Here is a 121,896-nt window from a genome sequence, read left to right as displayed (position 1 = left end):
TACTAGTGTGACTAGCCTCTACCTGAAACAATAACAAACAATGGATTCCCGAGCGTTTCAATCGCACTCTTGCTGAAAGACTATTCTGTGCGCAGCACGCTAAAGAGATATTGTTGGCGGCCCACGACTCTTCGGAAAGATCTGCCGAGTGAGTCAGGTTATTGTCATCAGTGTTAGCCGCCCTTAATAAGGAGCTAACCAGATGCGATGGTGTCTGACAGACCTTCATAGTCTTGATTGCGTGTTAGGTGTGAAGCCCAAACACGCCATCAAGACTATGAAGGTCTGTCAGACACCATCACGACCAGCTTGGAGGGTTGTGGGTTTTGAGGAAGTTTTAATAACTTCTGGCAATCTCATGCGTTATCTGTACTTTCCGGGCAAGCTGGAGGATGTCGTCTCGCTACCGACCTTATCTGGTTCATGCCCAGCAAACAAAAAGACGTCTTTTAGTCGTCTTTAAGACGTCTTTTCAAGATCGAGGAAGACGTCTTAAAGATGTCTTAAAAAGGTCTACATTGTCCGTCGCAAAGACGTCTTGCTTAAGATTGTTTAAAGGCGTCTTACTTAAGACGGCCTAAACATTTCTTTAATTATGTTTTAAGAAAACTGTGTAGTATTAATGGTATATTTAGGTTGCGATTACCTATTGTATTAACAACATTAAAAACACTATTGAGCAAGTTCAAGTTCTTACTTTGTTTTTTGGAAACATTATTAAAGAAGAAAAAGAAAATTATTAAAAAAAACAAACAACGCAAATAATTTAAAAAGGTACATATAATACAGTTAGTTGGATTGTTACCAAGTATCTTTCTATTTAACAATTTATACAACATATAACAATATATACAATATATAACAATAAAAAAGAATATTTTTTTATTTTGTTTTTTGCCGTGAAGGAGCATTTTTACAATACCGTCCAATTTGCTGTTTAATTTCAGCATTTGAAACCTTTTCAAATCTTCTTTTTATAACTTCTAAAAATCAAATTAATCATGTAGGATATATTTATCAAATATATTGGAAATAAATTTAACTTAACATAGATTTTTAACTAAATTAAAAGTTGAATAATTTAAACCTATTTTAGATTACCTTCTATTAAGTCATACAGTTTAGTTGATAACAAACCAATCTTTCCACCAGAACCTTTTAAGTTGAACTGTGTCAACAGGTTATTTGTAAATAATCTTAAAAACATAACGAATAAATGATAAAATTTAGGAAAAATATTAAACAATTTATAATTATTGATTTCCATAATTACTATACATGAAAAATATATTTACCACAAATACGAAAAATGATTCCTATGCAAAATGTAATAAAAAAACCTATTCATGACCAATCTTGTCAGTTGTTTAAAATCTTCTGCACCTAAAAAACTGAGCTGTTTAACCTAAATAAAAGTTTGGCAAAATAATTATAAAAAAATAACTATTTTCACTTTTAATTTATATGGATTATAAAGATTTACATATGGATAAAGATTTACCAAATCAAGTCGAACACAATCATCCTCTAAACTTTTGATAAAATCCTCATACTCTGCAATAGTGTCTAATTTCTTGATTGCAAAATTACTATTGGATTGTTTGTTTATAGCTAAAATAAGCTCCTGGTTTTCAAGAACCTTTGAAACCATCTTGAACATCATGTGTTGGTATTCTAAATTATATGAAGAAAATGAAAAAAGAAATATACAAAATGCAAAACATTTATTAATACATTTTCAAAATTGTTTACAAGTATTATTCTTATACCTAAAAAAAATCCAAATGTGAGAACAAACTCTCCACATTTTACTTACTCCAAATAAAAAAATCAAGTAAATGTTAAAAAGCTTACTTCCAACTTCCATAGGAAACTTATTTTTAAGTAACTTCTCAGATCCAAGCGCTTGAATCATGGTTTTTTCTTGTATGTCTGTTTTCTGAAGCTTTTTGTTTGGTTCTGATGTATGAGGTATAACTAAAGCAAAAAAAAAATTATATATATAAATAATAAAAAGTTACTTTTTTAATCTGCAACAAATCTTTTTAAAAAATTTTTGGTACTTTGTTATTATTAATACATTTTTTTCTTATTTTAGGCTTTAGCTCCTCGAGACCACAAAAGTTGATAGGTAAGAGGAGGGGGATTATAATATTTTTTAGTTTAGAGTCTATAAAAAAAAATTATATATAAAAAAAAATTTGATTGTTCCATTTCAGTTGATTGTGAATGTAAAAATAAGTGAGACAAAGATAAAGTTAACAATAAAAGAATATTCCAACTTTAATGAACAAAAAATATAGTAGAAATATCAAAAATAATACATACATAGTGCACCAGAATATGAAGGTGATTGTTCCTCTGTAGTTGAATGTAGAGGTAAAGAAGTTTCAGCTAAAAATAGGAATTCAGTAATAGTGTAGATTAAAAATATATAAATTCTAATTTTGAAAAAATTGAAAATTAAGAGACAAAATGTACCAGAACACAGATTAGATTGTTTGGAAGTAGATCCAGATGACAAATTAGAGTCAAAAGATCTTTTTAATGGTTTTTTCAACACAGATTTAAAAACTGGCGGAGGCAAAGGAAAGTCAAGTAACTCTAAAACATAATAGTTTTATTTATTTTATGTCATTTAGTGAACAATCAAATTTAACAACATCATCACAAATATGAAGTAAACAGTGAACATTGTAAACACAGAATGAATTTGTATATAAATGTTTTGAGTTGATAACAAAATAATTAATGAGTTCTCTAGCAAAAGCAAGATAATGTTTCCTAAATTCACTGTCTTCATTTAAGAGAATTACCATTGCAACATGCAATGTTAGAAAATGATTATAAATTTCTTTGCTAACAACACCCTTTAAAACTAAGGGACCAGTGTATAAGATAAATTGTCTGAACTCTGTTGCTTTCCACTGATCTAACTCTAAAAGGGAACGTGGTTGTCGAGCAAATTCAGATGGCATCATACCACGTAAGCTTAACAGATTATCAGATATTTTTTTTATTTGGCCATTTGAAAGTCTACAATGTTTTGGACCAGACTTTAAAAAAGTAAGTATACGTCTTACTACACCAAGACAAACCATGTGCATGTAATCCAAAATAAAATCAGAAACACAAGATATTTTAAGTTGAGCTAAAGGAGTAAGAGATTTCTGATGATCAGTGTACAAAAAGGAATTAAACTCTTCAGTTAATCTTGGAGTTGATGCGTTGTTATCAATATAAACCACTCTATGCTCTTCATAAAATCCTTTAACTTGGCATCGTTCACAGGAGTAATATCCTGTATGACTTTGTATACATTTAAGAAAAGAGCGAGAAGGTGCATCACATATGAATGCTTTAAGTGTAACATCAATTTTTTTATCATTATAGTATAAACCTTCACCACTTAACAATAAAGATTCTTTGAGAAAATCATTAAGAAAACCATCCAAGCAGTCTGGTTTACCATCACCACAGAAAAGTGCAATGATAAAAATATAGTTCTCTATAAGACCAAGTATTGGCCATAATTGAAGATTAGAAGATTTGAAAAGAGGTAGCCCATCAACATTAATAGTAATTGATAACCCAGTACATTGAGAATCATTTTTCAAATTCAAAAAATTATTTATGCCATCAGCAATAGTAAAGTAAGCATAAGTTCCACCACACTTCCTATCTACTGTAACAACTTTAGAGGGTTTTAAAAGCGTTCTTGCATCTTTTGGTAACTCTGAATGACCATGTTTTTTAAGAATACTCAAAAGCTCGTTTAATTGGTTTTGAGAAATTTTGCTTTTCGAAGACCACATTGCTAAATCTTCTGATAATGTTTCTGTTGTCAAAAGTGGTGCTGCATTACAACATTCAAAATTCTCATAATTACAACTCAAAGACTTATTGTTTTCTTCTTTAAAAACATTATTTAGGGCTTTACAAGGATTTTCAGGCTCAGCCTGAGAAGCATTAAAATCAGGATTCAAATTCGATGTACTATCATTAATATCTTCATCTTCAAATATCATTATAAAATTCAACATACTTTTATTCAAGCGACGACGCTTCATTCTATTTTCAGTTTCCATAATGATACCTATATAAAACCTTTTTCTAGAATAATGATTTAGAGAATTAATATTGGTCGAGATAAAACTTTTTATGAAAAATTTCACATCTTTAAAAGACACTAAGTTTATTCACGCCGAAAGTCTTTTTAAAGACGTCTTTAAGACGACTAAAAGACGTCTTTTTGTTTGGTAGAATTATTCGAAAAATAAAGACGTCTTTAAGGCGTCTTACGAAGACGAGCGATTTTTCACTACGATACAGTCTTTTAAAAGACGTCTCTAAGGCGTCTTACGAAGACGAGCGATTTTTCACTAAGCATGGGAATTTCGGCCTTCGAAATCGACGAAATTAAACGAAATTCGTGTTTCAATTTCGGATCGAAATTGAGAACGAAATTTCGATTTTTTGGATTGTTTAATTTCGCGAAAAAATTTCGTATAATTTCGGGTCATTGAAAGTAACGAAATTGACACGAAATTAAACAAGTTTTAATTTCGAAATTCGTGAATTTGTAATGTTTAAAAATTTCGTCTTTCGAAATTCAATATAAATTTCGATACGAAATTGAAACACGAATTTCGTTTAATTTCGTCGATTTCGAAGGCCGAAATTCCCATGCTTATTTTTCACTAAGATACAGTCTTTTAAAAGACGTCTCTAGGGCGTCTTACGAAGACGAGCGATTTTTCACTAAGATACAGTCTTTTAAAAGACGTCTTCAAGACGTCTTACGAAGACGCGCAATTTTACACGCCGCAACAGTCTTTTAAAAGACGTCTTGAAGACGTCTTACGAAGACGCGCAATGTTTCTCGACCATACAGTCTTTTAAAAGACGTCTTAAAGACATCTTGAAGACGTCAATCGAAGACAAGACCATTTAAAGTCCTGAATAAGACGGTCTTAAGACGTCTTATGTTTGCCGGGTGACTACGCACACAATTGATTCAGTCATGAGACAGGAGGGTCAGCCTGCTGTTGTATTTCCCCCAAACATATAACTATTTATATCTTTTATTATATATTTACTTAAGATCAATTAGCAAAACTAGTTTTATACAACTTTAAATACTAAGCGGACTCTAATCTCTTTAATGTCTCTTCATTTCCTTTTTATGCATATTTTTATAATGCGTTCCGTATGAACGCACTTACGTAATTCGTATCTACGCAATTACGTAATTATCACTCTCAACACCTGCCTTTTATAGTCTCACTGATGAGCCCGCCAGACGTTTCGTCCGTGAAGAGCTATCCATCGTTCCGGACGGGACTGAGTTACAACCAGATATATAAGAATTGTAAAGTTTGCTGAGGCAAATAAACTTTTAAAAACAATTTTTGCACCGTTCAGATAGAGCTGAAAATTCTTTACAATACGGTACCTCACCTTTTTAAAGATTTTTTGTTTTAACATTTTATAAATGCAAAAGAAGCAAAGTTGCTAAACTATTCACTTTACTTTTACTCTTACTGTTTACTCTTACCCCAGTTTGCCTGTACTGTGTACTCTTGCCCCAGTTTACTCTATCTTTTAGTGTTAGTATTTGCAAGAGTCGGCAAGAACGTAATGTCAATTTAAAGCTTTGTTTTATAATTTTATAACATTTTTTGAGAATAAATTAATGGTAGAGATGGATATTTTATCATGTAATACCCTACAAAAATAAAATTAAAGGAAAAAGAAAATGATCAAAATTTTTTTTTGTCTACTATTACCCCCAGTTTGCTCTGTCTTTTAATATCGTTTGCGTAGAACCATTCATTTAGTAGCATTTTTTGTCTACTATTACCCCCAGTTTGCTCTGTCTTTTAATACCGTTTGCGTAGAAGCATTCATTTAGTAGCATTCGTGTATTTGGAATATCGTAGCTTTATGCCTTGAAAAAATAAATAAAATATTATTTCTTTTAAACAATATCAATTGTCTTTAAAAGAAATATTTTCTTATTTCAACGCAGTGCCCCTCTGGAAACTACATTTTTTTGAAAATGCCTTGAGTATTTCAAGATAAAGCACGAACGATAACTGCTTGATCTCGGAAAAATAACGAGACAGAATCTTATTTCTTATTAAAAAATGCATTTCAAGACATTATTTCAAAACACTGTTACTTAATAGGAATATCGACATGTTCATAAATCTTTGCTGTTTTAACGGCATAAAGAATTTTATTTTAACACACTTCTGACCACTGGATTTATTTTTAAAAATTTATATAAAATTTTGTACTTTACCGTTTATTATTTGTAATTAATTGAAAAACCGAACGCCGATGCTTGGCTTTTACTTTATATTTAAGATAAAAAGAATTTTTTTTTTTTTTTGAGGAATTGCTAACACGTTGAAGTTCATTTATCATTAATTTTTTTAAAATTTTTTTAAAAGTTGTTTTCATAAAAGTTAAAAGCTGAGGCAACTACGAAAATGTTCTAAGTGGCAAGAACATTCTGAGCGCATTCAAGACTGAACTTGACTTACTTGATTACATTACAGTTTGGTATCGGGAACCATCTTCCTAGAGCTTCGATTAGAGACTAGAATTTTTATCATGCAGCATTTTGTACTTTTCTGCAGTAAAAATACTAAACTCATTGTGAGAAATCCAAACCCAAATTCTTATGATGGGAATCCCAAAAAAGTTGCTGATTGGTGAGAAAATGAAATTGGCAAATTTTAAGCTTGATTGGATAACGTTAAGATCTGCTTCATCTGCATTTGCGTATTTAGAAAAACCTTTTTTAAAAAAAAAATAGATAGATTTTTCTTTCTACTTTATTTGGTTTACCGTAGAAAAGAGTCTTTATTTAGTTCCTGATGTCCAATATCACTCCAAAGTTTGATAGCCATACAAACCTGAAAAATCTTATAATCATACAAATCTAAAAACATTTGGTTTTTTTCTTGACACAATATCAATATCGATGTTTGCAGTTTTTCTGTTCAGGTCTGCGAAATTTTTTTTCTGGTCTGGCCTACGTTTTTTCTGAGCCTGGGCTTCGAAAGAAACCCTATATTCCATCGAAGATTTAAAAGAAAAAAAAATTTCTCCCCATGTCTAACAACCTCCTTTATTAACATAAATATCAAAGTTTGCTTGATGACGTTTTACATTGGTATTATTTTGCAAAGTATAGATAAAATCCGTAACTAAAGCAATTATCTATTTTTTATTTGGTAAATTGAAACGGTACACAAAGAATTTTACTCTCAATAAACAACTTAATATAACTTTATGGCATTTTTATGGATTTTTATAGTAATTCAATATATTTCATGAACTAATATTACCAATAAAATAGATAGCCTATTACTTTTTAGTTGTGTTGTTTCCTTTCTGTCTTTTATATGAGAAACTAAAGTTTAATATACTTGAACTAATACGCTTATTTACATTATTTTCATTGCGGAAAGTTGTCACGCGCGATCCGCTTACTGCTAAAATTGCAAAAAGTAAATAGAGACTTTAATTATCGTTAATTTTTCTGATTTGAACAACTACTTTAAACATACGAAAAAGAAACAGCTTTTTTCTCTTTTATCAATGATGAATTTTAAATTAAACCATTTTTTTTCTGTCCTTAGGCGTTACTATAGTTATTTTAAAACCAAGTTTATTTAAAAAAAAAAAAAAAATCGGTAAAAATTTGGCAGGTAATCTTAACCATCTGCACACATTCAGTGTACTCAGGTTTATAGTACAAAACTTTTATAATACGTAAATGCTTCTATATTGATATGTTCAAGAAGGAGCCTTTTTTTGGTATGATGTTACAGTGGATGATGTATATTTCTGATAAATATGTTAAGTACTTTAAGTAATATGCACATAAATGGCATAAATATATATGCACATAAATGGCATAAATATATATGCACATAAATAGCATGAATATATATGTACATAAACGGCATAAATATATAGGGCAGGATTTTTAAGAACATCCCTGAGATGTTCTTAAAAATCCTTAGGGAAAATGTTTTTTGGAATGCTCTCTCATAATTATCATAATAATTTCTTGGATTACTTATTTTTTATTTATACACAAATTACCTAATATCATAATATAAAATACCTAAATTCACAGATGTAAAAATTTTTTTTTATTAAACAGAGCAAAAAAAAAAAAAAAGAAATGAGTGAAAAAGATTTTTCACCTCTCACTATTCAAGTTGTTAGGGGTCTCAATGACAAGCTTTATGAAAAGAGAAAAACAGCTGCATTGGAAATTGAAAAGTAAGTTTTTACTTTTATGAAAAGATTTTTATTTTTAACAAAATATTTATCTATAACTGTGTTTCTTTCTTATTTCTTAAAATCCTGGTATAATCAATGATCTGGAATATATTTCAACTAGTAATGAAGCATAATTTTGTTATTTATTTTTAGTAATATAATTGATCTTAAAATTTTTTCAGAATATATGTATATATGTATGTGTGTGTGTGTGTGTGTGTGTGTGTGTGTGTGTGTGTGTGTGTGTGTGTGTGTGTGAGTGTGTTTGTGTGTGGTGTGTGAGTGTTTACATATATACACACATATACATACATACATACATACATACATACACACATACATACATACATACATACATACATACATACATACATACATACATACATACATACATACATACATACATACATACATACATACATACATACATACATACATACATACATACATACATACATACATACATATACACACACACACACACACACACACACACACACACACACACACACACACACACACACACACACACACACATACACACACACACACACACACACACACAGATATTCATATTGCAGCTGAGATTACTCAATGAATGAAGCAAGCTAACATCAAAGTTCCATCATGAAAATAAATTTCTAATAAAAAAGCTTTAACGCCATCATAGCACTTTTTTGTGTTTTTTGTTTTTACATTTTTATGCTTTCTAACATTTGAAGATCGCTATTGCATGAAACTTTAAGTTATGTTAAACAAACCAAAGTAATTATTTAGTTTGTACTATAATAATTTTATGCAAGAGTAATTTTCTAGAAATGCTTTAAGAATTTAAAAATTCATCTTTTTTCATCTTCTTAGTGAATTCATTTACTTTAATTATATATGATTTTTATTTTTAATTATAAATATATATTGAATTAATTTGAAGCTTTTTAAAATGATTAAGGATGGTCAAGGAATTTCAAACAAATAACGATGTGAAACAGATTCGGAAGTTAATTAATATTTTAACAGAAGAGTTTGCTGTTTCACATAATCCTCATAGTCGAAAAGGGGGTCTTATTGGCTTAGCTGCAACTGCAATAGCCCTTGGAAAGGTTTGAAATTATAATTATGAAACTAATATAAAATCTAGATGTAGAAAGTTGTTCAAAATTTTTTGTTTTGACTTCTTTAAATCTATTTTGTATTTTTAGTGAATTAAAAATAATTTCTGAAAGTTTCTTAAAGAGCTCAAAATTTTTCTACTCTTCAACTTTTTTCCTTGGAAATAAACCTAAATTTAATTTTGATTTTGCATTAATTTTCACAGGATGCAACCTTCTATTTATCATGTCTTGTTTCACCAGTCTTGTCTTGTTTTTCTGACCAAGATAGTCGAGTGAGATATTATGGGTGTGAAGCATTGTACAATATAGCTAAAGTTGCTAGAGGTTCAATTCTTCCATTTTTCAATGAAATTTTTGATGGACTCAGCAAGGTAAACTTTGTCAATATTTAATTTTCTACAACTCAAAATTCAAAAGTAGAGTGGAGTATAATATTTATTTTTATTTCTTTTTTTATTTGACGCTGTAAATGTTTATTTTTAATTGTATTTTAAAATTCTTTTACTCTTTGTAAATCAATTTAGTTGATCATTTTTTACTTAGCTAGCAGCTGATCCTGACCCTAATGTGAAGAATGGTGCTGAGCTCCTTGATCGTTTGATTAAGGTTATACATATATACATATATATATATATATATATATATATATATATATATATATATATATATATATATATATATATATATATATACACACACACACACACACTTTGAATATTAACAAGTTGTTTTTTTTTGTTTGTTTTTTTTATAATAAAGCTTACTACTTACTAATTGCACATCTTGTATTTACTTTTGCTTTTTTTATGTTTAGGATGTAGTAACAGAGAGTTCTAACTTTGACCTTGTCTCTTTTATTCCCATGTTAAGAGAGCGGATTTATACTACAAATCCTCATGCAAAACAATTTCTTGTCTCTTGGGTAAGATGTTTCGTTAAGCAAATAACTTTTTTATTATTTAAATTTTTTGATTGTTTTTTTGCATTAGTTGCAAAAGTGAATTTAATTTATAAAAAGCAATTAGTTTGTAGCATTGATAAGTGTGCAAACCTTCCAACTTATCACCACTACAATTATTGTAATTTCTTTATTATAAAATCTTATTATAAAATTAGTACCTAGTACCTAAGAGATTTTTTTATGAGCAGTTTTCTAATCAAAATATTTTGACTAAATTTTTATTTCTTTACTTACTTTATTTTAGCTTTCAGCTTTAGATGCTGTTCCAGAACTTGATTTGCTTGTGCATCTTCCAGAGTTTTTAGATGGCTTGTTTAATATATTTAGAGATAAAAGTGGGGAGATAAGAAAAATGTAAGACTTTTGCATTATTTTTTTGTACTAAATTATTACTTTTGAGTTGATTTCTTTAAATACTCTTGACATAATTTTCCCTTTTCATGCTTTTAAATTGAATGCTTTTTTTCTCTTGGAATTATTGTCTTTAACTAGAACCATCTTCCTGATTTAGAAGCATCTTCTTTATTTGAAGAATGCAAAAGTTAAAATTTGTTAACAACAAACTTTTATTATCATATTCAAAGACTAACTACGCATATCAACAAATGAATCATGCATATCAGCAAATTAATCATACATAAAGACTGTTGGGAATAATAATGACCTATGGGATTTTTTAAAATATTTTGAAAACCACTTAATTGATTTTGATCATTTTTTTATTTTATTACTTTAATGAAAATTTTTGCAAATACAATTAAGCTTTTAGAAAACATCATCTTCAGGCTGATCAAAATATTTTCTCAATTCAGTGCAGACACCTCACATGAACTTTTAGATAACAGTTTTCATAAAGTTTTGTGATGCCACACCCCAGATTCCTTAGAATTAATTACGCAGCTCAAATTTCATGCTTGCCCAAAATTTTTCAATTAGACAAACTTGTGGCACATTTGCTGGATTCATATTTTTTGTGACAAAATTGATGCCATTTTGTTGATACCATTTGATTACACTTTTCAAGTGATGGCAAATCGCATGATCAGGCCAGAAGATGTACAGACCATCATGCTTTCAAATCATAGGCATAAGTTGCTTTTTAAAACATTTTTAATGTAAACTTCAGAGTTCATGTTTCTGTTCATGAAAAATGATGAGTTTTAAAACCACATGAATGGATGGCTTGCCAAACAATAACTTTCTTGTCAAATTTTTGGGTCTTAATTACTTTTAGTAAATGTTCTGTACATTCAACAGCAAACACAAATCCCTCAAATTGTCAAAAAAATATTAGTTTTAAATTGTTTCAGCATGATATGATAAAATTAATAAAGCACAAAATGTCAGGCTTCATTCCTTTCAGAGCATAAAATTTCTGGCCTGGGAGTGTTGGACAGTCAAAGTTTGCAATAAGTTTCATCATCCATTACAATCCACTTTTGATTTTTTAATATCAAAATTGGAACTTAAACGCTTTGATGTTGATGTTTATGGTTCTCTGAGCTTCATCCATTATTTTTGGTTTTTGTGATGCACCAGAGGCTCACTTGTTTTTTTTACATTAAAATCATAATTTCCAAATTGTAGGAACCATTTTCTATAAAACTTAATTTGGGTGAAAAATGTTTAAATTCTAATGAAATTTTAATTAGATGTTTATTATTTCTTGCTACAACAAGTTAATGAAGTTAAATTACCTGCAAATAATTTGAACAATGATCTGTTAGTGAACAATGGAAGCTTACTCAATACTAACAAAGATAAAGCTTGTTTGTAATGATTAGTACTTGATTTTTAGGTGTGAATTTATACTTGGGGAATTTCTGAAAGACATTAAAAAAAACCATTCAAATGTTAACTTTGCAGCAATGGTCAATAACCTGGTCCATCATTCACAATCAGAAGGTGAAATTTTCTCTGTTATTATTTTTTTTTTTTTTTAACTGAAGGGAGGTTAAACTTCTTTCTTGTTCTCTTTTTAGACGAAGTAATACAATATACTGCAATTACTTGGCTGAAGGAATTTGTTGCACTTTCTGGACGTACCATGTTGCCATTTTGTGCATTGATTTTATCATCAATATTACCATGTGTGTCCTTTGATGCACACAAGCAGCATATTAAAGAAGTTGCAAAGCATGTCAATCAAGGCAGGTTTTTCTAAAATTTGCAGTTAGCAGTGTTAGTATTCTCCTTTTTTACTTTATGTAAAATAAAATTGTATAAATTTGTATAATTATGTCATAACTTACATAATTATATTATAGCTTACATAATTTAATATTTTCTTTAGTAGGGAAATTCAGTCTGCTTTATTTAATTGATAGTCTTCTGTATTTCAGTGAAAGAAGATGATTTTATTTTAAATTTTCTAAAGCAAACTATTCACCTTTTGTTGTAACTTTACATACATACATATATATATACATATATATATATATATATATATATATATATATATATATATATATATATATATATATGTGTGTGTGTGTGTGTGTGTGTATGTATGTATATAATTTTATGTATATTACATATAGAGGAGGATGGCGAGGTTTTTGTTGTTTAAAGTTCATCAAATTAAAATAAAAATAGATATGAAAATAAATATGTGCATAAATCTGAAAAATATTTTAAAATTCAATATAATTATATTTTTAAAACCTCTATGAAATTAAACTTTTTTAGCTTTAAAAATGTTTTGATAATTGTAGGTTTAATGCGATTAATCACAACTGAAGATGACATTGATGTTGCAGAAAATGAACAATCTTCAAAACGGATAGGACAGTTAGACCTTGGTCGAGTTGTTGAAGTACTTACACGCCAAATTTCTCACAAACAGATAAATACAAGGATAGCTGTTTTGAGATGGGTGCTGCAGTTACATATGAAAACACCAAATAGGGTTAGGTTTACGTTAATTATTAATTTTAGCTAGATTTACTTTTATGAAAAAATCAGTTTAATTTTTTGTATAACTTTTTAATTTCAATCCTTAGTGTTTTTTAGTCTTCTTTTGTATTCTACATTGTTTAATTGTAAATTAAAATTTTTTTGACAGCTATTCCGCCATATTGAGCAGCTTTTTCCAGCTTTAATAAAGACGCTATCAGATCCTTCTGATGAGGTTTAGTATTTAAACGTTGAAAAATGATATTTTAAACAATATGCGATTTATGATGTATATAATTATAATTGTTTACAGCACCATTAAGTGTTAAGGGAGAAGGAAATGTTTTGATAATTAAACATGAAAAAAAACAATATTTTTTTAGTTTAAAAAGTTGCTAAAATTCACTCCACAAAACTAGTTACAACATATTCAAGGACCTGCTTTAAGTGCTTGTTAGCAACACCAACAGCCACCCCAGTTATTGTGGGCTTGTCTTTACTATTTCTTTGTCCAACTTTGACTAAAGAATCTTGATTAACTAAATTAAGTTTAACCTAAGATTATAAAAGTAGGATTTTAATTGGTGAATTCTTAGCAGAAGAATTTGCCAATTAAACTAGAAGCAGAAAAATGGGCAGAAAATCAGTATTACAAGAAGTCAAATGGCAAATAGTTGGTCTATCTGAAGATAACATAAAAAGTCAATCAGAAATAGCAAGATTATGTGGTGTTTCACTATCCTTTGTCAAAACAATTCTGAAAAACTACACACTTTCAAATGACCTAAAAGATTCATGAAGAATTGGCAGGCTGTCAAAACTTAATTCTAGGGATCAAAACTTATTGTATTAAAGGGCATGGGAAGATCCTAAAATTAGCTACTGAAAGCTGTCAGCTGAGTTTAGTAATAAGGCTGGTTAGGCTAGTGTTATAGCACAGTTAGAAAGTATCTTGATAAAAAAGGTATTGATTGTTATGTTGCTGCCAGAAAACCACTTTTAAGGGTTAAAAGATATAAGTGGTGTAAAGAAACACTTTACTGGTCAGTTGAAGATTGTTCTAAGGTCATTTTTAGTGATGAATCAAGTTTAGAGGTGGTTAATTGTAAATCATTATTTATCTAAAAGATCAGCTTCAGAGAAATATAAGGAAAGATTTTTTGTGTACCAAGAGTACAAGGCGGTGAAGGTTCAATAAGTATATAGGAATACATTTCTCAAAAGAGGATAGGATTTCAAAATATTTATACAGGAAAAAATTAACCAGTAGAATCACAAAGAGGTCTTAGAAAATAAGCTTTTACCTGCTGCTATTTTTTTGAAGGCATAAAAATTGGATTTTTCTAACAGGACAGCACAGCGGCACCTACTGCCAACTTGGTGAAAGAGTAGTTTCAAATGCATTATATTACTCTTCTACCCTGGTTACCATGATGACCAGATCTGAACCCCATCAAAAATATTTGGTCATGAATGGACAGGAAACTATCAAGTGAAAATGTGGAAAGCATTGTGCAATTAAAACTTGTACTAGAAAAAATTCGGAATGAAATTCCAAAGGAATTGTGTATGCATTTGATTAAATCTATGCCAAAATTTGAGCTAGCATAAAAGCGTGTAATAATCATGCAAAATACTGAATTAAAGCATGACCATATATTTTTGACACATTTTTTTTATCATAGTTTTTTTGACTTGATTCTCTTTTTTTGATTGATTTTGGTAACAAAATGATATTTTTTTGACACATTTTTTTTTAATCTTGATTATACAATCTATTCCAAATAAAAGTTTTTAAAAAATTTCTCTTCTTTTTTTAAAAAGCATGGAAATAATATAAGTAATTGCTAAAAAAACTAAATGACTTTATGTTTTTGAAAGCCACTGTAATTTAGCTGTTAAAATCCACCTTGTAAAGAAAATGCTCCTGAATGTAGCCATAACTTTGATTTCATTCTTATATTGCTCTGAAATTCCAGGAATGATACCAATGTGTAGAAACATCATTAGGTAGTAGACTCCCTTTACCATGAAACAGGCACTGTGAACAGCAATAGGCTTATGAAACCTTTCAGAAGGAGAGATAATTGTTTAAACCTCCACCTCAGTGACCATCCTGAAAAAAAACAACTCCACATTTCAAATTTAGAAGTTATTTAAATAAAAGTGTTTCTATTTTTGAACTGAAACATCAAAACCTTTTACCTTACGTTCTTCATGCTCTGAGGAGAACTACATTCCAATGTTTTTTTTTCAAGCCATGACCATCATGAATTCTTGATCATGTGCCATAGATTCTACATGTTTTCTGAATTTACTGATTTATGATTAAAATGATTAAAAAAATTGTCAGTTTTTTTTAATATTGGATTGTTTGGGCTTGATGTGCAGTAGCTGAAATAGTTCTTCCAGAAAGGAACAATATGCTGGTATTTACAAGTTAGAAGTAATGGTTGTTCCATAAGATTAATCACCTTGGTATAAACATTGGTGACTCTTCCAGATTTCACTCAAACCACTTGAAATGAATGAAAAAACATGATAAAAAATTTGCCTTTTAAGTAAATTGAAAAAGTAATGAAACAGTAAAATAATTTTCCTGATATAATATATTGTACATCTTATAGCAGGGGGGGGGGGAGGTTCTCTACGAAATTTTGACAAATTAGATTTGAATAAATCATAATTTAACTTATGTTTATTAGGTTTGTAATAAAAGTAATTTAAAATAAATATTGTTTTTGTTTGATTTTTGGTATTTCTTATTTGTTCTTATTTGGTATTTCTTATTTATTATACTTTTTATTGATAATTTGTGTAGCAAAAAGTTTCTACAGGGCGTGTCAAAATTACCTGCACTGGAATGTTTTCTGAACTTTCCAAATACTCAAAAACTCAGTTTTTTGAAAGTAACAGTTCTTATATTTGACAATGATGAGTCTATATGGCATCTAAAAAGCATTGAGATCATCCCATAGTTAAATCAAATCTTTGTGCTGTTTTTCACAAGCCTGAAGAATGCTCATTACCTAAGAATTTATTGGGTTGATATAAAAATTTGAAGGAAGTCATTTATTTAAAAAGATGTCTAAGAACTTCTGAGTGCATCAATCTTGAAAAAAGCAAGCTTAATGCGCCAGAGCACCATTCTGTTGATGATGTGTAAATTGAGATTGTGCCCTAAGTAAAAAATGTGTTTTAAAAATTAAAACTTCTAGTGTATGTACTTTTCACACACCCTGTATTCTCTCTTTTTGGGATAAAGTTTCAAAACATTTACAAATTTTTGGTATAGGTTGTATTACTCGATTTAGAAGTATTAGCAGATATCTCTGCATCATCTGCAGGTAGTCCACGAAAACCTACTGGTGTTGCATACGAAATTTCTGATAAACCTACACCCCAACAAAATTTTCTTAATACATACTTCACAAAGTTTATGATAAACTTGCTCAAGATATTTAACTCAGACAGGCAGCTTCTAGAAAATAGAGGACCTTTTATTATTAGGTACTTTTTTGTGGTTTTATTTGAAGCTGTATTATATCATGCTGAAACAATTTACAACTGATATTTTTTTTAATGACTTTAGGCATTTATGTTTGCTGTTGAATGCACAGAACATTTACTGCGCTCTCGCTGAGATCTTACAGCAAGAAAAAGAAGATTTACAGTTTGCCTCACTGATTGTAAATCATTTAAACATGATACTATTAACATCCAGTGAACTCTTTCAACTGAGGCAAATGTTAAAAGACTTAGATAATGAGGTAAAGTTTATATATATATATATACACTACCGTGCAAAAGTCTCCGCTCATTTGTAATATTTCAATAAAGTAACAAAAGTTTGCAAGAAAATTGCGTTTATTTTTAATTGTTTATTAAACAATGAATTAGACAGTAAATACTAGGGTACAGTGAGATTTATATGTTTTTGAAAAAAATAAATTTCAAGCTTAAGAAAAGGTGTATTCCTATGTAAAATTAAATTTCAAGGTAGGTTTGTTATGGACCACTTTTTGATAAGAAAACGTCTTGATACCCAAATTTTCATATTTACAGATTATTAAAATGAAAAAAACTTAAATTATTATAAAGTAAACAAAATCCGTTTTTATGTAATAAACTCTCCTAATAAGCGCAGCGCCGAATTAATTTTAAAAGATATTTTTAGTTGGCTCTCCGCTGTATAAAAGCTTTATACAAGATCGAAGTTTGTTACTATTTTATTCATTATTAGTTATTTAATTGAGATATTCATAAATGTCAAAAGTTAAGACTAGATCATCCACCACTGCAATTTCAGATTTTATTGGACCTGGAAAAGATTTTATTCCTAGTGAGCTGCCTACAAACAGAGCAGTTATTCAAAAAGGGATTTTACTAAAAGAACAAAAAAGCAAGACATGCAATCTACACCATAATAAATATTCTAACAAAGATCTTGCTAGCGATCTGATTCCATTTGTTCTTGCTCAATGGAGAAAAGCAAATGTTAAGTTTCAACAGCCAGTTATTATTGGTGAGAAATCACTTTATTATAGAATTAAAACCCTTTGGGAGAAAGTAGAAAACGTTGCATGGGGAAGAACTAAGGCAAAAGTAAAAGAAGAACTTATATTGAAGTTAGATAAGCTAATGGACCTCATAACATGTCCTCATAAGATTCTTCTGTGTGAACATGATATGTCTGGGTGCTCTTCCCCCAAAAATTGTAAAAGTAAAGCACATATAAATTGCACCTGTATTTTTTCTAAAAAAATTCCAACTATGGAGCTCAGGTGGTTATACAGTCAAAGAAATAAGACAGGTGAAAAGTCTGACATGCAAATGGGACATGCTGATAAAATTGAGACAACGAAACTTAGAAAAAAATATAAGAGAAAAATCAGTGACGAAAAAGCTTATGAGAAAAGAATGAAAAAACTACAAGATGATCAAGCATCCTTTGAGGTAAATATAATTTCATAATAGTAAATATTTTCTTTGTTTATATAGCAAATTATACACACACACACACACACACACACACACACACACACACACACACACACACACACACACACACACACACACACACACACACACACACACATAAAACAAAAATAATATTTGTAAAAGTTTGGTTTTAGGTCACAGAAAAACAAGATATAGAATTATATGAAGAATATCAAAAAAGTATTTCTCCTGATATTTCACTCAATGACAACTATAATCCAGTTAATGTTAACTTTACTTTAAAACAAGACAATGAAATTAAATTGTTGGTTGAAAGGCTTCTAAAGGATAAATTAGGTGTCTATGCTTTCCTTGTAACACGATTTTTAGAAAAGAAGTCAAGAAAAAACACTATGTCAAAACACAGCAATGGCTAGTGTAAGGTAATCATATAGATTACTATTTTGTTGAGCAGCAAAAGTTCGGATAATGAATTAATAAAAATAAATATAAACTAGTTTTATTTTATAGGTTTGGGATTTCACCTGCCGCAACTGCAGCAATTGCTACAAGTTATCTGCAAGATTTAGTTGAAGCAGGATTTCTCACCCCTGAATACTCTTACCTTGCTTGTGATCCTTCTAAGTTGACGAGAGCAAGAAAAAAAATCATGGTAGTAGCAAAGAATAATGACAATTTTAATCTTCCAAAAGCAGATAATATTGGCATTTACTTTGATGGAAGAAAAGATTCAACAAGAGCGATGATAAATGATTCAAATGGACAACTACATCCTATTATTATCAAAGAGCAACACATTACTGTGATTATAGAACCTGGTGGTCGATATCTTGGTCATTTTACTCCAAATGCACATACTCATTCAGATAAGCCAGCTAAAAAGATTGCTGAAGGTGTTTATAATTTGCTGCAACAATATAATCTTACTGAATCATGTTTAGTACTTGGAGCTGATAGTACTTCAATTAACACTGGCTGGAAAGGTGGTGCTATAACACATCTTGAAAAGATGTTAGGTCACAAATGCCACTGGGCCATATGCATGCTTCATTCAAATGAGTTATTTTTGCGTCACCTAATAGAAGGAATTGATGGACTAACATCATGTAGTACTGGCTTTGTAGGTCCTGTGGGAAAATGTCTTGCTGATGTTAATAAAATGGAGTACAATCCTCAATTTAAAGCTCTTCCAGAGGGAGAGAGCTTTGTTGACATTCCAGAAACAATACTAAAAAATATGTCAACAGATCAAAAACAAACCTACAAGTTATGTAAAGCAGTTAAGATCGGTGTATTGCCACCTAATCTTAGAGAAATTCAATGTGGCCCCTTAAGTCATGCCAGATGGCTCACTACTGGCATGAGAATAGTCTTTATGTGGACAAGGAAACATGACTTAACTGATCAGAATTTGAAAAATCTTGAGTTACTTGTATTATTTTGTTTACAATTTTACTTTAAACTTTTTTTTGACATTAAAGTTAAAGACAGACTTGAAGATGCTTCCAATCACATTCTGACTCAATTAAGAATTCTTAGAAATCAACCTGTTATAGTAAGAGAAATTGTGACTCCCTACATCCAGTTAGGCGCTTGGTATGCGAACCATGAAAGTTTATTAATCTCTTTATTATCTAGTAATAATGCAGAAGACCGCAACTTTGCAGTTGACCGAATTTTGGAACAAAGGGGTAATAATATCCTTGGAGACATGCGAATCAGACCAAGAAAAATACCTAAACTGAACTTTGAAGCAACTACTCTTCAAGAGCTAGTCAAATGGGAAAATGGTGTAGTACAAGAACCGGTTTTTACTTGTTCGCTCACTAAAGATAAGTTGGTATTGCTAAGATTGACACCTCTAATAACTCCTTCTGCTAAAATTCATACTCAAAGTACCGAGCGTGCTGTAAAACAAGTGACAGTAGCATCCATGTCAGTAGTTGGAGCAGATGCAAGAGATGGATATATTAGAGCTAGAGCTCAACATAGAGAGTTGCTACCTGTTTTTAAAACAAAGAAAGAAATTTTAATAAATTTTCAATGTCAATAGATTTGAAAGATATGTTGTTTTATTTATTGTTTTTTTAATAGTGTTATAGTAGTGTTATCAAATTATTATTTGATTAAGATGGGATAGACCTCCTGTTTTTTGGGGAAACCGCATCACTGGCACCACCTTTGTTTCTAATGAAACAAAAAAAAACAACTGTTATAAGCAAATTTGTTAATCATTGAAACCTCATTGAAAATTGAAAACCCTCTCCCCTGAAATGTCCAGAATCTGCATTGCTGGTAGGATTCATGCAAGATAATGACTTTGAAACAAGTATCAAAAAAGCTTGCAATTGGTCTAGAAACATTATTTGCATTTAATATTTCATCGCAATGAAAAAGAAGGACATGTAAAGCATAATAAAGGACAAATGTGACAAATAAGATTTTACTAAATTTTGCAATTTCTAAAAGTGAAAATTTGGGTATCAAAACTTTTTCCGATCAAAGATTTTTTTAAGGAAACCCTATTTAAAATTTGATTTTACATAAGAATACACCTTTTCTTAAGCTTTTAGAAGAAAAAAAAATTCTCGCTGTACCCTAGTAAATACAATACATTTTAGGATGATTTTAAATATATAAAATCAAGAAAATGTTAATATACAAAGTTGTAAATGTTAAATTTTATTTTCATCAATATGAGACCCCTTGGAGCGTATAACAGCAGCACATAATCTTGGCATTCGGGCTAATAATTTATTCATGGTTTCCGCTGTTATCTCATTCCAAGCTTTTTGCAAACGTTCCCATAGCATTTGCTGATTAATAAAAGATGTTTCACCTGCTTCTCTGATCTTCCAATCCAGTTCATCCCACAACTTTTCGATGGGTGATAGATCTGGTGATTGAGGATGTCAAGTTATAATTTTGCAAACTTTTCCCCTTTCTTTTAGTTTCAAATAATTTTTGCATAATCCAGATGCATGTTTTGGATCGTTGTCCTGCTGCATGATGAATCCTTTCCCAATTATACGCATACCAGATGGAATCGCGTGCTTAACCAAAATATTATGGTACATGTGTTTATCCATGGTAGATGTGATTTTAATTAAATCTCCAGTTAACCCATTGCCAAAACATCCCCAAAGCATAATATTACCACCTCCATGTTTTACAGTACTTTGTATACATTGAGGAAGCACTCTTTCATTAGGTAAACGCCTAACATGCACGCGATGTCGGGTACCAAAAAGTTCGAACCTACTCTCGTCTGTCCATAGAACTTTCTTCCAATCTTCTAATCCCCAATTTTTATGCATTTTTGCCCATTCCAATCTTTTCTTCTTATTTACTGCCCTCAACAAAGGTTTACGTGCAGCAATGCGTCCAATTAAGTTGACTGATCTTAGTCTTCTTTTTACAGTATCAGTTGATACTGGCTTTACCCTTGTTTTGTTGAGTTCTGCTGTTAAAATTGTGGCTGGAATTTTTCTATTTCTTTTGCTGGACACAACAATAAACGTATCTTCTTGCCATGATGTAACTCTTGGTCTTCCAGAACGTGATCTGTCACTGTTGGAACCAATATCATGCAATCGTTGTAGAGCATATCTCACACCTGATTTGGATATTTTTAACCTGGAAGCAATTTTTCTATATGAATAACCTTCTTCACGTAAAATACATATTTTGCCACGAAGTTCTTCACAATATTCTTTCTTTACTTTCACCATTTCTCAAATTCTTTATTAAATTCAAGACATTAAATGCGCACACTAATGCCATTTTCAAGTATAAATATAAACATAAGTCTATTAAAAGCAACCAATTAAAATTACTGAAAACATTCTTACCATGCCGGAAAGTATCATGCTACTGTCAAACCTAAGCTTACAAAAAATATTTTGGTTAAAACTTTTGTGCAGTTTTAAATTTAATAAAGAATACTGAAGAACTTTATATGTATTTTACGCGAAAAAGGTTATTCATATAGAAAAATTTCTGCCATGTTTTTAGCAGCAGAACTCAACAAAACAAAGGTAAACAAAATTATTTGAAACAAAAAGAAAAGGAAAAAGTATGCAAAATTATGATTTGGCCTCATCAACTTTTTATATTAACATTTTTTTCTTTTTATATATTTAAAATCATCCTAAAATGTATTGCATTTACTGTTCCTTGCAAATATTACACATGAGCGGAGACTTTTGCACGGTAGTGTATATATATATATATATATATATATATATATATATATATATATATATATATATATATATATATATATATATATATTGTGATTAGTTAAAGACTTCTTCACTCGAGAGTGCTCAATAGCCTGCTGGCAAAAGCAATTACATAGAAGATACAGTGAAGGATGAATATATATATATATATATATAGAGAGAGAGAGAGAGAGAGAGAATTCATGAATATATATATATACATGAATTCTCCATTTACAATTTTTTCGTCTATTACATAACAGCAATAAACAGTGAACTGAACACTGTACTGACTGTGCTCAGATCAAATAACACAGACTCCATAGTGTTTAAATTTTCCTAATATTACTTATTTAACATTTGTAAATATTCCAAATCCCAGAATGCACTGCACTTGTAAGCCATATTAATGGTTGATGTAAACAATACAATTCATGTGGGACTAGGTACAAGTTAGATCCAAATGCTTCTTTGCTTGCAACTTAGGGTGCTTTGTCTTACTTGTTTACTAAAACAGAACTTTGGCTCTTTGACCCTGAATGTGATGAACTAAGAGGAAGTCGGTTGCCTTCAAAAAAAGAAGTTCTACAACTTTTTATTTTTTATTTTTTGCATAAACAACAATAAACATAAACATTGTTTATTGTTGTTTATGCAAAAAATAAAAAAGAAAAAAAATGCACTGAATATGCAAATAAAAAAAATATGCAAAAAATAAAGCACTGTATGGTACAGTGCTGGAATAGTGACTAATCTGATTATTGGGTTCTGGAATAAAGCTTGTATTCCAGCAAATAATTACCACATGTTTTTTTATGTTGAAAAGCTATTTGAACATTACTGTAAACTGAAGAAAAACAAGCGTTGAACAACTGAAACACAACAAAAACTACGATGACATAATGAAAGTGAATTTGTTTGTGAGATTGAACAATTGTTTGATATGGCTCATAAAAATTGAGCATTGAGCAAGACAAACAGTTTTTACAGCTGCAGAGAGAAGCTAGAGTTGGGTACATGGGGCAAGAAAACACAGTACTGTCAGCACTTGAGGCTAGAATGGCAGAGAAAAAAGCTGCAGCAGTAGAACAAAAGGCCTAAAAAGAATTGAGAAAAGCAGAATCAAAAGCAGTAAGCTATGCAACTTTGCAGAGTGGCAGTGACAGAAGTGTTACTGATGAAAGTGATGGTTGTTCTGATTATGAACCAAGCACATCAAAAATGCAGAAAGTATCTGCAGAAAAGGTTAGTTGTTCTTCTGCTTCCAAAGTCTCACTTATCACTTTAGCAATTTGTAGTGCATTTGACAGACACAAAAGACCCAACAGAACTGCATTAATTGTTTTGTCAGCTTTTGCACACAACTTAGGTCCAAATTTGGAACAGTGAACTGGATCAGCAGAATCACTCAAGAAAGAATTGCAAACTGTCAACTGGGCAGCAAATGTGTCATGCTACAATGCAAGCACTGCATGACTGAAATATTTCGCTTAATTGTGTTGTGTCTCTTTGTTTTGACACAACATCCAGCAACACTGGAATCCATAAAGGGGTTTGCACCCTACTTGAACAACAGATTGGGTATGGTTTGTTGCATACTTCTTGCTGCCACTTTACTCATGAAGTTATCCTTTCACATTTTTTAATGCTGTGCTTTGGAGGGTCAGCTGATCCAGAAATTAGAGCATTTCCATGACTCTTGTTGTAAAATACAGACTGAAGAAAGCACCCATCAACCACAGTACAATTATAAGAAATTCCTGCAACTATTATGGAGCTTTCTTGGCAGCATGCCAGCAAAAGACACTGCTTTCTATGCGCCTGGTGCACTCCATCATATGCGCTGGATGGCCAAGGCTCTGTATGTGATGAAGCATTTGTCATTTTGCAATTTTTGTGGCTATTCTTTATATGGAACATTAGTTTCATTCACCAAATTCAAGATTAGCTCCTCATAACATGATTCTCATGAAGAAACTTTGCAAATATCAAGAAATAGACAGTGAGTTAGCAAAGTGCAGTAAGAAGGCAACTGCACCTAAGTGAATACCTTGTCAGCTTAGTTCTCTTCAGTTCTGAAGTAGCATCTGAAACAAAATAGGTAATGCTTAAGGCATTTGAAAAACCATCAAAGTTGAAGACATCAAAAAACCTGATGGCAAAAGCATTTGTGATAAACTTCACATGATGAACCTTGATGATTTTGCAGCTTAGCATTCAAAAGAATACTTCACTTTGCTAGACATTGATCTGAGCCTAAGTCTTATACAACAATATACACCAGACAAATGGGATAACCTTCCAGAATATCACACAACTCAAGTGACAATAGCTGCACTAAAAGTTATCAATAATGCAGCAGAGAGAGCTGTAAAATTGGTTTCAGGCTATACAAAGGTCATTACAAGGAATGAAGACCAGTTGCAGTACTTGCTGGAGATAGTGGAAAGCAATTGTTGCAAATTTCCAGATGTGTAAAACTACTATACTCAAAGGTCTGACATCTGCTGATTCATGACCATATAGTACTTTATTTGACAGGCATTTTATGTCATGTAGTGTTTTTTCATGTTTGTAGTGACATTGATAATGGCTTAAAATACTGAATTAAATAAAAATGTTCACTATGCTGTTGTGTTGTACAAAATGTTACATGCCACTATTAAATGCTACTTTCTGCTACTTTTCATCTTTGACCAACACCTAAATATTTACTTATATAAAAAAAGATATACTTTAATGTTATGACAAATGAAACGCAATAAGAGGTTGAGAGTTAAATAATTCCAAAAGAATTTCTGGGATACTAATATATATTATACACTCTAATATATGGAATAATATACACATCTAATATGTATTATATATACACTCTAATATATATAATATATATATACTATATATATATCATATGTATACACTATATATATATATTATAAATATATGCTATAAATATATTATATATATATATGTATATGTTATATATATTGTATATATGTATGTTATATATATATTGTATATATGTATGTTATATATATTGTATATATGTATGTTATATATATTGTATATATGTATGCTATATATATTGTGTATATGTATGTTATAAATAAGAGAAAACAACATCTCTCATAATCATATATGCCTGAAAAATCACCCTCTGTTTTCTTCTTACAAAAATAAAATTAAAAATTGAGAAAAATAGAAAAAAACTAACATTAAAGATCATTTTCCACTTATCTTTTTAAGTATTAACATTATATATAAAAATCGACATTGGATGGTGTGAAAAAAATTCATAATGGTGTTTTAATTCAATTGATATTGTGCATTTAGTGTTCTTTTGTTTTCTTTTGTGTACTTTAGTATTTTTTAACAATATTTTGTTTTAAAGTTCAACTTTTTTGTTTTATCAAAATAATTATTTTGCTGCTTATACTTAAAGGGGATTTTTTTCCACACCCTCTGTTTTTAATTTTTATATTAAATAAAAAGTACCTGCTTTAGCTGAAATACTGTCTTCTGATAACTGTTTTATTGCTGTTGCACTGTATCATCATGCAACATTTTTTATGTAGTTGCTTTCATTTTTTCTTTAGGATAGTTGTATTTTATTTACCTGTCTATATCGATGCTGGTGCCATAATCCTGTTGCCACTGTATCATTGTGCTTTCTTGCACAGACATATGAGCATGCTTGTGATCTTTTATTGAAATTGTGAGTTGTTTTTTTCTTGTTTAAAGTTATTCATTGTAAAAATGAACATAAGAGTCAATAAACAAAGTTTAAAAGAATTTTTTTTAGTTTTTAAACTTTTTTCTAGTGGAAGTTTAGAAGTGAATGCTGACTTTCTTTCCCAAATCGACAAACTTATTCAAATGATAGAATCTCCAATATTTACATGTAAGTCTTTAAAATACTTCTGCGTTATTCAGTTCCCTTGATACAGTGTTTTCTTGTTTCAGTTCTTAAATCATTAATTTTGTTCTCTTATTTATTTATTGATTAGTTACCTGTAAAGTAGCTGACATTAGGATTTGATTAAAGAACAAATATGATCCATGATTTAACTTGATTAAATGGCATCATTAATGATTTAATTTGATTAAGTGGCATTAAATGTTATTACTAAACTACTTTGTGTACAACTTCTTACAGTTGTTTTTACAAAAACTCCTTAATGATAAATTTAGCTGCTCTAATTCAAAAATTTTTAGAACAAAAAATGATTTTTTTTTTTAAATCAGTTTTATTACATTTTAATGCTGATAGTAGTTTCTAATAGGTTTTATAATTTAACTAAAAGTCATTGTTTACAAACCACACAAAAAACTTTTTGAGCTAAATTCTTCTTGAGCTGCTCTTTGTTGCTAAAAGACGATAGGAGTTTATTAATAACATCTAATTTCAACTAAAATAAAAATTTATTACTATTAAAAAAATGTTCATACTTTTATTTTGAAACTGATAATTTAACTTTAGTCCTACGCCTGCAATTGTTAGAAACAGACAAAAACTACTATTTGCTCAAAGCATTATATGGGCTTCTTATGTTACTGCCTCAAAGTTCAGCATTTACTCTTTTGCGGAACCGTCTGGACTGTGTGCCAAATGTTCATCAGCTTCCTCCTGCTCTTAAAGACATGTAAGCAAATGTTTTGTGTCAAATCTTGTTTAAATATTTTTGTCTCTTTTTTTTAATAATGGAAGATGGATCAAAACATTTTTTGATTAATCTTCCATTCTTTTCACTATTTATATTTGGAGCCATTGTGCTGCTGTTATCATCCTTATCACATATCACATGGTGTATAAATTAAATGGTGTATAAATTAAATGACTATCACATATCACATGGTGTATAAATTAAATGGTGTATAAATTAAATGATTATCACATATCACATGGTGTATAAATTAAACGGTGTATAAATTAAATGACTATCACATATCACATGGTGTATAAATTAAATGGTGTATAAATTAAATGATTATCACATATCACATGGTGTATAAATTAAATGGTGTATAAATTAAATGACTATCACATATCACATGGTGTATAAATTAAATGGTGTATAAATTAAATGACTATCACATATCACATGGTGTATAAATCAAATGGTGTATAAATTAAATGATTATCACATATCACATGGTGTATAAATTAAATGGTGTATAAATTAAATGATTATCACATATCACATGGTGTATAAATTAAATGGTGTATAAATTAAATGACTATCACATATCACATGGTGTATAAATTAAATGGTGTATAAATTAAATGACTATCACATATCACATGGTGTATAAATTAAATGGTGTATAAATTAAATGATTATCACATATCACATGGTGTATAAATTAAATGGTGTATAAATTAAATGACTATTACATATCACATGGTGTATAAATTAAATGGTTTTTAAATTAAATGGTGTATAAATTAAATGATTATCACATATCGTATGGTGTATAAGTTAAATGGTGTGTAAATTACATGGTGTATAAGTAAAATTTTCCCAGAAGAAATTTTCATGATTAGTTTACTTCCAATATTTAGTCATAAACAGTTGAAGTTGTGGAGTATAAATTTGTAATTTAAAAATTTATATATAAATTTTTCAGAATCTTTTGAAGTTGGAGTTGGAGTCAGTATAAATGTACCAACTCTGATGTATTTGGTCATGCTTAGCATTTGTTTTTGATATTTCATTAAAGCAATTTTCACCCAAAATAAATGCAAATTTGTCAGGTTATCAGCTTGACAGCTGCTAGCCTGCTGTAGTATTAGTACTACTGTAGTAGATGTGATGCAAAAAAATGTATGTGGTATATATAATGGTGTGGTACAAAACTTTTATTATTTATATTCCCCTTAATCTTCGATAGTTATTTAAATTTTGTATTTTTCATTGAAAGAAAAATAATAATTTTTTTTTATCTAAAAAACTGAGATGATTAAAAAATGTATGAAAATACTTTTTTGACTTATCTTTTCTATGAGTGTGGTTTATATATATATATACTTATTACCAGAGGATATTAACAGTGTAAAAAGTCATTCAATGTTATTACTAGCTAGTAGCTACTGTTACTAGGCTCCCAGCTACAGCTTGGATTATAAACAAAAGATAAAAAATGTCAATAGTATGTGTTACTAACAACTGGTTATAGTGCATTTGTTTTATTATAATTTTTATCTACAAAAACAGATTTAACTACTAACTTTCTATAGTTTACCTGAGCATATCTCATTTGAAAGTGCCACTGTGGGGTATGGTATCTAGCTACAAATTGCTACGAGTTGCTGTGTAAAAAAGTTAAAGAAATATCCCTTTAACTTAATCGTGCGTTGCAAATAGCAATCTATCATTTTTGGAAATTTTTATTAAGTAATAAATACCATAAACTCTTATGTAAGGAGGATTCTGGGTCAGAGTCAGAGTTGGATACACAGAAAAGAGTTGGAGTTGGAACTTTTGCTAGCATACTCCGCAGCCCTAGTCATAAATTACATTGTTTAGTTTGAATTTTTTCTTTTCTTTATCTGAAAACTTCTTTAAGGGATGTTTATGATTTACTGTTGAAATTATTTTATTTCTTATTTTTGTATGTAAGTTAAAAAATCCATATTATGTCAGCTTATTAAAATAATCTAAAATTGTAAAGATATGTTATAATAAAGCAGTTCAGAATTGTTGTCTTTATGATTTTTAAAATTATCTTTAGGAATTTATCAAAAGAAAAAGATCCTGTTGTCAACAAGACTTTTAAAAATATAGACTTTACAGAATTGCAGAACCACTTTAATACAATACAGAATTCCCACATGCTTTCTGGGACTAAAATTGGATATAAAGTTAAGACAGATTTGTCATCATAATTATTGAAGATTTTTATGCCATTTTTTAAGAATATTTTATTCAAAGCTGTTACCTTCGATTTTCTAGAATTAATTTTTTTTTTTTTCTGTGTAGACTTTTTTGAATTTATATTGAATTATACTCCATTAGAATCATTTTTACAAATTAATGTATATTTGATTGAATTTATCATTTTATTGGGTTATCAATAAATGAATAGGTTTGCACATTTGCTGAGGAGTGAGATGTTTTAGACTTTATCTTTCTTTGGCTGCGCATAACTGATGTATTTAGATCGTAATATAAAAATATAGTTTATGCAAAAGCGCTCCAAGCTCCTAGATCCATGAAAATTGTTAAAAAGGACTTTTTTTTATTTAAGCAGAAATGTTTATTTTTTTTACAACTCAAACAACTTTTTAATTTCTTTAGCCTTGCTAAATTGATTGCATCAGGCATCAGATAGGTAGTTGATAATAAATTATTTTTTATAGCAATTTTTTTAAGTTGAAAGCAATATTTGCAATTTCAGTTTTTTTTTTTTTTTTTTTTTTTTTTTTTTTTTTTTTTATAGATATTTTTTCATGTTTTTTATCAATGAAAATGAAAATCCAAAAAAATAGCAATTTTTTCAGATTTCAATTTGATTAAATTATTTTGTTGAAAAAATAAGTTTTTTAATTTCGTTTATTAAAATGTTTTACCAGTATTTTTGTTGTTATTATTAGTTACCAGTGTTTTTGTTGCTATTATTGGTATTATTAAAACAGTTTTTGATGCTAAAAAAAAAAAAAAAAAAAAAAAAAAAAAAGAAAATAGCTCACAATGTTTGATTATGTATCTGCGGAACTGTACCCTGGTCTCAATCAACTGGGTACAAAGCTATCTAAATATATTGACGAATCTGGAGCATCAATACCTTTACAACATGAGTTAGACAAGGTTTGTATATTCATTGTAATACTGTTTTGTTTTTGTGCTTTTCTATAAAAGTTGTTTCAATTTTGAAATTTTTATACTAGGCCAGGAAGAATTTATGCAGTGTAAAAGCAACTTACTTTCAGCAACTTCTCTTATACACTCAACTTCAAGATATTCTTTTAAAAAACAACTATGGCTACACTTCAGGTGAAGCTTCTTCAGAAGACACAAAGGTTGATTATATAGTTTTTAGCTATTTACATGCACTCAACCACAAAATTAACGCACCACTCATACATTTAGATTTTTTTTAATTGTCATTAATATTATCATATATTTTGACAAACATATTAAGAATAGAATACATGAACACAATTATTTTGATGATAATAATAAAATGACTTTGAGGATGGTGAAAAAAAAACTAAAGCCAAAAAGATGGTTTGTTTAACAAAATAAAATAAAATGGTTATTATTGTTATAACACTTTTGACTTATCAATAACTAGTGTTACTACCTCTTGATGTTATTACAGCCTGACAGCGCAGTGACATACTTTCAATTAGAGATCTAATCGTTTCTTGAAGGTTATCTTCCCACATGCAGATAAGACTTTATTCCAGTTCATCTAGGCTGTTAGGTGGTGTATGTTGGCTTCTAACACTGTGTCCTATTATGTCCCAAAGATGCTCTATTGGGTTCATATCTGGACTGCAAGCTGGCCACTCCAAAACTTCAGTATTAATATTATTTAAGTATTCAGTAATAATATGTGCCGTATGTGGTCTAGCATTATGCTGCATAAGAAGGAATCCATCTCCAATGTACAGTGCAAAAGGTACCACAAAAAGTTCTAAAATGTCTGCTATCTATCATTGAGAAGTCAGATGTCCATCATCAACAGTAAAAAGCTCTGTGCAAGCTGTCAAAAATATTCCATCTCATACCATCAGTTAGCCGCCTCCATATAAAGTGGTTTCTTGAATATTACAAGCAAAATATCTTTCATTTGGTTTTCTTTATATTCTTGGACGGCAATCAGAACTTATGAGGCAAAACCTTTAATCATCTGTAAATAAGACCTGTCCCCAGTCATATATTCTCCAATTCATATGCCTCCTTGCAAAAACCATCTGTTTCTTCAGTAGTCTAAAGACAATCTGGGACTAGTAGCTGCTGCCTGAGGTCATAAATTTAAAGCACAAAGTCTTCTTATGGTATCTTGATTAACAGCAGTTCTATGAACCTCAACAAGTTGTATTTGAAGACTTTGTACAGTAGTGAAGTGTTCTCTCAGTGTTCGAAGCATTAAAATAAACAATATTTTTTTAAATAAGTTGGAGTTTATAAGTGGTGTGTTAATTTTGCGGTTAAGTGTATGTTTATCATCTCTGCCCTGCAATATTGGCATTTTTATTTTCTTTTTTTTATATTTGAATTTTTCTAAACTATTTAGATTAAATTATTATTTATTTAGGAGTTTTGTTTTGTTACCATAGGAACTCTTTACTCTTGCAATGTGTAAAGCACATCACCTCAGGAGTTAACATTGTTTTTCTCAAATAAGCAATTTATTTAGGACAAAAGTCTAACAAATTGCTGCAACAGCAGCTTTAGTTTTAGTTACTTTCATAAAAAAATTTGATATTCAATTTGTTTTCACAAATGATACTGATTTTTTATTTTTATTAAAGACAAATAATCCAAATTGGCTAATAAAGTAATGGTACAATAAATGATAATCATAAAAAATAAAAGAATAAAATAGAATAAGGACAAATAAGTTTAAATAAGAGAAAAAAAAATAGGTAAATAAAAGAAACATTGAAAATCTGAACTATAATATATAATACTAAAAATAAGCTTTATAATATATATTTATATATTATATAATGATATAAGATTTAATATAAGCTTTAAAATAAGACTTTTACTTTTAGTTTTTTAGATTTGCTAGGGAAATATTGGGATCTGCTCAAGCTAGAAATTTTATTAACATTTCCATGGTAACAAATGAAAAACAAAGTAGAGATCATCAATTATTTGGTCTTTTGGAAAAAGATTTCATTGAAGAAAATGAAAAGAAAAAAGCTGCACACCAAGTCAGTGAAAGGAATTTTTTGGGTTTAAAGAGTTGTTCTTAAAAGTAAAAGCTCATTGTATTGATTTTTAAAAAAAAATTTTCCTTTTTTGTTCTTCATTTGCTTTGTTTAGCAAATGAAGAACAAAAATCTTGTATCCCTTTTTTTTTTTAAATATACTTTCGATTGGCTTATTAACTTTTATAATTGCAAATATAGAAAAATACTTGAGAGAAAAACTAATCAGTTTGATCAAGCAAAAAAATAAATGCAAAGAAGATGGCTAGAATTGTTTTTGAATCCTGTTGGCCATGCATCATTTTCAACTTAACATTTGTTGTGGCATTTATTTTTGCATTTGATAGAAGAATCTGATCTTTAATGTTTGATTTTAAAATAAAGTATTTGTTTTGTTTGCAGCAAAACTTTTTCGTTTGCTTTATGATTTTACTGCTAGCTGAGTTAATATTGTTTAGAGTTTTTAATTCTTTTAGAATTTACAAAAAGTTCTGATCCCTTTGATTGAAGGCAGTTTAAAAAACCTCAGTCTTGAGCTCTACAAACTTATTAATCCAAAGAGCAAAGGTAATTGGTTTCATTTCTATTATTAGCAGTAAGCTTGGTCATTTTACCCTATCAAAAATACTTGGGAAATACCATGGAAATAGCATGGGAAATCTGTGCAAAAAAATCACAAAAACCAGGAGGAAAAAAAAAAAGAAAATATTGAGAAATGTTTTTTATATGTGTATGTATTTTAGTTTGTGAGGAAATCTCATATTGATGATGAGAAAATTCTTCAAAAAACACAATCTCCAATGATTCCCCACTTTGCTTTGTTGAATAAAATTTAAACAATAAAAAAAAAAAGTAAATTAAAACTTTAGGAAAAAATTTAATGTAGTGTTCAGATTTACTTTAGAGGCCTCTTAACTTTTCACTGAATTATATTATCTACTTCATAGAAATTGGATAACACAAGTTCTAAAAATTAGGTTGGGTGTCTATCATATGTAGACTATAACTATAGATTAAATTTTTCCACACGGAACACATTTTTCAGTTAAGTTTTTTCTGCTTTTCATAAAAGTCACATAAGTTACAAAACTTTTTCTTGTTCATGGCAATTCTAGAGAAAAGCCAAAATATTCAAATATCTTTAAGAAGAAATTTTGTAATAAGGTTAATATTTTATTATTTGCTTAATTCTTATATACAAACATTTTTACAAAATGCCAACATGGTTTGATCATGTTTCTCTCTTATTGATATTACTTGGAAAGGCTTGGCAGTATTTATTGTATCAGGAGATATTGAAAACTCTTTTTTCATCTTTTCTTTAGTCAATAAGTCTGAAAGTTAAAAGAAGCTAACAGTTTCAGAAATAATTTTTTTTTTATTCTCTTCTTGATCATCTCTTGAACTGAAATATCAAAAATGAAATGCATGCAATGAAATAACAAAAGATATATCAAAATTGATATGCACCATTCAAAATTACATGATCGATGCAAGTAAAAGCAAAGCATTATGTTTTGCCCGTAAAACTGGCGCATCGTAACTTTCAAATGTAACTTATCAAGCTTTAATTCTGAAATCGTTGGTAAAGTTGTCTAAAAATTTTCCCTAAACAACCTTTGATTTTGGAGTTTTTGTATGCTTTTTAAAAAGATAGTTCTATTGCTGAATATCAAGTGTGTGAATGTTTTTTTTTTTTTTTACTTAAAAGATTTAACAAATAAATTTAAGTTGAATTTTAGCTTTGTGCAGAATAAAATCAATAAAACCTTTGGGTTAGTTACAATAATTGGTTACTATGTTGATAGTTTGATGTAAAGCTACTTTTTTAAATTCTAATTTTCAATTCTAAATTGCTATAAGAAAACCTAAATATCTCACAAATGTTGTTTAAATATAGTATAAAATTAAAAATGCAGTTCATCCAGTGTTTATTGATTGATTAATTTTTATAAAAGTTTTTTTCACTTTTCTTTCCAAAAGGTTCTTTAAGTTTTTAATACTATTTATTTTGCTACTTTGATTTATCTTAATATATATAGTCGGAATTTAATTGTACAGATATTCATTTTCGAGTTTAGTTCTGCTAAAATTAGTTTTGAATGTGTGTGATGGTTTAAAATACAAAAATTTAAAAATGGTTTACAACCAGATGGTATAAATTGTTATTGCAATTTCTTGTCTAAAATTTTCCATCAGAAATATTAAAAAGTTTGTAATGACATTTTTGCTATTTTTCTTACACAGAAATTAATTGGATAACACTGTTTTGTGTTTTTATAATTTGTAATAAAAATGAGTGATATTGATGTTTCCAACTTATTAATTATCCAATTTATTCTTTATGCTATATTTTACCTATAATATTTTCAGCAACTAATCACATTTTTTGAAAAAAAACTGCATGTTATTAAGTATGACACCAAAAGAAAAATATTTGAATGAAACTCAAAAGGAAAAAAAAAGACTTTAGCAAGAAAAATTGTTATAGAGTTGGTTAAACAAGGAAAATCTTATAGAAAAGTACAAGAAGTTACAAATATTCCTTTTTTTAATGGTAGGAGCTGTTTTAAAGAAACACACACTGTTTGACACATTTGAAATTTGTGCTGGGTGAGGACAAAAGCTGAAAATTCCTAGAGATGAAAGAGAATTGTTAAGAATTGTAAAGAAAATATTGATTTGAAAGTGCAAAAAAAGTTGTCAATAATCTGAAAAACCTCACAGGAACCACAATTTCACCAACATTAATTAGAAATCATATACACAAAGCTGGGTTTAGTAGATTGGTTGTAAGAAACCATTTTTAACAAAAATCATTTAAAGAAACAAAGTATTATTTGATGGCACTATCTTTTCAGAAGAAATTTCTTTGGTCTGATGAATCCAATTTTAACTTTAAAAAATCATATAGGAACAGAGTGTGGTGAAAGAGGAAAAAAGCTTTTCATTTGAGTTGCATGAGAGGAATAGTTAAACAAGGCGGTGGAAATGTGGTGGTTTGAGGTTTGGCAGAAGTAGTTTAAGCAAAAGGAGGAGGAACTGTTGTTGAAATAGATAAAAACTTTATTTGTTAACTATTTTACAAAATAAGTGTATATTGTAATAACATTTTCTTGTACAATTATTTTCTGTGCTATTGTTTTTTTGACCCTTTTATTTTTTAAATTAAATTACTAAGTAATTTACAAAAAATAGTAATAATGATAATATTTTTTTTTTTTTTGTAAGTCTCTAAATGAAAGTTTCCAGAAAAAAAAACGTTTTCTAGAATTCCTTTAAGTTACAATATTTGTATCTAAAGTACCATGTTTACTCAAAAATGACTCTGTACAATTCTATTCTGACTGTATATGTATGTTTTTAGTATGTTTTTGCTCTCTGTAGTGTTAAGATTTTACACTGGATTAAGTTCATAACAAACAAAATGGCTAATTGTGAGCTATAAGAATGGGAAATGATTTTTGATTTTTAACAATTCATAACTTAATAACTAAGATATTTAATGCATTTGAAGATTTTTGTGTTTCATATTGAAAAGCAATTTTACCAAAATCTAAAAAACAGTTTAAAGAAATCATTTTTATTATAAGTTTACAATTTTCAAACTTTACTTAGATAGCGAAGGTTTGCAGCTTGCAAAATTTAATCAACTACCAACTTTTATCTCTAATGAAAAGCAAAAACTTTGTGATGCACAAAAAACGGTTGACCAAAAGAAAAAATATATCAAAAACATCTTCAATGATCACTATAAGGTAAGTTTTGTTGAAACTTAAAGATACCAGGTGCCAGTTGCTTGATAAGGAAGATTTATGAAAATGAGACTTTTTACAAATCTTTTAAAATTTTTATATGATGTTGTTTTTTTTGACTTTTTGAATTTAGAATTTAGATTTATCACTTCATCAGCTTCAGCTAAAGATGGCTCCTAAAACAATAGATTCTCAGGCCGATGCTAAACAGATTACAGCTGATTGGTTAGCTGCAAAATGTGATTACATCATTTTGAAAATAAAGTAAATGACTATTTGTATGTTCCATATTCATTGATACATTTCAATAACTTTGTTACTCAAAAAATATCCTATATTATATCATATAATATTATATCCTATAGCTAACATCCTATATGATATAAAAGAAAATATATGATATAAAATAAAATATATGATATAAAAGAAAATATATGATATAAAAGAAAACATATGATATAAAAGAAAATATAGTTAGTGAGATATTTAAGTGTATTAAGTGTAAATATTTTTTTTTTTGTCTATAAATCATAGAAGTATGGTTTAAATTATAGAATATAATTGATTATAATAATTATAATTATAATAATTACAATGATTATAATTATAATTATAATAATTAATTATCTATAATTATTATAATTAATTACTGTTTATTAACTTATTATAATTAATTATTATAATTATTATTATTATTATTGTTATAAGTATGGTTTAATTAACATAACAACTTGAATTTTATCCTGTTAAAAATTACATTTTGTTTAAATTTTTTACTTTGTTCAAAAATTTTTTGAAATTTAATTTGTGCTGTTGAAGTTCTTTTGCCAGAAATATTGAAGTTTTGATCTTAGGTGATCTTCTGATTGTTATTATTCTCACTGTGGATGATCTCACTGTTTATAGCTTCTACATTAAATCTGAGATAGAAATTCTAAAAAAATGTAAAAAAAGATTTTTAAGATTTAGATATTGGACTTTATATGATATATTGAAATAATTTTTGATATTTGAAGTTAGTTCTAAAACTTTTATTTCACTTCTTATTTTTATTTTTATAGAGTGATGAACAACCATCTATACACAGAAACTTACACTTCAGAAACTGTTGAAGCTTTGATGAAAGTCAGGTTGATATTTGTATATTTTTATTATACTTTCTCAAATATCAAAACTTATACACAGTTGTGAACCAATAGTAGTAGTGAAAAAAATTTGCTTTCATTAGGCCACAAAGTATTGCACCATTTTGAAGCAGGCTAATCTTCATGTGTTTTTGCAAAACACATTCTTGCTTTCATATACCTATTTTTCAAAGAGGAACTTTCCTTGGGCTTCTGTTTAATTTATTCAATGTTTTTCTTTGTAAAATTAAAATTCGAATTTTTTCCATCGACGTCAATAGCTTTTCATTTTTTAATATTCTTTTTAAAATGTTAACAAAAGTAAGGATTGCATGACTTGATTTCTCATTGATGCTGCACTTTAAATTTTTCGTTTTAGGCAAAACTTGTAAATAACAAATGCGTGCTAAATTAAAACTTTCAATAAATATTACAATTACGCTAAAGACAAAATATTATTATTTTATTCTTTTTTTACCTCCTGTGTACTTTTTATGGAAGAAACACTCAAATTTAAATCTCCTTTAGTTTTAACAGGAAAGTTTCAAGAAGATCAGCTACAACAGCATGTTTTATAAATTTCTCTGCATGATCAGCCATTTTTCTTTTTTGACCATTTGTTTTCACCAATATTTTTACATTTTAATGCATTTCTGACCATCATAGAAGAACAAAATGTCTTTTGCTTAAATTTTAAAAAAAAAAGATGACCCATTAAAAAATGCAACCAATTTTTTCTGTTTTTTAAATTAAATCATTTAATCACTTTTTATATTCATTAAATTGACACTAACATTAATCTTACCTTTAAAAAATGTCAATAAAGCCAAATAAAAAAAAATCAAAATTATGAATATATTGATAACAAACTGCAGGCATGTTATTTTAACATACAGATTTAAAATATTCATATAAAAAGTTTGGGATTTCCCCACAGTAACTTGAACAGGTCTTCAATTTTTTTTTATCTCAATTCATTATTCAGTTTTTGTACCACTGTTGTAAAATTATTAACATTAAATGTTTACTTTATTAGTCACTACTATCATTTGGTCCAAAACTGCATCTTGTTTTTACACTTTATGATAACTTTTAGTTTTTATGTCAATTTTTATTAGTAATTTGTTCAGCATTTGTATTGATAATCATATTCACTAAATTATTAGTAATGAAGAATTTTTATCCAGAGATTTAATATTTTTATGGTTTTAAAAAAATTGTGTGATTTTTCTATAGAAGTGCACTTGAAGAGGAAATTGCAAAGACAAATGATAAAATTCAAAAGACCAAATCTGAATTATTGATGTACGAATCTGTGGGAATCTTTAATCAGCTTTTAAATGAGTTTAGCAATCTCACCATGGAAATTGATAATAAAAAGTGGGCTTTAACTGAACTCCAGAAAAATAAACATAAATAGAATCCAATTGAAAAATTGATATAATTTATTTTTAATGTGCTGAAATAAGATTGTTAATACAAAAAATATAGTTATGAGTTTTTATCAATTTATTTATAATAATTTAGATAATGATAGTATTATTATGTTAAAATGATTCTAAAAATGTGTTGGAAGTCATTTTAGCAATAATAGCACGCTGGGAATAATAACCAACAACAAGAATACCACAGTAGAAGTAATAACTTGCAGTGTTGAGTTGTTTTAGTTCTTTTATGGTTTAATACAAATCTCTATTGAGATTCCCTCACCAGAATTTACTGCTTTTAAAATCATGCTTTTAACTTAATGTTTTTTTCTGTCTCTTTGTGCTAAATTTAGTTTAATATTTGCATTTTAGTGTAGGAACTTATTGGAGAAATAAAGTAATGTAAAATAAATATTTATTTGCCATGAATATTCTTCCTAAAGAATAAACGCATAAATTTACTCGCCATGAATATTCTTCCTAAAAAAAAGTAAGTCAATTTATTTCAATTTTTGCAAAAATTTTAGCAAAAAACTTTCCTTTAACTAAAGATAAGAAATATTTTCTACAAAAACAACTTTTTTACATTTTTTTTCTTGTTATAAAATTAAATTTTAATTTCACATGTGTGTATCCAAGAAAATCAGGTATGTTTTCATTGGCACTCTCATACTCATTTAAAAAATTTTGTCTTTTAAATTTTAGTTGGCATGTTCGCAACCAAGATAATCGAGACCGAGTAAGACGTGATGAGGAAAATGCAATACAAGAAAAAAAAAGAGAAGAGGAAAGAATTGCCTTGACTGTAAATCTTTTTATTAAAATTTCTTTATTCTTTAAATCTTTATCTTTAAATACATTTTATATGTAAAAAATACAGTTTCACTGTCTAATGAATATAACTGCTTCAATTCTTTAATACAGAATACATTAAAAAGGTTTTTGCAAAAGTGTTTTTCAAGACTGATGTTATTCATATTGTACTTTTGAAATTTATATCTTTTAGGAGCAAGAAGTACGCATGAAATTATTACGTGGAGCATCAAATTTGACTTTAGATGGTTCAAAATCACAACATATCAATTTGTTTGCTCAAGAAGAAAGTGAGGTTTGATTTTCTTTTTACATTTATCATCTTTCTCATCTAAAGTGAAAAAAAACAACAACCAATATATACATTACATACATACATACATACATACATACATACATACATACATACATACATACATACATACATACATACATACATACATACATACATACATACATACATACATACATACATACATACATACATACATACATACATACATACATACATACATACATACATACATACATACATACATACATATATATATATATATATGAAGCATAATGAAAACTTGTTTTTAAGCTAAATATGTATGATCCAGTTTTGATATACCTTTTAGGGAGGTTTGAGTAAGCGAGAAAATCTTGATTATCTGAAAGAAAAAAAAGAGGAACAAGAAAAATATGAAAAAAGCATTGGTTTTCTAACTTATGTTGGGCAGTCTTCACTTGAAATGCAAAGTAAATTTCTTTATAATCTCTATAGATTTTATAGTTTTTATTATAGAAGAATGTTATAGAAAATACCCAACAAATAAGAATTGAAATAAAAAACTAGAAAAATAAATCAAATTTTATAGCATTAGGTTATAATTTTCACCATAAGAGTCTAAAGATGTTTCAGATTGGATGGCCTACTCAATAATAGTTTAAGATTTATGTGTAAATTACTAAGCTTAGTTAGTTTGAATTACTTTCAAGATTTCTGATCTTTGTAGAAGAGCAGCCATGGTACTTAGAAAAAAAATCTTCAAGTAAATTGTGAGTCTCTTTTTTCATTTTCCATTTTCTGCAAAGAGATTTTTAAAAACTACTCATTTATTTGCAAATAACTCACTAAAAACATTAATAATTCTTAAAACTCTTAGCAAGTGTTATTCTTATTCAACTATTTTTCTGATATCCTTTTAAATTATAAAAATTAAATATTATTAAGATAAGCAAAGATAAATTTTTAACATTTTTAGAGAGCATAACCAAAAAGATGAAACAAGAAAATCACGTTTAGATCCAATGAGTGTTGTGAAAGAAAGTCTTATGGTTTTAAAAAAAGATTCACATCAGCCAAAAATGAAAAAGAAGGTTTTTATTATTTTTACTAATTAAAAATTTATATATTATAGATGCTTTTCTATGATCACCTGATATAATAAACCTTTTATTTCTTTTCTATGATCACCTGAGATAATGAAGCTTTTTCTCTTATGATAATAGTCTCCTCCTCGCTCCACAGTAAGTATTGATCAACTTCGCAGTGAAAGATTAAGGCGTGAAAAAATTGAAAGAGAAAGAGCCAATGAGTTGCTTGCTGGTAAAGATAACAAAGCAGTTTCAGAAAATCCACAAAGGTTTTGTAACAACTTTGATCTCATGGATTTTCCTTATTTGTTAAATATTTTAATTTTTACATATAAGGTTTTTTGATTTCAGCTGTATTTTATTTTATTCCTTCCTATTTTTTTTTACAGGTATTCAAATCAGTTTAACCCACACTTGGCTCGACAAAATAAACATGGATATCATCCTTATTGATATTAAACCACACTTGACTTGACAAAGTGAACATGGATATCCTTACTAACATCCTTATCAAGAGTTTTGCAACATAAATGATTGTTCCCAAAAGTTACACAGATTTTTTTTGCATTATAAAAATGTATTTTGAAAAACTTATTTTAAATTTATTTGAATTATGGAATAGAGCAGAGGTTTTTAATAAGTTCTTACTATTTTCTTTCTGTCTCCTGTTGATCTTCTCTCTGTCTTCTGTTGATTTTCTTTCTGCTTTCTGTTGATCTTCTTTCTGTCCTCTGTTAATTTTCAGTTACTCACAATTTAATTTAAAGATAGTCTTACTTTATTATTTTAGAAACATCAGCATCTTTGATCTTATCCTAAACTGCAAAAATTATAGGTTTTATTTAGAAATTACTTCATCTCAGTGATTTATCTCAGTATTTTGTATAAAAAGATTCTTTTTCGCCTCAGAATCTTGCATTACAATTATTTAATAAGTGATATTATCCAGTATGATTTGTTAAGAATTATCAGTACATATATTTGTATAAATTTAATATAAACTAAATAATTTGTATAGCACATAATGGATTATGATATCACTAAATGTAATAAATTATTGTTTTTCTGTTTTTTATAGTTTCGACTATGTTCTGTTTTTAAGTGAAGTTTCATCTTACTGCTGAAACTTCACACTTTTTTGTTAAATCTTTTTACATATCCACATTTTATTGCATACTTATCATTTCCTCTTTCTTATCTCCTGCATCTGAAATGGCATCTAAAAAACTTACTACCTGTAATTGACACCTGAATTTGACACTTGTATAACTACCGCTTTTTTTGATTTGCTTTCCTTTTACCGACTGCAAAACCATTAATCATCATCACTCGTTATATACATCATGTTGTATACATCATGTTATAAATATAAATTGTGCTTTAATTAAGTTATATAAACCATGCAATTCTGTCTTGGTTATCTTCTTTTTTTTTCTCTAGATTATTTGTTAATATGTATAAAATTTTACTATCACATGGATAAGTATGTTATTTTTTTGACTGCGCTTTTTGTGTCGAGCCCTTCTGACTCTGTTCTGCAACAACAGTTTAAAAATGCAATTGATTCTAACCATATACTAGATTATTTTCATGCTTTTGGGGAGAATTTGGACAAAATTTCAACGAACAAATCTTTACATGTGTTGAAATGGTTAGCTTTTAATGAATTTGAATTTAAAAACATTTTCAATAAAGCAAACATATCAGTTGATTGTACTGATGCTTTGCAGAACTTAACCAAGCCAGCATGGCGTTATATTGTGGATAAAAACTGGAAAGACCTGTTCATATGGTTTATGTCATCCCCATTATTTTCTTGTAAGATTAATTGATTTTTGAAAGAAAATATAAACTTTAGATTAAGCTATGAAAAGTTTAAAAACAGTTTTGTTTTTTTTTACTACACTGTTGTGTTGCAAAAATGTTTCTCACTAGAATATTAGCATCAATGAATAAAACACTAGTTTTAGCATCAATAAATATATAACATTTTAAAAGTTTTTAAATAAATACTTTAAACTGCTTGCAGATATTGACTCATGGGGCTTTCCAAGTGGTCGATTACGTCTTGGTAATGCAGCATGGTTGGGTGCTTATGATGAATGCCAAACTATCAGCGGAGCTCACTATTGTGTTGCGGAAATGGTCTTATTTAATAAAGTAAGTATTGCTGATACTTTTCTATTTGTATATTAAAGTGAGTTAAATCTTGTTTTTTTTTTCTCTTTTGTTTTAACATTGTTTTTACAACAGTCACAGGATGAAGGATTTTGTATTTATATACATACATTCATACATTCATACATTCATACATACATACATACATACATACATACATACATACATACATACATACATACATACATACATACATACATACATACATACATACATACATACATACATACATACATACATATATATATATATATATATATATATGTTTACAAAAAACAACAAACGTTTGTGACCATAGAAATAGCACAGCAAAACATTAAAACTAACCTTAATATTTTATTTTTCAGAATTAAAGCTTGACAAAGTTACATTTGAAAGTTACGATGTGCCAGTTTTATCAGCAAAACTTAATGCTTTGCTTTTACCCGCATTGACCATGTAATTTTGAATGATGCATATCAATTTTGATATTTTTGTTATTTCATTGCATGCATTTCATTTTTGATATTACAGTTCAAGAAGAAGACAAAAAAATATTTCTGCAACTTTTAGCTTCTTTAACTTTCAGACTTATTGATTAAAGAAAAGATGAAAAAGAGTTTTCAATATCTCCTGATGCAATAAATAGTGTGTTTTTTCATATTTGTTATCAATAAAAATTAAAATAAAAAAAAAAAGCAATTTTCTCAGATTTCAATTTGATTAAGTTATTTTGTTGAAAAAATAAGTTTATATATATATATATATATATATATATATATATATATATATATATATATATATATATATATATATATATATATATATATATATATATATATATATATATATATATATATATATATATATATATATATATATATATATATATATATATTTATAAAATACAACAAAAAATTTTGATAATACAAATAGCACAGCAAAACATTATAACTAACATTAATATTTTATTGGGTAGCCCTTGTTCTTTATCTACCACATCTTGTTGGCATGCTGTTAACAAGCTTTTGACTTTGTTTGACAGTAGTGGCTTTCCAGACTTTTTGAATTTACCCCCCAAAAACTCATTAAAGTTAGGTTTGTTTATCTTGTGTAAAGCCAGCTCATTATCATTTCATAAGTTTTTAAATGGAATCAGAGTGGGACTTTGGGGTGGCCATTCTAAAACATTACATTCATTATCCTCAAGCCAAGATTTTACAGATTTTGCAATATGTTTTGGTTATTGTCATGCATTAAAATCCAAGTAACAGGTATGTTGTCATCTGCAAATGGCTCCATTATGTTTTATAATAATCTTTGCATTTGTATTGTCACAAATTTCCATCAATTTTGACCAGTGGATCAATACTATGCTTAACCCCACTGTGCTTAAAGGTCTTATAAATTTACAAGACCTTTAAGCATGGTTGCAAAAACAAAAACAAGTTTTACTTTCCCGAATATTTATTTAATCAACCAAATCTAAATGATAAATGTCATAGGAATTGGGTTGGTGAATATAATTCAATATGACTGCCATCACTTTCCAGTATTAATTGAAGACAATCAATAAAAAGAAAGAAGCACTGGTCCAATATTGTCAGTAGTTATTTGCTAAGCAGCGTCTGATATCTGAACCTTTAGATTTTAAAGTGTTAAAGGTGGTCTGAACATATACATCAACGGTTTTAGATTACCCCAGTATCAGAAATTGCAAGGCAATAAATCTGGTGAATATGGTGACCAGAACTGTGAGAAAATAGCTAATAATTCAATCATTTGTAAAGGTTTCTGTTAGAAATTGTTGCACTTTTCTCTTTATGTGCAGCTGAGCACCATCTTGATGATATATTGTTAATTTACATTTTTATGGGTTTTTAAGTATGGAACCACATTTGTGCAGCTCCAAATGATGGTGTTTTTGGTGTAAAAAGTTCCATTTAAATGGAGTATGCCTCATCATCATTTAGTTTTAATTTCAAATAAATTAATACTCAATTTTAAAAAAATGTTTGGAATAAAATTGATTAATCAAAGATCTTCAAGAACTTTGTTTAGATTATTACTAGTTTTCCAAAAATCAATGATAATTTCTCACTTTCAGGCTTATCATGTAGCAAATTTCTTAGTTATTCTTGCCTTATTGTCTAGTTCCAATTGATGGCGCACTCATATGCAAAATTTTCAAGATGACAGTTTTTCCATATGTTTAAGGAATATCAATTTTATGTAATACCAAATGGCAGATGTGGTAAAGATGTAAAAAGTCACTTTTTCAAACTTTGAAGTCAAAATAATTTGTATGGATACTTGATAATATTGTTTTTTTCACCTATTAACACCCATTTTTTTCACCCATTAACAATAATGAAGGAGCACTTAAAAAAAAACTTTAACCCAAAAATGGGAACCCGAAGTATATTTCTATGTGTATGTATGTATGTATGTAATGTATGTATGTATATGTATGTATGTATATGTATGTATGTATGTATGTATGTATGTATGTATGTATGTATGTATGTATGTATGTATGTATGTATGTATGTATGTATGTATGTATGTATGTATGTATGTATGCATGTATGTATGTAATGAAATAATTCTGAAACAAAAATACTCTTAAAAGGTTCAAAATCTTTATCAGTCAGATCATTTGTTACAATGCAGAATCTGGATGAAGAGGTTTTACCATGTTGATGAGTAATTGAAAAAAGTAAGTTTAAAAACCTTTTTTTTTTAACAGTCAACACTGCTTCATGGGAGTTTAGGTACATGTGCCCCACAGCAATGCTCTGCTGGAGATATTTTTCATCTTCTTCTTTTAATAAAAGATTGTAAGTTTTTTTTTTGCTTTGCAAAAATGTAAAAAATTTTATGATAATATTTCATGATTTTTAAATTTTTATCAAAAATATGATTTTTTCTTTTCTTCAAAATGGCTTAACTTTTTATTGCATTTTGTCTATCATTTGTATCTGTGGGGAATTTAGACTCGTTCTCCTTAATTGACTTCCCTTTGACTGGAGAATTTGTAAATAAGTATAAAGTACAACCTGTTGTGTGTAAAGATAAGTTGACTCATTGGCCCACTGGAACAGTTATTTGTGTGTAAGTGTTGATTTCAAATAATCCAGCAACATTGTGAAGAAACATGTTTTTTAAAAAAAAAACATTAAAAAAGTTCTTCTGTTTTTCTGTTCAAATAAATTTTTGAAATTCATAAAAGCTATTTGTACTTTTCATTGCTGTTTCAGATTCATCACTTTTCACATAATGTGTTACGGAAGGTTATATAATTTTTTAAAACATTTTTGTCAAAAATCTGTTGTTTAAACAAGTCTTTTTTTTCTTCTAGTGTGTTACTGTGTATATTAGCTTTGTTGAACATAATTGGAACGTTGCTGGATATAGTTAAAGATGCTTTTACTCCTGACTATTTGTTAAATGAAATATCTTATGAATCAATTGGTAAAAATTATAATCGCTTTGGAGAACAGAATCTTGAACTTCAACGTGGTAAATTAAATTTTAATTAAAATACCATTTGAATTATTATTGAATTTTTAATGGTGAAAATGGTGCGAAATGGTGAAAAACGGTGCAAATATTTTATGATAGCATACATATATGATAGCATGTAGAGCATACATGCTTTGTACATAGTCAAGAAATGCCATGCATATTATCATAAAAGTACGCAGTAAATTTGATGCATTTTGATTTACTTTTTCTTTTTTTTTCTTTTTCTACTTAAAATTCAATGCAGACAAGTGTCCAAGTTTTTAATGCTTTGAGAAAGGTGGTAAGGCTGTCCCAACCTATTCTTTCAAACAGAAAATTGTATTCATTGTGTCTTTCAGACATTTTAAGAGATGTAAAACACAAATGTGCTTGTAAAGTATTACAAAGAAATATTACAAAGATATGTTGCAAACAAATGTTGCAAAGAATTGTTACAAAGAAATGTTGCAGAAAAACTGCAAAGTTCCAGTAATGTAAAGGAGCAAGATGCTTCCAAAACATAAGTGCAAATAGTTTGAGAAGAACACTTATTGCAATAGTTTGTGAAAAACACTTAACTACCAATGAGCAAATAACAACTTTTTTTGCAATTATTGATTTGGTTTTAATAAACATATTAAAAAATTCTCAATAAGAATAGAAATCAGAAATATTGCATAGAAACAAACAAAAAGTTTATTCTTTCAACTCCTGACATTTTGCTTGAAGATTTTTTCATCGCAGCTTGAGAAGAAAATCTTAATTGAGTTTTATCTCTGCTTCAAGTTTTAGTATCCTGACATATTATTGTATACAGTATGTCTGGCTTAATGTCCTAATTTTCCTTTTACAGTTTCACTCAGGTATAATTCTCTTATAGGTAATCATTTTACAGAAATATTGATATGTTTCTCTGTTCTCAAGAACATTCCTCGAACTTTATCTGTTCAAAAGCCTAAGAATGCTGTGCATTCAATCAATGGAATAAGAGTGATTAGCATTTCTTGGATTATTTTGGGCCATTGTTATTATTTTCTTCAAGATGTAAATGAAGGTGAGTAACAGGGTTTTGTGAGTGGATTTTGTTTTTTAATATTTTCTCATTGGGTTTAATTTTTTTTTTTGTTAACTTTTTTTTAGATAACTTGGGTGGTTTTTTAATAAACTCTCTTCATACATTTTCGTTTCAAGCAATTTCTAATGCTTATGTTTCAGTTGACACTTTTTTCTTGCTGAGGTATTTATCTCCCTTTATTTGTTAGTACTGAAGCAAATGATGAAAATGAAAGTTTTAAATTAAAGATCAAATACTTAATTTTTAATTTTGTTTGTTTCTTCTAAAAATGTTAAGTTAAAGAAAACGAGAGTTTATTTTTTTTGCATAAATATTTTTGTAGTGGTCTTTTGGTTGCCTACCTCTCATTGAAAAAGATGGATGCTTCAAATGGAAAACTTGATCTTCTCACATTTTATTTTCATCGTTTAATCAGGTTTTATTTTCTTTTAAAAGTAACTTTTTATAAAATGCATCTTAGTTTTCATATGAGATGATTTAAAATAGTGAAAATAAGTAATTTGTGAAATGCAAAAAAATCGATTACATAGAAGAACTCAATTGATTTCAAACATTTAACTTTGTAATTCCAGGTTTTCTTGTTTTTTTGTATTTTTATAACTTGTTTATGCATGTAACCTGCATTCAAAAAAATGAATTTGCGTGTGCAAGTTACATGAACTTTTTTGTTTCTGTAAAAAAAAATTTTTTGTTAGACTTACTCCGACTTACATGTTTGTGATTTTCATTCATTCAACTCTGTTACCCATTTTAATAAATGGACCTGTAACATTTAAGTTTCAAGAGCAGGTCTCGCTGTGTCAGAAATATTGGTGGACCAATTTACTTTATATCAATAACTTCTATCCTAGTAGCATGAGTCAAGAAATGGTAAAACTTTTTTGACTGATCATTCTTATTTTTTGATTTCAGTTGTTATTGTTTACAACAATAAGTTGTACAATAAGCATGTACAATAAGCATTGGTGTACATGTTTATTGTTGTGAACAATACTGTATTAATAATAAGTTGTACAATAAGCATTACTGTTGATATTTTTGGAACATCAGTATGTTGTTTCAAACACGAGTTTGGGAATAAACAGCATATTTTTTCTGTTTCAGTGTTTAATATGGTCTTGGTATTTATCAAATGACATGCAGTTTTATGTCATCAGTCCGATATTTCTCTACATTATGTACAGGTAACATTTTAGTAACAGTTTGTTTTTAAGATTTTTTTTGTTTACTAAATGAAAATTGAAACAATTTCCTTTTGACTTTTTGTTTTACTTACAACAAATAAACAATAAACAAAAAATGAACAGTAAATATATTTGTAAATATCTGACAAACAAAAAAAGGAGAAATTTTTTGCTATAATTTAGTCACTAAATGATTATAACATGTTAAAACAAAGCCTGAATGTGAAAAAAAAGTTTCTGGATACAAGAGTTTTATGAGTCACTTCATCTTTGAATGTTGACACACTCAATTCACACTTGTCAATGACCTTATGCATCAACTTGTGTCTAATCTCCCTCATCAAAAGCAACTTAAACATTGAAACTATTGTAAAATGAAATTAAATTTGTTTTCAATACCACAAAATAAGTTATATAATTGGTAAATAAAGTTTTCAGTTTTAAACAGATGTAGAAAAAAACAACCCTTTTTTAACAGCAAAGAAGTTTAAGGTATTAACCATCAAATATATAAAAACCCATTGAAGCATAAAAAGTTTTTTTAAATGTTTAATGACTTCAATCTTATTATAAATGTCGTATAAGTTAGATATTAGAGAAGAGAGTGAAGAAGAGAGTGGATCTGTTAAATCTGAGATTATTCTCATTTCTCCGTTTTGCAGATTTAAGCATCGAGGTGCTTTGATCTCCACTGGACTTGGTATCTTGTCTTGTATGGCTATTACAATTTCTTTGACAGCTTACTACAATATCCCGCAGTTACCATCAGAAGTCTTTACTCAACAAATATCTGAGTATTTATTTTACTATTTATTTAACATTGTAGTCTGCGGTGCCCACTAAATTTTTTATTTGTAAACGAAGCGTTGCAATTTTTTTTTGTTTAGAGTATTTTTCTTGTTTTGTTTTTTTTTTGTTTTTTTTTTTCGCGAAAGTTTCGCGTTTGGTTACCATTTTGTTGTAGCTATCGGACGTGCTCTATTGATTGTTTGATTCGATGTGTTACATAAGAGAGTTATCCAAGTGTGTCTTTTGTGACGGAATATTTTGCAGTTTTTTTGTCTTGTTGTTTTTTTTGCTTGATTTCATTATAATTTTGTTTTTTAGGAAGAAAGCAATTATGTTCGCAGACTACGTTTATTCAAAACCGTATACTAGAATAGCCCCATATTTAGTTGGTTTGTTGCTAGGAAACATTCTTTCCAGAGATATGAAGATTTTTAAACGTAACCGGGTGAGTTTCTTTTGAAATTGTGAAAAATAACTTTTTGTCCGTTGGATGAAAAAGTTTTTTAACATTAAGATTTCTGGCCGTCTAGCAGCATCAAATCTGCATTTTCTTTAAGTAAATAATTTCTAATCAGCCATAATAGAGGGCAAAGCGTTTTTTCTTCAGTGAGATTTTTATTTCTTAAGCTGTGCCTGTAAACGAGGTAAAATTACTTCAGTCTTCGGTTTTTTGTCTGCTCATCTATGTAAATTTAATCTCAGAAGAGTGATGAGCAGCCATTAAAACTCAGAATTGCTGAGATCGTTTTTAATAAAACCTCTTTAAAAACAATTTCATTTTAAATATATTTTTATAAAGTTCTTGTAAATTTTTTCCCGGAATTATTAATAAATTATAAATAAATTTGACAGGTAGGAGCGATCATTACATGGATCATATCAATTGGTGTTGGTTTAGCGGTGGTTTACGGTCCTTTCTCTGTTTTCAAAAATGAAAGTTTTTTTAGTGAAACTGAAAATATACTTTATGGAAGTTTGTCTCGATTTTCTTGGGCTGTTGCAGTGTCCTGGGTAATATACGCTTGCCATAATGATCTGGGAGGTAATTTCTCATGAGAAATTTATTACGCTTAAAATACGAACAAGGTTTTTGAAGTTATCCCTAGACCAAGCCCATCGAGAGGTTAAACGAGGTCCGGGCAAACTTATTATTGTTGGTCCCTAGAGCCCAAGGGCGGGTACAAGGTAAGAGGGGGAGCTTTCCGTTTATCACCCCCTTATTCAGAACTTTTTTAGTGTTTAATTTTTCGTTTTTTGCGGCTAAAAAAATAAAAAATTTATAAAAACTACTTTTTCTATCGAAAAAAAAAAAGTTAAATATTTACAAATTTATCTTTTTACAAAAAACACAGTGATCAACAAAAGTCTTAAGGAAAAAAAAAATTAAAACTAAGGTAGTGGGTCTAACTGGTGGGGCCCTCACTCTGCGTAAGGCCCTCTCCCCCCTCCCCTCTCCCCGTTCTCTCTCTCGATGGGATTGTCCTGGACTAAGTTCCAATTCTTATTTATGCTATAAATTTTGATAAAAAGTGTGCATTTGTATTGTATAGGGTTAATAAACAGTTTCTTATCGTGGAGCATATTCATTCCGTTTTCTCGATTGACATTTGGAACTTACCTCGTTCACCCACTTGTTCTCCACTTCTTTTACTACTCGCTTGATAACCCAATTCATGTTGAAAACGTAACTATGGTATGAATACTTCTAGACAAAGAAAAGTAAAAAAAGGTTTTGAGTGTTTATAAGTTTTTCTTAGAAAATTTGTGAAAAATAAAATTTTAACACCACAGAAAAAAATTTTTTTTTTCTAGTTTTTTTTTTTTTTTTTTTTTGTGCGGCTTGAAGAATATTTTTTTTTGGCTGATTTCATTTTTTTTTGTTTTTCAAAGGCATTTATATTTATTGGTACTTGGGCCATATCCTATGGGATTGCATTCGTTATAGCCGTTGTATTGGATTTGCCGATCTTGAATATGGAGCAAATACTCAAACGCAAGTAATAAGATATTCAATTTAGTTTTAATTTGGTTTTAGTTTGCTATTCGGTTTAAAATCTCGCTGGTTGGTTGCAATCTTAGCTTTTTCGTTTTTTAATTTGGCAAGATTTGCGTTTTTTAACTCGGCAAGATTTCTTCATTTCATGAATATTTAACTAGGAACTTCCACACTGGAATATTTAACAATTTCTTAAAAGTTAATGGTTTTCCAAAAAATCGTTTGGTACTTTGAAAGAACTTCATGCATATTGTCATATAAAACTCTTCCTTCAGATGTTTTGCTGGCTTTTTAATATTTATGGGAGTCAAATTATTTGATTAGTTTGATTCCAACGCGTCTAAATTTCCATTTTTCGTTGTAAACGTTGAATAAAACTTTTTTCAGCTTGAAGAAACGGTGATTGCTGAAAGTGGAAATATGCGAACAATTTTTATGGCGTATTCTCGATTGTTTTCGTTTTAATTGTCAAACTATCTGATGCTACAAGCAATATAGATAACAAGATATTTAGTTAAAATAACTAGATTTTTTTCTCTAAATGCTTACTTTGTATATACGAAATTTGTCATTTCTTAAATTAGGACTTTCGTAAAGCATCAGGCTTTGTTAGGTCACACCACGGTATCTCATTTTGTCGAATTGTTTCGTTTTTAATGAGATTTTTATTTACCTTCATCACCGCAGTCTTGAAAACTGAATGATGATTCTTGACATTCTTTACTTTATTTATAATAACAGGAACTTTAGGAGACATTTCAAGTAATATTTTCAGATTCTCTCCTTTTTTGAGAATCAGCTACAGACTCTTGACGAAAATTTTTATTAATAAAAATATACCAATCACTTATATATTTTTTAGCGTCAGTAACGCATTTTGATGAAATAATAGTTTTTACTAAGTAATTTTGAAGTAGAAAAGAATACAAAAATGTAATTGTACTATGTTAATAACTATAGATTACAATCTTTTTAAATTTTAAAAAACAAAGGAGTATTATGAAATTAAAATTATAATTTTTGTATATTATTTTATAGGCATTTTTTTACTCGTTCCGTACAATTGTAAATAAAAGACTTCTTGAAATAAATGAACATTTTATCATACTTAAAATGGTTGTTTTACTTTTTGCATAATCCAATACTTTATCATAATTATGCTAAAAAATTAATTGTTCTTAGTACTGGTTGAAGATTTGTTTGTCTGATATTCTTGAGTTGATGTCTACTGGCATAAACAAGTTTGATCAACTTTGAAAATGGTAGCGTCGTCGTATAAGCACCATTAAAGCTGTGTAAAGCTATCAAAGCTGTTTAAAACACACATTTCTCTCAACTCAAATGCCTTTAAATAAATAAATGAATTTTTTATATTTAATGGTTTATATAAACAGCCGTATGTACTTTAGTTAAAAGCTCTTCTACATCGCCAAAGTACGATTCTATGATTTAATTGTAACTTGGTCAAAAGTTTACAACGAATAATTACAGTGGTATTGATGACCAAGATGTTGTTTTGTAGAATTTTAGTTCATTCATCTTTAATGATTCTCAAGGATTTTTTTTTTACTGAATCCTTATTAAATCTCAATGACTTTATTCTACAGTGCAGTAGCATCTCGATCCATATTGGCTATAAAACGCGGTTTAGTTATTTGAAGCTCGTTTTATACTTTTTTATTCACACTGAGTTTAATCAAGTTACGTTAAGAACTGCCTTAACAAAACAGCGATATTGTTTTTTCATTTTTTAGGAAAATGGATTTAAAATGACCTTAAAGTCAATTTTCATTTTTTTACGAAAATTGACCTTGAGATGAAAGCCAGAAAATATTTGTTTTAACTGAAAATAGAGAGATCCAGGTGTTGCGATGACGAAGAAACAAAAAAAAGCTGATAAATGAAGGACTACATGGGGAAAAAACAGTTGTCCAATTTCACAACTTTTCGCGTTTGCGTCCCTTTTATCACGTGCTGTTGCTTAAACATTACTTCTACCAATACTCAATTGAAAAACAACCGATTTCAGGGACTACCAAGGTGTTTGGCTACTTTGAAATAACCGCTATTTAATGTTTACATTAGATAAGTCTCAGATGTCCAAGTTTTTTTTACTATGAACCAATCAAAATCGAGGGATAAGTTTTGTGATTAACTAACAATATTCCAAATAACAAAGTTGTTTTTGATGTTTTATTGCAGAAGTCAGCTTGATGTTCTGGTGGACTGGATTTTGAGGCGGTGACTCTTTTTACCCACTAAAGTATGAGTAAAACTAACGTTTGGAAATGAGCCTCCTCCATCTAATTTGAAAACAACTGAATCAGCAAGGCCTGTTAACTTTTGACCAGATTGAGCAAAATTCTGCTGGAAGTTTGCCTCTACTAAGGGAATGGGACTGATTTGATTTAGAGTGGAGCCAAGCTTTCTCATTTGATTAATTGATAGACCGGTGCTTCGCTGTATAAGAACCATATATTGTGTGGAAAAAGTGGATTTAAAAAGCTGTTGTTCAACTCATGAGCCTTCTCTTTAAAGACAAGGTTTTTCCACAAGCCTAACAGGAATTAGAACCAGAGCAGATCTCAGACTGTGAGTAAAAACCAGCAGAATTCTAAAAGACTGAGTAGCATAAGTGGGGTTAAAAGATGTATCAGAAAAAAAGAAAATCAGATAATTCCAAAAATATTTGCATTTTAATTCTTTAGTATTTGATATAAGCAAGATGACCAGGGAAAAATAACGGATGTCTAAAATAGTTTTCTTGGTTATAAATAAATAAAACGACACGTGTTGTATCTCACTTACTTAAGGATTACAACTATAAATCAAGGGGTTGAGTAAACTTTTATTAAAAAACTGTGTTAAAATAAAAATGTTTAAAATCAAAGGCTACTAAAGTCATCAAACACAAAACTCCATTTTGCTGAAAAGTAAAAAGTTGGACAACTGTATTCTCTCCTACAGTCTTCAAATTGTCTGAAATCAGTAAAAATTAAGAAAAATTTTTTTAATTCAAGAAAAATTATTTTTAATCATTCACACTAAAGTCATATGTGACATTTTCTTTGTTTATTTTGCTATCTAAAAAAAGTGTATTTACAATTAAAAAACATCAACGTGTTACTAATGGCAACATATATGCGTATAAATATTAACAAATCTATAAACAAAAACATAAAAAATGCGTTTCATAAATAAAAATATGTTCTACAATTACACAAACTCTATACAGAAAAATACGTTTTGAGAAAAATAGCTTCCATCGGCCGACGTGACTATTTTAGCTTGTCGACGTAAATTTATCGCAATTGACAGATCATGAAGCATGAAACGATTGTTAAATAGGTGCTAAGATCTAGACGTCTTCTTCTGAATCATCTGTGCGAGGATTGTAAAGGCGATCCAACAATTCAAACTTTGGTCCCCAATCTGCTAAAAACGAAAAGTCGTCTTCATCTTCACTCTCGCTATCACTATCGCCAAGCTCACTCAAATCAGACATATCAGATCCTTCTCCTTCGTAACCGTAATGCAAAAGCGTATCGCGAGGGTGAGAATTATTAGCATTATCAGCCGCAAAAAGTTTTTCATTGATGAACTCAGATAGATTAATTTCTTCAGCTTGTGCTTTAGCATCGAAGCGAGAACTTTGTTGAAACTGCCGTTGTGTACGAGAGGTAGAGGCTTCTGAACGCATAAGAGATTCACTTTCATCTTTAAAAAATAAGGAGCGATTTTACAATTTAATATTGACACTAAAAATGAAGAATAACCTCAAGAGATCAACCTCAAAAAATCAGCCTAAAATACGTTGATCTTTTGAAGGTTTTAAAAATCGGCTAACTTACTCTGACTTTTATATTCGTAGCGATTTTCTTTTGTAGAACGAACTGAGCTAGCATTATGCATTTCTCCTGCAGAAAAAGTTGAAGTGGCATTGTACTTTTCTCCTGCAGAACGAGTTGAGGTAGAATTATGCATTTCTCCAGCAGAACGAGCCGAGGTCGCGTTATACATTTCTCCTGTAAAACGAGCTGAGGTAGCATTATATGTTTCTCCCATAGAGCGAGCAGAGCTAGCGTTATAAGCATCACCGAGAGACCGAGCAGAAATAGAATTATAAGCATTCTTTTCGTTAACTCGATTGATTTCGTTGAATTGATCATGAATAAAATCATTTTTCATCAAACTCATTTCGTTCATCTCAAATCCATCTGCATCATCAATAATAGTTAAGTTTCTTCCACCTGCATGTTGCAAAAGTTTTTCAAGATCGTATTGATGGTAATCATCTTCACCTGCTCCTAAATAAAACGAAAAAGAGAAAAAATATATTAGTATGTATTTGAATTATGAAAACGTTTGCAATTGTATAAAACGCCAGAAACTAAAAAACGCCAGAAACTAAAAAACGCCAGAAACTTAAAAACTACGCAAACAGAAAAACTCCCGTCAAAGAGTATTACCTTCGTCAGCATAAAGCATAACATTTTCGCGACAGCTCTGATCTACGTATATTGGTATGGGTTTCTTTTTCTGAAAGGCCCCAGATTTAACTAAAGCCATAATTGCTAAAAATGCCAGGAACAAAAACAAGAAAACAATAAGGATCAACATCCCGCTGCCACTCATCAGATCGGAGTTTTCTTCTAAAATATGAATATCGCTGTTTAAATATCGTCAATTTCAAATTCAAAAAGAGGCACGTTAAAATTTAGAAATAAACGAGGTTCTTAAACCAATAAAAGTAAATAAATGCGTACCAAAATTAGGTTTACACGAACAATACAAGTTGTACATTTTAGACACAATTATAAGAGATTGTTAATAATCAGACATACTTAAACCCATCAGTGGATTAACTGCGATGCAAATATTCGATCCGTCTGAAGCTAAACAAGAACAGTATGGAGGTGACCCTGCCATGCACACACCACCGTTAACACACAAGCTAATGCCAGCCGCTGAACATGAGCAGTTGTTATCGACATTATATCGATAGATTTGCACTTCAGAATCTTCGCTATAATCTAAATACTGATTATTGTAACTTGCGTGTGCAATACAACCTAAAACGAAGATTTGCCTCACATCAAAGTGGTATCAACGTATAAAAAGACTAACCAAATTAAACAGAAACATTTTGTAACAGATTTCATTGTTGCTGTCGGGTCAGAATAACGGTAAATAACGGTAGGTCCGTTGTAATGGCTTGGTGAAACACTTAATTGTGTCAGTCTTTCATATAAAGGGACTAATTCTCTTGTCTCTTTTTACAAGAGCATCAGGCTTTTAATGTGAATACAAATTATACTAATATGATAGTAATTATCATAATTATAAGTATGATAATAAACATATTGCAATTTGATGACCTGGGTCAAAATGAGTTTTAATACCCAATACGATTGAAAAACTGTTAATAGTGTAAAATTATCTTTTACATAGTTGCAAAACTTAATTTTTAAAGTTTATAACCTTGAAAAGGATCAACCACCACAGCATCGTTGTTGCTGCTTCTACTACTGAGATCAGAAGATAACTTCCCACCAATATAGATAATACTGTTTGTATCAAGGAGTTGTTGAGTTCCAGTGCTACCAAAGGTATTTCCAGATACTACACCATTGCTCCAAACTTCAAGAGTGGCTAATGCTCCTCTCCGCACTAAGCTGATGTTGTGCCACTCATCATTTGTAATATTTACTCCAGGAAGTGCCAATGTAAGAATTCCATCACCAAGGTTGTACTTGTATTGCAACATACCTTTTCGGATCTGAACAAAAAATATAAATAGTAATCATGAAAAAATTTTTTTTAAAAGTAATGCTGCATTCACACTACCGTCCAAAACTATTTGAATGGCATAGAGATTTTTAAAATTTCTTTTATTTTATGTTTTTTAATTTTCATATATATTCTTTTATTTTGTAATAATGGTTAATCATGGTGATATAAACATGGATAATTTAAACATGGATAATTTAAACATGGATAATTTAAACATGGATAATTTAAACATGGATAATTTAAACATGGATAATTTAAACATGGATAATTTAAACATGAATAATTTAAACATGGATAATTTAAACATGGATAATTTAAACATGGATAGTTTAAACATGGATAATTTAAACATGGATAATTTAAACATGGATAATTTAAATAGAAAAAAGCTGAAAAAAGCCACAAAAAAAAAAAAAATCTTAAACTCAGCAACATATGCTTTTAAACTTTCTCACATGCATAAATATTTTTTGTTATTTGCGGATGTTATTTGCATAAATATTTTTTGCTATTTGCAGATATTTACAAAAGCAAAATATTTATAAAAACTTTTTTAATCTTTTAAAATCTTTGAAGCCATTTGAAAGTTTTATACACATATATATGATCGGACACAACAAAACCAGGCAACTTGCTTAATTTATGAAATGGCTTTAAATTGTATTTAAAGTTAGACAATCATTAACTTATCAATTTTGAAATTTTTTTCAAAAATTTAAAAATAAAGTATTATTCATTAAAAATAAAGTATTATAGTGAAAATAAAGTATTATAGCATAAATAGAGTATTATTCAGTAGTTTGCTATAAAAAATTTATAAAAATGGTTTTTGAAATATATACAGAATTAAAGAATTACTGTTTTCCTGTAATTTACAAAATCATATTATTTAACTTCATTATTTAATTAAAAAAAAAAAACCACCAAAAAATAACTGAAAATCATGCAAAGAATTGTTTGTAAAACAATTAAAGAACATTGGGTCATTATAATGACAAAATTCACTCATTTTTTTTTAAAGTGGTAAAAATATGAAAAACCTTGCAGATGTTAATTTGTTTTTCTATTTTTAAAAAAATTCTCTAAAGGAAAAAAATCTTTAAAAAAGCCACATAAAATGTCTGTAAAAAGTGATTAAAATAACTTTTCTTAAATATTATAAAAGTTTTAGAAAGCTTAGAAATGACTTGTTTTAAACGAACTTCAGTTGTTTTTTTTTGTTTTTTTTTTTTATCAAGCTGTCTGGTTTTGCTGTGGAGGGTAAAATATTTGAGTGGTGGAGGGTCACACATTATTATTGTGGATGTCCACATATATGCAAATATTTATAACAAAAATTTTCTTATTGTCAAATAAAAAACAAACTAACAAAGAAAACACACCTCTAACAAGCTGAACTCTGTAACCCCACCTGGTACAGATAAACCACTTTCATATAAAATGACCCCATCATGAGAAGTCTTTACTTGCATCATGTAATTAGATATATAACGGTCTTGCCAATTTAACTTCTTTACCAAAGCTCCATCCATAAGAGTGTACTGAGAGTAGCCATTTCCCAGGTACCGATAAGCTTGAACCCCTAAATTGCAATTCCAATAATACCAATTAAAAGAGAAGTGGTACAAAAAACAAAAATATTATTTTTTAAGGAAGAAGCCATACTTTCATTGCAAGAATCTCCTCGCCATCCAAACATGCAAGAACATCTTTGGACAGAATTTATTAACATACACTTTCCATTGCCGCAACTCGGACACAAAGTATCGTGAGCTGGACAACCGACACCAGATTTAAATTGCATAAGAGGGGATTGTAAATCATACATGATGCTATTATCCATGATATTTCTGACGCATTCTTTCAAGGATTCAAATACAATAAGATTTCCACCAGATGTGTATTTTTTAGAGCCGCCTATTTGTAGAGGATATATTCCATTTAAAAACCTAATAGAACAACAGAATTTTGGAATTTATTTGAGTTTAAATGAAGGGTATGGTGGAAAAATTTATTGCTAATAAGTAGAGTACTCCTATTCTTTAAGAAAGGCCTTAACCAAATACAAAAGCATATAAAATACAAATACAAAGAATTTTTAGTATTCCCTGTGTTGTTTTTGTAAACAAGAATAATAATTTACCTCCAGCGACCAGGGATGGTACCTGTAATTTCACACTTTTCACGCTGCTGACTCTGACTAATGACAGAAGATTGAGCATCAGTAACTTCAGAATCTTTGCAATGATCAATGATCACTTGTATAAACTAAAAAATAAAATAAATGAACTTCCTGTTTATCTAAAACCAGATTTTTTTTTAACTCAAATTTTCAAAAGGAGTTTTGTGGATTTGAAAAAATTAACACAACTTTTCAGGTTAAATGTTTGAGTAAAAAAATACTTTTCCACGCTTGAAAATGTTGACATGATGAAATAACCCATCATTAAGTTTCTTTCCAGCGATAAGAATTTTCTGAAAAACTTTTTCTTCTCCCTGAGAAATTGAAATACGTATTTTTCCTTCCACTAAATCTATAGCTAAAAAATCTAAAACTTCGTCTTCGGCCCCTAAAAAAACAACAACAACAAAAAAAAACTATTAGCTATCTTAGGTATTTATTTTTAACTGTTAAAAATTCTCAATAATGAGTAACTTACCTGATGTTGAAGGACCGTGGTAAAATATGAGACCATTGCTGTCTAATGTAGAAAACTCAAATGATATTGTTCCCTCATAAAAATAACTAATTGAACGCAACCAAAAAAATCCTTCTTTCTCAACATGTCGGGTTGCAACTTGGCACTGCAGGCCATCAAAACCTTGCAAACACTTGCAGCGATAACCAGATGGTAAGATTGGATAGCAAATCCCACCATTTAGGCATGGATTTTCAGGACCTTCTTTACATGAATCAATCTGGAAAAACGAGTAAACTTTATTTAGATTAGGCAGAAGATAAATTTTGACTTAAAAGACTTTACAGAGAATATTTAAATTTTATTTTAACCCTAGTTGACTGATCTTACAGATCCTACAAGAATCTTATGGGTTGAGTTGCACAAGTCCCTGCAAGACCTATAAGCATCCTTTTGAAGGATCTTGTAGGATTTAAAGGAATTCTTACAGGATAAGATAAGATCTAAAAGAATATTTTAAGAGATCTTGAAGGATCAAAATAGGATTCTCATAGGATGCTGTAGGCTATTTAATTTTAGATTCGTAATAGCTAAGTTTAAGTTGGAATTAATATTTTCTTATTGAAATAAAATTTCATTCTGTGTAAAATAAATTTTGCACATTAAAAACTAAATAAATAGTATAGCAGATATTGTTTTTTTTTAGTACATGTACTAAACATGTACATGTACCAAACAAAATGTAAACGTTTTTATAGATTAAACAGGATATACCTTGTTATAACAAATGAAAATGAAATTTTTATAACGAAATTGTTAAAAAAGCGCGTTTCTTAATTTCTCCTTTAATTATCTGAGTGAAGTTAAGAAACGCGCTTTTTTTTCATTTGTGAAAAAAAGTATATTTTACAGAATTAACATTAACAAAACAACTTTTCTGTTTTTACTTACGATCTTACGAATCCTTTAGGATATCCTAAAGGATAATATAAGAATATTGCCATCCTACAAGACTTATAAGTTTTCTGTAAGATAGTCAACTAGGGAAATGACAAGTCAAAAAATGTTTTTTAAAAATATTTTTAAACCCTCATACTGATATACTATATTAAAGGAAAATATGACATTATTTTTAAGTTTATAATTATCATAACAAACTTATTTCTTATGATAGTTTTTTTTATATATGCACAATGTTTATTTTCCATTTCTTTAACAACAACCCAAGGTTTTAAAAAGTTATATTTCATTCTTAAGCCCTACAAAAATGTGAAATAGACCAGTCTTTACCTTGCGTATCTCTGATACACAAACTGCCATATCATGAACTTCCATAGAGATAAATGTTCTGGCAGATGCAGGCGGGGGGACAATACCATTTTCATCAGTGACAATAGTATAATCATATGTTGAAAATACATCATTGTAACAGAAGCCAACTGTACAAGGCTCTTTTGCACATGGATCAACACCAATACTCTTAACTCTACCACCTTTTATTACAAAAAAAAGTATTTACAAATTTTGTAAAAACATAAAATCAATTTGAAAAAATGAGTAAACAATTCAACAGTAAAAAAAAAATTAATGAAAATTTTACAGCTTACCTAAAATCCTTTCAATCTCTAGCCTATAAGGGTTTAACTTAGCAATAATCTCAATTGGCAGCAAATAGTCTTGAGTCTGAAGTCCGGTTGATCCTAAGAAACGTTTGACATAAAATCTAATATCAACACCCCGATATATAGTAGAAACCTCAGTAGCAGTGAAAATTTTGATTTGGCTGATATCAACCATGAGTAAGCGAGCTAATAATGGTACCAAATCAGGATACACTACTTCTTTGCAAGTAAAATTTTTTTGCATGCCTGTCATTCGAATAGCAATGCTGTTTTTTGTTGCCAGATCGGAAACTTCGTTTACTGAAACAAAAACCTTACTCATAACTTTCTTCCCATTTACTTTACGTTCTGTTGATTGAATTGTTAGTTCATATTCACCCATGGGAAGAAGAGCAGCTGCATTGATCATTCCACTACTATCAATAGTAAAGTACTTTGCTCGATTGGCATTTCCACTTCTAACTATTAAATGTTCACTGTCAATGATCCTGTCATAATCATTAAGATAGACATAGCCAATAGGTCCTCCAGAAAATTTACCATTGTAAGCGTTTAAGTCAATATTCAATAAACCTCCATCAATAACACTGTTATCTTTTATATCTTCAACTTCCACATACACATATGTGAAGCTTTTAAGTGGTGGAGAACCACTATCTAAAGCAGATATTTTTAAAGTATGCAGCTGATGGTTCGGCATGTCTCTGTCAAAAATAGAGGTCAATTTAGTTTTAACAACAGCCTTGTTATTAAAGTTAGTTTTTTCAAGATAAAACATATTTGAAGGGTCATCAACAATTTCAAATGAACATGGACATTGGTTTCCTTTGTCATCAGGGTCAGTTACTTCTAGAGTAGCTACCATTTGCTCTCCTTTATACTCCTCTTTAACTTTCCCACAAAAATCTTGAGGTATAAAAACTGGTGCATTATCATTAACATCAATAACATTTATAATAACTTGTGCATACCCTGTCAATGGAGGCTCACCATGATCTTTTGCTGCAACTCTAAAAGTGTATTGGCTTTCTTTTTCTCTATCTAATCTCCAATCCACTTTTATCAAACCAACATTTCGTTCTACCAAACTTTTCATCAAAATGATAAAATGATAGTTTTCATCCGAATCAACAATAAAAAAATCAAACATTCCATTTACTCCACTATCACTATCTGTTGCTTTCACTTCAATCAATATAAAACCAATGCTTGCATCTTCTTTTACATCTACTTTGTAGGTTGGCATTTCAAATTGAGGACTGTTATCATTGCAGTCATTAATACTGACAAGAACGGTTGCATTTTCTTTACCAATCAATTGAGGGAGACCTTTATCTCGAACACTTATATATAAAGTATAAAATTTTTCTTTTTCAAAATCCAATCTGTGGGCTACAGTTATAACCCCAGTATCAGGATCAATGCGAAACCTGCGAGGAGTGTTTCCATTTGTTATGGAATAAATGAGCTCTGTGTTAACTGTGTTAATTTCATCATCATCCTTTGCAGCTACTGTAGTGACATGGTCACCAATAAAAGTACATTCGAGCAGAGTTGCTTCATAAACAGGTTTAACAAAGTAGGGGTATTGGTCATTAGCATCAGTTACTAAAACAGTCACCTCAACTGAACTTTTGAGAGAATTTTTTCCATGATCGGTTGCTTCCACAGTTATTATGAACTTGTTGAACTTGTCACTTTCGCGGTCTAATATTTTAGACGTTCTTATCAATCCAGTATTTGGATCAATCACAAACCGATCTGCATTTTGCAAAAGAGAATAGGTAATCATGGAATTCTCTCCTTCATCTTGATCTGTAGCAGTAACATAGCCTACAATAGCCCCTTCTTTTTGATTTTCTTGTACGACACGCAAATACGGGCCATCATTAAATTTCGGAGTCTCATCATTCACATCTGTAATTATGATTTTAATTGTAGCAGATCCTGTTCTTGTCCCATCAAATGCAAATACTAGAAATGTATATATAGATTTCTGCTCACGATCAAACTGCTGTGAACCTACATTAAAAAATAGTTAAAATTTAGATTTTATCATTCAAGCAAAATCTTTTTAAAATTGTCATTAGCATGTTAAAAGCATGTCAAAAGCATATTTGTTGATTCTTTCCTCAATTGGAAAGCAAAACAGAATTTTATTTAAAAACCAACTAAAGATTTTTCATCTAAAATTTATAATTGATAATTATTATAATTTTTTTTTAAAAAAAGAAGAATTAAGTTAAAATTTTTTAATGATTCAAAAATTTGCCCAAAAAATACTTTTACTTTTCACTATTTTCTTAATTTCTTGTTTAATTTATAAACTTTAAACACAAATAATGAGTTTGATGGTAAACCTGTGGAAATTTCCCCAGTATTTTTATCAATAACAAAGTAGCCTTGTGTTTCCACAGAAAGTGAATATGTGATGGGTAGTTGCACTGAACTTGTGTCTTTATCAGTTGCATGGACTTTGATGACAAAGACTCCACTTTTTGAGTTTTCCATTATAGTACTATTGTAAAGAGACTGAACAAAAACAGGATCGTTGTCATTAACATCTTTGACCTAAAATTAAAAATTCACAAAACATTTTTTTCAGAATTAAAACTTGAATAAGTTAAGAATTTAAATAGCATAAAATTCGATAGGCTATAACATTTCAAGTACATTGGACCTGAAACATTGAAGTAGATTGGACCTGAAGAACCAAGAAACAAAAAATTTCTGCTTACTTTTATGTAAACCCAAGCAAATGCATTGTACTTTGAGTCACTTGCAGTGATTCGCAAAGAAAATTCCTCCTTGTCTTCTCTATCAAGGGCTTTAGCTACAGTGACGAACCCGATGCTGGATCCATCTGCACGATGGATAGATTCAGTTCCAAAATATCCCTTTTCATTACCAGAAATAATGTAGTAATTCAGTTTGGAATGCTCTCCAGCATCCTCATCTTTTGCAAGAAGTTCTACAATTTTTGAACCTACTTTCTTGTTTTCATCTAATGTTTCATTATAAACTTTTTTTTCAAAGTAAGGCTCATTGTCATTGATATCTGTAACCTGTATAGTGACATACACTACACTACTTAAACGTTTATCTAAAGCCTGATCTTCTGCTTTGACATTAAATGTCAACTTTGGAGTTACTTCTCGATCAAAAACAACTTTTGTTCGAATCTGTCCAGTTACTGGATCAATGCTAAACATATCAGATTCTGCACTAGGCTCTAAAGAATACAGAACTTTGCCATTCAAGTCAGAGTCAGCATCAGTTGCATTTACTTGCTCTACAATAACACCAGCACTTTTACCTTCTGCAACTTTACCAAACTCATATGTGCTCAGTACAAATAGGGGAGTGTTATCATTTACATCTGTAATTTGTATATACACTTTTGCATTGGATTTCATTCCTCTCTGGTCAACTGCACTCACTGTTAGCACATAGCTGTTTAAAGTTTCATAGTCTAGAATCTTGGCAACTTTAATTTCCCCTGATGCTGAATCAACAGTAAATGTAGGAGGCTTGTTTGTTGATGGTAGATTACCAGGAAGAATGCTATAAAAAATTTTATTTTCAGTGTCACCTTCAACTTGAGATACAGCTTCTACTTTTAAAACTTTTTCACCAGGTTTTGTATCTTCTCGAATAAATGCCTTGAAAGAAGCTGTGCTAAATTTAGGTGGATTTGATGGCTGCACATAAATAACAACTTCAATATTAGAGCTGGTAGAAGGAGTACCACCATCAGTAGCTAGAACCTGAAAACTATACTTATCTTGCTTGCCAATTAGGGACTCTGCCACCATAATTGCACCTGAATTTGAATCAATTTTGAAACTAGGTGTAAGGATGCTTTGTTTTATTGAGTATGTGACTAGGGCATTTTTTCCTTCATCTTGGTCTTGGGCACTAACTTCCAAAACTACACTATCAACTGGTGTATTTTCAGCAATAGAAATATCATACTTTTGAACTGAGAAAATAGGATTATGATCATTTATATCTTCAATTTGTATCTCAAGTTGGCAACTACCTGAATTTCGCTCAGCTGGATCTCTTCCATGCCCTCCATCAAGAGCAATTATAAGTACAATATAACTGCTTTTCATTTCTCGATCAAATACTTTGTTTGTTGAAATAACACCAGTCGTATTATCAATTTTAAAATCACTTACTGAAACTTTATTTGGATTAGTGCCCTTCTGAGGCTCTTGAATGTCATACTCAACCTCTCCATTTCGCCCTCGGTCCAGATCAGTGGCAGTAACTTGAATAACCTTAGTATTAACAGGCGACTGTTCAGATACAACAGGGAAATATTGTGAACATTTTCTAAAAACAGGACTATTATCATTTATATCTTCAATTAAAACTTTAAGTGTAAAATATCCAATGTTAATACCATCAGAGGCAGTAATGTTTAAAATGTAATCATCTCTTGAAAACATTGGATTATTGATTGTTGTAATTCTTACAACTCCATTATCTTTGCCTATTTCAAAGTTGTTGTTATCTTTTGAAGCAAAGTCATACTTTATAACATCTCCATCCAAATCTTGAGCCTGTACAGTTATAACAATTGTTCCTCGTTGAATGTTTTCTACTATTGACACTACACCATTGTCAGGTGTAAATTTTGGGGCATTATCATTTACATTAGCAACATTAATTACAACATCAGCTACTCCAGTGTGTGCATTGTCACCTGTATCTTTAACTTTTACTTGAAACCTGTACTCACTGATTGTGTCGTAATCAAGACTTCGTATAATTTTTATTTCACCTGTTATATGGTCGATGCGAAACATGTCAGTGAACTTTTCCATGCTGTATGTAAGCAAGCCGCCTGCACATTCACATGTCTGACTGCAATCACAGTCTCTAGCACTAACTTTTATGACTGTAAATCCAACAGGAACATTCTCCATTATGCTTTCACTTCTATACTCAACCAAGCTGAACTCTGGAGAATTGTCATTAACATTAATAACTTGGATAATGACATTTGTAATTGATTTCAAAGGTTTGGAGCTTATTTCAGTGGCTTGCACTGTGAGGGAATATGAGGAATCTCCAGATTCAAAGTCAAGAGCTCCTTGAAGAAGAATTTCACCTTGAGCATTTATAACAAAAATATTATCTACATCTCCACCTTCAATACTATATTGAATAGTTATACCAGACAAGCTCCTTGCAGTTACAACTCCAAGAACATAACCTGCGTTTGAGTTCTCGTTGACAGTGAACTGGTAAAGATTTTTTTTGAATTCTGGAGGATTTTCTCCTGTCATAATAAAAATTGAAACAGGGTTGCTGCTTAAAGATGGTTGACCTTTATCAGATGCAATTACCGTGATGTTGTACCAGTTCTCTGTGAGATAAAAAGATGTTGTTTTTATCTCAGATGAGACCGGATCAATTGAGAATGGAACATTTTCGCTGGTAATTTCAAAAGCAAATATTCCTGCATCACCACTATCTTCATCATTAGCTGTTAATTTGATGACAGCTGTACCTGGTTGAGCATTTTTGTTGACTTTTCCAAGGAATGAGCTCATATTAAACTTAGGTGCATTATCATTAAAATCAATTACTTGTATCCGGACATTGTAATTAACATACTCATAATCTATCTGTGCATTCCTTTCTTCAACAATAATTGTATATTGCTTAGTTTTTTCATAATCAAGTGTCTGTTTCAAACTTATGTGACCAGTGTTTTCATCAACGACAAAAGGATTAAAAACTGGTGAAACAATTTTAAAAGAGGCTCTTGGGTATTGATTACCTAAATCCTTTATGATCTCTCCATAACTTGGCTGATGCATTTCTCCAACATTTCGAACTATAGTACCACCAGGGCGATAGTTGACAAGTACAATACGCACTTGAGCATTACTTGTTGAGCCTTGTGAATCAATTGCCAACACTTCAAATTCATTTATATTTGTGTCAAGGGAAAGTGATTTAAGCGATGTCAAAGATCGAATAACTCCATTGCTATCAATACGAAAATATGCACGAGCAGGAGCAGAGTTGATTTTGTACAGCAAGGTATCCCCAACATCATCATCAACTCCTTGTACATCAATAATAGGTAATCCAGCAGCAAGAGTTCTTGGTATTACTGCTTCAATAATGTTCTTTACAGCAGCTTTAAAAAAAGGTTTATTGTCATTTACATTTTGTACATTGATTTCCACACTTGCCTCAGCAAAGCGCTCACTTAAATCTGTTGCCCGAATATATATTATATACTGCACTTGTTTCTCTGCATCTAAACTGGAAATAGATCGTATGCTCCCAGTCTTTGCATCAATTTCAAATATTTTAAAGTCATTCCCTCGCTCAATGCTATATGTGATAGTATCCAGACTAATAGCTTTACAAACTCCAAAAGCAATGTTTGGGTTATTGTTTTCACTGATATTGAAAGTGAATTTATTTAATGCAAATCTTGGTGGTCCTTCCTCAGTTACTGCTGTTAAAACGACTACTGCTTGCCCTTCCATACTTATATCTCTAGCCTTTAAATTCAATGAAAATGTCTGTTCATTTAGCAAAGCAATAGGTTTTTTTAAGTAGATAATTCCACTTGATTTTCCAATGCTAAATGTTCCTGAATAATCTGAGCCAATAATATTATACTCTACTTTTCCAAATGGACCACTATCAAAATCAGCAGCAAATACCTGTATTTAAAAAAGTTCAGAATAACTAATATGACATATTTAACATTGTAATAAATGCCAATAATTGATTTTATAAGCAACTAAAAGAAAACTAAGCATTTTATTCACATATTCACTACCATGCCAACTACTTAATTTGTACAATTCATTACACATATTAAGTAGTTGGCATGGGAGTGAATATGTGATATTTACTATAATTAAAGCAACAGTCAATTTGATAGTGTTGAATAATGTAATACTTATCAAAATGCTAAACAGAAAAAAGGCTCTGACAAACTAAAGATGGTATCAGCTTTTTATGAGTTATTGACTAATATTCTGATATTAGTCAATAACTAGTAAAAAGCTTTGGATGTAATTATTTTGATACACATACCTGAATAACTTGAGTTCCAGGTGGACTGTTGATTGAAATAAATCCATAGTAAACAGATTCAGAAAATGTTGGTCGCTCATCATTTTCATCCTTAACTTCCACCTTCACCTCTTGCAAAGCTTAAGAATAAAGAAATAAATATAAATAACTAGAACTTATGTGTATAGCATTAATCTTTAAATATATGAAAAAATCTTATCTTAATTAATAAATCCTATTTAAATACAAATCCCCATCCAATATATTAGCTTACAGGTTAAGACACAATACACGCCACCTTAATGCACTTTAAAAAGAATTTTTCAGAAACGTTTTCGGAATTTTTCAAATGTCTTCAGCATTATTAAATGTAATTGTCAAATATGTATAAAATATATTATAATTAATTATTATAATTATATTTAATATAACTTTACACTTTATTTTTCATAAAGTGCATAGTGTTTTAAACATGCATTAAAAAAATAAAGTTTTTTTTTTTGTTAAAAAAAAATTTTTTTTACTTAATTTCTTAAGTTGAAATTTTAAAATCAAATTATAGAAGAATGACATTTATGTAAACTGATTTCCAAAACATCAATAACAATTATATATACGCTGAAACAATTTCAGAAACTTTTTATAAAAAACATTTTCCCAAAAAAAAAACCTTAGCAAAATTTCAAGAAAAACTTATTGTTGTAAATTTTATGTAAAAAATTATCCAAAACGTTTTTAGAAATGATTACTTACTGAATCTTTTTACAGTATCTCCATTATCTTCTGCTTTGATGATGATGATATGCTCGCTGCTTTCTTCAAAGTTGAGAACTTGAGCAATAGAAAGCACACCAGTAAAAGGATCAATTTTAAAAAGATTCTCACTTTTCCCAGAACTTATAACTTGACTAATTGAGTAGGTAATAAGTCCATTATTTCCAGAATCTCGATCTGTAGCCTCAGCAGTGTAAATTATAAAGCCCACTAAAAAAAATCAAAGTCAAGTTTTTTTAAAGCCTTCTGAAATCTGTAATTTTTTTTATTGCTCATTTATAAAAAAAACTTATATGTATAACATATATATATATATATATATATATATATATATATATATATATATATATATATATATATATATATATATATATATATATATATATATATATATATATATATATATATATATTATATAATAAGTATATATATTTATATAAGTATATTTTAAGGATTTAACCTCACCATTTTGAGACTCTGAGACCTCTTTTACAATTGGCCCAGCTCCATTTTTGAAAAATGGTATGTTATCATTATCATCACTCCATGTTAATGATATTGTAGTCTTAGATGTTTGGTACCCATTTACCATCTCAATAGCAACTGGAAATTTATCATTATGTGCAAGATCAAAATCCATTGCTTTTTGTGTAAAAAGTGTCTTTGAGAAATCAATACAAAAACTGTTGTTTACATTACCACTAGTTATTCTGAATGAAGTACTTGAGGTTGAATCAACGTCATTGGTAGCTATTGCCACAATAGACTCACCAACAGGAATGTTATCTACCAAAGAGGCTCTGTAAAAGGATTGCATAAATACAGGTGGTTTGACACCATCTTTAATTTGTGCAATGACACTTATTTTTGAACTCCTTTTCACTGACTGGCTTTTGTCACTAGCAGTAACTGTAAAAATGAATTTTGAGCCAATCGCATCACTTTAAAAAAAAAGACATCAAAGTAGAAAAACTTTATTTAAAATGGTATTAAAATTTAAAATTAAAATTAAAATGGTAGTAGTTAATATAGAAAATATAATCATTGCAAGAGCTATAATATGAAGTAATAATTATTTGCTTTCTTTAGCAAACTAAATGCTTCTTTTGCATGCCTAAAATTGTTTTTCATATCTTTTCCATTAATCTTTCCACATTATATAAGGATAAAACAGGTAGTGATCAAGTTAAAAGATGATCAGCACATAATACAAAAATTTTCTGATGCATTATATTTTTTATGAATTTAACAGAAAACCTTTTTTGTTTGATAGTTTGATCACTAAATACTGTTTGATTAGTGATTAACAATATTAAATAAAAATGAATATTATCTTAATACCTTAATACCACTTAGGATAGTATATTATTATTGGATAGTTTTTTGTTTTTTGTTTAGGTGATTGGATCTTACTTCAAACCCTATCAGTTTGTTATTTTACAATATGTTAACAAACTCAATCTTACTTGCAATCAAAACTAAGATTGCAAGAACTATAATCATGATTTTTTGTTTTATGATTCTGATAAGTCTTAGTGATTCCCTTTTATGTGACAATTATTTAGAGTATGCTTTTTTATCCTAATTTATACCATAACTTTTTATTTCCTAATTGTTTTTATGGATATTAGACAGTGCAGTTTATGGACTAAATCTGTTTTCTTTAACCCAGATGATTCTGTAAACATTCAGGACTTTTTTTGCTTCATTTTAAAATTAAATAGATTTTAGTTGTTGCTCAGATGTTGATTGTAAAATGTCTATTCAAGGTATCAAATTTTTAGCAAAAAAAAAAAAAAAAAGAAAAAATACTTTATCTCTCTAGATGATGTCACCACTCCTTCAGCATCAATAACAAAAGGAACAGCTCCTTCCAATGCATACTCTATTTGACCATTTAAACCAGAATCAGCATCCATAGCCTTCAACTAAAGAAAATATGTTATAAACATAGACTAAAAACATGCAGAGAAGAAACATAAAATGCAAAACATATAAAATACAGAATCTGTAAAAAAAAAAGCATAAAAACCAATTACTCTAGCAACAATGGATCCTTCTGGAGAATATTTGTCTACATATATTTCCAAAGCAACATTTGGGTCCTCCACTACAAAAATAGGTGAATTATCATTTGAATCTTCCACGTGGAATGTACATACATTTTCCACATACCTCGGAGGAGAAGAGAAAAAAGTAGCTCGAAGAATTATTCTGTAAGCAGTTTTGGTCTCATAATCCAGCTTCTTTTTTAGCATTATTTTGTCATTAGCAATACCAAAAGTATCATCAATATTTCCACCTACTATTTCAAAAGAGGCTCCAACTTCATTGACTGATACCTGAGTGATACTAGCCCCAATTGATAAACTTTCTGATAAAAATAAAGAACCAGAAGGAACACTAAATGCAGGAAGTGTAGTTTTTTCATCAAGGACTGATATTTTTACAACTGCACTGGACGAAAGAGAAGGAACTCCTAATAGTAAATTCAAATTTTTTTTAAATACAAACTTTTAGAAAAATACTGTTGAACCTTTAGTAAATTACATTGTAAATACTACATAGTAAATAATCATATAACACTGTTGAAGTAAATTACACCACCAAAAAACTATCTTCTTTAAAGAAAAATGGTCATAGAAATTTTCCCAAAGAATTGCAATCTTAAATAAAAAATAAGGGTAACCTTAAAACATATTCTAAAAATGAACATATTCTAAAATGTAATGGAAAAATATTCCAAAATTGTCAGCAGTTTACATAAGTTGTTTACTAACAAACCTTGATCCCTTGCATTCACAGTTATTGTATACTGTCTATTTTTGTCTAGAGATGATTTCACCATAATATCACCAGAAGGTTTTATGCTAAAACTGTGATTGACAAAAAAAAATTGCAATAACTAGAATAAAAATCTGCACATATTTAAACAGATATATTTTGTAAAAAATTGGTATCTATTTTCTAAGGGAAATTTTACATTCAATAATGATGATGATAATGATGAGAAAAATAAATCATACAGATTTGAATCTATTCCTTCCTGGATATCAAAAGTAATACGCCCATTTGCTCCTCCATCCGCATCAGTTGCATTAACTTGCAAAATAGATTTTCCAAGCTGGATAGCACCAAGAACAGAGATAGCATATGACTCTTGCAAAAATATTGGTCTGTTGTCATTCTTGTCCTCAATTGTTACTGATCAAAACAAATAATACAATAGTACAATGCTAAAAAAATGTAGAAAGAACAAATAAGAGTAATAAAAGAAAGACCTCACCTTGAAGAGTTGCATATGAGAATTCATTTTTATTATCAACATTGACTGCATGCACACTGAACTCAAATACGTTTTTTTCTTTTTGCCAAATAAGTTTTTCTTTATTCCGTACACTCACTAGACAAGCTTTAGGTTCTGTTTTTAAAGAAAACATAAACAAAATCTCTGGTGTAACATTTGTAATCCCCCAGACACAGATATGTTTTCCACTTACTTCTGAGGTTATGCCTAAACTTTTCACAACAGTATTCTCATTGGCTAACTCATCAACAGTGGCAGTAAAGAAATTGCTTTCAAATATTGGGAGGTCATTACTATCTTTCACAATCACATTAACTGAAGCTTGTGCATCATATAAACCATCACTAACACTGACTGCAAGGTTGTAAGTTTTGTGAGTTTCGTAATCCAAATTTTTGACAGATAACTGACCTTTAAAAATTAAAAAGATTAATTCATGCATCTTTTTGTGATCATAATCTACTTTCTATAGTACTTAAAGTTTCATGCCTTGAGGCAGTTGTTAGCCATGAATTTAAAATCAAAGCACCATTAAAAAGTAATAAAACAATGGTGTTTTTTGTTCTGACAAACTCTAAAATATAAGACTCTAAATACACAGTTTAGAGGTTCAAAAAAAGATATACATGTTATTTTACTTGCTTACATACATACATACATACATACATACATACATACATACATACATACATACATACATACATACATACATACATACATACATACATACATACATACATACATACATACATACATACATACATACATACATACATATAAATATATATACATAATAATAATAATAATAATAATAATAATAATAATAATAATAATAATAATAATAATAATAATAATAATAATAATAATAATAATAATAATAATTATTATTATTATTATCATTATTATTATTATTATTATTTAATATAAAAAACTAGAAAAACATCTCCTTATTTAATATTAGAAATGAATATACAAAAGCCTTTAATAATGCATAAGTCACTTTAGATTTGAGCAATACATTAGTTGAGCATGCTTTTATAAGCTGATATACAATTCAGAAACATTAATAAACTATTTACAACAAATAAGAATTTCAATTGGTAAATGATGCACATGAATACTTTTTGTAAGTGAGTCATAATTTTAAATAAAAATCAATGAAAATAAGAAAAAAAGAAAGGAAAAAAAACCTGTTTCAGCATCAATTTGAAAGACATTTCCAATATTCCCACTTTCAATTGAATATTTTAAAGGTTCATTGCTTGTTCCATCTTTATCAGTTGCAAACAAGCATAGTAAGCTGGGTATTACTCCAGCATTTTCCTTCACATATACAGTAACTGCAGAGCGTAGAAATTCAGGAGGATTGTCATTAAGATTTACAATTTCAGTGTAAAGAGCAGTCTTTGTTGACTGCTGTGAGCCTTCTACTCGTATAGTTATCTCCATAAATATGTATTGATCTTGTTCATAATCAAGTTGACGAGTTGTAGTTACAACCCCAGTCTCTCTGTCTAATGCAAGGCCACGGGGTTTTACACTACCTGATATTTCATAAATAACTTTCTTTCCAAAACCAGGACTTCTTGCAAATACTGCTGCCACAAATGAATCTTGATCTTCTCCTTCATTTATAGTTCCAGTCAACATTGCTCTGGTTATAACTGGTGGGTTTTGAAAAGAAGGTTTTACATTCACTTGTAAAAACATCATACCATACCGCTGAAATTTACCATTGTCTTGTGCCTTTATGTATAAACTATAAGAAGCAGGATTTTTAAAAGCAACATTTGTTGTAATTTTCCCTGTTTGCTTATCAACTCTAAAATAACCAATGCCAGTTCCTGCAACAGCATAATAGGAAATTTCTCCATTAATTCCACTATCTCTATCAATTGCTTTCACAGCTACATCAAGCTGAGTGTTGATATTCGTGTCATCTCTAATATCAATGCAGACTGTGCTGGGGTTGAACTGAGGTGCATATAAATTTAAATTATATGGTTGAACATTTACAGTTAAACTAACTATATAATTACTACCAAAACCATCTTTAACCTTGATTGTCAACACATATTTCTGTTCTCTGGCTGTGTTAAGTGGTTGCAATAATGTAATGACACCACTCTTTTTACTAATGTGAAATAAATCTTGATTTTCACTAAAAGAATACTCTAACTTTGAGTTATAGTCTGATTCAATCAAAACAATGTAAATAAATGACTTAACAGGCAAGTCTTCACGTATTGTAACTGATAGCTGATTTTGAGAAAAATAAACTGAAGCATGTGTATCAGACTCTTCTGGAGGATAATTTGATACATCTATAACTTGAATATAAACATTGCTTTTAGCACTGCGAGGATTTACAACTGACTTGTCCTGTGCAATAACAACTAGTTCATAACTAGATTTTTTATTGGCATTTAAGTTTGAAGCAACACGAATTTCACCAGTTGAGGGATTGATATAAAAGTCATCAACCTGTGTTTCAAAGAAATAATATATTTCTGAATTTGGACCTTCATCATTATCAGAAGCACTTACTCTCATTACAGATGAAGAAACCTTTGCATTCTCTTGGACACTTCGTCGAAGACTGCTGTAAATAAAAACTGGAGGATTATCATTTACATCACGAATATGAATTCTTATTGTCTGCTTCACAAATTTTTGATGCTCACCAATTCCACCATCATTTGCTTGAATTCCCAAATCAAGAAAAGGAGTATACCTGATTTCATCACGATCAATACTTTTTAATGTACGAACAACAAGTAACTTTATGCCATTTACATCACGTACAATAACTTCAAACTCATTTTTGTTATTCCCTTCTGTTATTGAATAGTCTTTAATTCCTGAACTGTCTAAATCAGTTGCAAAACAGTCCTCTAGGCCAGAAACAATTGACCCAGCAGGTAAACCCTCTTCAATTTCACCAACATACATGTCCTTTTTGGAAAATTTAGGAGAATGGTTATTGGAGTCAATAATCTGAAATTTTCTGGTATATGCTGTCCCTCCATACTTTTTGTTTTTGTTCCTGAGAACAGCCGTTAGAAAATAGTAGTTATGCTTACCTACTTCAAAGTTTAATTGACCTTTTAATATTACATTCCCGTTAGGTTCAACTTTAAATAAAGCTAAGCCATCAGGATCACCCCATTGGTAAGTTAAATATTGAAAACCGTCTTTTGGGCTGGGAAACTCGTGGATCTTGCTTCCAATAACAGACGATTCGTCAACATTCACTGTCAGGAAATTTGAGTTGACATTTGAAACTATTACAATGATAATGCACAAATTTTTTATTTTCTTTAAAAACATAATTTTATTACAAGTAATAGACTAAGAAGGTTAGTCTATGTTTGATGATTAATTCAAAATTATTTTTGAGTTTCAAAAAAGCAAACATTTACAATAAACAAAATATCTATTAGACTCAATTCATTAAACTTTTGATTTAGTTACTCTGCGTTGTATATTATTACGGAGATTATTAACGTTTCAGATTGTACCGATTCAAATTATATTCTGTACATTTGCATTGTGGGAACATTTCAAACTAAATTCCTAGAATTAAAAGTTATCTCGCTAGTCATTAACCTGTTGGTGCAAGGCAATACTTTTTATTATTGAGTTTAAATAATAAGCAATTTAATAAATGATAAGGGCAACACAGCAGGTCTAAATGTATTCATTTGAGTTTTGTTTGATCAAATAAATATCAATGATCGCAAGTATTGAACAGAAATTTTTAACAAATTAAGATAACTTTAATCCAACAGATTTAGTTTGACAGCAAGAGTCATTATACTTTTAATTTAGAATTGTTTCTGAAGCATAAAATGAGGCGCGATTAAGGAAGTATGGCTCGAAGTATTTTTTCGCTACTTATAAGAGGATAAATGATATTTGAACATGCCACATAGGTTTCAATAAGGTTAGTTTAATATCGTTCTTCATCTGCTCAACGAATATAGAGGAAGGGGGAGGGGCAAGGGGGGGAAGGGGGAACAAGATAACAAATTACATTATACTCCAAAATACAGAATAAAGGTAAGAAAGAAATATGTTTTAAATCTTTCTCTCAAATAAAGTCGAGTCTGAATAATGTAGGTTTGAGTTTTGCCAAATCAAAGTTCAAATGACATAAAAATAAAACATTCCCTTTACTTAAAGGATAAATTTTCTTTTTTTTTTGTTTCCCGGAAAATAGTTTTTTTTTTTTATAAAGCCTATTTTAAATTATATAGCACACGCTATTTTTCTTACATCCTAAGATTAAAAGACAATTACATACATGAAGCAGGTCCCATCAACAGCAATTGTTATGCTAGGAATTATCAGTAACGATTTACGTAAGCGCATACGAAGCGTGTCAAGTTCACAAAAGCATAGTTTTACACTTTTGGAATTGCGCAGAATTCACGGGTTAAAAAATTTAAAAAATTATGGGGCTGAATAATGTAATTATTTAGTTGTTAATAAAGTTGTTAGTTCCTTCAAAACGCAGGGCATATTAACGCTGCTGGAATGTTCCAACAGCTCTGCCCAATTTCAACGGCCCTGCACAATTATACAACGCTTGTTATAATATAGAAAATGAATTATTTTTTTTATGCTAATAATTGCAGTTTAATGTAATATTATGCTAATTTATGCAGTTTATGCAATTTACACATACAATTGCAATTACTTTTTTTTATCTTGAAAACAAAAATCAGATTTAAACCTTAACGAACAAATCATGTTAAATAAAGTTACTAAAGCAGAAGTTAGAATTGATAAAATTAGTTTGGTCGTTTGCAGAGCAACCATGAATTTTAAAAATATTTTTACAGGTTGTTTGAAATATTTGATGTTACATACCATTTTGTTAGTTTTATTTACTGGTCTCAAAATATATAATTACATTTCAGGAGCGGATATAAGGGGTGGCCATTGTGGCAATGGCCACATAGTTTAAGTTTAACGGCAGCCACGTTAGTTTTAGCTTAAGGAATATCCCTAAAAATTTAAATTTGTCTGCCGTAATTTACGGATTTTGGCTATAAAGATTCCGGTCATGGCCACAACGGTTCTTATTATACGTTACCGACGTTTTATTCACTAAATAAATGCTGCGAAAAAATATTAAAATATCAATCTTTTATAGAAATTTCAACCGTGAAAATAAAATTTGGCCACACAGTAACAAATTCCTGGATCCGCGCCTGTATTTGTTATTTGTCAAAATATATAGTTATATTTTGAGATCAGCAGTTTTATTTACTGATCTCAAAATATTCACTGATCTCAAAATATAAAGTTATATTTGTTTTTTGACAAAATATATAAATATATTTTGAGTTCATTAATTTTATTATAAAATGAAACTTTAAATCTCTGCGGTATGCAACTACTTAAAGTTGTCGTTTAGACGAAAACAAAAGAGTGGACACACTCTTTAACGAAGTTATTCGTTACTAACTAATGTAACAAGTAAGTTCTAATTTTATTGATTTTTAGCTCTTGTTAGATTTTTAGAGTTCAAAGTTTTAAAAAAAAAAAAAAAAAAAATCGAAAAAAACACTGAAACAGGTTCGAAGATAACTTTGAAGTATTTTGAAATCTCTAAAATATTTTTCTCTAGTTTCTTCTATTTTTTAAATAACAATTTCAATTTCATATATTTTCTTCGGTATGTGGGTACCCATGAAACACACTCCTAGTTCTGAAAAGGAATAATAAAAATTGAATGCATCTACTTAACTAAACTACTAAATTAAAAGCATTCTCTATTTAAATTAGAAAGATAATTAAGATAATTAGAATAAAATTAGGATAAAAAAGATAATTAGAATGAATGAAACATTTAGTTATCGTTGGTTTAAACAGTATTTAATTGAGTATTTCATGTAGAAAATAAATCTTTGAGAAGTTTTCCACTGTAAAAAGTCCTCTGAAGCTCGCATTCAAACGAAAGAATTGTTTCTTTAAATGCAATAAAATGACATCTAATTGCATTATAAAACTACATCGGTATATTATCACAGACCACTGTTATCTTTTTTTATTGTCATATGAGCTAAACAAGAGTCATCAAGAATTATTCACTTAAGACTGGAAATAAATCTCCAGCCCACAAAATCCTCTTCTCTATTTCAGATGAAAGGAAATCAATTCTATAAAATAAACAACAAAAAACGATAAACGTTTGTAAGATATATACTTTATAGTTCAAAATCTAAAAATTTAAGAAAATGTTCAACTTTCTGGTTCAACTATGAACATATCAGAGTTTAATTGACGGCTTAAAAATTTGTAAATGATCAGAAGAAGATCACAAGAAGAAATAACGAAGAACTGTTCATAATAAAGGTGACTGCCAATATAAAAAAAATCAACTACTTTGCATTGTCCAAGCACTTGAGTTAAAATATGTCGACTCTTCGAACATGGGTAGAAAGTCGATCTTATTCCAGAATTTAAGTTTTTCAAGTTGTTAAATAAGTTGATTCTTAGAAACCTTTCCCATAATCCGAACTATCCCAATAAAGTTTTAGTTTTTTTAGTTAGTTTTTTCTAGTAAAGTTTTTGTAGGGGAAGTTAAAAACACTTTTGGATGAATTAAAACGCAAGTGACAACAAATCAAGGATTTCCTGTTTATAACTGATCGATTCCTGAGTCATAGTTTTATTTCTCTATTATTTTAAAACTTAACTGGCTTCTTTTTAAGCTATCTTGTAAATGTTGATTACAACAGTTATGAAGTGTCAACCTTTAACTAATTATGATCATTCTTATTGTTTCTCAGAATGCAGTTGCGTTATAATGGTGTTTAATTTACTTTAATTGCTTTGGAGTTCCTCTGGCATCAAGCGAGGTTTAAAATAACAAATTACCATTGCTGTTTTAATACTACTGAATATTATTTATTAGTTATATTTATATTTTATTTTTATATTAATATTCGTTCGTCACGCTTGAAATTAGTTCCAAATATTCGGACTGAGAGAGAGCGGAGTTTAAACAGTTTCTCCCTAAATCAAGTGTCTTTTTTTTTTTTAAGACGCAGGCAACGGAAAAATGAAGCAGCAATAAGAACTTTATTTTCTCAACTTTTTTATTTTTATTTCCTTTATAAGATCGATAAAAACATATCGAACAAAAAGCATGTAAAAAAAATTAACTTTAGAAAGCCATCAACTATTGCTATTTAGAATGTGTCTTTTTCTCAAAAAAAAAAAAAAAAAAAAAAAAAAAAAAAAAAAAAAAAAAACAATAGTGATAACTTCTTAAAATATTTTTTTTTGGTGAGTTTTGTGAATTTATTATTAATAAAAAAAAAAAAAAAAAAAAAAGAAATAATTTAACAGCGGCTTTTATTTACACAAAATCAAAAGATGGAAAAATAATTTAAAATAATTTTTTATGAAGCTTTTTTTTAAATATTTTATTTGCTTATTTTTGATACCTAAGTTTTTACATCTTTTTTTATCACGAATGGATAACGCAAACTAGATATGGTTTTAAACATATAAAACATAGAACTGTGGTCAAACTTGCAATATTACAATTATTTACAACCCATTCAAATTAACGAAGGACTAATTAACCGTTAAAAGGTTATAATACCGAAGTAATTTATGGCTATAGAAATTCTTTCTCGGTACTATGTGGAGGTGTCAAAATTCCTTTACATTTTACAAGAGGACTTGTTTTTTGAAGATTATTAACAGGAAGAATATTAATCATTTGAGAATGAGCGAAATCCTAAAAAAGAAAAAAAAATTATAAAATAAAACAAAGATGTCGTTAAAAAACACAACAAAGAATAAAAAAAAAAAAAAAAAAAAAAAAAAAAAGAGGGGAAAAACGTTAAGAGACACATACATACCAGTAATTTTATAGCATTGTTGTGTACCTGTATGTTATGGGCGTTATCAGAAGGAATCTAAGAGAAACCATAACAAACGTTTTTTAACTATCAATATTAAATATTTTTTTAAGTATGGCCTTCAAAATTCAACTATGCTCGAACATTCAAAAGGTAGAACAAAACATCGCGCAAAAGATTTTTTACATTGCACACTCGTAGTTGACTAATAACTTACTTTTTCAAACTGCTTAATCGGTTTTATTGGTTGCATGTGAATAACTTTTGCAAATGGTGCCAACCATTGTATACAAGGATAAAGTTCATCATACTTATGGCCTAAATGATAACATTAAATGCTAATGAAATTATAGTCTAACTTACCAAAAAATCTAAATACAGAGAGCTATATATGAGACTACCTGTTACATCAGAGACATCTTTTCCCCACATATGATAAAGTGCTGATGCAGCAATTATGCTATATGAAAACTGTAGATACCCTGTGTCCAAGCAACAAAGATCAACAAGCTAAAAAAACATAGAAACATTAGAATTTGCTTTATAAGAAATATGCAACATGAAGACCACAAGGGAAAACCCATGCCTGTCACAAATTTTAACGTTATTTGTCATCTTTTTTTTTTTCCTTCTTCCCATATTAAATATTATGAAAAATCACCTATATCACCAGTCAAGCACAGTTAAAAATACTATATCCTATGGAAGAAAAAAACACTTTCAAAATTTAAAATCCATATTTCTCAAAAGTTGCAAAATCTAGCATGCCTGTTTTTTCCCCTTTGGTCTTCATATATATCTAACAAATTAGAACAAAAAGTTTAACCTCTGTTACTCGAGCCAAATGCATTCCTGAAAACTGTGGTAGATGAAAACTTTCATCTATCTCTTGTTTTTCAAGGCGTAACTTTCGATTTGCAATTTGTAAGTAGGAAGTCAGCCAACATATTGGGGTGACAGGACACAAATGCCAATTTAAAGCCTAAGTACAAACATCTCATGTTTTTAGAGTTTTTATTTTCATCAGCAAACTTCCTTTTCAAAAAAAAAAAAATCTTTCTAAAAAACAGAATGAGCTTTTCAAAATATTTACTGAGAGTAAAAGCATTTCTTGTTGCAGTATTTCTTCATCAGTGCATGCTCCATCTGTTACAAATGCAAACTCGGATAGCTTTGGAGGATAAATTTCCTATAAAAAGAAAGGATTGCTTAAGCATTCCAGAGCACAATATAATAAATCAACAAACCTCACTTAAAACAAAAAAAACAAAAGCAAAACAAAACAAAAACAAAAAAAACAGCAATTTAAAGCAAACATAATTTTAATGAATTTTAGACAACCAAACCACAAACCTCCATTTTTGACGCAACAAAAATGGCAGTAACTCCAACCAATTGAAGCCTTGTTTTAGCAATATTTTTTTGTGTTGCTAAAAATCTATCAACATAATCAACAGCCAAATAAAAAGTTTCTCGATGCAGCCTGTAAACTTCACACACCTGCAAAATAAAGATAAAATAGTTATATGAAATTAAAAGGCTATAATAAAAGTTTCTGAATTGAAGAAAATTTTTTAAAACTTAAAAATAATTTAAAATTCATGGTATCTAAATAAGATTTTTATGTCAAAAAAAAAAAAAAAATCGAACTTTAATCAGCATAGCAACATGAATATCAATAACATAATAACAAAACCTTCATATAAAAGTAAAATCAATAAATACAGCATATTCATATTCTGGTTCTATAGGCAATATTAAATAAAAACTGATCATCATAATAGTAATCATCATCAAAAGTATTTTCACTTTTTTTTTTTTCCTAAAAAAAATGAAAACACTTTTGATGTTTATTTTTGCTATTTTTTTTATCTCATAGCTTTATTACATCTTAATTCAATAAACTGATTTTTTGAAGAAATTAGCCCATGATATACATTCTATAGGTATTATTATTATTATAATACATTCCAATTATTATTGGCCAGTTATTACAGCTACTTTAGTCAATATGCATAAATATATTAAAACTGACACCACTAGCAAAAATATAATTTCCATTTATATTTTTAATGTTGGTGTCAGTCTTAACTGGTCTATTATTATCAATATACTTTTGAGAAATAACTTTTCATGTAAACAAAAATAACTATCCCATTAGAAACTAATCAACCAAAACTCACCTCAATTAACCAATCTAATAAAACAGTTCGCATTCTTGGTTGTAAAGATGGATGTCTACGAATATATAAAGAGTCTCTTTTATATTCTCTATCTTTCTGAAGCATGACTTCCCATACTTCATAAGAGTCTGCCCAATTTAAATGAGGCAAAGGAGAACAGTCTTTAGATACAGGCGAAAAATAGTTTGAGAATGTAAATTTAGTAATTCCGTTGATAAGTTCATTTGGTGTGTTTTGAGAGTCATTTTTTGCTCTATTATTTTGTTGAAGAACACTGTTCTTTAGTTCTTTTTGATAAATACACTGTCTAGAAGATTTACGTCGTTTCTCTGGTTGATTAATAAATAAACTATAGGCACAAATATTGTCTTGACTAGTTTTAAGCACTTCGAATGTTTCAAGGACTTCATCAGATTCTAAATCCATTTCCTATAACAACAAAGCAAAATTCTTTGTAAAATACTGTCATTATTTGTAAACAAATCCAAATAAACAGTATTAAGTGTACAAAATTTCTTTAACAAAGATATTTTTATACCTTGGCTTGGGGTAATAAAATTTGCTTCTTATCAAACTCCTCCTCCTAAACAAAAGATTTTAAAAATTCTATCAGAGCCATTTTTAAATAAATGAAATCTCAAGACTAGTACTTTAAAACACTTAAATACCCATAATACACAGAAAGCCTACAGAATCTTAAAGGATTTAACAGCTCAGGCATGTATAACAAAATTTCTTTAAAGAGAGTTTTAAACTATAACTGTATTGAGTGGTTTGATTATGATATTAAATTAAATTTTTGAATCCTTATAGTAAAAGATTTAGTCTGTAGATATGTGTTAAACTTTAGTAAATGGCTAAATCAAAAGCATTTTCTCAAAGTTTAATTGGTTAAAAGTGGGTTGAGTTAGGAATATTTATAATAAATAACTTACAGGAACTTATCTTGTAATAGAGTCTGATATAAAGAGATCAAGATATGACTAAAACAATTTATGTTTTAAATTTTTTAAGATAAAAGAATTTTTTTCTTCACCTTTTCATGTAGTAGTTTTTAAATAACTTTTAAATTTATGGCAATTAAAGATTTTGACAGAAAATGTTTTTGACAAAAGATGTGCATGAAATTAACTGTAAACAGTGACTCACTGAGATTGACGGCCTTGTTTTTCTTTTTCTTTCTGCTTTTACTGGTTCTGTGGCACTCCTTCTTTTACACCTTGGCCTAAATTCAGAACAACATATTAACTTCTATCGTAACTTCTTAATAAAAATATCTATAACTAGAAAACTTTATCGTTTAGCTGTATTGTTAAGAACAGTCTGCTAATGCCGTTATAAGAAAGGATAAAGATGGCGACAAAACTTGAATTCTGATAGTTAAAAAAATTTTTTTAAAAAGATTTATCATGAAGATTATTTAAAAAGCAATAATATTTTAAGAGGTGCAACGTTACTAAAGTAGATGAAAACAATCTGTAAAAGCTTTAAGTCATTTAATTTGGAATAAGAAAAACTAACTATATTGCCGAATTGTAGTTAAATCTTTGATACCTCAGTCTTACTTGATTCATTTCTCTTAAAAGTAAATAGAGCAGGGTAGGAAAAGTTGGAAATTTACACTCTGTATGTGTGTGGTTTAGCTCACCGACAGGCCAAAGCCAACAGAGAAACACATCCAACTTTCAACTACAATGAAATTTCGTTGGCGCTCAATCCCTTGTGCATATATATGAGCGCGCAATGCATTCTGATAATGATTAATTTAATTCAAGATTACAAAAACAACCAATTACAACTCACAGCGCTAATACACTGACCAATCATTCCACTGAACTCAAAGTGGTGAAACCCCGACTCAAATTCCGCGAAAGTTTAAAGTTATAAACAAAACCACGTGTTTTTAAATAAACTTTTTCGAAAGAGAATTTTTAAAATTAGTTTAAAAGGGGAAAAAAATTTTTTTTTGATATTAATGGAATTCAAACTAATAAAAACATCTGTGCGTTTTTTTTTTAATACCAACTAGTTAAAAATAAGTCAACGTGCGCTAAGTTAATCCATATCTTCTCAAAAGGTTAAATCACTCATGATGGCAATTTCATCTATTAAATTAAGAATTTATTTAAAATTTGTTGCCTTGTCGTCTTAATCGTACGAACTTTACAACAATTTTGAAGAGAGAATAAGAAAATTTTTTCTATATTTAAAACGCTTTTTTAAAATTCCAGTTATTATATTTAAAATATTGGGATCACACAGTTATTTGAAATGAATTACAAATATTTGGGGAACATACTAGGCAAACATTAAAATCATTATTTTGAAACCTTTTTTAAAAAAGCTGCACCTTTGCTTGCATAGAGTTAATCTCAATAAGTATAAAATTACGAATCGTTTTTTCAAAATAAGAAAGAATCTAAAAACTCCATAACGAAACTAAATTATTATTACTATTATTTTTGTTGTTATTATTATTCTTGTTATTATTATTATTATTATTATTATTATTATTATTATTATTATTAATATTATTATTATTATTATTATTATTATTATTATTATTATTATTATTATTATTATTATTATTATTATTATTATTATTATTATTATTATTATTACTATTATTATTATTATTATTATTATTACTATTATTATTATTATTATTATTATTATTATTATTATTATTATTATTATTATTATTATTATTATTATTATTATTATTATTATTATTATTATTATTATTATTATTATTGTTATTATTATTATTATTATTATTATTACTATTATTATTATTATTATTGTTTTTATTAAACTTTAAGATTAACTTGTTCTATGCTTTTTGGGTTTCTTCAAAATTCCAACCTATAAGTAGCCAAAAAGCTTCCAAAACATGTAAGCTATCATCAAGTTTGAGAACAGAAAAAGGGACGAAGTACCTGTTATAATAGGATAGAATGTTTTACAAAGCAATATAACAGAACTATTTTCGACTGGACCTCATTTCCGTAATATGGTAAATGAGCGTTAACACCATTTCTAATTACTTTTCCATCAAACATTATAAACTAAAAATATTAACTTTGTTCTAGCGAAATTCTTTGTGCTGAGGTGCGAATTTTCAAACAATTATCTTCGAGTTGACTGAGGTCCTTTTTTTTCATAGTTAAGATTTTTTGTTTATTTTAAGTTTAAGGGGAAATACCCTGGACGCATAATTATATAGACCCAACATATAAATTAAAGTTGTTAATTTTTAAAAATTGGGCCAAGTTGTTAAATTCAAAAGTACATATGTTGACCAAAATCTTTTGTTATGAAATATCAAAACTTTACTCCCATTTCTGATTTTTGGGTTGTTTTTACTGATTTTTTTTACTGATCTTTGGGTTTTCCAATAAATCAGAAGTGGAAGTAAATCAGACATGTTTTATGATTTGTTTGCTAGAATTGGAATTAAAACAGAAATATTTTTAGATTGTACAGCAACCTTGAAATCCATCTTGCGTGATGGAATGCACCAGGAACTCTAAAATTAACACTCTTTGGAGGATAGTGTCCCAGAAAAATCAATCTGAGTTCAAGAACATCTTGGTAATCTTTTCACAGGATCAACCTTCATGCCCCTCTAGAGCAATCTTGGCAAATATGATCGCATCATGCTTGTCAAGTATTTAGACTATTATCAATACAACATTTGAAATGCTTTCGGTGTATTTGAGCTTAGAATTTTCCAACTGCTATTTTCTAACCAGAAGCTGAACCAATCAACTTCTTAAACACATTTTTTAAGAATATGATGCCTACTGGCCATCCAGAGTAGATCATTGTGCAACTTCTTCTCCGGCAAAACACAAATTCCATTTAAAAAACCTGTGTTGCATGCAGTTTTTTCGAATGATATTCCTGTAAAGTTGCAGATGTTGTTTATACCATCTGCTCTCCTTTTCCCATTTAGGGATGGCAAGAAATTTCTCTGTATGACAACCAGTTACCAGAATTGCAATAAAGTCATCGTTTTCTGGTCCAAAACTGGTAGTTGGAATTAGTTTACCATCAACATGGAGGACCAAGGGTTTATTGCCGGCAAAAGAAGCCTTCATGCTGGCAGCTTGCTGAATTCTGATGCAATCTTGGTGTGCTGCTGTGAGTATGAAAGCAGGTTTTTTTTCGCTAATATTCATACAATCCAGCAATGCTGCAACTTAATGTGTTAAGACATGGTTAGCCGCTACTTTGTACGTTATGGAGTTTTAGTGAAGCTAATGTCTCATTTTGAGATGATTTAGCTTCAGAACTATTGAACAGATCTGCTACGGGCGTAGTTGCCATTTCAGCAGCACTGTTTTTTTTTTCTTCTTCTTTTGCTTGTTGTTTTACCTCCTTGGACACTCTTTTTACCTTTCTTTCTTCTTTCTTGGACAAGTTGGGATCCACACCATGCCTAGAATAATATCTTTCAGACTGCTGATCAATTATATGGCTGCCCACTATGTAAAAAATAGTTTATCTTTTTCAAATGTAATCTTTAAAACCAATTTACTCATCTGTTGAAAGTTTTTTTGCCCGTTTTCAAATCTGGGAAACTTCAGAGTTTAAGTCTTTTGTAACACAATTTAGAGAGGTGTTTTTTTATGATAAATATTGATATAATTAGTAAGAAGTTTTTAGTAAAAGTTGAAAAATGGTAAAATTGTGAAATTTTATATTGAATTCGATTTTTTTGCTTATTTGGAAAAATTTGGGCATTTATATGACGGTCCTGTGAGGTGGTGCAACTATCGTGCAACAGAAAGCAACTTCATGGAGCTCGATAAACGGACCTCGCTCGAACGAATCTTTTCCACAAATATTCATCAATGAAACAAATTCCCGAAGTGTAATATCTTTAGAGTCGTAAAAACAAATCGTTGTCTACTCCCGTGACTTTTGGAAACGAAGTACTTTTGATTTCTGATAGCCTGAGGACACCCACACAGTACTTTGGCGTGCAAAGAATGCACTCGAACACCTGTTTACGGGATAAACAATTGTAGTCATCTTTTTTCATCAATTCAAAAGTTTATGCTAAAGTTGTCTCAGACTTGAACCATAGTTTGATATTAGCTCTTTGCTCCATCATATTTTTGAGATTATAGATTTTAGAAATATGTTCTCGTTCTGTAAAGGAAGATGTAAAGTTTTCATAGTAAATATTGTTTCAATAAATGGCGTTAGTAATCTTATGCAAAGTGTTTGGGATTACCGTCATTAGTGTCGAACAACTAAGCGAATGGTGCGTTTCTTTTGTGTCGAACAACTAAGCAAATATTGCATTTCTTTAGTGCTGAGCAACTAAGCGAATATTGCGTGTCTTTTGTGTTGAGCAACTAAGCAAATGGTGCGTGTCTTTTTCTTGGGGTACTTAACTTACGCTATTAAACGCAAAAATTCACTCAAAGATCTCTTAACTCCTCCCCAGCTAACACAAAACGTTCAAGAAACGTTCGTAGAACGTTAGAAACGGTCGGGGATGTTCCAAGAACGTTTTAAGAACGTTTCCAACGTTTTTCGAACGTACTTGAACGTTTTGTGTTTGCTGGGTCTTGTTTATTGATAAAAATAAAAAAGTATATTCTCATAGAATATTCTATACCCTTTTCACAAGCATTCATCTGCTACAAAGCATTTCTGGGTTATATTACAAAGCTGTTCTAGGTTATGCACCTCTATGTTTGGATAAATGTAAATTTACCCTCTAAATTTTATTACCTAGAAATAAAGAAATTTCACCTAAATAAACTTCCACTCGAGCTAGAGAATAAGTTTGTTTGTTTTTTTTGATTTCGTTTTTTTATTCATAGCAATTTTTTCTTTTGCAACTTGATTAACATATGTGCATCTTCTACTGATACGCAAGTGTCGCACAGTGAGTCAGAATGGTGATAAAAAGGGCAAAAGTTATATGACCATCAAATATAAAAATGTAATATATCAATACTTGCGTTTTTGGGTCTGGAAATTTAAATTTCTTATTAGAATTAAGCTTTACGCGAACCTCTGACGCGTATTACTTGCCCGTTCGCGTGTCAGTGTCATAAACGTGCGCTAATAATGATTTAAATAAAACATTTGGATTCCTCGATCCCAAATACCATATAATAAAATACCACGTGTTTTTTAAATAAATTTTACTTGTACCTAAAGAACACACTACACACGCGTTTCATTTGATTGACTGGTTTAGATCTGATTGATACTGGATTAATAAATTCACTGAGTTTAGCTCCACAATTTCAAAATGTCCCAGGGTCACTATTCACTTTAAAATGAATAGTGTAAAACGAACATGGAAAATTAGGCTAGAAATACACCGAACAGAATCTTAATCCAAGTTCAACTTTATTACTGTATCATTATTACTATTAGTATTATTATATATAAAAAGTTGTAGAATCTGGTCAGAAAAAAAAGTTAAATTCATTGGGAAAACTTTTAACTTAGTATAAGAGTGATTTAACGCGCATGCCTAATACTCCAACTCCTTGCTTTGTGTTAATAATTGTTTTAAAGATTCTAGCACAGTGTCCTTATTCATTTTAAAGTTGTGATTCCTGATTGGAATAAATTCCTGCTCGGTGTAACTCTAGCCTAATTCGCTTAGTTCTAGCCTAGTGATAATATTCGTTTTAAAGTTGAGATTTCTTGTTGAATGAAGTAATGCTCCTAATAATTTAATTTGTATTTGCATACAATGGTCATGACCGAGCAGTGAATACCTCAGAGAAGAAATAGCATAAGCCCTTTGATTAGGAGGAATAAAAATAATTTCGGACAGATTTCCAGAGTAAACTCACGTAGATAAAAAAAGTTTTAACGCCCAAACGATGCATATGCACCACCTCGTTATACAGCCCATCCTCTCATAATATTATCTAATATATCTGAGTCATAAATATTTTTCCTAAAAACCTTTATTTTCTAATATACCAGGTTCAACAGCTTTATATATATCATATAATAACACCACCAATAATACCAATTATAATCTTAAAATACGAATGACGTTGATTAAGTTACTGGTCGGTGTATTTCTAGCCTAATAATTCAACTCCCTGCCTTGTGTTAATGATCATTCTAAAATGGATTAAATATTTCCTCTATCAAACTCAAGCCCAGTTTTTAAGTTTCTAGCCCAGTGTCTTTATTCATTTTAAAGTTGTCATTTCTAGGAATTAGACTAGGTTCCTGCTCAGTGTAATTCTAGCTTATTTCTCTAATTTCTAGCCTAGTGTCAATATTCTTTTCAAGTTGACACTTCCAAGTGGATTAAGTGTCTGCTCGGTGTATTTCTAGCCTAATTCTCATAGTTCTAGTCTCGTGTCAATATTATTTTTTTTTAAAAATTGACATTTCTTATTGGAATAAGTTTCTGCTCGGTGTGATTCTGGCCTAGTTCTCCAATTTCATGCCAAGCGTCAACAATATTCGTTTTAAAGCGAACATTTCTAATTGGATTAAGCTTCTGCTCGATGTATTTCTAGCCTAATTCTCCATGTTCGTTTTACAATTCTTGCCCTGTAATCACTATTCATTTTAAAGTGAATTATCATTTTGGTTTGTGGAAAAGTTTCTTACTAATTATATCAATATTCATTATGACAAACACCTCTCTGAATTGTGTTACAAAAGATTTAAACTCAAAAAAATTTTAACAAATGAACAAATTGGCTTAAAATAAATAAATGATAAAACTTGAAACCTGATTTTTTTTCGTGACTTATCAACAGACTCTAGATACCTTTAGAATGGAGTACAAACAAACTAAATATATTATCAAATTCTAAAAAATTGATAGGAAAAGAAAAAAAAAAATGTATACCCTAAGAACTTCTTAATTTAAAAAAAGTCTTTTTTTTTTTTAAAGACTTCTGCCGTATGGCAGAATTTTAAATAAGATAATAAAAATAAATAACAAATATTTGAACTGTTTAAATTTTGCGCAACGAAAATCAAAAATTTATATAATAAAACAAAGTTCGTTTTGCTAAATTACATCATTTATTTCTACAAAACAAATACATATAAAATATATAACAAGTACATGCAAAATGCATACAAAATACATACAAAATACATACAAAATGCATACAAAATACATACAAAGTGCATACAAAATACATACAAAATACATACAAAGTATATACAAAATATATACAAAATATATACAAAATACATACAAAATAAATACAAAATATATACAAAATATATGCAAACTATATGCAAAATATATGCAAAATATAAAAACGTTCTTTCCAATCCTTTTTTTAATGCAATTCTTCACTGCTGCAGTAAGCACGTGCTCTAGACGGAATGTTTGCGTTCTATTATCACAGGAAATCAAATTGTTAAAGCTAAAAATCATCATCATCATCATCATCATCATCATCATCATCATCATCATCATCATCATCATCATCATCATCATCATCATCATCATCATCATCATCATCATCATCATCATCATCATCATCATCATCATCATCATCATCATCATCATCATCATCATCATCATCATCATCATCATCATTATCATCATCATTATCATCATAGTAATGTCATCATCATCATGCAACTGTCGCCTCGGTTCATAGTTTTAAACAATTCAAAAGGTGCGAATTTCCTTGTAATCTCATTCACTTTTTTAGTATTAATTCATTTTTTACTGTTGCGATTGCAGAAGCGCACTTCTCTATCTTGATTATATACCCTGATTAAATTTATATATTACCTAGAGTTTTCTTAGGGCCTGTTTATATGGAAAGCGGGCTGGCTCGGCAAACGAGCCAGCCCGTTTGCCGAGATCTCGACGTCATCAATATTTTAACTTAATTTTATTTTGCGTTTATATGAATAAACGAGCTTGCCCGCATAGCGATCCGGGCTAGTTCGTTTATTCATATAAACGCAAAATAAAATTAAGTTGAAATAAGGACGACGTCGAGATCTCGGCAAACGGGCTGGCTCGTTTGCCGAGCCAGCCCGCTTTCCATATAAACAGGCCCTAAAACTGATTCCTTATTATCATTTATATTTCTTTTGTTGTTTTTGCTGTTGTACTTATTATTCTTTTGAATCTTTTTCTTCTTATCGTTATTACTTTTGTTCTTTTTATTACATTTATTACTAGTGTCATTATTATTTCTACTATTTCTATCATTATTAATATCATTATTATTAATATTTTTATTATCAATATTTTTATTATCATTACTATTGTTATTATTATTATTATTATTATTATTATTATTATTATTATTATTATTATTATTATTAGTATCATCATTTTTTATTATCATTATTATTAGTATCATCATTTTTTATTATCATTATTATTATTATTATTATTATTATTATTATTATTATTATTATTATTATTATTATTATTATTATTATTATTATTATTATTATTATTATTATTATTACTATTATTATTTTTATCATTATTGTTATCATTTTTATTATTATTATTTTCATAACTACTATTATTATTATATTATCATTTTTATTGTTATCATTAGTGTTATAACTATTAATATTTCACTTATAGTAAATATTGCGATTATCAATATGATTATTGTGAATATTAGTTTTATGGTGGTAATTAAAACAATATTTAAATCATTCAGACGCTAAGAGAACGTGGATTTTCGGCAGCTATTGTTAACGCATTTGATGTCATGTTTATTGGTAAGTAACTGATAATTGTAAACTGTTAATGTCATGTTTTTTGCTGAGCGCAGAAACAGCCAAAAGAGAAATCACTGAAAAACTGTGCCACAAAACTTAACTTTTCTGATAAAGAAAAATCTCTGAGGAAAATTTAAAAAAACGGACACCAAGGGCGCAAACATCTGCAGCCGGTTGCAGGGCTGCGTGTGTTCGTCGACAACGTCTATGTCATATTGTACCTACGACGCCAGTACAGCGTAGCCTAGGACGGTTGCTTCCTCTGCATCGCCGGCGATACGGGGTCGGGGAAGAGTATCATGGCCAACACGGCCGTAGCTGTCCGCGAGAGCATAGAGGCAGCAACGAACGGCAGCTTCCGCGGCCACATCCCTGTCGCCATCACCCACACAGTCTCTACATGTGCATACCACAGAAGGTAGCACAATTCGCAGCAGGCCATCAATGGTGCGCTGGCAAAATCATCATCGTCATTATCATCATTACTATGGTGATAATGACGATGATGATTTTGCCAGCGCAAGTCTTCGTGTCGCAGGGTCCTGAGAACAGAGTGACATGAAACCCCATCCTGGTGCCAGCAACGCCCGCCCAGGAACAGAAGGAAGCTTTGGACGAGGTGGGTCTGCTGGCGGTAGCCGACAAGGTGGAGGCCACTATGCAAGAGTTCGAGAAGGTTCTTGTAGAGGCGCCCGATGGGACAAAAAAGACTGGCAAAACATTGGACTTGCCGGAGGGAAAGTATAGGTTCGAAAGTATAGCCTCGAACAACTCTCTTCCTTCTACCTATAGACGAGAACGGGACGTCAATGACCAATATTGAGACTCCAGTGCACGGCATCTTCCTCGAAAAAGCTATAGAGGAGCTGGCTGGCGTTGAGAGGTTGCGAAAAAAGAGTTCCCGCCATCACTACGCATCGGGGCTGTGCGGACAACTCCGAGCAAGAGAAAAAGTAGCCTTGTTGCGTTTTCAGCCAGTGTGCAACCATAAATATCCATGCCGGGGATATTGTTTGTCAAACATTGTCAAATATTGTCAAACACTGCCGAGAAGCCAAACGTCGTAGATTCTATCGAGCTCTACACGCATCTTGCGACCGCTGTATATACTGGGTCCGCAGCGCTTAGGCTAGTGCGCAACTACCTCCAAACAACAACCCCGCCGGGAATGCAATATCAAACTGTTAATGATTGTCAACGTTACAGTTTATTCATTTGCAATGGCTTCAAATTCAATTAGTTTGAATATATGATTAATTTAAATAAATTGAATCTAATTTATACAACAATTTTTTAGGTTAGGTATTTACGTGTAATTGATGGTCACTCTCACTAAATAACCTATATTTGCAAAAAAAAAAAAATCGCCTGTTATCTAGACAACCGTTCCGTGCGCCGGCCCGGAGGCTGCTGCCTCCACTGCTTCCCGGATTTCTGGTGTGAAGGTATTTATCTACGAATGTTAACAGAAATTTAAATTTGATGAAATGATAAAATTAGTGAAACGTTTAAATACCATAAGTTTTTCTCTTCGAATGAACAGCATATCACTTGGTACGTTGAATATTAGATTATCAAACAGAGTATATAAAAAAAACTTTTAACACGATAGTATTCATGATTACGTTTACTGATTTACAACATGCTGCTCTACAATAGTATAGTACAGACGTCTATTATGTTAAACTGCTAATTACTAAGAGAAAAACACGTTGAAAAGTGAAAACTAAAAAAATAATGGCACAGAGAAAATATGGTACCTCAGTAAAGAGATATGCAAGTTTTTGATGACGCATCGATACATTGTGAAGATGGAAAGACAAAATTTAGACGGTCCGATAGTAAAAGTTCGATTGCTGTTTTCAATCTAATAAATTTTACTTAGTCCGGTAGTCATCAAATACCGGAAAACTAAAATTGCCAGTCCGGTACATATATAAGCCCCCATAGTCCGGTACTTTCACGGCGATCTTTTATTTGACTTGTTTTGTAAATTTTTCGAGATCGTCCGTGTTTTATCATTTCAGAAACAAATAAAAGCTTTATTAGGACAAAACATTTTGATTAAATTTCGGAAGAAAATATTGTAGGAATATTTTTTACGTTTATAAATAAGTTAATTACAATAAAAATTTAAAGAGTTTAGCTAGAAATGACTAAATCTCACGTTATAGGTATATGTAATATAAGACCGTCCAACGAAGTATATAGCTATATATTTATTTTACCTGTTTAACACTTGTTATACAAATAATAAATTTTTTGATAAAAACAGACAAATATGTTAACTTTATTTTGTTAAAATTATTTTGACTTATTTAGCTCAAAATATTTTATTTTAAAGCTGAAAGTTTTGCTTGTTTTATTAAACATTCCTTCCCAAAATCTTCAGTGTTTTTTACAACGATTTTTTTAAAAAATGTTTGCCAAAATGTAGCAAAGTTTTTTAACACTTCAAACAAGCAACTGAAATTTACTATTGCAGTTAATAAAAATGTCAATTAAACCTCTCTTGCACAGCAATGGTGAAACTTTACTCACAAGTGTCACTTCAAATATAAAAAAACAATAAATAAGAAAGTAGATTAAATTGTCAGAAAGTTCTCGTTAGTCTTCCACTGTTCAAAGAACTTGCTTGTCTATCAAATTACAAGTTTTGTCGATTCCAAATTTTTGAATAACATTCTGTACAGTTATCAGATATGCCACCTGACTCTTGCTGATATTTCCTAAGCTGTTTTTCTAGTACATCTGATTGCATATGTCCTAGCAATATATAAGATACACTGGAATTCAACAAATACTTGGCACAGCTTGCTAATCTTTTAGAAGTTTTTTGCAAAGCACTCGCAGTATCCATTGTTAACTTTTTCTCTCTTAATTTTGAATATATGCATTTCAAATTTTCAGCAAAATAAGAAATATAGTTCTCTAAGAAATCTATTTGCCAATCACTGACTGAAGTAATAGGCTTTCTTCAAATATAATTTAATTTAATATCTAGACCTTTACTGTTGACAACAAGCCATCACTTGACAACTGTTTCAATAAAAAGTGCAGTATCTTTAGCTTCAGGAATTTTTACACGTAATATATTTTTTTCTTTTTCAACAAAATAAAATTTTTCCTCATAGTTATTTATCATTGACTTCAAATTTTTTACAATTGAATCAAATTGAATAGTGTCCATTTTTTTAAAATTTTTGAACTCATTAGGTAAACTATTTCTTTCATAGCACATTAACCCAGTGACATCTCTTTTTCTAGACACTATTGGAATACAAAACACTGCTATAACTTTAAAGATTGATGGAGGACGCACTGGAACAAAACTACCACCTTTAGCTTTTTTAAATTCTGCATCTTTAGGCTTGTGCTGAGCAGAAATTTGCTTATAATCTGTAAACACAAAGTTTGCATATGGAAGTTTTTTAATCCATAACTCACGATCCTCGGATTCACAGACAAAGACATACCAATTTTATCTTCACCATGTTTTAAAATGCACTCAAACATTGGCTAACCATTTCCTGACTCTAAAATATTGCAAAAACAATCAAACTGATCACTTTCAGTTATAATTTTCCGGAGTGCACTGAAGCCTTTTTTTGCATTTATAAGACCCTGAATAAAATTCTTCAACAGATACTCCAATATTCACTACACTATCCCATAATATTTTTTTCATTTGAAACAAGAAGAACTATTAATTACTATTAGTTAATTAATTCCAGTTATACTATTACAGCTCGAAGAACCATAACCTTATTTTCTCTTCACTTACTTCGAAATTATAGAAATAAATTTCACATTTGTAAACTTCGTTTACGATTTGAGTGTGACCATTTTCTGGCGATATCAGAAATTTACTTCAAATAAAAGAAAGAAACATTAAAAACACTAAGTTTTATAAAACGAAACAAAATACAGAAAAAAATTTCGTTATTTATTAAAACAAAATACAGACACGCAATTATTTCTTTAAAGTTAAATAATTTTGCAGACCTGGAATCTTGTGACGCATTCGGCTAAAAGTTCTAAAAAAAGACTGGTTTTTTAAAAAGTAAATTCTCCATATTAAAAATAACAAACCTTTCTCTTTTTACTTTTCTTAATAAAGCAGGTCTTATTTTTCCTAATTGTAAAAAAAAAAAAAAAAAAAAAAAAAAAAAAAAAATCAAAGTTCCTTCCTTCCTTCGTGTGTATTTCTAAATGCCCCCGAACGTCAATAATCTTAACAGTGAATTTTATTTGCAAGGTTGCGTCAAAACAACATTTTTTTTTGAAAACAAAAGAACAGCGTTCTGACTGTGTAACGTACGAGTTTATGTTTACAAAGTAAGGCGAATTCGTATTGTACATAACATTTTAAATAGGTTACATGGAGATTAGGAAAATCTATATACGAAAAATCGCAGTGTATCTATCAATAAATCTCATCTGATAAAAATACCAATCCACTTGTGTATCAAAATAAATTATTTATACATTTTACTGAGAATTTGAATAAAGTAACTAGATTTTTTTAATGTATTTTTGAATTTTATATATCTTTAATCAAAATTACTTTGGGAGAACAGAGCTTTTGGTTTTTTAATTACTAACGCAACATCATTATGTAGTCGGCGAAAAGTCTTTTTTTCAACTTTTTTTTTCTTCAACAGAGTATTTATGTTGCTTTTGCATTTTTAGACTGATGACAATATGTGTTTACAAATGTCGTTCAAAAAATGGCTTTTATTGATATATTTCTTAAAACTCTATCCAACTAACTTTTTTCTTTTTTGTAAGTTAACAATTTTTAAAAAAATACAGGTATGTATCATATTAGACTCTAAACCCATGGTTCTTTAGAATAAGAAAGTGAATAAAATTTGTCACAATACAAAAATGCTAATACATAAACAATGAATATAAAATGCATATTCATAAACAATTTTGTTGTTACTTGCTTTTTCTCCTTACTTGCTGTTTTTTTTCTTTAACTATCATTTTTTTGGTTTTCTTAAAGGTTTTTCCTTTAGTGTTGTCTTTATAATTTTGGATAGCCAGCTTTTCCACAATTTTTCTCTCTCTTTAACCTAGCTTTGGGATTTGCTAAAGGCATGGGAGACAACTTTTGTATATTAGATCTTAGTCCTTGTGTTGAAATCTTACAGTCTTTGTGTTTTCAACCAGATTCCTGTGTTATGATTTAAGTATTTACTTAACTATAATTTCACAAACCTTTCTAAAATATTATTTATACTGCCAGTTACCTTAGAAATTTAATTGTATTCTATAACCTCCAAAATCTCCTTTTGTATCACCTTAGCCTTCATTTCATTAAGGTATTTTCTTTTACTGTTTCTTCCTATTGCTGTTTCTTCCCTTAAGTATCTTGTCATAAAAATAAACAGCCATAATAACTTGTATGTATGTATGTATGTATGTATGTATGTATGTATGTATGTATGTATGTATGTATGTATGTATGTATGTATGTATGTATGTATGTATGTATGTATGTATGTATGTATGTATGTATGTATGTATGTATGTATGTATGTATGTATGTATGTATGTATGTATGTATGTGTGTGTATGTATGTATGTATGTATGTATGTATGTATAATTTACTAAATTAGTTATTGACAACTTCAGCTATGTCTCATAAAATTATGTCACTAAAATCTGAATGCTGGGCAAAGAAACATTATTATACTATAGTATTCATGTTAAACAATGTTAATACACCACTTTGTTTATTAAAAGTTTTTAATTCCTAGATCTTGTCTCATTTTTAAAATGCAAAAATCTATAGTTAGTATATTTTACCTTAAAATCAATAACAATTAAAAGTGTATTTATTGTTATTTTAATCACTTTTAATACTTAAGTTGCATAATTCATTAATTATATAATAGTTCATACTAAAACTTACTAAGTTTATTATTGATAACTTTAGCTTTGTCACATCAAAATATGTCACTGAAATCTGAATGGTGGGCTAAAAAAATTTATCTTCTTAGAGAAGATGTAAAAGGAGAAGTAAAATCAAAGAAGTTTAAGCTTTTTTCAATTAATTCTCAAACATGGGAAGCTTCTAAAGGAGTCTTTTTGGAAGAAAATTCAGATGATGAGCAACCTAGTGATAGAGAAAAACTGTTTTTGCGTTCTATTGATAATCCTCAAAACACAGTTACAGTACATATTTCTCAAGTTTACAAGCTTTCAGATGAATATTATTTTTTGATGATGGCTGTTCCTGATGGATTTAATCGTGTTGAAATTCTGCGTGAGCCAGGCAAGCTAAGGCAAGGAAAGTCAGTACAACCTGGTGATTTGGTCAATATTGAAACAAAGCATGGTGTTTTTGAGGCAAGAATTAGGTATAAAGGTCCAATTAGTGGGAAAAATGGTACATTCTTTGGTGTAGAGTTTGAGGTTTGGAAAATTTCTTCTTTTTCTTTTATTTATAAATACAGTTTATATTCTTAAAAGTATGCTTCAATTAAAGTTTTTTCTGCTTTTTACTGCATCCTTCATAGAAAGATTTTCACTTTTCCAGTTTTGCACAATATCTGAAAAAAAAATGCAACTAGTTTTTATGCCATATGTCAAAAGAAAAACAGTTAAAATATTTGTAAAAAACTATAAAAAACTATTAAGAAACTAAAAACCTTCTTTTCAGAAGGATTGATTTTTTCTGCAATAATCATACTAAACCATATCTGCTTTGATTGAAATCCTGCAAGTTCTTTTTATATCTAGATTAAAGGATTTTTACAAGAAAATTATAAGGTTTAAATAAAATCTGATAAGTCCAAGCAGACCTTAAGTTTGCCATATAGTAATCTAATGTTTTGCTGATTCCAACTATATTTCTATTTCTTAAAGTTGAAATTGAAGGATGTTTTTGCTTTACTTAACTATCACAATGTAAGTTTGAGTATTATTTTCTTTGATTTAAAACAAGATTTTCAGGTTAAGTTAAAAATCTTCATATGTATAGATATTTTCAATCTCCATTAAAGGGTTCAACCTTTTTGCCTGTGATATTCTTTCGTTAAAATTATTTTTCTGGAATAATAGTATTGGGTTTTAAAGCAATCATCTTTTTTTTAAGTTATGTAAACTTTGTTAAACTTTTTTTTAGAGAAAAGTTGGTGATTGTGATGGGAAGCCGCATTTTGAATGTGAAGATCAATATGGAAGTTATGTTGCACTGCATGATATTCATTTTATTAACAAACATGAGAAAACTCAACTTTCAAATAATAAAACATCAAATGAAGATAATAGGACGCAGTTCACTCCAACAAGCAGATATAATGGAATGAAAATTGGCACAAAAGTTCTTTGTTTTATTCCAGGTTATCAAGAATCATTAAGGGGTTTTGTTGTTTATATTGGCACTAAAGAAAGTAACATTGATCCAGTTGCTGTCGGAGTTCAGTTAGTATGTTTTTACTATTATTATTGTTTTTATTTTTATTATCACTAGTGTTATTATTATTATTATTATTATTGTTATTATTATTATTGTTATTATTATTATTATTATTATTATTATTTTTATTATTATTATTATTATTATTATTATTATTATTATTATTATTGTTATTGTTATTATTGTTATTATAATAATTATTGTTATTATTATTATTATTGTTATTCTTATTATTATTGTTATTGTTATTATTGTTATTATAATAATTATTATTGTTATTATTATTATTGTTATTATTATTATTATTGTTATTATTATTATCATTATTTTTATTATTATTATCATTATCATTATATTCATTATTATTATTACTATTATTGCTTCTATTTTTATTATCATTATTTTTATTATTATTATTATTATTATTATTATTATCATTATATTTATTATTATTATTACTATTAATGCTTCTATTTTTATTATCATTATTTTTATTATTATTATTGTTATTATTATTAATAGTATTATTATTATTATTATTATTATTATTATTATTATTATTATTATTATTATTATTATTATTATTATTATTATTATTATTATTATTGTTAATATAATAATAATAATAATAATAATAATAATAATAATAATAATAATAATAATAATAATAATAATAATAATAATAATAATAATAATAATAATAATAATAATAATAATAATAATAATAATAATAATAATAATAATAATAATAATAATAATAATAATAATAATAATAATAATAATAATAATAATAATAATAATAATAATAATAATAATAATAATAATAATAATAATAATTATTATTATTATTATTATTATTATTATCATTATATTCATTATTATTATTACTATTAATGCTTCTGTTTTTATAATCATTATTTTTATTATTATTGTTATTATTATTAATAGTATTATTATTATTATTATTATTATTATTATTGTTATTGTTATTATTATTATTATTTTTATTATTATTATTATTATTGTTAATATTATTATTATTATTATTATTATTATTATTATTATTATTATTATTATTATTATTATTATTATTATTATTATTATTATTATTATTATTATTATTATTACTATTATTGTTTCTATTTTTATTATCATTATTTTTATTTTTGTTATTGTTATTATTATTATTTGCTTTAAAAGTCTTTTTAACATCCCTAAGTTGAATTAAATTTTGAACGAAAGTTTTTAAAGTTATGAAATGGAAAACACTTTGACAAACAGTGTTTTTAGTTTGATCCCTAATAATGTTAACTTATTGTGCATTTATCTTAACTTATTGTGCATTTATAATATGTTAACAGCAGTTAGTAGTTGTGTTAAGAGGTTAACTGGAGTTATTAAAAAAACTTTTTTTGAATGTTTTTTTTTTTTCATATTTTTTTAATTTTTTTTTTGTTTCATCAGTTTTATCAATCAAATGGATTTTTCAACAGTAATTAGGCTAATATTTCATTACGCATTGATTCTAAATTTTGAAGTTGCATTTGTATTTATGTTGAAGTTGTATTTTGAGTTTTGAAGTTTGACAAACGTTGAGTTTGAACTTTTTTTTTTTTTTTTTTTCTTTAAAAACTTTTAAATAGTATTTTTAGCTTGAAAAAAACTTTTTTTTCATTTGAACCTCCTTTTGGTCTTGAAACGAATCAGATGAAAGTGAATTAAATCTATTAGTGGTTCCTAGAATGAGTCAGATGAAAATGTGTTGGTTTTAAATTAGTACATTATGCCCTAAATATAATTATGGTAATATGGTTATTCAAATCTTTGAAAGTTGATTCTATTAGTGGCCACCATAATTTTGCTGTTTTTTTTTTTCATATAAATAGGTTTATATATTTAAAATGCTTTGCTTGCAATTTTTTTAGTTTGAAAAGCCAAGCAAGCCAATTGAAAATGGAAACTTTTATAAAGATTATAAGCTTTTTGAGTGTCCTGAAGGCTTAGGCTACATTACCACAGATATGAATTCCTTGCATATAGTGGAAGAAAATGAATCTAATAGTAAGTTTAAGTTTGCTTTTTAAATCATTTTACTATGTTAAAAAATTACTTTATAAGGTCTTTTCTCCTTTTCTTTCCTTAATAAAAAATTTACTTAATACATTAAGAAAATGAAAAGCTTCAGTTTTATTTTGATTAATTTGAACATTAAGCTTTAAAGATATTCGTTTAAACAGAAGATAAATAAGATAGATAAATTTTTCCAACTTCCTAATGTTGTTTATGAAGGACTCAGAGTCAGAAAATATTCTCTTGAAGATTGCAGAAGGTATTATTTTGGTATATTTATATCAGATCCATTTCCCTGGAAAAGTATGAAGCAGTATTTTGCTGTTGAGTTTTTTTAGGGGACTTAGTGTTTCAAGCAGTGTACTCAATTAATCGTGGTTTTAAAAGTTTTGAGTTTACAATCTACATATTGATTTACTTTTAGTTGAAGGCAAAGTATTTGTATGTATGTTCATCAAATATACATGTATAAACTCAAGTTTTTTGATGCATCCAAGTAAACAAATGAAACTCCTTTTGAGTTTTTTTTTTATCTAAGATAATTGATGTATATTTTGATTTTGGCTTTGTTTTGATCCATATTGATTACTTCAAGTTTCTGATAAATGTATGTTCATTATCTGCTCTTTTGCATTTTGCAAATGCATTTAATTAAAACCACAGCACAAATTAGAAATCTTCCAACTTTGAAAGTTTAAGTCTAAAATGGAAAAGCATAAGTACAATACAAATCTGCTATTTGAAAACATTTTTTAGAGAGAATATTGAGATAATTATTGGCAAATATATGATAAAGTTACATTTGCATAGTATTATATGTAATGACTGCTTAAAAATACTGTTCAAACTAACAAATTAATAATGACAGTTGTTAAACAGTTTGTATATTTTGGACTTTCTACTTTAAGTATACTTTAAATAGTGTGAAGTGGTATTAAGTGTTTTAACACCAAATAGCAATTATGTTTTAATTATCAAATAATTTAAAATTAAATCTGTAAAGTGTGTTTTTAAGGTTTGGCTGTTTATGCAGTTGCTCCAGTGGTCTTCTTAGAAAGCTTAAAGTGAACTAAGCTACCAAAAGATTGAATTTTAGAGCATTTCACATTACCAATAAAGTATTTAATCAGATCAAGGTCATCACAAGTTTTTGTCATTAATGAGCCAATATCATATATTGTCACTTGGATATACTTAGATTCATTACTATTTAGTAATGCATCAAAGTAAAGAAATGAACCTTGTTTTGAGAATAATTTTTTTTATCTGATGTAGGTTTTTCAATACTTTCAGCTTTGAGATGAAGTCCAAAACGGATAAATATAAGTGCAAAACAAATCTGTATTTTAAAAACATTTTGTAAAGAGAATTTTGAGATGGAACTGTATTCGTAATAATTGGCAAATATGTGATAAAGTTACATGTACTTAGTATTATATGAAATAACTACTTGAAGATAGTGCTCAAAGTTTGCAACTGAGTTTGAATACTTTCCCGTTCTTTCTGAGCTCCATTTGACTTTACAAGATTAAATTTTGATTCATAATCATAAAGTTTTCTTCCAGAATGATAATAGCATGTTAAGATATTTTTTATCGATATGCAAGTCTTTCCTCTTGATGAGTTTGTCAAAGAAATATTTTTTTACATGGAATTCCTACATTAAATCAACTCACTTTCAATAAATGTCTAGTAGTAATCTTTATCAAAAAGTTTTGATGCTTTTGAATTTAAATTTCTAGTTTAAGATTCAAATACAAATTTCTAATTTAAGTTTTTTCTTTAGTTTTTTTAAATTTGAACTTCTAAATTAACATGATAGCTTAAATTTCAATTTTAAACTTCTGATTTCTGTTTGATTGAAATTTCTCATTAAAAAATATTTAATGTGAATTTTTCAGCATCTTGACATTTTGTTGATCAACTATGGGTGTCTTTTTGTGCTTAGCTCCTGACCTTCGCTTATTTTTTTTTCACATAACAATCTGTATCAGCATGTTCATAAATAATAAAGTAAAAAATTGTTTTTTAAAGTTACAATATAAGAAAAAAAAAATCACCTAACTATATGTATGAAGAATTTCAAGTCAGTTTTTGGTTTTATGAACTTGAGAAAAAGATCTTTGAAAAAAAAAGATATCATCTTTAAAGATTTTTTAAATACCATGATCTGGGACAAGTAGTCCATGATCAGGGTGACTAGCTTTGTTATTATCATCCACAAGGTTAATTTTAATAACTGGGAACATTTAAATTGTTTAACATCTTTCTTATATTTTTATCTTTTAGTTTTAGATAAATCGTTTAAAACAAATTCGAGAGATGTATTTATTATAATGGCGGAAAGGTTATCAACAGCATGGAAGACTTTTGGCAAATTACTTCACATAAACGATAAATATCTGAATTTCTTAAATCTTCAACAAATTCCCTCAGAGGAAAAAATGTTCACTATCTTAAATGAATGGGCAAAAAGTAATCCTGACAAAGGTTGGAGTCATTTGCGAAACTTATTGTTGCTTCGAAATGAAGAGGAGGTGGTTAAAACTTGTGAAATTAGTAAGGATGAAAAAAAAAAAAAAAACATTTAATTTTTTTATTTCCATAAATTTAAAAGTTTTCAAAATGTTTTTTGAATTGTTTAAGATAATTTGTTAACCAGAGCCTGTTCATCATAATTATCCACAGTGATTGTTGATGAAAATCATTTCCTCATAGTTATTCATCAAAATGATTCTCTTTTGGTTTGTTCAGGTTTTTTAGTTGCCTTTTCATGCATTGCCAATCTGGATTATACTGAAAAAATAATCACCATTTAGATTATTTTTCTTAAGTTGGATTGCCCCCCTCCCCCTCCCTACCCATATTAGTAATATTGAGGCTAATTCTACTAAATATTAGCAGTAAGTGTATAAACTATCTTTGATTTTTCAAGATTTTATTGCAGTTAGAGTAGGTGTTTGGTAACTTGTTTGTTTTCATATCTTTTTATGTTTTGCTTTTACAGCTTATCAAATGGTTTTTAGCTGCAATCCACTTTGTTAAAAAGCATACTAAATAAAAAATGCTACTCTTTAGAGCTTAATGATCTAAAACAGAACTCTTCTCTTCAAATAAATGATATGGTAGAGTTTCAAATGTCTGGTACTACTTTTTATGGTGTTCTCAAGTGGAGAGGTTTTGTTCCAAGAGTAGTGAATGAAGTTGCTGGTATAGAACTTGTAAGTGTGGTATTTATTTATGTTATATTTTAGAATTTATATGTCAAATCATCAAATTATGTGTTATATTTAACCATAGTTTTCAGAATTGCATAAACTTTGTGCAGTGATTTATTCTATTACAAGGAATGGATTCTGAGCATTACAGTTTTAAATATTGAATAACTTCTAAAATAATGGGGTTTAAGTTTTGCTCTGGTTTTTTTAAAGAGACAGTTTTTATGCCAACAATATCTAACTGCATAAAATAATATTTTTTGGTTTTGATTGGTTACTTCCTACCCAGACACTTTCTTCTGGGCTTATTTTGGAAAAATTGATCGGCATTGTAAAATATTCTTACAGAATTTTCAATGTCTTTAGACAAAAGCTAACCTTTATAAAGGTGATAATTATGAAGTTTTTAATCTCTTGGTTTTTTTTTAGCATTACAAAGTTGATGATCCTAATATGATCTGATGAGTCCCAAATCCTCTTAATGACTTTCTTTGTTAAATTTATTAAAGGACCTTATCATATTATATTACAATATTGTTATTATATAATATTTATATTATTTGAAATTTATTGTGTTTCTTTTGCATAACATGAATTGTGTTAACTGGACCATCATGTTTGCATAACCACAATAAAGTTAAGGAAGAACCTGTGTTAAGTCCCCTTGAATGGACTATAGTACCTGGTTTTTGGTTTGCCAAACTTTCAGTAAGAGTTCTTGAAGTTACTGTCTGGTATATTTTGTAAGCATGTTTCTGATCTGAAATTAACTCTTTACTATTTCTTCACAAAGTTCAATTAAGCTAGTACCTACAGATATTGGCTTGAAATAGTAATTTCTTTCAATTTCAGTCACCTTGGAAAGCAACTTTCCTAGGGGTCCAGTAAATTCTGTCTTTAAGGTTGTCTTACCATCAAGCTCTTCTATTAAATATCAAATGCAAAGTTCATTTGTGTGAAGTGAACATATTAGCCATCCTAACTTTCTTCCTAAAATAACATTAAATAATAGATAACACCTCCATTATAACTTGTGTTTGATGCTGTGCTATTGCAACCAATCAACTTTAATATATCTTCAACACCATACAAAGTAGACCAATTAAATACTTTGTTTGCAATATGTTCAGCAGGTTTAATCTTTGATTTTTTAGGTATTTCTTCTTTGGTTAAATGATGAAGATAATTACCATACTCATCAGTCAAAGTGTAGTGATTTTCCTTTTTAACTTGGGGATAAAATTTTTTAGTTTCCTCATTAAATGTGAATATATAGGTTTTGTTTTTTCTTTCATTAAAGAGAACACAAGAAATATCTTCAGACTCAAATCTATTCTCTACAATAATCTGAAACTCAGACAGAACCTTATCTTTGGTTCTATACACTTTATTTTGGTGCACCAGTAAAAAAAAAGGGCTGATTCTGGAACAATCTGTTTTTTCCACCAAATTCTTTAAATATGCTAAGACAATTGCAGCAGCAGCAGCAGCAGCAGCAACAGCAGCAGCAGCAGCAGCAGCAGCAGCAGCAGCAGCAGTAGTAGTAGTAGTTTTAAAAACCTCATATCTAATTGCAGCAACAGCCATATTTTGAATCTTCATATAATTTCGCTTTACTTTAGAATCTTTACTTTTATCCAATACATCAGTATTTTCTGTGTAATTAGAACATTTTAAGTCACTATTAAATACCCTTTCTCATTTTTACATTTTCCTAAAAACTTATGTTCTTTTCAAATGGCTCCAATTTAACTAAAAGTTATTCTTTCTTACTACTTTGCTCCATTGCCTTCTGTTTCCTTGTAATCTCTTCATAATTTTTTAACCCTATTACAACTTGAAGTTTCTCTCCCTCTTTTGTTCTCTGCGCTTGAATGAATTCTAACTCTATTAAGGGAATCTGATTTCCCACATGTAAAGTTGATGTGAACTTTTCTTTCACATCCCAGACAATTTGATTCATTACAGAAAAGATTAGAACATTTGCAGTTATTTCAAATACTAGCGACATAGACTTTATTATGTTGTCAATATCTTCCTTTTTAGTTAACCTTTTTCTGCAAATATCCTGTACATCATTATAAACTATTTTAATTTTTCTTTCAATTCACTTAACAATAATTTCATCCGATTCATTCGACAATCAACTTCCAACCTTGTCTCCTTAAGCAAATCATCGAATGGATAGATATTCTTTTCTGATATCTCTTTAATCATTATAGCATTACGAAGAACAGCACCAAGAGTTGGTAGTTCAGATGGCATCAAGTTTCTTCCTTTCCCTGGAAATAAAATATTATTGTTATGTTATTTATTAATGTTATCAATTTTATTATTGATAATATAATATTATTAATGATAAATTTGTTTGTAAGAAAAAGTAATGATAATATTATTAAAGTAATGCAATACAATTGAAAGATTTATAATATTAAGATAATGCCGAAATATATTTATATATAAAAAGTGCATTTATTACCAATTAAATCAGACATAGCTGTGAAAACCTTTTTTTCTTTTCATGCTATTAATGTTTTCATACCGATTCATATTCATTCTTAAATATCTTGTTTACTTTGACAATATACACCTTGTACAGAAAGTTTAAACGCACTTGTTTTTTTGTAAATTATGGTAAGTTTGGACTGGTGCAAAGAGAAAATCTGATGATGGGTCTTCATTTTTTATTGTTTTTTTTCTTAGCCAATTATTAATTAAGAAAAAAACACAACTTTCAAAGAAAAAAATACAAAATCTTTTCTGAAATGTAATATGAAACACAAGAAATCAAAAAATTGATGAGAAGAAAGTGCAATAAAGTTTAAACGCACTTAGTAATTTTTTGTCATGGAAATATGTTAATATGGGATATGACCCCCGTTGTTTTTGATACATGCTTGTAGTCGGCTTGGCATTGATTCAGTAAGATTTTCAATCATCTTGATTGGAATTTCAAGCCACAATTTTGTTAGTTCTTTTTTAAGCATTTCGTGACTTGTTATTTGCTTTTTTGTTAGTTGATAATCCATCCAGCTCCATAAATTTTCGATCGGGTTTAAGTCAGGTGATCGTGCTGGCCAAGCCATGAGTCGAATATTACTTTCAACGAAATAATTGGTAATTGAATGTGCTGTATGACATGGAGCATTGTCTTGTTGAAATAACCAGTTTTGATCAGCCTGGAACAAATCGCAACTAGGGATAAGCGAATTTTCCAAAATGTCACGATACCCATACTGGTTCAATCTTCCTTCGTATATTTTATGACAGCCAACTCCTGAGCCTGATATGCATCCCCATATGCCGACAGAGCCACCACCTTTTTGAATACGGCTGTGTATGTGTTGCTTCAAATATTTTTCCGTATTTTTGCGACGAACAAATCTTTTGTTTTTTCTGTTAATAATTTCAAAATTCGACTCATCGCTAAAGATAATTCTTTTCCATTGTTCCACTGAATAATTTAAACGCTCTTTGCACCATTTTTTTCGCTTTAGACGATCGGTTAACGACAACATAGGCTTTCTTACAGCATGAAACGAATATAATTCTTTTTTGCGTAGTAACTTACTTATTGTCGTACGACTAACTGTTTTGTCTACAAGCGAACTATTGATTTCTGCAGTCAAAGCTGACACTCCTGCTTTTGGGTTGCGTCTGCTAAGCGTATAAAGCATGTTTTCATCGCGAGCTGACAGTTTTTTTGGGCGCCCAATACGAGGTTTATCATTGACACTACCAGTCGATAAGTAATTTTTTATTGTTGTACGAACGCTGAATTCAGAAATATTCAAATGTTTGCCAATTTGTCGATTGCTCATTTTCATTTTATGCATGCCAATGACTTGCCATTTGATTTTCGATGAGACAGCTCTTTTACCCATGAAAATATGATCTTTTGACAAAGTTTTATCAGTTGAAAATGGCTGAAAGTTGAATCAAATCGTAGACGCAGTTTTTTTTGCAAAATAAAATAAGAATAAAGATGCAAGTACAATATGCTAACGATAGCAGGCTGTTGAGTGATGAAAATGCGAAAGACTGCAAGAAAAAATCAATCAATTAACTAGAGTTACGAGTTTTCCAACCAAAGTGCGTTTAAACTTTATTTCAAAAAATTGAAAGGACTTAATTGCTCCGTTAATTTTCTCATCACCCTCCACCTTCTTTATGGTGTCCTTATATATTTTTTTTCTCTAAATCGATAAATTAAACCATTAGTAAAAATAAACATAAAAAATTCGGACCTTATCTCATCAATTTATCGGGTTATCATTTCTTAAAAGAATTATCGACGTTAAAAAAACAAGTGCGTTTAAACTTTCTGTACAAGGTGTATATACGAAATACCAAAAATATATAGAAATGTAACGATATATCAAAACCCAATTTTAAAATATTTTTATTTAAGTACTCTTCCTAAAAATTTGTTTAAGTATTTCTTTCTAAAACTTTGTTTAGTGTTTTTATCAAAAAAAGTTTAATTTTATCAAGTGTTAATGAGTTTTATTGCTTCCGCAAGAACTTTATTTCGCCTAAATTTTTTTCGTGTAGAAAATGAAACAAAGTTCAATTTTGCAAATAAAGACTTTATAATGTCACCTTTTTTTTTAACAAATCCTAAATTTATATACCTTCAAACAAAAAAATATTTAGGGCCAAGTGTTGATAGTAAAAAGCGATGATTTTTAAAAAGTACGGGATGCTCTAGTGTTTAGGGAAATTAAATGTGGAATGACTTCGTAATAAAAGTATTGATTAAAGTTATCAAAGTTATTGACTAACGTTATTGAAGTTGTTGTTTCTTCTTGGGCCTACAAATAAATAATTTTGTTTGTAAGATTTCAGATTTATACAAGAGTTGCTTCTTCTTTTGTGCTAGGAGGAATCTACTTCTCATCTTACTACCACAGATGGTGTTTTTATGGGTAAACGTTATTTTGTATGCTTAAGTTCAAGAGGATATTTTACATTCTTGAGCAATTGTAAGCCAGATAATCGATTTCAGAACTTCGACATGCCAACAAGTTAAGGTAATTTTTTTTTTTTAAGTTAATAGCCGATTATCATACTGGTCAATATATTTTATGCTAACTTAGATTTAGTGGTTGTTTTTTTTACTAAACTCGATTTCATATAAACAGGCCCTTAGTGGTTGTTTTTTTTTTTACTAAACTCGACTCGCTGATTCCAAATCTGGCTTTCTTTTTTGTTTCACATCAACTTTTTATTTTTCAGCAAATTTCGTGTTTTACGATTAAATAAATGATAGAGAAAAAAAATTAAATTTATTGACTTTTCAGTGTAATAAATAAGGGAAATAGATTCAAAAGATAAGTTATATACAGTCAATTGAGCTGAAATAAGCAATAAAATGCAGGATAACAGACATAAAAATGTGGCATATTCATGGAACAAATTTCCGCTTGCGTGAGTATCTTGAGTGTTTCGTGTTCTGACACTCTCGTTGAATACTCTAACAGTAGTCTACCAATGTGTGTCCCATCGACCTTGATGTCTATTCTCCATCACTTTCAAATCTTAATAAAACCGCTTGCCATGCTCGTCGCTTACATCGCCAAAATTAGCAGGAAACTCATTGAGATGGCTATTGACCTGCATCTAATACACTTGCTTCGCTTGGATCTTGAAGAAAGTTCCTTGAAAATAGGCACTGGTATCTCATCTGACTGAGGCACAGGACGAAATGCTGAAACCAGATTTGGTTAACTTATGTTTTGCCTCATTTTCTTCGTATAACCAGAAGTCTTTGTGAAACAGAAGTAGCAATTGTCTATATGGTTTTTTGGCTCTCGCCATATCATACGGATGCCAAACGTTAGTCTTTTCTTTGTGTCATTTATCCATCGTCGTAAATTTTCAGCTAATGGTTTACATTATGCGGGACCCATGATTTCTCCTGATCACCCAGATTAACCTTAAAGTAAGCCAAGTAAGCTCTTTTGACAAGTAAAATTCTCTTTGGTACTGTAAAATTCAGACAATTATAACAAAAATTATCTGGAGAACTCAAACATTTCTTTCGTAGTGATGCCATTATATTGAACCGAATGCAGCGATGATAATTATAATCCAATACGAGTGACAACTCCAATGTTTTTGGTTTGCTAGTGGAGGTGTACTTATGAGTGTTCCTTCGACCGCTTAATCCGATCGCAAATGAGGCACGCTCTGATTAGTTGATCGCTAAACTTCTGTTGGTACGTTGATTTTGAGGTGGATAAAGTATTATATTTATATTATTAAAGTATTGAATGGCCAGCGCCACTTTGACAGAAGCGCGCTGATCCCTGACACTCATCCTCACTCGCTGCACGGTCAACTTAAACTGATCATAGACCACAACCACAACACAAGCCCAACCACAAAACAACGATAAGTCTCTGAACCATGTGTAGCAACAGGTTGGGCAAACACGGATAAATATTAAAATACTCACAGATAAAAAAGTTGATGTGATAGAAAAAAAATTATTGATATATTTGAACTCAGAGATCCCTCATTGCTAAAAAGCATCTGTCAAACCCAAGTCAGCAAAAAAGAATTGTTTTTGTCGACCAGTGTAATAAGTAACGAAATATAAATAGCAATATTGATTACTCCGGTAAAATTTAATGTGTGTGCATATATATTTATATATGTGTGTGCCTGAGCATATGTATTATATGACGTGTGTGTGTGTGTGACACCAATTAGGTCAAATTCAATTAGATGCAAATATTAATTCTGGTAAGTTAATAACTGGTTATAATCTATCGGTAAGTTAGATTGCAGATACCTTAGAAAAGTCAGAGGAATCCAAGATCATATCATTTCATGTTACATGGATGCAACTCTGTTTAGAATGCTTGCTTTTTGTTATGTACTCGACTTTATTTTGCATCGTAAGAGTGGAAAAGAAGATGATTCCTACAATAATGTTACAAAAATTGCTTGCATCAGAAAATCGTTCATCATTTGCAGTACTTAGAAAAGATAGTAGCGTAGTATACTACGTAGAAACTTGTATACAAGTAGTTTCTGTCTCTTCATTATTTGTTTGTTTCATGAACCTTTGGTAATGCACCTAAAAGTTCATGATGCAAATCATGTCCATATATTGTACACCAGGTCTTCAATGCAGGTTAGCTCGGTTTTATTGTTTGTCAGGTGAAGTGTTCATTTTTTCACTGAGCTCACTCAAAATGTTACTTTTGATTTTACAGTTTGAGAGATAAGCATCTAAACAAAAAATTTTATTGTGAAAAATAAACTTTTGGCAAAACAGTAATAAGTTTTTGATGAAAACTTGATGAAATTTCTGAAAGGATATCTAATCAAGATTTCAAATTATGCTACCAGCAAGTTCTTCATCCATCACCACAGGGAGAATTCTGTCCAGAACGTGGTGCTGACAACTGATAAATTTCAGTTTGTTGATATCCTTCTCGAGAACACTGTGCAATTGGTCAACTACGCCATTTTTTTTTTTCAGTGCTAACATTGGTTATATCAGCACGATCAGCTTTATCTAATTCCAAAAGTTGTATTCATGAAGAACTTTTTTCAAGAAATATTTGCAACGACAACTTTAAACAACAAAGAAGACAGAAAATAGCATTACTTGTTTGACAACAATACTTTATATGAACAGTTACACAGGTATTAGATATCCAGCCTTTGTTTGTTCTGTAAAGTTTTAGATTGTTGTGGAAAATAAAAACGTTGCTGAAATCTCAAAAAGGTCCGGAAAGTTCAAAACAGTTCTACAATGTTTTAGAAAGCACTAGAATGTTATAAAAAGTTGTAAGCAGCTGTTGGAAGTTCAAGAAAGGTCTGGAAAGTCCTAATAAGTCATAAAAAGTTTCAGAGAGGTTTACCAAGTAAGAGAAATAAATTAATGGCGTTAGGTATATAACTTATATTCCAAAAATTAATTTTGGGGTGACCTTTTTTTTTAAATTAAGAAGAATTAGGTATTATTTGATTGTCTTTTAAAACAAGAAAAATAAAATTTGATTATTTTTAGGCAAAGGTTCGTCCATTTGTGATAAAGGAAATTTTTTTTTCAGAGAAATCAAATTTCAAAAAGATATTGCCCTTGTAATCACGCCAAAGAAAATGTGGAGCGAATCTGATTATCCTTCAATATTAGAAAAAGACAATAAAGAGACATGCAAAAAAATATATTAGCGTTGTCAAGTGGAACGCAACTTTCCGACCCTTACGTATTTGAAAATCGGACGAATTTTCAATGACGCCCGATATCACACGTCGACATCACACGTCAACATTACACGGGGCAACATGCACCACTACTGATTATCATGCCAAATAAGATTTTACGTGAATCAAAGAAAGCCCATAAATCATTGTTTACAATGTGTATTACAAGTCAACTAACGCAATTTTGTTTTATTAAATCTGAATTAATTTACTGAACTATAAGTAAAAGTGAATCACAGCATACGGTAAATTTATAAATCACAGCATACGGCAAAACGTTAAGTTTTACGCTGGAAGCTGTTAATTTGTAATAACCACGGTAATGTTGCGCTAAGTTACGTCATACGAAAATTTTCCTCTTTTATCGTTATTTACCACATCACTAATTACCGCTTTTCTTGCTTATTATCGAAATATTAAAGATTTTTAAAATTTATTATTTGTATTTAATAAAAGATTTGCAGCCTCAAATATTTTGGACTTCTTTTTCTCCAATCCTCTTGTACTTGTCCTTGTCCTTGCTCTTTGACTTCTTCATGCCACTCAATTTTGCTTTTTTTTACTACTACTACCACTAACTACTACTAGTAGTACTTTGCCTTTGTTGGAGTGCTATTGGAATCAACAAAGAGAGACTTTGAATTTAGTGTGAAATAAGGAATTCATATAGTATAACTGGCTAAATTTTCTTCCAATCTTTGAGGTACCCTTAAGGAACCTTTGTGTAGTTTGCAAAATTGGTTTTTAATTCCATTTAATCATCCATATTTTTTCATAATTTTCATAATTTATAACTATCCTCCTGAGAATGCAATTTTACATTTAAATACCTTTTGAAGTTGCAGTTGTCCATTCATTTATTGTTATTGAGAAACGTGTTCCAGATTGCGCCGTTTTCATTAACTTATCCTTTAATTCCAATTTTTTCTCTTTAGCAAAGCCTATGATCAATTTTTTAAATTGTTTTTTCGCTTCTAGGCATTTCATAGTCGCGGTTTGTAGTTAATTCTGCAATAGCACTTGAATATCTGCTAGCATGAATAAAAAACCTATCATAAGCTGCACATTTTCACGTTCTTCGTATGAATTTTAACATACTTGTTTTTGCTTTTTTCTGTGTTGGCTGACTAAGCTGAGTTGGATAAGGCTCTTCATTTTTATTAACTTCAATCTTATGTTTTGCTCGATGGTTTGCCAAATTTGATGTACTCCCAACTGCACATTTTGAATCTGAATGGCATATTGTACATTTTGCCACATTAGGTGTTTCTTTTTGAAATATTTGCTTTACTCCTGTGGGGAATTATTTATACTTTCCCTGAGACACTAAAGAGTCACTTTTTGAACTTGATAATATATTTTACATCTGACTGCGAATCTATATTTTACAAAATACACACTCTTTTTATACACTTTTACAATCGCATCATTTTCACACATTTTATCCATTAACAATTAAATACCTTAACACCTAAAATATTAACACATTCAAACACGCCTTCACACAAACACACCTTCAAACACGCCTTCACACACCTTCAATTACGTCTTGAAGACTTTATTCACGACACCCTCCCCCGATTAAAGCTGAGACTTCGGCTTTAATCAGCTATCTTCCATCTCGTCTTCCATGATGTAATTGATCTTTTGTCTTGCATCCAATTTCGCCAGTCTCGTTTCTCTTTTCAAGGTATCCTCTTCGGCTCTGGTTTCCAAATTCTCGTCCGATTCGATTTCGCTTTCTGCCCCACAACTCATTTCCAAGTCACACACCAACTGAATTGGTCGTTCAATTACATAACCATTTCCCAGTCGTATTTTAAAGCCACGAATAACTCCATCTTTCCCTTTAATGTTGTTTTCAATTCGACCGATGTTGAGAAGTGCCTTGTCCTTCACATCGTCTTTAATGAGAACCATGCTTCCGACACCTGGGAGTTTTGCATTACCTCTCTTTTCCTTTGCTTGTTGTCGTTCTTCCATTGCGTGCACGTACTCGTTCATCCATCTTTTCCTTAAGTGATTCTTACAATTTTTCACAAACTTGACTCTCCGGAGTGCACAATCGCCCCTTGTTATTAAATCAATATCTTCTTCAAGCAAGATTGCAGGTCTCCCCCTCATTAATATATTTGGCGTCAATACTTGATTATCGAATTGGTCACCTTGGTAACATAGTGGCCTATTGTTCATAGCGCATTCCACATCCAACAATACTTCTTCCAGTTCAAAGAAGCTCAGGATGCCCTTACCGATTGTTTTTGACAAACTTTTCTTCATTATTCCAATTAATCTTTCAAACAAACCTCCCCACCACGGCGCTCTTGATAAATTGAACCTCCACTTTATGGCTGTAGTAGCAAGATAGTTTGCAAGATTTTCATCCTTCTTAAGTGTTAGTAACCACTTCCCTGTTGCCACAAATGTCCTTGCGTTATCACTAATCATCATTTGTGGTGGTCCTTTTCTCGCAACAAACTCCTTTAAAATTCTCTGAAATTCTCCTGCCGATAGATCATGACAAAGTCTAAGGTAGACAGCTCTTGTACATGCGCATGTAAAGAGTGCAACATAACATTTTTCGACCAACTTTTGTGGCGTTTTATATTTTAGCGGACCAGCAAAATCAACACCTGTAACCGTAAACGGTTCGATATCTTCAGTTCTAAAGCGTGGCAACATTGCTCTCGTTGGCGGTAAAAGCGGCTTCACTCTATATCTCTTACATAGATTACATTCAGGAATGACCTTTTTTACGGCAACTCTCAAATTCGGTATCCAAAATCTTTCTCTTATGCTACTCATTGTATCTCCTACTCCCCCGTGTAGCGTTTTTGCGTGATGATGCTCAATAATTCTTAGAGTTAGTTGGAATCCTTTTGGTACAAATATCGGATTATACCCAGAGACTTTTCCGTGACATCTCCAAAGCTGTTTCTCATCCTGTTTAAGTTCCACGTCCGACTTTATTGCAACAGCTTCTTGTAGTAACTTAATGTTCATTAACTCCGCTTCCATCATCTCCTCAGCTTTTAGCGGTCCTGTTATTTTTACTTCATTTCGACAATTGTATATAAACCTTTTTATAAAGGATGATATTCTTATGATCTTCCAATACTTGTGTTTACTCAATATTTCTTTAAATATATTATGTCCCTTTATTTCTTCAGTTGCCATACCGACGTTCTCTTTCACACTAATGGTTTCACATGATGCATTCGGCGCTTCGATTATTTCTGGTTGGATTGGCCAATTTTCCTTGTGTTTCAACCATATAGGTCCATTTAGCCACAAGCTTGATAATTTCTCAGGACTCACTCCTCTTGTTCCAAGATCACTTGGGTTTTCTTTTGTTGGGACATATAGCCATTTTACTTCTCCATTCAATAAGATCTGCTGAACTCGGTTCCTGACAAACTGTGACCAACTGCCCCTTTCCTTTAACCAGTAAAGTACTGCAGTACTGTCAACCCAATGATATACTTCAATGACATTATACTTGGTTAATGTCTTCCTAACATGATTCATTAACTTGCTCAAGGTGTGCGCTGCTACCAGCTCAAGTCTTGGAATACTAAGATCCCTCGGTGCAATCCGTGCTTTTGCTACAAGTAAGTTGCTTGTTTTTGAATATTGATGACTCACTGCAACGTAGACGCATGCACATACTGCTGATTTACTTGCGTCTGAAAATCCATGGAGCTCCATTTCAATGATTCTTCCAGACACGACACTCCGCGGAATTGAAATAGTTCTCTTGATGTTTATTGCCTTGATCCAGGTTTTCCATTCTTCTGAAAGTTCATTTGGAATTTGTTGATCCCAACCGAGTTTTAACAAGCATATTCGACTGTATAGTAATTTTCCAGTGATTAATACAGGTGCACTAAATCCCAATATGTCAAAGACACTGTTGAGAGCTGATAGCATTTTCCTTTTTGTTATTGCTCCTTTATTTCCGATAGTGATGCATGCAGTATAGTCAATCGATAGTTGATCCGATTCTTTGTTCCAAGGAATCCCAAGTATTTTTGTTGATTTAGCCTCAGCGTCGCTTTCCAGATTGCTGACGTTGCTATGCCATTTGTGCAGCTGGAACCCAGCTTCCATTAAGATTTGCGTTGATTCATTTTTAAACCTGATAAGTTCTTCTTCTGTTTCTCCACCTGCCTGTATATCATCGACATAAGTATCTTCTTCCAAAGCAAGCACCGTTTTTGGATAAATGTCCTTGTATTTTGATATATGCTTTTTAATCGTGGCGCCAAGAATGTAACGACTTGAACTTGAACCAAAAATTACCCTTGTAAATCGTAACTCCGTTAATTCCATTTTCTTTAAGTCCTTATACCAAATTAAGCGTTGTGCGTCTCTATCCATTTCGTGTATTCTAATTTGTAGAAACGCCTTCTTCACGTCAGCTAACACGCAGAGTTTATTCATCCGATTTCGTATGAGTATGTCAAATATCAAAGGTTGCAGCGATGGTCCCACTTCTAGACAGTCATTTAATGAAGGTGATTGAGCGTCTTTCCTAGCTGAACAATCATAAACTATTCTCATTTTCGTTGACTCAGCATTTTCTTTAATTACTGCTTGATGAGGAACGTAGTGAATAATTTCTCCCGTAGGTTTTTCTGGTGCCATTTCCAATATTCCCTCATTGATTTGTTCCATCATTATATCATTATACTGTTCTAGTTTCATAGTAACCATTCTGGTTTCATAGTAACCTTCGTCGGTTTGATGCAGTTTTTCGCTGAAGTCTTGGTGGAACATTGACTCACTGTTTGTGTCTGATAATCCAAGTACTTCTAAACTACACATTTGCTCAAACTCATCACGACCAGTGTTCTTTTTGAATCGTTAACTGCTGTTCCATGATTTGTTTTTCATACTCGAATTTTCTGACGCATTCGTTTTTGTTTATCGAATCCAACTTGTCCACCATTTTGTTTTTGATTTCAATCACTGCTTCTACTTCCATTACTGGTTTCGAAAGCCATTCTTCTACCGAATCGATGTTTTCGCCGTCGTCGAGCATTTTTCTGGTCAGCTCATCCTTTGCCATTTCAAATCTTCCCAATAAATTTGTTATTTTGTCCAGCGCTAAGATTATGCTTGATTTGTCGCCATTAATCGTGTTGCGTTCTATGCCTTTAATGTTTATTCTTATCATGTTGATTTCTCTCTGGTAAATTTGCTCTTGGTCCATTCTTCGCTAACTCGTAGGTTTCGTTCGTCCTGGCAGTAGTCTTCACCAAATAGTGTGGGGAATTATTTATACTTTCCCTGAGACACTAAAGAGTCACTTTTTGAACTTGATAATATATTTTACATCTGACTGCGAATCTATATTTTACAAAATACACACTCTTTTTATACACTTTTACAATCGCGTCATTTTCACACATTTTATCCATTAACAATTAAATACCTTAACACCTAAAATATTTACACCTTCAAACACGCCTTCACACAAACACACCTTCAAACACGCCTTCACACACCTTCAATTACGTCTTGAAGACTTTATTCACGACACTCCAGATCTTTTGCTGTTCATGCTTCGGCTAAAATAAAAAAACTTAATTTTTGTCATTGATTATTAAACATTAACTTTTATCAATGTACAGTAATATTTTACTACTTTAATATCATTTATTATCTATCATTTAGTTAGTTCAAATCTACATTGATAATGAACTTGGATCATCGTCTCATTTATGCCACTTTTTTCCTTACCAATACTTCTTCTTTTTTCCTTTCCAATACTTCTTCTTTTTTCCTTTCCAATACTTCTTCTTTTTTCCTTTCCAATACTTCTTCTTTTTTCCTTTCCAATACTTCTTCTTTTTTCCTTTCCAATACTTCTTCTTTTTTCCTTTCCAATACTTCTTCTTTTTTCCTTTCCATTACTTCTTCTTTTTTCCTTTCCAATACTTCTTCTTTTTTCCTTTCCAATACTTCTTCTTTTTTCCTTTCCAATACTTCTTCTTTTTTCCTTTCCAATACTTCTTCTTTTTTCCTTTCCAATACTTCTTCTTTTTAGGCAACTCAATTAGATTATTTTTACTAATTTACAGATTCTCAACTGAAAATTTTTTATCTGTTATTTTTATTGTATTGCAGTTCATGAATGTGATCTGTTTACAATAGAATAATGTAAAAATATGCTACAATTTAAAATAATTAAAGTAATACAAAAGTCAGCATTTTCTTAACATCACAAAAAACAAATTTGTTAATAACAAATTCGTTTTTCTTTTTTTCATTATCTTTTATTTGGGATTGTTATCACAATTTAAATAAGAAAGTTTATCAAAAAGAAAAGTAGACAAAATACTTAAAATTAGTGGTACTGATTTTTGTTGGGCTGTTTTGTTTTGACTATTATAAATATTATAAAATTTAAATATTGTTAAAATGTAAATATTGTTAAAATATAAATATTGCAAAAACATTTTCTCAATCTCTAATGTATTGATAATTGGTAGAAAAATACAGAAAAAAATAAAAGTAAATGCGTTATCAGAGTACTTTTTAAAATTCAATATACTCACAATATTTGTATTTTCAATGTCAATTGACAATTCGTCAAAACAGGAAATCTGTGGTAAATCTGGTAATAATCTGGTAATAATCTGGTAATAATCTGGTAATAATCTGGTAATAATCAGTAGAAAATTCAAAGTATTTATCAAAATTGTTTAATTAATCAGTTTTGCGGTTTTTTTCTTCTAAAAAAACAGGTTTCGGTTTTGGGAAAATTGAACAAATAACCCGTTAACCGATTGCGGTTTCCACCGGTTTCCGAGCCCTAAAAAGCACATCAAAATACTCTTGTAACATTTACTAGAAGTAAAATGCTCTCTGCATAATCTTAAATTACAAATCATATTTATTGAACAGTTGTCACGTTTAAAAGCTTGAAACCACAAAATTCTTCTTGTGTTATAGTCTTCTGTGTCTGCAAAGGGGATGCGGTAAAAACCTTAGCTTTTATTGTATTTCTTTCATTTTTTTGTATATCTAAAAACTAAGGGTCTGCGTATCGTTTCATTTCCATATCGTCATCATACCGATATGATATCAGAAAAAAGAAGTGTCATCGGAATGATTACGACGTAACATCGTTATAACAATTTTAATCGGTATTGTAGTTAGTTTAAATCTCGGTATATACTCTCGTCATTCCGATGATTTTTTTTTCCGATATCATATCGGAATGATAACGATATTGAAATGAAACGATACGCAGACTCTTACTAAAAACTGCTCCTCAATAAATTTTTATTCCTATACCCTAAAAGGGTTTTGAAGTTCCTGCCATTTAGAAAACATGCGCTTGTCATGTAAACATTGAAATTGCACGACTCTTATCAACTCCAATAATGCCAAAAAGAGCTAATTAAACAAAGGCATTAAGTATCCAGACTATAACGGAATTAGTTAAAATATTCTTAATTACCTTGAATTGATATTTGCTGTTTAAAAAAGGTGATGAAATGAAGGCCTGTACGAGTTTCACATTCTGACACATTTTTTTTTTTTTTTGAGGAAAATTTTTGTTAAAAAAAAATACCCATGTATTTATAATACAAAATTCAAGTTCACATATATGAATCACATGACTTATAAAAATCTCTTTTCACAAGAATGACGTTTTTACTGTCTGTCTGATTACACTCCAAACAATTTTCGTATTTACAGGGAAACAAAATACTTTTTTTAATAAAAATTTTTAGTAAAAACCAAGCTGGTTAAAAGACTTTCAAATCGAAATGTAATCCGACGCCCAGCACTGTAATATTTTTTCATCCGTAAATCCGTCAGTCACGTAAAAAAAAAGCCAAAGAAATATACATAATAAATATGCATAAAAGAAATATAAATTTGTAACTTATTTTCTGATAGCTGTTTTGACCAGACAGTTTAATGTCTACATAATAAAGACATTCAAAATTTCCATTCTATTTGTTTTTCACAATACACTAAATTCTGGTCGTAAAAATTTGTAAAATTACGAGTAGAAATCAAGTATAAGGTAGGGTGGGGTAATGTGGGTCTATAGGGTAATCTTTGGTCTAATTCTTATCTATATGTTATATTGATAATGGCTTTAGGTATAAAGTTGTAATTTTTACTACTTTGTTAAAACATATTAGGCTTGTTAATTTTAGCTGTGCTGATAGAAACGGCACTTTTTTTTAGCTAAAATGCTAGATACATCAACTAAGTTATTTTTTTCTCCGTTTTCAAACTTCATAGAAAATATATTCAAATTAGGCATAAGCGAATGATTTTATTTTAAAAAATGGTTATTTTGAAAGTTAAATGGTTACTTTGAAAGTTAAATTACTTTATTTTAAGGATAGTATACCTTTAAGACACTAACGCACATAGCTTGTTTAAAGTTTGA

The 121,896-nt window shown here is 29.4% G+C and overlaps 9 protein-coding genes, 1 long non-coding RNA gene and 2 pseudogenes across 20 annotated transcripts; 6 read left to right on the top strand and 6 right to left on the bottom strand.

Annotated features, from left to right (window-relative positions):
- Nucleotides 1–793: 793 nt before the first annotated feature.
- Nucleotides 794–4,233, bottom strand: LOC145196772 (uncharacterized). Of its 4 annotated transcripts, XM_090069133.1 has the most exons (7): nt 2,482–2,618; nt 2,329–2,394; nt 1,855–1,977; nt 1,502–1,674; nt 1,341–1,405; nt 1,102–1,196; nt 794–983 (listed from the first exon to the last, which is right to left on the bottom strand). In XM_090069133.1, the coding sequence occupies exons 3-7, from the start codon at nt 1,913–1,915 to the stop codon at nt 883–885; spliced, it is 495 nt and encodes a 164-aa protein (XP_089925259.1). In that variant the 5' UTR covers nt 1,916–1,977; nt 2,329–2,394; nt 2,482–2,618; the 3' UTR covers nt 794–882. The 4 variants fall into 4 exon arrangements, 2 of the variants coding, with proteins under 2 accessions (XP_089925259.1, XP_089925258.1); XR_016445738.1 differs by lacking the exon at nt 794–983 and adding an exon at nt 4,046–4,221 and having other exon boundaries at nt 1,103–1,196; nt 1,341–1,674; nt 2,482–2,604; XM_090069132.1 differs by lacking the exon at nt 794–983 and adding an exon at nt 4,046–4,221 and having other exon boundaries at nt 1,103–1,405; nt 2,482–2,604.
- A 3,952-nt stretch (nt 4,234–8,185) lies between these two features.
- Nucleotides 8,186–29,555, top strand: LOC145194455 (protein VAC14 homolog). 2 transcript variants are annotated; one of them, XR_016445568.1, is made up of 16 exons: nt 8,186–8,307; nt 9,257–9,407; nt 9,623–9,790; nt 9,963–10,025; nt 10,234–10,341; nt 10,625–10,734; nt 12,179–12,285; nt 12,363–12,530; nt 13,095–13,288; nt 13,445–13,510; nt 16,590–16,785; nt 16,868–17,045; nt 26,057–26,175; nt 26,282–26,361; nt 26,941–27,103; nt 29,193–29,491. XR_016445568.1 is itself a non-coding variant. In XM_090068633.1 (16 exons), the coding sequence occupies exons 1-16, from the start codon at nt 8,207–8,209 to the stop codon at nt 29,344–29,346; spliced, it is 2,145 nt and encodes a 714-aa protein (XP_089924759.1). In that variant the 5' UTR covers nt 8,186–8,206; the 3' UTR covers nt 29,347–29,555. The 2 variants fall into 2 exon arrangements, 1 of the variants encoding a protein (XP_089924759.1); XM_090068633.1 differs by having other exon boundaries at nt 16,571–16,785; nt 29,193–29,555.
- On the top strand, nt 17,426–19,712 carry LOC149880694 (uncharacterized; annotated as a pseudogene). Its single transcript, XR_016445569.1, has 3 exons — nt 17,426–18,231; nt 18,411–18,659; nt 18,748–19,712. The product of XR_016445569.1 is annotated as an uncharacterized LOC149880694 (transcript).
- A 498-nt stretch (nt 29,556–30,053) lies between the features above and the next one.
- Nucleotides 30,054–39,226, top strand: LOC145193757 (HAUS augmin-like complex subunit 4). Its single transcript, XM_090068604.1, has 8 exons — nt 30,054–30,268; nt 30,349–30,480; nt 32,188–32,349; nt 32,823–32,913; nt 35,965–36,104; nt 36,235–36,365; nt 37,163–37,231; nt 38,462–39,226. Exons 1-8 carry the CDS (start codon nt 30,152–30,154, stop codon nt 38,643–38,645), a joined length of 1,026 nt encoding a protein of 341 aa, XP_089924730.1. The 5' UTR covers nt 30,054–30,151; the 3' UTR covers nt 38,646–39,226.
- On the top strand, nt 39,010–41,881 carry LOC145193758 (leukocyte receptor cluster member 1 homolog). The gene is made up of 8 exons (XM_090068605.1): nt 39,010–39,142; nt 39,358–39,457; nt 39,659–39,760; nt 40,089–40,209; nt 40,467–40,509; nt 40,716–40,830; nt 40,963–41,096; nt 41,217–41,881. Exons 1-8 carry the CDS (start codon nt 39,120–39,122, stop codon nt 41,278–41,280), a joined length of 702 nt encoding a protein of 233 aa, XP_089924731.1. The 5' UTR covers nt 39,010–39,119; the 3' UTR covers nt 41,281–41,881.
- A 290-nt stretch (nt 41,882–42,171) lies between these two features.
- Nucleotides 42,172–52,649, top strand: LOC145194467 (nose resistant to fluoxetine protein 6-like). Of its 2 annotated transcripts, none has more exons than XR_016445560.1 (16): nt 42,172–42,645; nt 42,857–42,987; nt 45,734–45,824; nt 45,981–46,098; nt 46,346–46,506; nt 47,372–47,545; nt 47,632–47,728; nt 47,889–47,981; nt 48,262–48,436; nt 48,671–48,750; nt 49,413–49,544; nt 49,858–49,984; nt 50,392–50,581; nt 51,090–51,268; nt 51,430–51,536; nt 51,923–52,019. XR_016445560.1 is itself a non-coding variant. In XM_090068603.1 (16 exons), the coding sequence occupies exons 1-16, from the start codon at nt 42,228–42,230 to the stop codon at nt 51,936–51,938; spliced, it is 2,253 nt and encodes a 750-aa protein (XP_089924729.1). In that variant the 5' UTR covers nt 42,176–42,227; the 3' UTR covers nt 51,939–52,649. The 2 variants fall into 2 exon arrangements, 1 of the variants encoding a protein (XP_089924729.1); XM_090068603.1 differs by having other exon boundaries at nt 42,176–42,645; nt 51,090–51,232; nt 51,923–52,649.
- Nucleotides 52,650–54,573: 1,924 nt separating this feature from the next.
- LOC145194339 (protocadherin-like protein) lies at nt 54,574–76,233 on the bottom strand. The gene is made up of 23 exons (XM_090068011.1): nt 73,920–76,233; nt 72,709–73,140; nt 72,449–72,626; nt 72,207–72,298; nt 71,462–71,901; nt 71,235–71,350; nt 69,888–70,363; nt 69,402–69,632; nt 68,670–68,788; nt 64,328–68,290; nt 63,950–64,160; nt 61,575–63,611; nt 61,258–61,460; nt 59,989–60,247; nt 59,732–59,898; nt 59,472–59,596; nt 58,994–59,277; nt 58,711–58,910; nt 57,017–57,314; nt 56,380–56,607; nt 56,005–56,187; nt 55,387–55,842; nt 54,574–55,252 (listed from the first exon to the last, which is right to left on the bottom strand). The coding sequence occupies exons 1-23, from the start codon at nt 76,057–76,059 to the stop codon at nt 54,894–54,896; spliced, it is 13,197 nt and encodes a 4,398-aa protein (XP_089924137.1). The 5' UTR covers nt 76,060–76,233; the 3' UTR covers nt 54,574–54,893.
- A 4,036-nt stretch (nt 76,234–80,269) lies between these two features.
- On the bottom strand, nt 80,270–84,553 carry LOC145194121 (G1/S-specific cyclin-E-like). 2 transcript variants are annotated; one of them, XM_090069257.1, is made up of 11 exons: nt 84,320–84,553; nt 83,948–84,023; nt 83,337–83,381; nt 82,799–83,227; nt 81,969–82,115; nt 81,709–81,804; nt 81,442–81,597; nt 81,017–81,125; nt 80,833–80,933; nt 80,616–80,672; nt 80,270–80,491 (listed from the first exon to the last, which is right to left on the bottom strand). In XM_090069257.1, the coding sequence occupies exons 4-11, from the start codon at nt 83,222–83,224 to the stop codon at nt 80,369–80,371; spliced, it is 1,215 nt and encodes a 404-aa protein (XP_089925383.1). In that variant the 5' UTR covers nt 83,225–83,227; nt 83,337–83,381; nt 83,948–84,023; nt 84,320–84,553; the 3' UTR covers nt 80,270–80,368. The 2 variants fall into 2 exon arrangements, with proteins under 2 accessions (XP_089925383.1, XP_089925382.1); XM_090069256.1 differs by having other exon boundaries at nt 84,353–84,538.
- Nucleotides 84,554–95,940: 11,387 nt separating this feature from the next.
- On the bottom strand, nt 95,941–96,650 carry LOC149880693 (uncharacterized). Its single transcript, XR_016445421.1, has 3 exons — nt 96,533–96,650; nt 96,312–96,396; nt 95,941–96,063 (listed from the first exon to the last, which is right to left on the bottom strand). It is a non-coding gene; the product is annotated as an uncharacterized LOC149880693 (long non-coding RNA).
- Nucleotides 96,651–96,734: 84 nt separating this feature from the next.
- On the top strand, nt 96,735–113,945 carry LOC149880691 (ubiquitin carboxyl-terminal hydrolase CYLD-like). 4 transcript variants are annotated; one of them, XR_016445420.1, is made up of 8 exons: nt 96,735–96,865; nt 98,476–98,954; nt 99,667–99,965; nt 101,886–102,021; nt 104,320–104,589; nt 105,109–105,251; nt 110,131–110,281; nt 113,321–113,945. XR_016445420.1 is itself a non-coding variant. In XM_090068119.1 (8 exons), the coding sequence occupies exons 2-7, from the start codon at nt 98,493–98,495 to the stop codon at nt 110,278–110,280; spliced, it is 1,464 nt and encodes a 487-aa protein (XP_089924245.1). In that variant the 5' UTR covers nt 96,735–96,865; nt 98,476–98,492; the 3' UTR covers nt 110,281; nt 113,321–113,945. The 4 variants fall into 4 exon arrangements, 2 of the variants coding, with proteins under 2 accessions (XP_089924245.1, XP_089924246.1); XR_016445419.1 differs by lacking the exon at nt 113,321–113,945 and adding an exon at nt 110,401–110,530 and having other exon boundaries at nt 99,667–99,969; nt 110,131–110,352; XM_090068119.1 differs by having other exon boundaries at nt 99,667–99,969.
- Nucleotides 105,800–107,507, bottom strand: LOC149880692 (uncharacterized; annotated as a pseudogene).
- Nucleotides 113,946–114,812: 867 nt separating the features above from the next.
- LOC149880690 (uncharacterized) lies at nt 114,813–118,915 on the bottom strand. The gene has a single exon (XM_090068118.1). It carries the CDS (start codon nt 118,299–118,301, stop codon nt 115,080–115,082), a length of 3,222 nt encoding a protein of 1,073 aa, XP_089924244.1. The 5' UTR covers nt 118,302–118,915; the 3' UTR covers nt 114,813–115,079.
- Nucleotides 118,916–121,896: the final 2,981 nt, after the last annotated feature.

The sequence above is a fragment of the Hydra viridissima genome, unplaced genomic scaffold (assembly GCF_058129835.1).
Source record: "Hydra viridissima isolate aposymbiotic clone 2 unplaced genomic scaffold, HvirCarnegie_v1 scaffold_12, whole genome shotgun sequence".
Taxonomy (NCBI): domain Eukaryota; kingdom Metazoa; phylum Cnidaria; class Hydrozoa; order Anthoathecata; family Hydridae; genus Hydra; species Hydra viridissima.
This window is presented reverse-complemented; position numbering and strand designations above follow the sequence as displayed.

Bases quoted from the DNA above. Each gene is read 5' to 3' on its own strand.
- LOC145196772 (XM_090069132.1), bottom strand. From the start codon at position 4,088: ATGGAAACTGAAAATAGAATGAAGCGTCGTCGCTTGAATAAAA. The intron at 2,395-2,481 runs GTACATTTTGTC...TCCTATTTTTAG, and splicing joins ACAATCTAATCTGTGTTCTG to CTGAAACTTCTTTACCTCTA. The intron at 1,406-1,501 runs GTAAATCTTTAT...ACTTTTATTTAG, and splicing joins ATTGTGTTCGACTTGATTTG to GTTAAACAGCTCAGTTTTTT.
- LOC145194455 (XM_090068633.1), top strand. From the start codon at position 8,207: ATGAGTGAAAAAGATTTTTCACCTCTCACTATTCAAGTTGTTAGGGGT. The intron at 8,308-9,256 runs GTAAGTTTTTAC...AAAATGATTAAG, and splicing joins GCTGCATTGGAAATTGAAAA to GATGGTCAAGGAATTTCAAA. The intron at 10,026-10,233 runs GTTATACATATA...TTTTATGTTTAG, and splicing joins TCCTTGATCGTTTGATTAAG to GATGTAGTAACAGAGAGTTC.
- LOC145193757 (XM_090068604.1), top strand. From the start codon at position 30,152: ATGTTTGATTATGTATCTGCGGAACTGTACCCTGGTCTCAATCAACTG. The intron at 30,269-30,348 runs GTTTGTATATTC...TTTTTATACTAG, and splicing joins TACAACATGAGTTAGACAAG to GCCAGGAAGAATTTATGCAG. The intron at 36,105-36,234 runs GTAAGTTTTGTT...TTTTGAATTTAG, and splicing joins TCTTCAATGATCACTATAAG to AATTTAGATTTATCACTTCA.
- LOC145193758 (XM_090068605.1), top strand. From the start codon at position 39,120: ATGAATATTCTTCCTAAAAAAAA. The intron at 40,210-40,466 runs GTAAATTTCTTT...TGATCTTTGTAG, and splicing joins GTCTTCACTTGAAATGCAAA to AAGAGCAGCCATGGTACTTA. The intron at 40,831-40,962 runs GTTTTTATTATT...TTATGATAATAG, and splicing joins AGCCAAAAATGAAAAAGAAG to TCTCCTCCTCGCTCCACAGT.
- LOC145194467 (XM_090068603.1), top strand. From the start codon at position 42,228: ATGCAATTCTGTCTTGGTTATCTTCTTTTTTTTTCTCTAGATTATTTG. The intron at 47,729-47,888 runs GTATTTATCTCC...ATATTTTTGTAG, and splicing joins GACACTTTTTTCTTGCTGAG to TGGTCTTTTGGTTGCCTACC. The intron at 47,982-48,261 runs GTTTTATTTTCT...ATTTTTTGTTAG, and splicing joins TATTTTCATCGTTTAATCAG to ACTTACTCCGACTTACATGT.
- LOC145194339 (XM_090068011.1), bottom strand. From the start codon at position 76,059: ATGTTTTTAAAGAAAATAAAAAATTTGTGCATTATCATTGTAATAGTT. The intron at 70,364-71,234 runs GTATTTTTTCTT...TTTTTTTTAAAG, and splicing joins ACATCATCTAGAGAGATAAA to TGATGCGATTGGCTCAAAAT. The intron at 59,278-59,471 runs GTAAATTATTAT...TTGTTCTATTAG, and splicing joins ACCATCCCTGGTCGCTGGAG to GTTTTTAAATGGAATATATC.
- LOC145194121 (XM_090069256.1), bottom strand. From the start codon at position 84,372: ATGAATCAAGTAAGACTGAG. The intron at 82,116-82,798 runs GTGAGTTTTGGT...TTTATTTTGCAG, and splicing joins TATTAGATTGGTTAATTGAG to GTGTGTGAAGTTTACAGGCT. The intron at 80,934-81,016 runs GTAGTCTCATAT...GTTATCATTTAG, and splicing joins AGATGTCTCTGATGTAACAG to GCCATAAGTATGATGAACTT.
- LOC149880691 (XM_090068119.1), top strand. From the start codon at position 98,493: ATGTCACTGAAATCTGAATGGTGGGCTAAAAAAATTTATCTTCTTAGA. The intron at 98,955-99,666 runs GTTTGGAAAATT...ACTTTTTTTTAG, and splicing joins TCTTTGGTGTAGAGTTTGAG to AGAAAAGTTGGTGATTGTGA. The intron at 102,022-104,319 runs GTAAGTTTAAGT...TTTATCTTTTAG, and splicing joins GGAAGAAAATGAATCTAATA to TTTTAGATAAATCGTTTAAA.
- LOC149880690 (XM_090068118.1), bottom strand. From the start codon at position 118,301: ATGTGTAGTTTAGAAGTACTTGGATTATCAGACACAAACAGTGAGTCA.